We start from the raw sequence: 136,554 nt of genomic DNA, 5'->3' as shown, positions 1-136,554 counted from the left end.
AGTGCATTTATATTATCTCATGGGTTTTATCTGAGAGCAGTGTGTTTTCCAGTATCTGAACTTGCAGGTGATGCGGTAGTAAATGTCTATATTAATCATGAGAAGAAGTTTGCATTTGTGGAGATGAGAACGGTTGAAGAAGCAAGTAATGCAATGGCATTGGATGGAATTATATTTGAGGCATGTCAATTTCAATTTATCATTACAGTTTTGTTTTTTGTTTGATCTGTTTATAATTGTCATAGGGGAGGGCGTCACTGGTAAAGTACTGTTAAAGAAGAATGTGAGGGTAAAATAAGAAGCATAACTGGTGTAGAACTTAAATGTTATCATGTCTATCGGATTAAAGCCTTTTCTATTTTCAGTATTATCAAATTCATTAAGTTGGTTAACTCTATTGGGTAAGGAACCATACAATTTTATAGAGACTTATCTTAAATATGTAAAAAGAAATTGAGATTTGTACTTGTTGGTTATGATGGGGCTTAGGTTTCAGAATCTTTGGATAATGTTTTATTCTTTCTTTCTGTGTGCTCTGTGGGGTATGAAGGAAATATTTCTTCGTTGACATGCTCCTTTTGATTTATCAGGGGGTTGCTGTGAGGGTACGAAGGCCAACAGACTACAATCCTACTTTAGCTGCAGCACTTGGTCCTAGCCAACCAAGTCCTCACCTTAACTTAGCTGCCGTTGGTCTCACACAAGGGTAGGTTGACTTCGGTTATTTAATTTGAAGACTACTTTAGTTTCATACTCTTTAGAATTACTTTTAAAAAATTTGGTGTTGAGTTGTAAAAGTCTTACGTTGTATTAATTTTGTATTTGTTTGGCAGTGCTGTTGGTGGAGCCGAGGGACCTGACCGTATCTTTGTGGGTGGACTACCTTACTACTTCACTGAAGCTCAGATTAGAGAATTGCTACAGTCCTTTGGGTATGGGCTTAAATTTCCAGCAATCTTGACGTTCCTCATTTATGATAAATTGTATTTGCAAATTCTAACATATTGATCACTGCAGACCTCTCCGTGGTTTTGACCTCGTAAAGGATAAAGACACAGGAAACTCTAAAGGATATGGATTCTGTGTTTATCAGGTACATACTCAAATCCCGGCTTTTGATTTTGATTGTTGTCACATTTTCAATTGTTTGTTTTCTACTTAGTGATTGATTTTAAGGCAGTATTCTCTCTTTTAATACATATATACTGTTTTATGATTCTTGGAGGTCACTCCTGGAAATCTGGTCAACTAATGTTCTAGAACTTCAGGATCCAACTGTGACAGACATTGCTTGCGGTGCTCTCAATGGCTTAAAAATGGGTGATAAAACTTTGACTGTCCGGCGTGCTACTGCCAGGTTGGTATTCTTTCAAACTAAAGGGCAAGCCTGGTCTTTTTATCCTTTCAAGCCAATTAGATAATTTGAAACCTTTTTGCAATGATTTTACAGCAACGGGCAGTCTAAAACAGAGCAAGAAAATATCTTGGTACAGGCACAACAGCATATAGCCATGCAGGTATGGAATACATATCCTTGGTTCCCCATTTATGTTTTAGGAAATGCATTGTTTAGTTATGTCTTTCGTTGTAGAAAATGGCCTTGCAGGTTGGTGACTTCAATCTTCTAGGAGCTGGAATGGCAACAATGGCTAGTGGTGAAACTCCCACTAAAGTCCTATGCTTGACTGAGGTAGTATCCCATTTGAAAATAAAGTTATATAGAATTCATGCATTTTGTTTGTATAGTTTGTTTTGGCACCCTCCGTTTAAAAAAAAATTTAGGATTGTTTATTATGAGTTAATATTTGATTGTTCCAACTGGCTGATTCATGTGTTTTCTCATGATGAAGGCGATTACCGCTGATCAACTAGGTGATGATGAAGAGTATGTCGAAATACTAGAAGACATGAGGGATGAATGCAGCAAATTTGGTATTTTCTTCCTAACCTGTCTGCCTGTTCATTTTTATTAAAACTTTTGTTGTGTGCGTGGATGTTTGTATTTTGCTGAGCAGAGACGTTTGATTTTTTTGTTTTTTTTTTTTTTTTTTCAAGTGAATATTTTAGGGATAATTAAAATTGGGTGCCTGGACCTCTAAAAGCGCTCAATAAAAATTTTCTGAGAATGAATTTGTTTTATTACTTAGCTTATTTTGTTGGCTAAACCTTGACTGTTAAACTACTTACTAGGAAAGAATGAAGTACTGAACATCTACCCGATGTAATTTCTTAAGACTTCCAAAATAAAATATTTAAAATTTTGGCTTCTGTAATTAAAGTTGGGATATGTACTGTAGAACCGGACCACCTCTTTCTCTTGCTTTTGTTGCATAGGGGAAACAATCATGTTATACAGTGCCGCAAAACAAGTGGAGACTCTTAAAGAGATTTCCGTTGCTTGGCATTTGCTATGGTTATGATTGGAACTGAGGAGTTTCTCTTGTTTTGAATGATTAGGAACTCTGGTGAATGTTGTTATTCCTCGTGCGGATCAAAATGGAGAACAGATTCCAGGCGTTGGAAAGGTAAAACTACTGTGCTGCATCTATTTACTATGCTCTTAATGGTGTTCTTTTTTCTCGGGGATTGAACATGTAGCTCCCTTCTCTCCATAATTATACAACGTTTTCAGGTATTCTTGGAATATACTGACACTGGGGGTTGCGCCAACGCAAAGAATGTACTTGGTGGGAGAAAATTCGGAGGTAACATAGTGCATGCCGTTTACTATCCAGAAGAGAAATACTACAACAGGGACTATAGTGCGTAAGAGTACTAAGCCCCCGGCCTGGGTTTTTATCTTTTTCTTGTGGTGTAAATTAGCTGTACGTTTCAAGGCGAACTTTCAGATGTGGGTAATGGTTGCTCAAGGAACCGAAAATCAATGAGTGCCTTTCGGCGCCTTTGTTCTCTAGGTGTTTTGATGTGTGGCCTGGCTTTCGGGCAGTTTAGGTTGGTTTGTATCAATATGATGGTGTACAAACTAAGATTAATGGTGGTCTTGTGATTTGCCGAGCAACTCATTTATTTTCGATGTTTGTACAAAAGCATCAGAAACTTATTTTTCATGTTGATTTCCCTCACCGTAAACTCCATTCTGGCTCCCCCTTATTATTCTTTTTATTTGATTTATCTGTTCATTCCTGCCAAAAAAATTCAATAAATATATTAACTTGTAGAATTGGCAAATTCTTGCAAGACTTGTTAATCTGACACGAAACGACATGAAAATTCAGGTTTCATATCAACTTGTTAATGAGTCGAGTCATTATCAAGAAAAAATATGTAAATGAATTGTGTCGTTATCAGATCATCTGTTAACAATCCGTTAAGATAACGGGTATGATATGGACATGTTATGGTTGCAAGGTCCGGATATTAGAATGACACAACTCTTAATGAGTCGGGTCGTTATCGGATCACCTATTAAGAATTCTAAAATTGACATGATGCAATTCGTTAAGATAGCAGGTTTGACATAACACGATCCACTAAAATAAATGGTATGACGCGAAAACGATAAACACAACAAACATTTGTTTACGAAGTCTAGTTGACTTAATAAGTTCTATAACCGCTTTCAAATGGTATATTTTCGTAATTTCAGCTTCATTGGGAGAGATTTTTTATGTCTGGAACATGGGTGGTACATTATGTGTCACTATACAAATGGTGAGATACTTGTGTTAAAAAATTAACAAGTTAGAAAATAAAATTTTCATCTACTTGTATAATAATACTTTATGTCTCATCTGTATTTTGAGCATAATAAAAAATTTCTCCTTATTTAGGCTGTTGATTATCAGCCACGTGTATGTGTCGGGGGCGTGGGGAACAGTCAAAAGAGTAATGAAATAAAAGGCTTGATTGGATGACTCAGATCATTGTCACTCACAACACACATTTTCCTCCTCCTCTACCTTGTTTAGACTTGATCTTTAGTTTTGGATAAGAGCGTTCGTACAACTCAACACGTTTTGACTGTTTCCAAAATACCCATTCAGTTTTATCTCCATTTTCTAATCCGACTGACTAGGATAACAGATTTTGGTAATAACAGCCCGAATTGGCGGCGAGCATTACCATTGTACTTTAGCTGTTACATTACATAAATTTAGTCTCTGAAATTTGTTGGCAGATGGATTAAACTAAACAAACGAGATCTAACCATTGCACCGTTTTTTTATGCAAATTTTTAGTTGGTTTATGATCTAAAGGATATGAATGATGTACTGAAACATTATTGTTACTCGAAATTCATGCTTTTCTTTTTGGTATAGCAAAATATTACTATGTTACAATCGGACATAAATCTACTCTAGATCTCATTGTCTCGAGCCCAATGATCAGATAATCCGGACTATTCAAATTGAATCTAACAGTCCTCATTAACTCATTCCATTGGCCTACTTAGACATCGAACACTAAAGTTCGAGGATGATCCAAATTTGTTACTAACTTTAGTAAATAAAAAGGATATTGTCATGTTGTTTATTACTATAAAGAAATTAATCATCTCTAACTATAATGTACAAACGGACACGAATACTAATGTAAACTAAAAAACATATATTACATAAGTGTTAAATTATAATTTGTTTGTAACGAAAAAAGAGTGCTTAGAAAGTACGGAGTCAAGATACATAAAAATAGATTTATGAATCTAATCTCCCTAACCAATAGAAGAGAGAGAGTTTTGGATAATATTGCCACGCATACTTTTCCTACTTTCTCTCTCCCTCAGAATATTTAGTGTATATATATTCCCTAACGAAATGCATTAATCTCCATCACCTCCCTTTGCCAGTGTCAACTTCTTAGTACCCTCCTTTGTGTTTGAGAAATTTGAGATCCAAAAACTGTTATTGAAAATGCTGGCAATATTCAATAAGGAAGTAGTGCAGCCACCGCAGGAGCTCCACAGCCCCACCGCTGCCTCCGTCAATCCCGCCATGAAGCCTCAAGAAATTGCCAAAGACTTCATGTCCTTCCATGATCCAAACAATGCCTTTTCAGTCTGTTTTGGAAACACAGCTTTGCTTGCTTATGTTCCTCCAACCAACCCCTACTCATCTCAAAAACGGTAATGCTTGCATGCATATACCTACAGACATTAAGAACGAACGAACGAACGAACGTCATGAACGTAGAATTTCTGTATACGACATTTGGGGTAAACACGAATCTAACTCCTTGTTTTGTTTTTAATTAATTAATTGATTAATTCGTTGCAGGGTGTTCTGTTCTTTGGACAACATACACTGCATTTTCCTTGGGGGCCTGAACAACCTCTGCAGCCTGATCAAGCAGTACGGGCTGTCGAAGGGCACCAATGAGGCCATGTTTGTGGTGGAGGCCTATCGGACTCTTCGCGACCGCGGCCCTTACCCAGCTGATCAGGTCCTCAAGGATCTTGATGGAAGCTTTGGCTTTGTGATTTATGACACCAAGGCTGGAACCGTCTTTGCTGCATTGGTAAGTGCCAAATGAATCAAATGCAGATAGCAGAGGCTGGGTGTCCTTATCAAATTTGTGCTTAAGGTTCGTGTGTTCTTAGCATTTCTGGTTGTGGTTTGTTTTTGTGCAGGGTGCTAATGAAGGGGTTAGCATGTTCTGGGGCATTGCAGCAGATGGTTCGGTGGTGATTTCTGACAACTTGGGGGTCATGAAACAAAGCTGTGCTAAATCTTTTGCCCCATTTCCAACTGGTATGTAAAACACTATCAACATTAACACGACAAGTTACATGGCTCAAAACTTGCACAAATACAAAAATGGTTGAACTCGAACACGAGAGATTTTTCAGTGTGCCGAGGAATATGGTCCTATACACCAAGTGCTATAATCAAGTGGTTGGATAATTGAAAAAAAAAATTTCAACCACTTGTATTATGATATTTGGTGTGCCGGACTACATTCTTGACGCATTGATAAATTTCTCCTCAAACACGACCCATTGTGAACCTTATAATAAAATTGAAATTAACATTATTATTTAGCTTCTCATTTTTTGATGGGTGCAATTTTGGTTGCAGGGTGCATGTTCCACAGTGAGCAAGGATTGATGAGCTTTGAGCATCCAACCAAGAAGATGAAGGCAATGCCTAGAGTTGATAGTGAGGGTGTTATGTGTGGGGCCACCTTCAAGGTTGACGTCCAATCAAGGATTCCCAACATGCCACGTGTTGGTAGTGAAGCTAATTGGGCAGCATGGGGCCAACCAGCCTAGATCAAGGAGTGAAACTTATTTACGTTTAACGGCTAAGAATAATTACTTGGAACTTTTATTTTTATTTAGTTTGTTCAATTCATGTATATATTCCTATGTAATTTCTTTTCCTTTTTAAATGAACACCTATGTACTGTGAATGAAGAACTCTGTGGAGTTGTATCTCCCAAGTTTACAACTAGTGACATTTTAACCAGAAAATGAATATTGTTTTAGAAAATATTGAATAAATCCTGATAAAATTCACACTAAGGCCGTCATTTTTAACATAGTAACCTCTTCTTAAAAAAAAAAAAAAAAAAAAAAAAATCTCTACTACTCTGTAGCGAGCCAAAACTTATGGTGTTATTTTATGACCCATTACTCTTCACACACTCCTAAACCAGAAATCTCATGGGCATCAACTGATTATGCTGCGCCTTGGGCATTCCCGAAGGCATGAGTATGGGCTGCGGCTAATGCCTGAGCTTGTTGAGCTTGGGCTACTTCTGGCCTAAACCATCAATTTTATGATTTTTTGTTTTTGTTAAATTTTTTTTTTTTTCCTTTCCATAACACCAAACTATTATCTTCATGTTCTACAAAATATATTTTCGGTGAAAATTTACTTATAATCCATGTGAAAACACTCAAAAACAAAGATATAAATATGAATCTAATGGTATTTGAATCTAAATAAAATAAGATAGGAAGAAAAAAAAAATCAATGAAAAAAAAAAATAGAAAATGATACGATCAGTACTTCACTATTGATTGTCAACAGAAATGGTCGCTATCAAGTTAGCGACTTTACTTCATACTAGCCGCTATCATCGTACCGATCTCCCTTTTCAATTTTTTTTTCTTTTTTAGCTTTTTTTTTGTTGTTAATTTTTCTTTTATTTCTCTTACCATAACAACAAACTATCATATTTATGTTCTTTAAAATATATTTTTCCATGCAAAATTCATTATTATTCATATTTAAACACTTGTAATCAACGTTTTTAAACCTAAAGTTAAACATATTTTAATTTAATAGTGTTTACTCAAATAAATTAAAGAAATAGGAATAGGAAGATCGGTACCACGCTACCGATTCTTGCCCAGTCGTACTTAAATCATCTTTCTTGAGGGTTGAACCCCATTTGACAATATTTTGGGCCTCACTACTACATTTTTCACTTTTTTTTTCCTGCTTAAATATTCTACTAAATATACATTTATTGCTCAATACATCATAAATCTACTTCCAAATGCCTTACAAAGTTTTCCTTCATGCTCACAAAATATATTTCGTGAAAATAAAAAAATTTGAGTAACTCATTGTTTTGAGTCGATTTGGCAAATTCGTGCATAAATCATCGTTTAATCTATTTATTTTCACTTTTGCCTCACTATGAAGTTTTAAAAATTAATGTAAGACTTTCCGTTGGTATTTTTGAGGTTGGAACACGTTTACGACAATGTCACTAAATAATTTTCACTTACTTTTTTAGTTTTTGTCTTAAATATTCTACTAAATATATATTTGTTGTTCAATAAATCGTAAAACTACATCCAAATGCCGTATAAAGTTTTCTTTAATGCCTAAGGAAAATATTTTGTGAAAATAAAAAGTTTACATTTTTCACAAGAAATATGGGACAACACTTATTGTTTTTAGTTGGTTTTAAAAATTTGTACTTAAATCATTGTTCAATCTAATATTTTCACGTTCATCTCACCGTGAAGTTTTGAAAATCAATGTAAGGCTTCCTTAATGCTAACGGAAAACATTTCGAGAAAATAAAATTTTGCATTTTTCACAAAAAACGTGGGTATTAAGTTAACTACTATATTCTGGGGCTCAGTACTATATTTTTCACTTAGTTTTTAGTTTCCAGCTTAAATATTCTACTAAATATTGATTATTTCTCTTACCATAACAACAAACTATCATATTTATGTTCTTTAAAATATATTTTTCCGTGCAAAATTCATTATTATTCATATTTAAACACTTGTAATCAACGTTTTTAAACCTAAAGTTAAATATATTTTAATTTAGTAGTGGTTACTCAAATAAATTAAAGAAATTGGAATAGGAAGCATCGGTACCACATTACTGATTCTTGCCCAGTCTTACTTAAATCATCTTTCTTGAGGGTTGAACCCCATTTGACAATATTTTGGGCCTCACTACCACATTTTTCACTTTTATTTATTTATTCATTTATTTTTATAGTTTTTTGCTTAAATATTCTACTAAATATACATTTGTTGCTCAATATATTGTAAATCTACTTCCAAATGCCTTACTGTAACATCCCACATCGCTCAGGGGAGTGATCCTTAAATGTATATTCCCAACTCTACCTAGCATGAGGCCTTTTGGGAGCTCACTGGCTTCGGGTTCCATGGGAACTCCGAAGTTAAGCGAGTAGCGCGCGAGAGCATTCCCAGGATGGGTGACCCATCGGGAAGTTCTCGTGTGAGTTCCCAAAAACAAAACCGTGAGGGTGTGCTGGGGGCCCAAAGCGGACAATATTGTGCTACGGTAGAGTTGGGCCCGGGAAGTGGTCCCGCCCAGGCTGGGATGTGACTTCTCCCGAGCTACTCGCTTAACTTTGGAGTTCCCATGGAACCCGAAGCCAGTGAGCTCCCAAAAGGCCTCGTGCTAGGTAGAGTTGGGAATATACATTTAAGGATCACTCCCTGGGCGATGTGGGATGTTACACTAACAAAGTTTTCCTTCATGCTCACAAAATATATTTCATGAAAAAAAAAAAATTGAGTAACTCATTGTTTTTAGTTGGTTTGACAAATTCGTACATAAATCATCATTCAATCTATTTATTTTCACTTTTGCCTTACTGTGAAGTTTTAAAAATTAATGTAAGACTTTCCGTTGGTATTCTTGAGGGTGGAACACGTTTACGACAATGTCACTAAATAATTTTCACTTACTTTTTTAGTTTTCGTCTTAAATATTCTACTAAATATATATTTGTTGTTCAATAAATCGTAAAACTGCATCCAAATGCCGTATAAAGTTTTCTTTAATGCCCACAGAAAATATTTTGCAAAAATAAAAAATTTACATTTTTCACAAGAAATATGGGACAACACTTACTGTTTGTAGTCGGTTTTAAAATTTCGTACTTAAATCATTGTTCAATCTAATATTTTCACATTCGCCTCACTGTGAAGTTTTAAAAATCAATGTAAGGCTTCCTTAATGCTAACGGAAAACATTTTGAGAAAATAAAAATTTTCATTTTTCACAAAAAAAACGTGGGTATTAATTTAACTGCTATATTCTGGGGCTCACTACTATATTTTTCACTTATTTTTTAGTTTTCAGCTTAAATATTCTACTAAATATTGATTTTTGCTTAATAAATCATAAACCGCTTCCAAATGCCTTATAAAGTTTTCCTTAATGCTCATGAAAAATATTTCACGAGAATAAAAAATTTGAGTTTTTCCCAAAAAACATGGGTTAACTTGAGTGTGGAACCCCATTTGACAATGTTTTGGTCCTCACTATTGTATTTTTCACTTATTTTTTCAGTTTTCGGCTTAAATATTCTACGAAGTATACATTTGTTGCTCAATAAATCCTAAACCCGCTTCCAAACACGTTATAAAGTTTTCCTTAATGCTCACGATTTTTTGTCGGTTTTACAAATTCGTAAATAAATCATCGTTCAATCTGTTTGTTTTCACCTTCGCCTCACCGTGAAATTTTGAAAATTAAGGTAAGACTTTCCGTTGAGATTCTTGAGGGTGGAACCCCATTTGACAATGTTTTGGTTATCATTATTGTATTTTTCATTTATTTTTTAAGTTTTCGTCTTAAATATTCTACTAAATATACATTTGTTGCTCAATAAATCATAAACCTCCTTCCAAACACCTTATAAAGTTTTCCTCAAAGCCTGCAGGAAATATTTTGCAAAAATAAAAATTTGCATTTTTGACAAAAAAAATGTGGGTTAATACTCACGACTTTTAGTCGGTTTTGCAAATTCGTACATAAATCACCGTTCAATCTATTTATTTTCAGCTTCGCCTCAATGTGAAGTTTTGAAAATTAAGGTGAGACTTTCCATTGAGATTCTTGAGGGTGGAACCCCATTTGACAATGTTTTGGTCCTCACTATTGTATTTTTCACTTATTTTTTTAGTTTTCAGCTTAAATATTCTACTAAGTATACATTTGTTGCTCAATAAATCATAAAACCACTTCCAGACACGTTACAAAGTTTTCCTTAATGCTCGTGAAAAATATTTTGCAAGAATAAAAATTTGCATTTTTGACCAAAAAAACGTGGGTTAACACACACGTTTTTTAATCGGTTTAACAAATTCGTAAATAAATCATCTTTCAATCTGTTTGTTTTCACCTTCGCCTCCCCGTAAAAATTTTGAAATTAAGGTAAGACTTTCCTTTGAGATTCTTGAGGGTGGAACCCCATTTGACAATGTTTTAGTTATCACTATTGTATTTTTCACTTATTTTTTATGTTTTCATCTTAAATATTCTACTAAGTAAACATTGGTTGCTCAATAAATCATAAACCCACTTCCAAACACCTTATAAAGTTTTCTTCAATGCCCGCGGAAAATATTTCTCAAAAATAAAAATTTGCATTTTTGACAAAAAAAACGTGGGTGTTACTTTTAGTCGGTTTTGCAAATTCATACATAAATCACCATTCAATCTATTTATTTTCAGCTTCACCTCCCCGTAAAAATTTTGAAAAGTAAGGTAAGACTTTCTGTTGAGATTCTTGAGGGTGGAACTCCATTTGACAATGTTTTGGTCCTCACTATTGTGTTTTTCACTTATTTTTTCAGTTTTCGGCTTAAATATTCTACTAAGTATACATTTTTTGCTCAATAAATCATAAAACTGCTTCCAAACATGTTATAATGTTTTCCTTAATCCTCGCGAAAAATATTTCACAAAAATAAAAATTTGCATTTTTGACAAAAAAAAAAAAAGTGGTTAACACTCGCGATGTATAGTCGGTTTTACAAATTCATACATAAATCATCGTTCAATCCATTTGTTTTCACCTTTGTCTCACCGTGAAATTTTGAAAATTAAGGTAAGACTTTCCGTTGAGATTCTTGAGGGTGGAATTCCATTTGACAATGTTTTGGTCCTCACTATTGTATTTTTCACTTATTTTTTAAGTTTTCGGCTTAAATATTCTATTAAGTACACATTTTTTGCTCAATAAATCATAAAACCGCTTCCAAACACCTTATAAAGTTTTCCTTAATGCTTGCAGAAAATATTTCGCAAAAATAAAAATTTTCATTTTTGACCAAAAAAACGTGGGTTAACACTTACAATCTTATTTTTCCCAAATTCTCTTACTTTTCGATTTAAATATTATACTAAGTATACATTTATTGCTCAAAAAGCTGTAAAACTACTTCCAAATGCCTTATAAAGCTTTCCTGAAAGCTCATGGAAAATATTTCGTGAAAATAAAAAATTCACATTTTCACCAAAAACAGGGGTTAGCACTCCCGGTTTTTAGTTAGTTTTGTAAATTTGTACATAAATCATAGTCCAATGTAATTATTTCACCTTCGCCTCATTGTGAAATTTTGAAAATTAAAGTTAGACTTTTGTTGATATTCTGGAGGATGCATGTGACATCCCGTCCCGGAAATATCAAAACGTACGTGTGAAATTACAAATTTGCCCCTAGGTTGTTTCGTCATGTTTTTGGTTGTTTTGTGTGGTGTTGGCAAGTGTAGGGCCACACACACACACACTGTCTCACTCTCCCTCACCCTCTGTCTTCTCCCTGTCTCTCTCTCTCTCTCTCCCGTACTCCCATTTCTTCTTCTTCTTCCTTCAAACTTGTACGGACAAACCCAAAACCCCTCAAACCATCACAGATCGAGGAAACTAAGGACACCTTCGAACTCGTGAAGCTCGTGCGAGTGCAACCATACCATTTTCAGGTCGTAGGTAGCTTGGTGGTGTGACAAGGAGTCTCGGAGTACTTAGTTGGACGAAATTGGACGTCGGGAAGGCCTGGTTCGAGGTTGGCCGGTTTTGGTTTGTGTGGACAGGTATGATCCCGTGAGTTTTAGCCCTTAAAACTTGTATGGATGTGTTCTACTAGTCTAGGGCTTCATTTTGGTTCAAAAATCACGAAAAACGATTGAGAAACGAGTGAGAAAACTCAGAGTTGACGGAATATTCCTGACGCCGTTGACGGAATCCGTTAGAAATAACTGAATATTCCTCACGGCGTCAGTTGACGCCGTCAGTGTGCGCCGCACGTGCCTGCGCGTGGCCGGCGCGTGCGGCGGAGGAAAATTTTTCTAAAAATATGGTTGTGATCCTGAGGTTGTGTAGAGCACGTTGGTATATTCATTTGTCCATTTTGAGCAATGTATGAGAAGTTATTACGAGAAGTTGGTTATGTGCTTTAAAGTTAACGTTTTTATAGTTATTTCGCATATAGGTGACACGTACCCCGAGGACGAGCGTTCGCACTCGAGGCAGGGGGGCTACGACCCTTCCACTTATCAGTGAGTGGGCTTTGTTTTCCGTATATACCTATATACATTTATATTCCCAGAAATTGTTTAAAAAGGGGTTATTTATGTTATGCCATGCACCATATTATTATTGTTTATGCATCATTACATGCATTAGTAGTGGCATACATTTATATATGCGTATTGAGTGCCGTGGACGCACAGGTAAGTGCCAGGTAAGTGGTATACATGTTATATTCAGTAGTAGTTTGAGATGCTTAGAGAGCTCATAACCTGCACCCCCGGTGTTAGTGCTCTCGCCTAGAGTAGGGCACAGTCCTTCACCTGATGTTCACCTCCCGCACCACACGCTTAGCTTGGATCCAAGTTAGGTGCACAACCCTGTCGTACAGACCACATTAGGTGGTTCCGACTCGTAGGTGACTCGCGATTATTCGCACAGTCTTCACGTGATCGTAGCACTAGAGCGTATATATGTATTACACCCAGGCCTGTCGTACAGACCACTTTAGGTGGTTCCGACTCGTGGGCAGGTTCAGTTATTGAGTTTGAGATTTGAGCTCTATATGCAGCCGTACAGGTCACGTTGGGTGACTCCGGCTGCCAGATGTTATGCTATTGATGTGATTTATACCTGAGCACTTGCATTCATTATGAGGCTTTGACATGGCATATCTTGAGCATGATTGATATACCCTTGAGCATGTTTGGCATATTTATACATACGTATATATGGTTATTTTCTGGGAAGTATACAGGTTTTACGGCGAGGGGTTAGAATGTATTTTTCTAAATGGTTTTCAAAGAGCTTTGTTTTTGCCCACTCACGCTTTTGTTTTGCGCCCCTCCAGGTTCTAGTTGATTAGCAGTTTCGGTGGTATTCCCAGAGGATTCTCCCGGCTTTTCTGACAGATACTCACCAGCGTAGGGTCACCTTCGGGTGTACTTATGTCACAACTTTTCTTTTGGACTGCTGTAGACCTGCTCTGAAATTGTCTTTCACTTACGCTAGCACTTGTTTAGTACTTTGTATGCTAGTTTTTAATTATTCGTACTTTTTATATTACTACTTTACTAGCTTCCGCACGTGCACATGGCTACGTCACCTTCGTGTGACGGCCAGCACGCCCTGATCTCGGTCGGTGTGTGTCAATGCAACCCCATTTTAGCAATGTTTTGAGCCTCACAACTGTGTTTTTTTTACTTATTTTCTTAGTTTTCATGTTAAATATTATATTAAATATACATTTATTGCTCAAAAAGCTGTAAAAATGCTTTCAAATGCCTTATAAAGTTTTCCTTAGAGCTTACGAAAAATATTTTGCGAAAATAAAAAATTATATTTTTCACCAAAAAGCGTGGGTACTCAATATTTTTAATCGGTTTTACAAATTCATACACAAATCGTCGTTCAAACTATTTGCTTTCACCTTTACCTCATCGTGAAATTTTGAAAATTAAGGTAAGACTTACCATTGAGATTCTTGACGGTGGAACCCCATTTGACAATGTTTTGGTCTTCACTATTGTATTTTTCACTTATTTTTTTTCCAGTTTTTGGTTTACATATTTTACTTAGAATACATTTGTTGCTCAATAAATCATCAAACCGCTTCCAAACACCTTATAAAGTTTTCCTTAATGCTTGTGAAAAATATTACCCAAAAATAAAAATTTGCATTTTTGACCAAAAAAACATGGGTTAACACTCACGATTTTTAGTCAGTTTTATAAATTCGCACATAAATCATCGTAAAATCTATATGTTTTCACCTTTGCCTCACCATGAAATTTTGAAAATTAAGGGAAGATTTTCCGTTAAGATTCTTGATGGTGGAACCCATTTGACAATGTTTTGGTCTTCACTATTGTATTTTTCACTTAATTTTTCAGTTTTCGGCTTAAATATTCTACTAAGTATACATTTGTTTCACAATAAATCATAAATCCGCTTCTAAACAAGTTATAAAGTTTTCCTTAATGCTCGTAGAAAATATTTCGCAAAAATAAAAATTTGCATGTTGACAAAAAAAACGTGGGTTAACGCTCACGATTTTTAGTCGTTTTAAATTCGTACATAAATCATCGTTCAATCTATTTGTTTTCATATTTGCCTCACTGTGAAGTTTTGAAAATTAAGGTAAGACTTTATGTTGAGATTCTTGAGGGTGGAACTCCATTTGACAATGTTTTGGTCCTCACTATTGTATTTTTCACTTATTTTTTCAGTTTTCGGCTTCAATATTCTACTAAGTATACATTTGTTGCTCAATAAATCATAAAACCGCTTCCAAACACCTTATAAAGTGTTCCTTAATGTTCGTGGAAAATATTGCCTAAAAATAAAAAATTTCATTTTTTACCAAAAAAACGTGGGTGTAACTCACAATTTTTAGTTGGTTTTACAAATTCATACATAAATCATCGTTTAATCTATTTGTTTTCACCTTCGCCTCATCGTGAAATTTTGAAAATTAAGATAAGACTTTCCGTTGAGATTCTTGAGGGTGGAACCCCATTTGACAATGTTTTGGTCCCCACTATTGTATTTTTCACTTATTTTTTCAGTTTTCGGCTTAAATATTCTACTAAGTATACATTTGTTGCTCAATAAATCATAAAACCGCTTCCAAACACCTTATAAAGTTTTCCATAATGCTTGCAAAAAATATTTTACAAAAATAAAAATTTTCATTTTTGACCAAAAAAACATGGGTTAACATTCACTGTTTTTAGTCGGTTTTGCAAATTCGTACATAAATCACCGTTCAATCTATTTATTTTTAGATTCACCTCAATGTGGAGTTTTGAAAACTAAGGTGAGACTTTCCATCGAGATTCTTGAGGGTGGAACCCCATTTGACAATGTTTTGGTCCACATTATTGTATTTTTCACATATTTTTTTTCTTCAGTTTTCGGCTTAAATATTCTACCAAGTATACATTTGTTGCTCAATAAATCATACAACCGCTTCCAAACACCTTATAAAGTTTTCCTTATTGCTCGCACAAAAATTTGCATTTTGGACCAAAAAAACGTGGGTTAACACTCACGATTTAGTCAGTTTTACAAATTCGTACATAAATCATTCATTCAATCTATTTTTTTTCACCTTCACCTCACTGTGAAATTTTGAAAATTAAGGTACGACTTGCCGTTGAGATTCTTGAGGGTGGAACCCCGTTTGACAATGTTTTGGTCCTCACAATTCTATTTTTCACTTATTTTTTTAGTTTTCGACTTAAATATTCTACTAAGTATACATTTGTTGCTCAATAAATCATAAAACTGCTTCCAAACACCTTATAAAGCTTTCCTTAATGCTCACGGAAAATATTGCCCAAAAATAAAATTTGCATTTTTGACCAAAAAAATGTGGGTTAACACTCACGATTTTTAGTCGGTTTTACAAATTCGTACACAAATCATCGTTCAATCTATTTGTTTTCACCTTCGCCTCATCGTGAAATTTTGAAAATTAAGAAAAAACTTTTCGTTGAGATTCTTGAGGGTGGAACCCCATTTGACAATGTTTTTGGTCCCCACTATTGTATTTTTCACTTATTTTTTCAGTTTTCGGCTTAAATATTCTACTAAGTATACATTTGTTGCTCAATAAATCATAAAACCGCTTCCAAACACCTTATAAAGTTTTCCATAATGCTTGCAAAAAATATTTTACAAAAATAAAAATTTTCATTTTTGACCAAAAAAACATGGGTTAACATTCACTGCTTTTAGTCGGTTTTGCAAATTCATACATAAATCACTACTCAATCTATTTATTTTTAGCTTCACCTCAGTGTGGAGTTTTGAAAATTAAGGTGAGACTTTCCATTGAGATTCTTGAGGGTGGAACCCCATTTGACAATGTTTTGGTCCGCATTATTTTATTTTTCACATATTTTTTTTCTTCAGTTTTCGGCTTCAATATTCTACTAAGTATACATTTGTTGCTCAATAAATCATACAACTGCTTCCAAACACCTTATAAAGTTTTCCTTAATGCTCGCGGAAAATATTGCCCAAAAATAAAAATTTGCATTTTTGACCAAAACAACGTGGATTAACACTCATAGTTTTTAGTCAATTTTTACAAATTCGTACATAAATCGTCGTTCAAACTATTTATTTTCACCTTCGCCTAATCGTGAAGTTTGAAAATTATAGTAGTACTTCTTGTTATATTCTTGAGGGTGGAACCCCATTTTAACAATGTTTTAGGACTCGCTACTATATTGTTCACTTATTTTTTTTAGTGTTTGACTTAAATAGTCTACTAAATATCCATTTGTAGCTCAATAAATTGTAAATACGCTTTCAAATGCCTTGTAAAATTTTCCTTAATGCTCCCGGAAAATTTTTCGAGAAAATAAAAAATTTGTATTTTTGACAAAAAACGTGTGTTAACATTCATTGTTTTTGGTCAGTTTTTACAAATTCGTACATAAATCATCATTCAAAATATTTATTTTTACATTCACCTCACCATGATGTTTAAAAATTATAGTAATTATTTTTGTTGTAATCTTGAGGGTGGAACCCAATTTTAACAAAGTTGAAGGCCGCACGACTATATTTTTCACTTATTTTTTTAGTTTTCGACACAAATAATCTACTAAATATACATTTGTTGCTCAATAAATCGTAATTCCGCTTCCAAGTGCCTTATAAATTTTCCTTAATGCTCATGGAAAATGTGTCGCGAAAATAAAAAATTTGCCTTTTTGACAAAAAACATTGGTGTTACACTCACGATTTTTTGTTAGTTTTTACAAATTTGTATATAAATCGTTGTTCAAACTATTTATTTTCACCTTCGCCTCACCGTTAAGTTTGAAAATTAAAGTAATAGTTTATGTTAACATTCTTGAGGGTGGAACCTTATTTTAACAATGTTTTGGGCCTCACAACTATATTTTTCACTTATTTTTTAAGTTTTTGACTTAAATACTCTACTAAATATAAATTTGTTGCTCAATAAATCGTAAATCTGCTTCCAAATGCCTTATAAAATTTTCCTTAATGCTCAAAGAAAATATTTAGCGAAAATAAAAAATTTGCATTTTTAACAAAAAAACGTGGGTGTTGATTGGTTTTAGTCAGTTTTTACAAATTCGTACATAAAATGTCGTACAAACTATTTATATTTACCTTCACCTGACCGTGAAGTTTGAAAATTATAGTAATATGTTACGTTATATTCTTGTGGGTGGAACGCAATTTTAACAATGTTTTGGGCCTCACTACTATATTTTTCCTTTATTTTTTTTATTTCGATTTAAATGGTCTACTAAATATACATTTGTTGCTCAATAAATTGTAAATCCGCTTCCAAATGCCTTATAAATTTTGCTTAATGCTCGCAAAAAATATTTCATGAAAATAAAAACTTTGCCTTCACCTCACCATGAAGTTCGAAGATTATAGTAATACTTTTTGTTATATTCTTGTGGGTAGAACGCCATTTTAACAATGTTTTGGGCCTTCCTACTATATTTTTCACTTATTTTTTTAGTTTTCGACTTAAATAGTCTACTAAATATACATTTGTTGCTTAATAAATCGTAAACTTGCTTCCAAATAAATAAATAAAATAGAAAAGGATATGATCAGTACTTTGCTACCGATTTTCAACATGACCTGTCGGTAGCAAGTTAGCAACAATTCCTAGTAAGAATCGCTATATTCATACCGAACCCCTCTTTTCAATTTTTTCTTTTTAGTTTTTTAGTTTTTATTTTTTGCTTATGTTTGTTTTAGTTCTCTTACCATAACAACAAACTATCAAACTCATATTCTTCAAAATATATTTTTTCATGCAAAATCTATTATCGTACATATTTAAACATTTGTAATCAATGATTTAAAACCTAAATTTAAAGATATTTGAATTTAATAATGGTTACTCAGACAAAGTAACGTACGAAGAAAAAAACTCAAAGGAATAAACAAAAAAGCAGAAAATAAATAAAAAAAATGGAATTGGAAAAGATTGGTACCACACTACCGATCCTCGCCCGATCGTATTTAAATCATCGTTCAATCTATTTATTTTCACCTTTGCCCCACCATGAAGTTTTGAAAATTAAGGTAAGACTTTCTGTTAAGATTCTTGAGGGTAGAACCTTATTTTTGGGTCTCACTACTATATTTTTCACTTATTTTTTTAGTTTTCAGCTTAAATATTATACTAGATATACATTTGTTGCTCAATATATCGTAAATCCACTTCCACATGCCTTACAAAGTTTCCATTATGCTCATGGAAAATGTTTAGCGAAAATAAAAAATTTGCATTTTTGACAGAAAATGTGGGTTCAAACTCACGTTTTTAGTCCGTTTTGCAAATTCATACATAAATCATCGTCCAATCTATTCATTTTCACCTTCGCCTCATCTTGAAGTTTTGAAAATTAAGGTTGGACATTCCATTGATATTATTGGGGGTGGAACCCAATTTTAACAATGCTTTGGGTGACACACCCAACCCGGAATGTCCACCTGAACTCTCAATCGAGCTGTACATGCCGACACCAGTTTTTGACTTAAATATTCCACTAAGTATACAAAAGTTCGAACCAGAGAAGATGTGAACCCCACCCCGGAGGAAAGCAACAGCAATCTCACCACCATGAGCAGAACAGACTATTCGAGCAAGTGTTCTAGAATCAGGAGTCTTCCTTGCATCAGTGGTTGTTGTTGTCACTGCTGCTTGGTGACTTTTAAAATCATTGGTTGGTTGTATGTTTGTGTCCACTTTGGATAGCCAAACAGTTTGCATTGGTGCCTGCCCCCAAAACTTGAAGTAGGATTTCCAAATATGTGGTGAAGAACAACAGGCTGCGGTGATGATTCCCAGCGTTGCACTCTCCATCCTGTAATTGATGGACCCTCATCTGGATCATAAGGAGACATGCATTGTTCAGACGTATTTCTAAGAAAACTTGGTTTCTTATCAGGAAAAAAAAGGGTTGTCGTTACCTAACTGGCCAGACAGAATAAACCTCCGATATTACACCAGAATCAAAGGTAGGTAAAGATAAACAAATATTGTACGGAAACGAGAAATAATGACACACTTGTTTAGAAAAGATCAAGACTCTAACAAACCAACTTTCGGAGATTTTTTTTGGGAAAATGTACATCTGGATTAGAAAAGACTCCAGATCCCCATGTAGTGGTAGTTACAGACTGAGATGCAGCCTCGGGACTCAGTTATGCCGAAAAATTAGAAACTAGAGAGCAGTGAAGCGGTACAGTGTCACTGAAATCTTGATCCGTCTGCTTTCGCCGTTGGTTTGCTTCAGATAATAGATGATCTTGCCAGCTAAACAAATATGCAGCCAAAGGGGAAAACCCTGCCCAAATGGGTGGATTTATTGAAGGTGGGACCCCATTAGTTGTGCTAATCTTTGGAGTTGTGCGAAATCCATTTCCTAGGCCAGGAGTGACCTCCCAAACAACAACAGTAGATGGGTTTACAATTGGAACGCCTGCGACATTCATGGCACCACTGTCTGTTATGATAGCATCAGCTGCCATGATCCCACTAGGCCCAGCACCCAAGAGTCCCTTGCTTGTTTGAAACCACTTTGGCGCAGCACTGGTCTGATTAGGAGGATACTGGGACCAATGAAGCTGAATAGAGCCTGAACAGAAAACAGAACAAACGCACAGAAAACTGGGCCACCGAGCGGAAACAAATAACAAAATATTGCATCAGATATCAATCGAACACCAGCAGAAATAAAATGGAAAATAAGGTAACTTGAAATTAAGAGACGTTGCAATGAAGGGAAAAAAAACCTGAATTTTGAGACTGCTGTGAAAGAGATTTTTCTTCAAAAGTTGACTTTCCATTGGAGGATGTACTTGATTTTGAGGAAAGCAACTTATACTGGTTCATAAAAAAAAAACAAGATTAAAAAAATCATTAACCATCAACATCATCTGAAAAAGGATACGTACTGCAGTCACACCAGCAGAAATGAAATGCGATCTTCATATAAACAATAAGCAATCTAATATGTTACATTTCAAAGAACAAAGTACATTCAGATGGGCAGAACAAGAAGCACAAACATATCTTTTAAAACCAGATGAGTAGCATACAACAAAATTGCTTACTGGGGACACTCCTGACAACCACTTTGTAACAACTGCAATATCCTGCTGCCATTCATGCTCTCGTTGCCAGCGGCTGGCATCGTGTACGAGATTAGCTGGCCCCTAAGCAGATAGATCAAATATAAACATTTCATCATATTATAAAATAAAATAAAAAGGAAAAATTGGCCAAGATTATTGCAATTTCACTTTTACTGGAAGGGCCACATCAAAAGCTTGCAAGGGGAAAAGTCATCTGCATAAGAAGAAATCAGTACAACAAGTCTAGCTTACTTGAGAAGGCTGAGTCCAGATCGTTGCTCTCCCATGGAAATTGGCAAGTAGTAAGGCACGAGGGCAAGAAGTAGGAGACCATTCAATAAACTGAACAGAATCACGAGGAGAATCTACAAAATGTATTCAAAACTATCATGGTTCACAGAATTAGAACCAACATTTAGGAAAGCAAAACATCAAAGGTCTTCCTAACCTAGCATTGGATGAAAAATACATGCAAAAATATATGCCAACTGCCAGGAAACTTCTTCCAATGTTTAGGGAATTGTCATCCAAATGAGATAGGATTTGAACACTTAATGAACTACAAGGTAATAACTATTGGACTGAGGATGCTAAAAAACAACTTCGTATGCAAGAGTTGCTTGGAAAGAAAAAGAAATTTGACATTAAGCAAAAGCATATTGGCATTAAGCAAGTCCAAAGAGAATTATAAAGCCTTCACAGTTAATTACCAAGCTATTCACTGAATCGGTTGCAGTGAAGAAAACTTAGGCAAAGAATCCGAAGAAAACTTAGGCCGCTTGAAATGTGGGGCTTGTACCTTTCATGAGGCTCGCTTTCTCGGTTTTCACGGTGTTGAAATCGGCACGACTCCATTTTTGTAGAGGAATGATTGCTGGATGTTGAAGGTGCATATTAACTTTTGAAGGGGGCCTGGGGAATCATTTTTATTACATTGGAGGTGATTTCTCAGGAGGAAGGCAGCCATGTCAATTGATGGCAGTGAGTCAAGGTGGTGGTGGGGAATTGGGGTTTTGGCGAAAGGGGTGGTTGCTGGGAATATTTTTTAATTTTTTTAATTTTGTTTCCAAACTGAAAAAAGCTTTTAAATCCAGCTGTGAAAAACTACACACACGTCAAAATTTGAATGGAAGTATCACGAGCTGACGTGACGATACGGTACCATCTAATAATTTCTCGGGAGGTGAAGGGGGGTGGTGTGCAAACTCAATGAGTTTAACGCGCTGTCCAAGGCTGGAGACTCAATGAGTTTGGGGCAATCAAGATACACATGTGTCCGCATGCCTGAAAAATCTGGCATTCTTACTAATGCAAAGCAGTCTGCTATCTCCAGGATATCCAAACTTTTTGGTAAATCTGTGATCTCGACAAGGTTTCTGCAACCAATCAAGAATAGCGCATGAAGCCACTGAGGCTTGGAAGGCCACTGAGGCTTGGAAGGCTCCGAAAATTATTCTTATCTAGACGTAAGCTCTGTAAACAAGGTAGACTACTCCCAATATTATTAGGCACTTCCTCTAAATTGTTGTCCACCAAAATTAAGTCTCTTAAAGAGCGTAAGCCTCGTAAGGAAGGTAGCCGCAAAGGACACTTCAAGTAACTCAAAGATAAGCACTCGAGCTTCTCCAATCGTACGATGGAACGTGGTACTTTTTTTATGGCCGTCCCATCAGCAAAAAGAGTGACCAATGATGCCATTTTTCCCAAGTGCTCAGACAAGCTACAGAATCCTGAACAACCATCGAGAACAAGAGTTTTGACAGATTTCAACTTGTAGAAACTCCTTGGGAGAGCCTTAAGCGTTTTACAGTCTTTCAAATTCACCAACACAAGACTCTTGAGATCTCCGATGGACTTGTGAACTTTAACCAACCTCTTACAGTCTTTGAGTATCAATTTCTCAAGATTTGGGAGTTTCGAAAAGTCTGGAGATTGTGTTAGATTGTGGGAGTGGCTGAGATTCAGAATCTTCAACTTATTAAGCAACTGTTAGGCAAAACCAAATTGAAATAAAAATTTAAGATCCAAAAAGAAGATAAAAGAGAGCATAAAAATAATTCCTAATTTGGTTCAGGTTACGCATTGTACTTACCCCAGAATACTCACAAAGAACTTGTTTGAGGCTGTTGTACCGCATGTCGATAGCGACTATGTTTGGTTGACACAGTTCTATTGGTATGAACTCCAATGGGAATCCATGCCAGCACAGCCATCTTAATTTTTTGGAAAGACATTGGTATCCCCCAGCGAGCCGAACGTAGTTTAGTTGGAGCAATCTCAATCTCTTCATATTTCTAAACGCCTCAGTACTGAAACTAATCTCTTTAACACTTGGCAAATCCAAAGCCAGCCCTTCAACTTTTTCAGTTCCCTGCTATCCGAAAACAGACTCCAAATAAGAGAAGGCTTTGCACGAAAAAAAAGTTCAATTACTAACTTACATATGCTTACACGTTTAACATAAAGTTCAATTGGGAAAGTACTTACAGATTTGTCTATCAATACATCATTTACATCTTCAGGACGCCACAATCTACTTTGTTCTCCGGGGAAATCGGGATTTTCTGTATGCACAATATCTCTGCCCATGTCCCGAAGCAAATCATGCATCATAATCTTGTTTTTTCTACCAATAGTTACAAGGCACCGGTCAAGGAGGACCTCGATTCCTGTTGTTGCATAAAAGCCACAACCATCCAAGATTTGTATGACATCGTTCTTGTCCATTCCGATAAAAAAACAAGCTATATCGAGGAATATCCGCCTCTTGTAATTATCATTTAGCCCATCGTAGCTTATTTTCAGTTGTGCCTGAATTTCTCCACGAGGAATCATTTTCAATTCATCCAATACACTTCTCCATTCATCTACACTTCGTTTGAAAAGAGTAGATCCTAAAACTTCAAGAGCCAACGGCAATCCTCCACAGTAATTGACAACTTCTCTTGCAAGCACAAGATATTGACTAGGACAACAACTACTTCTGAAAGCATGCCAACTTAGGAGCTCAAGTGCTTCTTCTCGGTCCATTCCTTTCTCCCGATATATCTCATCAATTGCAAATTCTTTTAGCACACGTTCAATTCTAGTTGTGATGATGATTCTGCTCCCCGGGCCAAAATAGTGGCAATTTCCAGCTAATTCACGTAGCTGCTTCACATCGTCTACATCATCAACTATGACAAGTACCCTTAAGCGTCGAAATCTTTCCCCTACCAAGGCGGTCCCTGCAGCAACACTGCTTACCTCTATCTTGGTCATTTGCAAGATATCAGAAAGAAGTTGTCTTTGCAATTTTTCTTGTTTCTTTTCCCTCACTTTTTCAAGGAAACATTTACCTTCAAACCTTTCACAAAATTTGTTATAAATGGCCTTAGCAATCGTTGTTTTACCTATTCCACCCATGCCCAAAATTCCAATCATGCGAACATCATCTGAATCTCCGATGCATAAATAATTACTGATATCTTGCACTCGAGAATCTAGTCCGACTTGGTAGGGTGCTACGTCTAAGTATGTGTTGTTTAGCTTCCTAGTGACTTCCTCAGTAATCATCTTGATAAACTTTGCTTCATGCCTGGCAATAGTCAAGTGAGAAGCAAAACGAAGATTGTTATACAACTATAAGACGACATTGAACTAATACACAAAATTACTTATCATGACTAGAGATTTTAATTAAGACAGTTTTCTTTGAGGTGTTGTGTTTAAACTTAGCAAACATCAATTAAATTTAAATTTAAAAAAGAAACACAAACAAACAAAAACAGCCTCCCTTCCCTACACAGCCATTCGCCCGCGGTGTAGCCTTAACAGTTTAAGCTTTATCGTATGATTTTATTAACAGAGGACTAAGAAAAATAATACATGAGACTGACAAGCAAAGGTACGTTAAAGCCTTAATTCATAAAAGAAGAAACTAGTAAGTACCCGTCCAAAGTGTTTCTGAGATTCCAGCCAGACAAATTCGAAGCTTCAGTAAGAGCAGTTCTCCACCTCTCTACCTTCTTTTCATCTATATGTTCGAGAAACAATTTTCCAAAACTGTCAGTCTGTTTCCTGACATGCGAAGGATCAACGTCATAGAATATCGGCAAAACTAACTGCCCCAGCGTTCTTCTACACTCCATGATCTTAACCAGCTCCTCGAGGCACCAGCTGGAGTTTGCATACTGTCTCGAGAAGACGATGATAGAGATCTTAGAACCTTGGATTGCTCGCTCAAATTTGGTTTTTAAATCTTCTCCCTTTTTTAGTTCTTCGTCGTCAATAAAAGCGTTGATTCCGGCCCTTGTCAATGCTTCATAAAGGTGGCCCGTGAAGTTTTTACGTGTGTCTTCGCCTCTGAAGCTTATGAACACATTGTAAAGCCAACCTTTTGAGGAAGGGGACGAGGACGAGGCTTTATCGGGGACGGAGATATCCATTTGCCGAAAGACAAGGCCGAGGGAGCAAAGCAGGAATATGAGGAGATCAAAGACGACCGGAATTGCGATGGGCGAAGTGGTAGGACACTAACACCAGCACCATGATTTACAGCTTCCCTAAGCTCGATCAGTTGTCCATTTCCTTCATTTTCTGGCGGAACTACTTTCTTCTTCTTATAATTAATAAACCCCGCCACAAATATACGCCGTGCAGTTGACTGAAGAGGGCTGGTTCAGTATGGGATCCCAAACCAAAAATGGTATCCTAAATTTCAAAACGAAAATTTTCGGGACGAGATTTTGAAACCCGGCGAACCGAAATTTCGGGATTTCCGAAAATTTTTTCCGGATTTCGGTACAGTTCGGTATTTCTCAAATGTCCTACGCGGATTGTCGTTTTGAAACCTCTGATTGTTGTATCGGCTCTCCGTCCTCGGCTGCAAGTCCCGATTTCACAGGGAGAGTTTGAGGAGGAGGCGAAGGAGCTCGGGTCTGCTAGCTTCTAGGAGGAAATAAACGAATTATAGAAGAACCATATGATTAAAAACTCCAAATTTCAAACAAAATGTAACACGAAATTGAAAACCCCACATCCAAAACCGTAGAATTCAAATGCCCAAATTAAAAACAAATTGAAGTTACAAACAGACTTTACCACATCAAGATTACTTAAAGAAGATAAGAAGATTACCTTAATGAAGAGAGAAGTGGAAGGAAGCAGAGATGGCTGTATTGATCATCGAATGCAGAGGAAGTTGTCAAATACAAAAAGAAAAATGGTGTTTTAACGAGAAATTCACGTTAGTATTTATTTTAACAAAAAATTATATTTTTATATTAAAAAATTAATTTTAATACTATTTACTTTATCTTTTATTTTATCTTTATTATTAAAACTCAAAATTTTCAAAATCCCTTCGTTAGTTTTTCTAAAAAAAAATGGAAGACCGGATGTAGTGTGAAGGTAAGGGGAAGAGAGTGAAAGAGTGGAGGTCAAGAGAGAGAGTTAAGGAGTGAAGGTTGGGTTTGGACGAGTAGGATTCGGTTTGTATTATCCATTCAAAACGACAAACTACGAAATATAATAATATGCTAAAGTTTGCATTGTTCTGTTTGATGAGTATTTTTTAATTATTTTTTTGTGATGGATAATCTCAGCATTTGTTTCTCTCTCTTTCCCCTTTCTATCCTTTTTTTCTTCCATGTTCCAGATATTTTGTTGGTTGTGTTTTTTAATTAATTTTTGGTGACAAGGCATGTATCATTGCTGACAGATGTCGATGATTGATGCGTTCTTCATTGTTGGGCTTGTTTGTTTTTTCTTCTTCCCGGCTTTTTATTTCTGTGTCGTTCTCAGAAGTAATTTCGTTTTGCTCTTCATTTTTTCTTCTGCTGCTCCCAAATTTTTGTTCAATCGTCGTGGTATTTTTTTGTGTTGTTGTCAGGTTTTTTCATCGGTGAAAAAAAAGGGCAGCACTTTAGGTTTCTTTCATTGTGATATCAATTGTTTGGAGTGGTTTGTTTTTAAACTGATTTGCGGTTTTGCCTGGGATTGGGGTTCTGATTGGTGCTAAGAGCGTTGGCGACAGAGTTTGTATGTTTTTTTGCCCATTTTTATGGAGTTTAATTGATTTGTAGAGATTTCATATAAAATTTTGATTCAATTCTTTCGAAATCTTATGGGAATAGGTGAGATTTGTGAATGCTTAAAATACATTATGAAATCTTTCCAATTCCTTCTAATTCCTTAACTTTCTGAAATTCTTTAAAATCAATTTCTAATTTAATACACTTGAAATGTTATAAATTTCTTTAAAATCCTAATTAAATACATCCGAATTTCTAAGGTTTTTAATAAATTATCTTAAAATTCTAATTGAATACACCTTGAATTTCAAAGACTTCTTTAAAATCCTGATTGAATACCTTAGATTCATTAAAATAATTAAAATCCCTTAAAATTTCAATTGAATACATCCCTAAATATGTGGGTTTTGTTTTTTCAATTTTAAAATGAAAAAAGCTTAACATGAAAGAGAGAAACTTATTTACATTTTAACGGTTATGAATAATTATCTGGAGCTGTCATTTTTATTTGGTTTAATTTCAATTCGTGTACGTATTCCCTGTAATTTCTTCTCCTTTTTCTATGAGTGTCTACGGATTTTAAATAAAGAACTGTATGGAGTTGTTTCTCTGAAGTTTTAATTCATGTGACATTTTACTAAGAAAATGAATATTATTTTAAGAAAGGATTGTATAACAAGTAACAACCCATAAAATGTGGTATTATGTGTGAGTGGCCCATATACCCCAATGGCTATGTGACATGATTTCCACGCGTTTCTTTTTCATTGTGCGCGCTTTTCTTTATTTGTTTATTGAGTTTTTTTTTATTCATTTGATCTACCTAGAAGTATCTAGCCAATTTCTCTCTTAAACTATCACAAACAGAAGTCCCCACTCCGGCCCCGTTTACCACATTTCACATAGCATTTCATTAAAAATGTCTCCATTCCGGTCGTTGTATGTTTGTTATTCTTCCTTCGTCAATGTTATTTGTTACTTTTCAAGATATACGTTTGTTATCTTTCCTTTCCCATTGTTATTTGTTACTTGTCAAGAGAATGTGGGTAAACAACTAAACATGCCGGCAGAAATGAACTGTTTTTTTTTTTGGTTTAAAAAAAAAAAAAAAAAAGGACAAGCTGGTTGCAAAGTCACGACAGTTCATCCTTCCGGAGGCCAAGAAGATCTACAGAGGCATTTCAACCTCTCTGGCCACCATTATGTGATTCACCAGCATCAAGAATCGAAACAATAGTTTCATCGCAAGTTTCCAAGAAATGGAGGGAGAGAAAAAATGGAGTTCGTCTGATGTAACAATAGTTTCCAAGCAAATGTATCAGAAATCTGTAATTTCCTTTTAGACTACGTGCGTTTCATCGCAAGTCACAACTAGATGTGAAGCACGTTTTCGGTCTTTCTAATCTTTCAACTATACAATAGTTCCTAAATGTAATCAAACCGTCAAATGCTTGGTTAGGGAAGGAAGAGATTACCGAAGCAAGTCATCGAAAGCCGGAGGAGGGTAAATATCAACCAGTAATAGGACTTGAAACTTGATTAAAGCTCGTTGAAGAGACAGATCATGGCGTCTGCTCCATGTTTGATAATCCCCTCACAAGACGGGAAGCAAAACCGGTAAAACCTAAGCATTGATTAGTCGAGATCCACAAAAATCTGCAACAAGTGCGGAAGGTTGATCAGAATAGAATGAAAACCAAAAGCATTAAGAGTTGCAGTTTAGATGGCACCAACTATTTTAGCACAATTCACAAATGTTTTATCCAAAAGAGACTAACCTCCATATCTGGCAACGGGTCGTATGACTTTTTCTCTCTTATGTTAAACACAGTAATGCCCGTGATCCTCTGAACTCCGAGTTTAGTGGCAATCAGGTTCTGCATTAGAAAACAGCTACTCTAAGAAAATACTCAGACAGATGAAATTATGAAAGGCAAATTGTCTTTACGGTAATAATCTCAATGTTATATTGTTGAAGATGACTGGTTACATTGGTTGCGGGGTTTAGAGAGCATCATCTCCATTGTGATTATCATTTACCAAAGATGTTTAAACTGAATCTATAAGGTGCTGGTCAAATTATTCTCCGTACCAGATTGAAATTTGTGGAACCAAACGCCTCAACCCTCGGCAAAACCTGTTTGTGTATTCAAATTCATAAATTAGTAATATAACAACAAGTGAGATGCTAAATATTTTGAATTTAACAGTATGAGTTCAAATATGTAATCCTTGGTTCCTAATTTATCTTTCATCAAGTAAACTTATGTAATCTAACTGACGGATCACAAAGTTCACAGAGTATACTGGGTCTGTTAAAATATTGAGGTCACTATAAGCAGTCGAAAATGAAAAAAAGTCACCAACAAACCCTATAACAAAGGCTTGGACAAGATATTACTATGATAGCATCTAAAATTGTATATAGAAGCAGACTTTGGGACAGCGTAAAATGACAAATTTTATAAACTTGGGGCATACTTATCAAAATCAAAATCTGAAACCTGATTTAAAGCATTACCACAGTTTGAAGACCATTAATCACAACCACCTTCTCCTCACGTGAATCATCTTGTGATAACCAAACTTCGAAAGGGCCAAGTTCCTCATCTGTCTCATTTGCTAAATTCAAGTGTAGCTGCACGAAGTTTTTACTTGCTCAGTTCCAAATAATTGCATTAGTCAGTGACTTCTATTAACTGAAGAATGACAGAAACAAGACGTATATACAGGGTGAACTGCAAAGTACGAAGTCCAACGGTCACTAAAAACCTCTATTGGTGAATTTACATAGACAATCAAGCTGCAGTAATCTAATGGACAAGGGATATATAAGACACCAAAAATAATGAAAATTACCGAAAAGGGTCTTTCCAACTTGATGGCAGATGGCACCTCCACAACATGCAACTCAACATCCTTTCGTGTTATGGGCTGCAGAAGAGTATATCAAGAATATAAGTTTAATACCAGTTTAAGCTCTAGCATGTTGAACTTACATCTCTCATAATATATGCAAAACATAACAATTAGTAAAGCACTCTAAATTCCCTGCCTAGTCGAAATAAAACTAACAATATTGTAAAAGTTAAAATTGTAAAATCAAACCATATTAATGTTCAAAAATGAACACTCACAGTTCCCATAATTTGCTGTGTTTGTAGGCGACCAGGTTCGCCCAGATTAGTGCGCCATGTTATCTGAAGTTTACCAAGAATATTGCTTCCCTCAACTTTCCCGTGGGTAGAACCATGTGATATTAACTGATAAAGATAGTTATGAATTCCTCCGCCAGATTTGATGAGAATTGGTGGCTTAAATATCTCTCTACCATCAACAAAAAACAAAAGAATATGAACAACAAAAGAAAGAGGAACATCAAGAAAAGATCAAAATTCGACAGAAAACAAACCATATTGTACCTTATTTGAGAATTCTTTTCGGAATGGTGTTCGTCTGATTTTAGGATTTTTGCACTCCAATGCTGAGCAGGCTCAAACTCAACTTGTTCCATAAAAAGATTTGACTTGGTATGATTCTCGATGCAAGCTTCTAAAAGCGTGAGTTCCTGTGATAAAATGCATTTATCATAGGAGGCTAATTTCTTACAGGTTATCAACAAGATCACAGTCTGCAGAGAATATAATTAAATCCTAGTAGAGGAATGCCGTTCAATGAAGCACATGCTGTGGCCTCCGTATAACACATACGAGACACTATGTCTAAGTTTAATCCAGTGTGGTGTATTAATCCATGTTGATGTTTCCGGTGAAAATCATTAATATATATTTAAACACAACAGATATGAAAAAAAGCAATGTAACTTGGATATGTATCCAAAAGATGGAACTTACAAACTTAGAATCAATAATCAAATGAACTTCAACGTACCTTTACAACGAGGACCTGAAAAATCAAAGTCAAATTGTTGGTTTTAGTAGGATTAACTAAATGCGGTTGTTTCACACATGTGAATTGAAATTTTGAATTGCACATGCAAATTCCACGGCATGTGCAAGGAAAATACCTTCGTCCTGACAGAAAGCGGATTGGAAACAATGAATTTGAAGAACTGTGGTAGATATTTACGCTCACCATCACCGTCATAGTACAATGCAGTGCAAACCAACCTAAAGAGATTCCACAACCTTAATATAAACAAACAACAAAATCATAAAACATGAGTTTCGAGGCCTGAGGAAGAGAGCTTACGTGTGAGCTCCGAGTTCCTTGACATCATGTTCAACAATGAAGTCATAACGCCCGCCTGCACGTATGGATTCAACTGGCGAATTCGACGTGTCCAGCAGCACAAGTCTCTGCCCTTCTGTTTGCATTTCCGACTGCAATTAGCAAAATTAACAAAAGATTAAAAATTGCAGTGAATTAATTCAACATCGAATAATTAGGGAATAATGGAAAATAAAGTCCAAGAATTTGAGATTAAAACCTTGATTATAATGTCCTTGACTTCGAAATTGGAGCTGTTATTGATGCTAATATAGCTACAAAATGTCTCCCCTAAATATATTGCTCTGCAATATCACAACTTTATTAACAAATCAAGAAATTAAAATGTGGGTAAGGAGAGAGAGAGAGAGAGAGAGAGAGAGAGAGAGAGAGAGAGAGAGACCCGAAGGCTTGGGGGAGGACGAGGAGGCCAGAGAGGCCAATGGAGTCGGAGGGGTGGTGGAGGAGGAACCGGGTGCGGTAGGTGAGATCCGAGGAGTCAGAGGAGGCGGATGAGGAGGGGTTCAAGGAGTCGTGGACGTCGAGGAGGCGGGGGAGTTGCGCGGCTGCCATCGGGTCGTCGAAAATGTCCTCGCCGACGACGAGATCGGCGGGGTCGAGAAGGAGGGAAATGGGGTCCACCTGGAATGAGGGCTTGCACAGCCTCATCACCCGGAAGGCCAGGGAGTGGGGTCCACCTTGACCGCTGCTCATCGCTGTTTCCTCGTCGTCGTCGATTCGCCGGCGTCCGTCGAGATTAACCGAATTTTCGCGCTTCTGAAATCAGTAACACCTTTTTCAACGGCTTTTGTTGTGTTAACAGTAACTCCTCATCGTTTTAACTTTTTACCACTTCAGAAACTCCGGTAAATAAATATGAAAAATGTATTTTAACGAGACGCGTATGTAAATGTTTACTTTTCTTCGATTAAAAGGTGGAGGTGAGATTTGAACTTGACACTAAATTGTTTCAGTATTGAAAAAGAGAATTATCATTAGATTAAGAACTAGTTAGTAGATTCTGTATAATATATTCAAAAGAAAATTATGTTTAGAGTAAAAGTTAGTTAATAGATGCGTAAGACACATCCGAAATTCACTTTTAAAGTGTTCCAACCTAAAAAACGAACTATCACTAGAATAAGCAATGTTTCTTCAATAGAAGACTACATTAGTAGTTTGAAAAATGAAGGGTGAAGATTTGACTCTAAGATTCACTCTAAGAAATTGAATGGTGAAAATTGTTTTAAAAGTTAGGCTACTTGGTAGGTTAGAATACCAAAGACAAGTCTCTTTGATGCCGAAGGAGTAAGAGGGATTGCTCACCAAGGGAGAATTCCGACAACGAGATTCGAACCAAGTCTTGGTTTAGCGAACAAAATGATCCTTACCAACACAACCAACCCTCGTTAACAAAGCTAAAAGCTAGATGATAAGCGAGCACATCTATGGAGTCTAAACTTCAAATTGTTCAAAAAATTTAAAAGCGAACTATAACTAGACTAAAAGTTGGTTAGTAGACACGTATAACCTACTTCCTAAGTGCCAGACGAAAATAGCAAATTTGGATCTGCATGGATCCGAAGGATCCTCACTTCTTAACCATTAATCGTGCATCGTGTGATTAGAAATCATTTGAATTTTTTTTATTTAAAATTAAATATAAATAGTACCTGACGAAAATCGACCGCACGATGTACGATGAACGACTAGAATGTGGAAATCCTTAGAAACCTTTGTGGATCCGCAGGGGATCCTCTTCCAAAAATAGCTACAAGGAGTTGAATGCCGTACACTTTTCCTCCTTTCACACACTCTGACTTATTTATGTCACTTAATTTTCCACGTAACAAAAACCTTTCTACACACCCTAACACCAACTAATAAGAATTACACAAAATCGTATCAAATGTCTCGATGCTATTAGTTGTGGAAAGGCATTTGTCATTTTAACTAACTAAAATTGCATCAAATTATTCATATGGTTAGATTTTGTAATGACTTGAAATATGATGCTTTATTAATTATGACTAGGAAAAAAGAGAGTAATATGTTGATCTGCTTCAAAAAATTTACAACAGGCAATACAGAAACCCTACCAACCCACCTGACTTGACACCCCCCACGCCCGGAAGAACGGCAAAGTTCATGTTATTAATACTCTACTGTTAAAACTACAAAACTAGCAACCTAATAAATCAAACGAGCCTTTCAGTCCCGTAGGAACGAAAATTCACGATAGGATTTTGCCGAGGCTACCGTCTCAACAACGTTCCCCAGCGGCAGCTATTAACATTTGTACATGCGTGTCATAAGTTATGTTCTCACTACAGGTCAAATGGATCCATCAAGGTGATCAGGGCAAGAATTTACAACCTGCAAAATAGAAACCCTATAAGAATGAAAACTCGGCAGCACATGCAGAGATATGGAGAGCTTTCCGAAGCATTTTTGAAAACAAGACAAAAAGTTTAACCAATATGCACAGCATATCACTCAGTCGTCAACTATCAGCAATACCACTCTGTCAATGATCAGCAACGGTTTATGCATGTGTAAAAGGATTAGGAACTCACCTAATAAATAGTAGTCAGTTCAGTCATCTATACAACTCGAACCCATGTTCCGCCACACATAGGACAGCAATAAGCCCAGCGGCTGATCCACCAAGTCTCCCGCCCAGTTTGATTCGCTGGAGTAGTAGCACCTGAGGAAGCAAAAGCTGAAGTCTGCCGCAAACATCTTATGCACTGCATGCACACGAGTAGAAAATAAGATTCAAAGAATCACACTATTAAGATGGGGAAACAAAAAGCATGGACTTTTCATATCAAACCTTGTACCAAACCCCTTCTAGACCAGTCTTCCATACGGCAGTAACAACATCTCTCCGTGATCCCATTATACCAAGATATGCCCCCAGACCCACTGAAGTGTTTAGGCCAAAAGCTGCATCTCTTTCAGACATCCTGCGCTTCCTTGGCCACAGGCCATGGGCTCCATAATAAACATCACAACTTTCCAAAGATCCGGAATCAGGTGGGTCTGAAGAATTACATAGCTTGGGGGTATCATCTTGAGGATCCATATCATCTGAATCAGACCAAGGCCCACCATACATATTGCGCCTATGCCACTCTTCGGCTGGAGGGTGGAGTTCTAACTCTCGGAGTAACAGACCAGCAGCATCTGCACCTCTAGGCCGGGGCATATTCTGTATAGCCAATCAGTTAAAAAGATTGTAACTGTGAGATTTCAGATTGTAATTGACACTAAAAAATTAGCTAAAATTACTGTACAGAATTTTAAACAACCAGTAAACAAGAAAGTTAATCCTCTGACAGAATAAAGTTGCAGGCATTGAGTTTAGCAGAGCATTATTAACAAGAGCAGAATCCGTGCAACTCCCATCATCATGAGTGGTATTTTAGGAAATACAACTATACCTGCATATGAGGGCCAAGGGATGCTTCAACAACCTCCGGAAGTACAGTATAATTGCCATCGATATAATGCAGCCGAACCTGAATGTTGCTGCTTCCCACCTGAGAAACTGGCAATGAATGTGCCAGGCTTGCTGTTCGCCGGCAAAGATCCATAAGGATGAGGAAAAGGACTTTCACCTGCAGGACAGCAACAGAGTGCATTATGTCATTCTACCTTCTGCTTATCAATTTTCTTTGATGAACGGAATTATCCAATTAATTGAAAATGTCCAAAAATGAGACATTAAGATTGAAAATCCCATTCACAGTTCACAAATCAAATGATTTAAACCAGATATGGACAACTAAGGCAACATGTAATATTTTGTGAGAGATCTTGGAAGAAGAGAGCATCGATTTCTACCTCCTCAAAAGTGTAACCCTGACCAGCATTTCCAGCACCCAATCTTGACCTTCCAGCAGGTCCTTCTTCAACTCCTTTTGCTCCAGGTATCTGACCGGGCCGAGCTACCTGACCCTCCTCCGGTCTGACCATGGTTGTAGATGATTTTGCAGAAACAGAACTGACCTCCTCCGCCTTTCCAGATGCGCCAGGCTGTGGCTTTTGCATATTTGCATCAGTATTTCTCTGTGCTCCCCCAGAGAAACGGGGTAGCTGAGCTCGCCGAAAGAAAAAACAGAAAAGCAAAAGCTGGCATAGCCTATGAAGGAAATGGCAATCCCCAATTAGCCTAACGGCAGGTGTGCCAGGAAATGTTCCTGTATTGATACTTATTGGCATGAAGGAGGACGGTCCACTAATGGGGTTTGGAGCTGAATTGGAAACTCCATCAGAGGTGCTACTAATCTTTGCAATTGCACCCTGAACCCAAGCTTGCATCTGGGTGTTTCCTGTTGATGTTGGTGTTCCACTTTGACCCCCTGAAAAATGTAGCACTACGTTGTCAAAGAAATGCTGCATTGCAGACAATGCAAAATAAGAAAAAAATATATAAATATAAAATTTGAATGATGCCCGATTCTCCTAACATAAATAATCAGCAAACACCTCCTGAGTAAGTCTAACTTCCAAATGGTTTTGGGATTTAGAACACCCATATCTGGTCAATCCTGATGTAAACCATTATTTCAATTCGATTTTTTTTAAAAAAAATTCTTTTGCATCTGAATCCAACTCTAGAAAAAACATCTTTGGTTTCCATAAAGAGTAGAAGAATGCATACTGACCCTGACTGGTTGCAGGAGAAGCCGAACTTTGGGTAGGACTAGCCACCATATTGCGATTGCTGCCAGCCCCAGCATGGCTCGCCAGTGTGCGACAAAAACTTGCATAGCGCCGCAAGCGAGTGATGAAATGTGAAGCTAAATCAAGAACTGCGTCGACGTAAGCCTGTGTTATGTGGATAGATTAGGCAAGTGAGATTTGAAGAAAAATCATAAACAAACAATATCCCAGCACACGTGAGCTGACTGGAGGAAGGTTCAACTAACCATCTTCATATCCATACTTGGGATTTAGAAGCCCAAACTAGCGCATTACTAGTCTTTCTATTATTTATTTCATAGAAATGTGGGCAAGGGCATAACCCACAATCATGCACCTATATGACTGGATCCCACATTGTTGACTATATTTAAAATACATATGGCAAAAACCACCAATTAAAATGCAAGAAACCACCAATTGTTTGTCAAACGTGATCATTTTGCAGTGCATAACTCTCAACAAGAGAAAACATAAGTTTAAGAAGTTTAACAATCAACAGAAAACCTGAATATGTGGAACTAGTGCTGGTTCAACAGCCATTGCTTCAGGATCAATGCCTGATAACGTTTCGCCTGACGCCTGCCATGGCTCTGGTACCAAAGCAGATGGATTTATTAACGCTGATTCTATTCCCTTCCCAAGCATATCAAGCAACAACCGCGCTTGCATGTCTAGAACCATCGCCCTAACTTCTTGTGCATTTGTACCTTCCAGTAGCCTGCACTTTATCCTGTCGAGATTCTGCATCAAAACAGATATAATTTTCTGAGTCAAATCACCAAAAGTAGTCAACAAAGATGTGAAACTGAAGCTGCAACGATAAGGATGCATGAACTACTTAACCCTGTCCTGAAAGGCTGAACCTAAAAACAGGAATAGAAAAGGATAACATATGTGCCATGCAACAGCATGAAACGTTGATTGAAAACTTGAGTCTTTAGGCCAAAAAGTCATGCACAATGCCTCAGCTTATAATTATAATCTAGCCATTTCCCATTTTAGTCAGTTTCCCATGCAATCTGTCTTAAAATATTCTGAAACAACTTTTCTTATATGACACGCCAAGATACTTTTACAATTACAATCTCCAACATGGGAAACAGGGAGGCCATCTAGGCGATCTTTTGCTTGGCAAGTAGAACTGTCAACATCTCTTACTTGTACCGTCAATTGGCTTTAACAGCAAAAGTCCTTTTTCTTTTTCTTTTAAATTTCAGATAAGAATTTTCAACACTACCACCACCAGGCCATTCATATAAGAAAAAAATTATCGGTCATGAATTCATTTAAAATTCAGCATATATCACTACTTGCACAAACAAAATATATTACATCATATCTGAAAAATTTTATCAAAATTCTATAGCCGCCCACTAGAGTAATTATGAACAAAATATAATAAAATGTTAATGCATCAAGATTTATAACATTGGAAAATGCAGCAAATAATTTCACTAAAATGACACCTTTGGTCCTAATTTTCATTTACGTACAAGAAAATCTTGAAAAATCTGCGCCATAGCTAAAAACTTACAGGACCATACTGTTGTCTGTGCTGAGTAGAAGGAAGAGAATGAAAATCTGCATCCAGTACTGCAATGACACTGTTCAGAGAAACTGCAACAAACAAAAAACCACAATCAGAAGTTTGTGCACATCATTTACGAAGAATTTTTCTATAAAACACATTTATAATGGATTGGAGACCTATCATTTGTTTCCTAAATTTTCAAGAACTACTTTGCTATTTATCAGTCACACAACAATACCACCAAAAAGAATCCAAAATTATTACCAATGCCATCCTCGGCAGCACTCTGTGTACAGCCAACAGCATCCCACCAATCAACCCCAACCAAAAGACTCCACCAAAACCTGCCATGATGACCATCAATCTGTCATAACTTAAACATCCATAAAAACTCATTTCAGGGATTCAAGGTTTATCAAGGTGGAAGAAGTACCTTTCAGCAATGGCCCGTTCCCAGGTTGATGAGTTTGCCTTCACTTGGCTGCTTGGAACAGCAGGAGGAAGAACACGTATTATTTTTAAAACTGTACGGTCCTTACCACTATCATGCCAAACAGAAGCTGAGCAGCAGCTTGTCGACGAGAAGGCAGGGGCAGCAATTGCAGATCCAACGTTAATCTGGTAGTTATCAACAGGTGCAAAGTTCGGACCAGAGAAGATGTGAACCCCACCCCGGAGGAAAGCAACAGCAATCTCACCACCATGAGCAGAATAGACTATTCGAGCAAGTGTTCTAACATCACTTGGCAGGTCAAAAGGATCAAAACTGACTCGTTTTACTTTCTCTATGCCAGAATCAGGAGTCTTCCTTGCATCAGTGGTTGCTGTTGTCGCTGCTGCTTGGTGACTTTTAAAATCATTAGTTGGTTGTATGCTTGTGTCCACTTTGGATAGCCAAACAGTTTGCATTGGTGCCTGCCCACCAAAACTGGAAGTAGGATTTCCAAATATTTGGTGAAGAACAACAGGCTGAAGTGATGATTCCCAGCGTTGCACTCTCCATCCTGTAATTGATGGACCCTCATCTGGATCATAAGGAGACATGTATTGTCCTGCACTCATGAATCAATTCATGCAACTACTATAGTTCAGACGTATTTCTAAGCAAACTTAGTTTCTAATCAGGGAAAAAAAAAAAAAAAAAAAAAAAAACAGTAAACACAAGGCAGAAAAGATGGCAAGGAGGTCCATTCAAAAGGTCCTGCAATAATAAAGCGCAAAAAGTACTTTTTAAAAGGTGAGAAAATACATAAGACTACCACTCAACAAGAACAAAGAAGTATGGAAACAAAGATTGTACGAAAACGAGAAACAATGACACACTGGTTTATGTTATTCAAAATTACAACTCTAACAAACCAATTTTCTGAGAAATTTTTCGGGGAAAAAGTACATCTGGATTAGAAAAGATTAACAAATAAACAAATAAATGCATGCTTCGTTACACCAACAACTTGCAATTGAATTCCAAACACAAAGAATAGAGAAAAAAAAGGTTTTCAAGGAAGAAGACAATTAGTACCCTCAACTATGACAACAGCTATGACAGAACCACCACGGGTTGGATCAAAGGCAACCGCAGTAACTCCAGATCCCCATGTAGTGGTAGTTGCAGATTGAGATGCAGACTCGGGACTCACATATGCTGAAAAATTAGAAACTGGAGAGCAATGAAGTGGTACAGTATCACTGAAATCTGGATCTGTCTGCTTTCGCCCTTGCTTTGCTTCAGATAATAGATAATCTTGCCAGCTAAACAAATATGCAGCCAAAGGGGAAAAACCTGCCCAATTGGGTGGATTCATTGAAGGTGGGACCCCATCAGTTGTGCTAATCTTTGGAGTTGCATGAAATCCATTTCCTAGGCCAGGAGCGACCTCCCAAACAACAACCGTAGATGGGTTTACAATTGGAACGCCTGCGACATGCATGGCACCACTGTCTGTTATGATAGCATCAGCTGCCATGATCCCACTAGGCCCAGCACCCAAGAGTCCCTTGCTTGTTTGAAACCACTTTGGTGCAGCACTAGTCTGATTAGGAGGATACTGGGACCAATGAAGCTGAATAGAGCCTGAAGAGAAAACAGAACAGACGCACAGAAAACTGGGCCACCTAGCTGAAACAAATAACAAAATATTGCATCAGATACCACCGTTCATACATTCTATAATGAAAAAAGGGGAATATAAGGAAACTTGAAATTAAGAGAGGTTGCAATGAAGGAAAAAAACCTGAATTTTGAGACTGCTGTGAAAGAAATTTTTCTTCAAAAGTTGACTTTGCATTAGAGGATGTACTTGATTTTGAGGAAAGCCACCTATACTGGTTCATAAAAAATAAAAATAAAAAAATAAAAATAAAAAGATCAAAAAAAACATTAACCATCAACATCATCTGAAAAAAGGATACTGCAGTCACACCAGCAGACATAAAATGCGATGTTCGTATAAACAATAAGCAAGCTAAAATGTTACCTTTCAAAGAACAAAATACATTCAGATGGGCAGAACAAGAAACACAAAAATATCTTTAAAAACCAAATGAGTAGCAGACAACAAAATTGCTTACTGGGGACACTCCTGACAGCCACTTTGTAACAACTGCAATATCCTGCTGCCATTCATACTCTCGTTGCCAGCGGCTGGCATCGCGTACAAGATTAGTTGGCCCCTAAACAGATAGATCAAATATAAACATTTCTTAATATTTATAAAATAAAATAAAAAGGAAAATTGGCCAAGATTATTGCAATTTAGCTGTTAGTGGAAAAGCCACATCAAAAGCTTGCAAGGGGAAAAGTTATCTACATAAGAAGAAATCAGTACAACAAGTCTAGCTTACTTGAGAAGGCTGAGTCCAGATCGTTACTCTCCCATGGAAATTGGCAATTAGTAAGGCACGAGGGCAAGAAGTAGGAGACCATTCAATAAACTGAACAGAATCACGAGGAGAATCTGAAAAATCATTCAAAACCATCTTGGTTCACAGAATTATAACCAACATTTAGGAAAGCAAAAGCAAAACATCAAAGGTCTTCCTAACCTAGCATCGAATGAAAAAGACAAGCAAAAACATATGCCAACTCTCAGGAGGGAATTGTCATCCAAATGAGATAGGATTTGAACACCTAATGAACTAGCAGGTAATAACTGTTGACCGCAGATGCTAAAAAACAACTTCGTATGCAAGAGATGAAAAGAATTTGACATATGTAGATGTTCATAGCAAAAACATATTGGCATTAAGCAAGTCAAAAGAGAATTATAAAGCCTTCATAGTTAATTATCAAGCTATTCACTGCATAAGCTGCAGTGAAGAAAACTTAGGCAAAGAATCTAAAGAACCAAAGGCTCTTATGAAAGCAAATAAATCATTTAAGTACCTGCATTGACATTGAACACTGCACACTCAGTTGGTCGCTCTGGGATCACAATATGAATGGGAATCCAAAAAGGTGCATTTGCATTAGAACTACAGAAAAATCCATAACAAAAAGAATTGTCATAACTGTACACAAATGTAACTAATTAATAGGGAGAAAATAAAATAAAATATAGGCCAAACTTAAGCAAGCTTAGTGCCCACCAACCAGGCTGCCTAGTTTTTACACTCTAGAGATTCCTTGATGATCCATTTGGACCCTATACGAAGGGAGGGAAGATGTTCTATTTTGAAAAGTAACTACTATTCTTAACATTCTATAAGGATTCATCCTTTTCTTTTCATAGTGCTTTCTGAGGTCCAACTAAGAAAAATAAATGCCAGGTTCCATAATCACGCATATTATCACAAACAAGCAATACTAACCTTGGAATACTTGCACAAGTTTCTGATGCACAAGCGATGGCATTCAGCTTCCCGCACCATGCAACAGCACTGGAGAAACAACAAAGAGACTACACATAAAGCCAAATCTTCTGTACGTAACTTAAAACATAAATGTAAGATGGCCAGGACAATTTAGCAGTATCATGGTATTAAGGAAGTAATATCTATTCCAACTACCTTTCCTTTATACTTCTCGTTTCCAGAGTTCTAGTTACCTTGACCATCACAAAGCTGATAACTCATACACCTCTCAGACTAAGGCAGGAAATTAGTATTAAAACTAACGATTGAATTACAAAGTGAAGAGAGGAGGTAAGTTCTCCTGAGTTGTAAGAATGAAGCAGCCATTATCCAGTGCAAAAAAATTCTCATGTCCACCTTTATTTACATCATAGAAAGTTATTGATTGGTAACGGTTCATAGAGCAATGGCGTAACTAAATCAATAAAGACCTAAAATTTTGGAACCACCCGCCGTAGAATCCCCCAATATCAATCCTTCTCTCTCCACATTTCAAAGTCAACAACTTTTCTCTCCTTCCCATCTCGGTATACACTATATAACAACAATTTCTTGTTTCATTTCAGAAAATTTTGAATTTTTCTCCTTTAACACACAACTACAAAGCTCAAACCGACACAAATATTCTCTTTATATTTGTAGTACCGCTTCGAAACCAAAATCTAAACACACTGCAATCACCCCCAATAAAAAGAAGCATAATTCAATGAACAAAACTCAAAACCTAACAGACTGGAGCTCGAATTTCAAAATTTACCTAAAATTGCGACAAAGCTCGGGGACGCTCATCTTATGCTGCAAATTGGACCTGGGCTGCTTGAGCCTGATGCAGAAGACGGCGGCGGGGTTGACTGCGTCTTCCTCCATGGGATCGTCGGGCTCGTCCACCGGCTCTTCCTCTTCGTCTTCTCCCCCTCCTCCAATGCTCTCAATACTCCCCGTTTCGGGCTTGTCGCTCTCAAGGGAATGAGCCACAGGCTCGTCGTCAGAGTCCTTCACTTGACTCATTACCCCTAAACCCTAAAAAATTATATATACAACGAATCACAAAGCAGAGAGAGAGAAGAATGTGAGTGGTGGAAAGTTATAATTGAAGGCGACAGGTATCACTGTGTAGAGAGAGAGAGAGAGAGAGTAGTGGGGTTGGTGTGCATGTTTGAAAATGTTGAGAGAGAGAGAGAGAGAGAGAGAGAGAGAGACTGGATTGGAAGATTGAATTTTTGTTTTCTGTTTTTGCTTTTGAGGGCAGGCTCCAGGCAATTTTGGTTGATATTTTTTTAGGGTTTTTGGGTGGTAGACAAAGGCATGTGGTTCCAAAACCCAATTTCCAGGCGTTGGTGGTGTTGGATTTTTAATTTTTGGGTGTCAACATCTTGTCTTCCCTGGATTTTTATTTTTTAAGTGTGAATCACGTCACTTATTTGATCGTACTAACGAAAAATGAGACTCCTTGTATTGGAGTGTGGCCGACTTAAGGTCTTGTGGAACATCAATGTAAAAAGAAAATAACGAGTCTATTCTTTCGAATCACATCGGTCATACAACGACGAACGCATAAATAATCGCAAGTTTGACGGGTATCTCGCGCACTGCGTGGCTTCCAAACCAAGGACTTTCTCCAACACATTGGTCCTGCGTGTGGAATGTGTGACCAAGGGAGGAGCTATGCAGCCTTTGACATTTTGGTAGTACATAATTTGAGGCTTTTGACAATTAGCCCATGCCAACCTGCTTTCAACATTGGACGGTGCTATCAATACACTTATTTTTACCTTTTATATATCCCTTTTAGTTTTCAACCGTTGCATCGAATGGATTAAAAAAAAAATGAACAAGAGTGTGTGAATATATTGCTACTTCAACTTTGCCCTTATCTAGTGCACAAAAGTCATATTTTTTTAAAATTCAATTTATGTCACTGCACCTTTCAAGTCCAACAATTTAAATTTTGCCCACCCCTTTTAAAATTCTTGGCTCCACCCTTCGTGTGACCTTATGAGTGGCGTTATCCATAAAAACATTATTATGGATAAAAATTGATCTCAAATACACAAACTTAGAAAAGGCAAAAAATATTAGCGGATAGTTTTCTTTTAAGTGACAACAATGAATGCGTTGTGTTGGTAACCTACATTTGTTATTAAGCAAAATATTAAAGTGATTGGTTAACGTAAAATTAAATTTCGAAAATAAAAATGTCGCATCCTATCCACCACACATAGAAACTTAGAATAAAAATATTTTCTTAAACAATTAGGCGAGAGAGAGAGAGAGAGAGAGAGAGAGAGAGAGGAGGGAGGGAATATTTTCTTAAACAATTAGGCGAGAGAGAGAGAGAGAGAGAGAGGAGGAGGGAGGGAGGAGTCGACAGTTTCTTGGTCTGACTGGGAAGGAGGAGACATTGTTGTGCTGGTGATGTGCTTCTCTGTCTAACACTACAATTATATATGCTTTAATGTGATTGTAATTTGTATGCACTAAGTTTGTGAAATCTAGGGCGTTCTATTTTTAGGAAACTAGATATTAATCTTTGAAAATGATTTAGTTTAGACAAATACCACTTGCAAGATTAACAATTGAATTAAGGGAGTTTTAACGAAAAGCCCATAATACTGTTCACTTTAACGAAAAACTACATTTTTACACTAAAAAATCAATCATGGTACTATTCACTTTATCCTTTATTTTGTCCTTATCATTAAAACTCAAAGTTTTCAAGCCTTTTTCATTAGTTTTTCTTTGAAAAAAGTACCTGACCAACGCTAGCCGACATAATTCCACATTAGTTGTCATTTATTTCTTTGTTATTTTTCAAATTATACCCTTTTGTCAATGTTTGTAATGAAGACCCCATTTTTTTTTTTTCTTTTTCTCTTTTTTTTTTTTCTTTTTTTTGTTAACAATCATAGGACGTCATTTATTATAACTTATTTTCAGGATGCATATGAGATATTTTTTAGTAGTTTTTTTTTTATTCTCGTTCAAATTTCAAACTGATTTTAGTTCATATTCGAGAAATTAGTAATTCATTTTCTAAAATTAAGAGGGCTATGTACATTGTGACATCCCACATCGCTCAGAAGAGTGATCCTTATATATATATTCTCATCCCTACCTTGCACGAAGCCTGTGGGAGCTCACTGGCTTCAGGTTCCATGGGAACTCTGAAGTTAAGCGAGTAGCGCACGAGAGCACTCCCAAGATGGGTGACCCATCGGGAAGTTCTCGTGTGAGTTCCCATAAACAAAACTGTGAGGGTGTGCTGGGGACCCAAAACGGACAATATCGTGTTACAGTGAAGTCGGACCCGGAAAATGATCCCACCCGAACCAGGATGTGACATACATAGTATATTGTAATGGCATCACCATTTTTTTATCAAGGGCTATGTACTAAGTTTGTGAAATCTAGGGCATTTTATTTTTAGGAAACTAGATATTAATCTTTGAAAATGATTTAGTTTAGACAAATACCACTTGCAAGATTAACAATTGAATTAAGGGAGTTTTAACGAAAAGCCCATAGTATTGTTCATTTTAACGAAAAATTACATTTTTACACTAAAAAGTCAATCCTGGTATTATTCACTTTACCCTTTATTTTGTCCTTATCATTAAAACTCAAAGTTTTCAAAGTCCTTTTTCATTAGTTTTCCTTTTAATTATGCCCCTGACCAACGTCAGCCGACATAATTCCACATTAGTTGTCATTTATTTCTTTGTTATTCTTCCAATTATACCCTTTTGTCAATGTTTGTAATGAAGACCCTTTTTTTTTTTTTTTTTGTTAACAATCATAGGACGTCATTTATTATAACTTATTTTTAGGATGCATATGAGATATTTTGTAGTGGTTTTTTTTTTTTTTTTTTTTTTATTCTCGTTCAAATTTCAAACTGATTTTAGTTCATATTCGAGAAATTAGTAATTCATTTTCTAAAATTAAGAGGGCTATGTACATAGTATATTGTAATGGCATCACCTTTTTTTTTTATCATGGGCTATGTACTAAGTTTGCGAAATCTAGGGCATTTTATTTTTAGGAAACTAGATATTAATCTTTGAAAATGATTTAGTTTAGACAAATACCACTTGCAAGATTAACAATTGAATTAAAGGAGTTTCAACAAAAAATTCATAGTACTGTTCACTTTAACGAAAAACTACATTTTTACACAAAAAAATCAATCTTGGTACTATTCACTTTACCTTTTATTTTGTTCTTATCATTAAAACTCAAAGTTTTCAAAGCCCTTTTTCATTAGTTTTTCTTCAAATTAAGTACCTGACCAACGTCAGCCGACATAATTCCACATTAGTTGTCATTTATGTCTTTGTTATTCTTCCAATTATACCCTTTTGTCAATGTTTGTAATGAAGACCTTTTCTTTTTTTTTTGTCAATATTTAGGTGCATTCGACTAGATACTATGATTTAAGTGCATTCATATAGGTACTATGATTTAGATTCATTCAAATAGATACTTTGATTACATATTTAGGTGCATTCGACTAGATACTGTGATTTAGATGCATTGTGGTAGGTACTATGGTTTAGGTGCATTTGCCTTGGTATTATGATTTAGTGCATTCAATCAGGTACTATGATTTAAGCACATTAGGACATTGTTTAAATGCATTCGATTATGTATGCATTCGATTATGTATAATATATGATTTGGGGTATTTTTATTTCCTCTATGCTTTGACTGGTGATAATGAATAATTTGAATTAGGTACTTGTTTAATTCTTGTAACGTATCACTAATATTTTTTTGGACGTCTAGATGAGCGAGGTATGTTTATCGTTTGAGAAAGTCAAACAATAGTCAATGCCAAAAAATATGGAGCAAAATAAAACCAAATATTTAATATGGGCACTATGGGAACCAAAAAAAGGCATTAAATATTTAAAAACAAGAAAATATGAACTTTAATATTTATGATGACATGGAAATTTAGCCAAATGACTATAATGAATATATAATTTAACATAAGGTTTTAATTGAATTTCAATCTTTATCGAGGATTAAAATAGAGAAACCCTTTTTATTTAAAAAACAAAACTTGAAAGAGATGGCAAAAGAAAAGGCTTTGTGTTGATGAAACAACGTCAAAACTTGAAATTCCATTTTTTTAACACTAAAATAAATTACAACAAGGGATACTCGATCAAAGGATCTTAATTTCAAACATGTCAAATTATGATTTATATGATAATAATTAAAAATTACTGTATTAAATATGTAAGTGGTCAACCATATTTTCTTCACGAAATATATGCATATGCTGAATAGAGAGTGATTATATTTGTTCCATTACCAAATATTTTGAACGATTGATCTATTATTCCAAAGCACACATTGAATTTTTTTTTTTAATCAAAGTTACCGAAATGTCCTTCAATCTCTACTCAATAAAGTTTTTCAATGCAAATCAAAGGAGACTAGCTAGCTCTCTTCGGTCGTTCTAGTGTCCTTGGCCATAACTGCTGCAAATCCACCTTGCTTAGGTGATTTTGAGGACTCACGGTGGACCTACGACGGACTCATGGCGGACCCATGGCCAGGTCCGTTGCTAGGCAGCCTTCCATGGCCAGATTGGTGAGGATTCTCCTTTCTTAGATAGTCATGGTTGCAGATCCGTACGGCTATGTTGCACATGGTTAAGACTAGCAAGTTCTTTTCGCACTGTGAAGATGAGCCGACGGTGGTTTCTTTTTCAATGGAGCTGTAACTGCGTTTGTTTGTGCCGATTGCGGTTTGCGTGACCTCGTTTTTTAGCGATTTGGCATTGTGTGATCCTCAGTTCTGGACCTGCCACCGCTGATCTATTGTGCCATATTCAAACCGATGTGCTCCTTGTGTGTTGGTTGCGGTGGCTATGTAGGGGATTTAATATTGTTCTTTGTTGTGCTTTATTATCTCCATATCAACTCCCAGTTGACACCGTTCTTGTAACGTATTGTGTTTGTGTTTGTGTTTTCTATTAATGAATTATCTCTATTGCTTTGGTTTAAAAAAAAAAAAGTATCAACAATTAGTCAAAGTAATCACAACCAATTTCTAAAAATAACATCATCCATAACAATGAATTTTATTAGTAGTAGCATGTTAAGCGCCTCACGATACTATGTCATATAACAAATTTAAATACTTGCACGAGTTCAAACTCTTTCCCTTTTTAAATAAACTTAAATAATAATAATATTACTTGAATTAAAAATCATTCGACAACACTAAGGGCGGAAGCCATTAAGCTCCATCATGAGTTGGAATTATAAATTTCTAAGACATCTATATATGGTTCAAGTCAAAAAACAACTTTTGAAAATAATGCAGACCTATATGGGTAATTGGAAGCATGAGCCTTGACGTTGAAACTCACTTAAACCTTAAACGGATGGATGTACGTGTATACTTACGGACTTTTAACTTACTCATGAATTAGTGATATTTTAATTTTTAAATATTAAAAGAGATTTTAAATTCAAATTAATCTTATCGTTGATCAAAAAAATGATGATAAACATTATTTAACAATTTAGCATGCGCGTGTTACGTTGTGAGCTCATAATATACGTTGTAAGCACCAACAATTACGCATTCAATTAAGATAATGTAAAACCAAAAAAATAAGTTGAATTGTATGGCCTATTACATTTAATCTCCATGTCTTATCACTTTATATTTTGTGGTACAAAAATCACCAGATGAGGCGAAATATATTCCAAGCTGAACGTTGAAAAATCGAGCCCGGACAAACGGTAGCAGACAAATTACACGCAGGCATATGTTGACCATTGCAAAACCTCAGTATATTGATTTTCTGGTTACGGTCGCATATTTCTGATTATGATTGCAAAACCTCTACATATTGATTTTCTGATTATGTTGGAAAATTAGTTGCTTAGTTTATATTATTTGTAATTTTTTTGGGTCAAGAGTGTTTGTTTTAGTATTTTTCTATATACAAGAGTGCTTGAATTCATTTTTTTAAAGGGACCAGTTAGTGGCTTCATCACAACATTCTATCATTTTGAGGATCAGGAAGACTGACAAAAACATTTCAGTCTTCCCCCGACCACCATCGTGTTCACAAACATTAGGAATCGAACATTGGATGCGCCGTGTGAAATATGAACATGAAATTCGTCCCCAATCACTGCGTCACCTTGTGATGGTTGTATTTGTTGTTTTAACAAGTCATTCTCAGTGTAGTCTTATGAGTTATGTACGGTTTTGATCAATTAATATTGTTCTCTTTCATTTAATACAACATTATTAATAATTTAATATTTTGTTTGTTCGTAGCGTATTTTGATTTTTCAAAATATATACGTATATATATGTGTGAGGTAATTAGAATAATTGGTCTTCTTTTACCGATGATCCATGGTCGTTGTTGATATGATTGCCAATTATAACGGTTTGGAATATTAATAAATTATGTCTCTTTTAAATTGAAACTTACATCACGAAAAATACAACACATAATTTTCAAATGCTTGCTACCATTTGAGTTCTTGACTTTGAAGTCGAGCACCCTTCAATTTTTAAGATCCGGGCATTGGGTGGCTAGCGACCTTTAATTCAATATCAATATTGACCACAAAAAGAATTAAGACAAATTAAGGAAATAATCTAATGTTCATTTTATATTTTTGTGTAAGTAATTTATAGCTTTGTGTCTACATATAGAGATATTCAATATCTTAGTAGATAAAGTGTTAAGTTTATACTCATCCGTTTTGAGTTCAATACTCTCATCTGCTCTAAATTATCAATTGGAATTGTTTCTAATACTCCGATCCTTCTCCCCTTAATAATAATTTAAAATATAAAAAATATCCAATATAATGTGTATTTGATTAGATCGTGATATATATATATATATATATATATATATATATGTATATGTATGTATGTATGTAATATAATAAAAATAACTTAAGTAAAGTGCATTTTTAGCTTAGAGACAAATTAAGCACCAACAACATTTACTTATGATGCATGTGCTTGCAAAATATATGTTGTTGGTGCTTCGTTTTAGATTATTAGACATAGGATACTTAACTTGAGATTAAACTAATATCTAGGGCGCTTGACTTATAAGATATGAAAACCCGTTGTACAAATTAAATAAAAGTATTATAATCAATATTAAAAATAAAAAAAAAGTTTTATAGCCAAAATGGTCCATGAGTTTTGTATACTTTGGTCCCTGTGATTGTCTACCACTAATCATTTTGGTTAGTCCGTGCAAAATTATGCTAAATAAGGATCAAAATGACAAATATACCCTTACTTTAATAAATAATGGGGCAACATAATTTGACAAAAATTAAGGGTATTTTGGTCATTCTATTCTTATTTAATGGATATTTTTCAATGAATGACCAAAATGATTGATGGTGGACAAACTCAGATGGACCAATTATATTGATTTCAAATATCAGGAATTAAAATGAGGAGTTATGCAAATCTGAAGAGCTATTTTATAAAAAGTTTCATTTGCACGCCTAATTGCGAAAAAAATTATGGTTCCGCGATTACAACATGGACAAATGGCGAGTTTAATTACTAGAGCAAAAAGCTTTGCATTTACATTTAAACGATACATTCTTTTGGGATCCGATTTCCTTGATTTCATACGGAAACCTCATACTTCTTTTTACATTTTACACATCCTCTTAATTCATGTCTGTCTATCGAATGAATCGAAGCAAATCAAATGACAGAAGTCAACGAAATGTGTGGTAGATGAAATAAAATGTATAAATAACACCATCCTATACGAAAAATATAGATTAGTTGCATATGCTTGCATGTGTTAAAAATGAACGAGGCTAGAAAGAGAGAAAACGGTATTGCATGCTGTAAATTGCTTTAACATTGGTGGTCCAGAACGGACAACAAATTTTGGAAGTGGTTTTTAATAAATTAACCCAAATTAATTAGTCTAACAAATCCATTTCATCTTATTTTTTTGTTTGTTTACATATTCTGAACTGTTTAATTATTCAAAACTATATTTCAAGAAAAATTATTTTTTCAGGGATCAAAACAAAATCGTTCAAAACTTACTAAAAATACCGTAAAACCCCTGTAAAGTTATACTGTTGGGACCAAACCAATTTAATTGATGTGTAGTTAAAAATATTATTTATTGCCTTATTTATCCTTGATAAATATTGTATGTTCTAAATAAGATTTAATGGGCACTAAGTATTTTATTTCTTGCATATTTTTACACTCATTAACAATTATAACGATGTGGATGCATGTTTTATTAAGATGAGACCAAGAAAAATTTTAACTTATTACAATATGAAGTTTGTTTCAGTACATAAATGAAATATTATCTATTGACTTATTTATCCTTAATGAATGTTATATTTCCTAAATAAAATATGTCAAACGTGTTTTCTTAAAACGAAACAAAGAAAAATTAGACTATATCCACAATTTGGGGTGCTAGATTCAGCCTCCCGCCCTTGCGCAATGCATTAGATATGCTTTTAGTAGGAGAAAGAATTTAGATATATCAATACTATGTAAGTTGTTCTACGTTATATATGTGATTTAATACAATCGATACAATGACAAACGATGTTCCCATAAAAAGAGAAAAAATGAATAATGATGTCATTGTGAGCATAGCAAAATGGAATACTGATGTCAATTAATTACAAGACGCAAATTATGAGCAGCTAAAAAAAGTGTATTTATCAAATATAGCGAAATATTAGCTCCTAATTTAAATAATATCAGTTTTTATAAAAAATTTCAAATATATCTAAAATATCACTTAAATAGACACAAATACCCTTAAGCTTTAAACTTAATAAATTAAAAAACCAAAACCCTATTAGATGAAGAGTTCTCACAGCTAAACCTTAAAATTGGAGGAGACCTAGTGAAGACATTGACTATTGGTGAAGAATTGTGCATCCCTAAACGAAGATGAGTGTAGATGGTTAATTTTTTGCACTTTTTCTCGTATTCGTTTTCTCTTTGCTTTTGTAGTTTATTCTTTCGATTGAATATTTATAGAAGAATGAACTATCAATTTTTGTAACATTATTTTCTCAATTTTCCTTTGGATTATATGTGCTTCGTATTTAATTTTCCACCTTTGCATTATTAAGGGTGTTGTCTGTGTCCGGATTATGTTTTGAAGGTTATCATTAACTGTGGTAAGGGAACCGACACGTCTTAGAAAGTACAAAAAGCATATTTTAAGGTTTACAGAATAGAAATTCTTCAAGTGCATATTAGAAAAATTAGTGAAAGCACCACTTGATTATCGCACAAGAATCTTTTAATCAACAATTAGTTATTTGTATGAATTAAGGGTATTTGAGTACATTTAAGTGATATTTTGAATATATTTAAATGCTTTTATAAAAATTGACATTTTTGAAATTAAAGACTAATATTTGGCTGTATTTGATAAATACTCCCAAAAAAACACTGAGAGAGGAAAGAGAGGAGAGGAAAAAAGGAAAATGGTCACCTTCAAGTTTGAGCAGCAACAGTGACAGTTAATGGAGATGGGAACACAAGTACGAGTCTACGGTTCCGTTTCCGCCCGCCCATAAAGGTAAACAAAATACACAAATCACACCTAAGCCTGCATTTTAATACCAAGAGAGACGGCCACCAAAAGCTTTCTCCTTGTCCATTTTTTTTTCCTTTTTATATTATAAAAGATTGCACTTTTTAAATATTTTTTTTTTATTAACTGACAATTTCAAGCTCTCTCTCGCTCTCCATGGTTGCTGCCAGAAACAGATGCTAAAGGGAATCAGGACATCAAAACTTGATTGGTAATCAGCAAATCCACGAGGTGGGTTTTTTCGTATATTCAAATCATATTAGTTAGAACTTTTGGTGTTTTGAGGAAATTTTTGTGATTATTTGGTTGTGAAATTTAGGATTTTGGCAACATGGGTCGGTCCAAATCTGATTAGGGAGGGCTCTCCGATCAAAAGGGAGCTGTTTTTTCTGTAAATTTGAGAGAACCTAGAAGGTAGGATTTGATTATTGTGGACAAGTTAACATGCGTTGCAGCTGCTTTGGTGCTTCGGTTGCTGAGAGGAAAAGGAAATCTGGTTCTGGTCAATTTGGCCATGATCTTGATGGTACGGACATGGTTAAATGTTCCCACTTTTTGGTTTTGTTATTTTTTTACCTCCATACGTTGGTTTTTATTCATGTGATTCTGCTGGATCATCATTGTAATTGTGATTGATTGTTTGTTTTGTGTGTTGCATAGAGAATGTGCTGGAAAATATCAAGGCCTTCTCCTACAATGAATTAAGATCCGCGACGGATAATTTCCATCCGAGTAATAAGATCGGGCGAGGCGGTTTTGGAACTGTTTACAAGGTACTCAGATTATGCATTTGTCTTGTAATAGTTATAATTGGAAGTTTTGCACCAATTATAGAGAATTCATGATATCTGTGGTTCGAATTATGTTAGTTGTTTTCGATTCCAAATTTGTTGCAATGACAAATGAGTTGGCTCAAAATATCAAGCAATTGGGTTTTCGTTTTAAGAACACTTCAAGTTCTATCCTTATGTTTTTTAACACATAGATGCAATGTTTGGTCAGCTAAAAACTCTCACCTATAGTTCAAGATTTGAGAAAATTAGTGATTTTGTATTTTCCTAGTATTATGTTTTTGCTTTAGATCATGCGGTGATTAAGAATGTTAGCCACCAATTTGGATTGAATTCTGCGACGTTTCTTGACAGTAATTTCTATTTCCTAGTTTCCAAGCTTTCGTTGCTGGTCTTACATTTCAAAGGACAAACTTTAATAATGATTATGCATTAATCAGAATACGTAGATGGTTTTTGTCCATGACATTTCATATTGTCTTAGTAGTTTAGCTGCGTTTTGCTAGGGAACCCTGACAAGTGGAAAGCATATTGCTGTCAAGACACTTGCTGCTCAGTCGAAGCAGGGAGTCCGTGAATTCTTAAATGAGATTAACACTATCTCAAATGTCCGGCATCCAAACCTTGTTGAGTTGATTGGGTGCTGTGTTCAGGAAGCTGATCGAGTTTTGGTCTATGAATATGTTGAGAATAAAAGCCTTGATCATGCATTATTAGGTAAATGGATGAATTTTTTAGCATGTAAAGAAAACTGTAGTTACACAATACACAAGGATAAGTCTAATTTGTTTTCCTTTTGTTTGTAGGTCCAACGAGTAGAACCATCAAACTGGATTGGGAAAAAAGATCAGCCATTTGCTTGGGTACTGCCAGGGGTCTTACGTATCTTCATGAAGAACTGGTGCCACATATTGTACATAGAGATATCAAGGCTAGTAATATACTTTTAGACACAGATTTTAACCCGAAAATCGGAGACTTCGGGTTGGCTAAACTCTTCCCTGATGATATCACTCATATCAGCACAAGGATTGCGGGAACAACGTACGTTACTTTCATATTTCTAGTTGATTCAGTTTCCTTGATTGATTCAGTTAGGAATTTATGTTGCATTGTATTTTCCTTGCTTAATTCAATAGGAGATTATACAGAGAGTTTATGTAGCTGCTTATGCTTTAGTTTTGTTTTTTTCAGTGGTTATTTGGCACCAGAATATGCATTGGGAGGTCAGTTAACCCTCAAGGCCGACGTTTACAGTTTTGGCGTTCTTATTCTTGAAATAGTATGTGGAAGAGGCAGTGCCAAGGGAGACTGGGGTGGGACAGAAAAGTTTCTGCTTGAATGGGTGTGTTGTTTATTTCCATCTTTCGACAAAATTCTTGGCATCATCAGATTCATTCATCTTTTCCTTGATCATACCCGCAATCTTATGTTGCAATTTTGTACACTTTGTAGCTGTTGAGGTCATATGGACTTGTTTCATTTTCCATTTACGTTCTTTTCCACGATTATACTCGCAGTCTTATTCTGCTTCCTCTTACAACTCTTTCGTTTCTTCGATAGGCATGGCAGCTCCATGAAGAAGGGAGACTGTTGGAGCTAGCTGACCCGGAGATGGGGGAATTTCCGGAGGAAGAAGTCCTTAGGTACATGAAGGTGGCATTTTTCTGCACCCAAGCAGCAGCAAACCGAAGACCAAAGATGAGCCAGGTTCTTGACATGCTCTCGAGAAACATAAGACTCAACGAGAAACAACTTACAGCCCCAGGTTTCTTCAACAGTTCAGGGAGCCTGAGCGGACCTTCAAGTAAAAAATCATTTTCTGAAACCACTACCAGTCAGATGAGTTCCGTCCCCGACGCTATAACTCAAGTAACACCTCGCTGAAGAACAATGTAATGTGATTCGGAGGCAGACGAAGATGAAATTATCTGCAAGTCCGCAAGAAATTATTCAACAGTTCATAATTTTTGTCAACCATTTTACACGCTTTTTTTCTTCTTTTCTTTTTAGCCATTTTGAGTAGGGAGAGGGTGGTTTGAGCAGAGTCTATAATTATTTTTTTTGTCAAAAGCAGAGCTTATTTGAGATAATGAATTTGCAATGTTATTTTTGATCTGGTGTTATATTTTTTACTTCAGAGGAGTACAATGGAAGGCAAGAATGTTGGATAAATTCATCAATACACCCTTGATACGCGTTTTTTGTGGGGTATATTTTGTAATATATTTTAATGATCTGAATCATCTATTTTTATAACATCATTCATAGATTATTCTTGTAAAAAATTAGAGAAATTCAAGACTATTAAGATATTTATTTTCATTGACGAAAATGGTACGAATACGGTTGTACAAAGAGACCCTAAACTTTAGTCCACCGACCATATGGTTTCAAATTTGGTGCTTTTTGGTAGACATGATTTTTGAAGAAAGACTTAAAAGATAGACAATTCAGATCATTAAAATAAATTATTTACCTCACAAAAACGTGTGTCAAAAATGTATTTTAATTTTAATTTTTCAGAGTTGTGCTTCATATGGTTTTTATCTAAGAAAGTTTTGAGAGGCGTCGTTATAAAAGATCCCTGCAAAATGGAAAAGTTTTCATAGGGATTCCAAGGATTCCGTGATCGTGACCATTCATCGTACATAATGCGATTACTTTTTGTTATGTACTATTTACATTTAGTTTTAAATTTTAAAATAATTTCTGACAGCACAATGTATGATTGACAATCCCGATTACAGGATCCCTAGGATCCCTGCAAAATTTCGCACCATACAGTATACGTCATTCATGAATATTTAAACAAATTTCGAAGTTGAAAACGGAAACACAATTTCTCTTACCAATTTGGCTAAATCCGTAAACATCAAACAAGATGATCATATGCATCATGGATGGTTGATGGAATCGACATTATTTTAATTCAAAATTTCGTCCTCATCACAACAAATGTGGATGCAGTTCATCACAACGCGTCTGCTGATCCAAAAAAGTAAATATTCATAAAATGTGTGCAAACAATGAAAATTCCAAATCTCAAATCCCAAACACAACACATTCAAACACCAACGGATATAAAGGCCTGCACAATTAAAACCTAAACACTAATTCATGGAGGCCAAATATTACAATCTTCGGATAATAAGTAGCAAACGAAGCCGGCGATTTGTAGCCGATAGTTAATTAGAATCTCAAAAAAAAAAAAAAAAAAAAAAAAAAAAATGGAAGGGTTCGAATTAAGCAGCGAGTTCCTCGGCAGGTGCAGGAGCGGCTTGTTCGGGAGCGTTTGAAGAACCATTGGAGGTGGCATCCTTGGCTTCTGAAGCAGGCACCTCAGCTTCTGCAGTCGCATTAGCTTTTGGTGCTGCATCCTTTACATTTTTGGCATCTTTGGCCGGAGCTTTCCCGTCTTTGGCGTCTTTGGCGTCTTTGGCTGGAGCGGGTGGGGGTGGAATCATGTGAGGTGGAGTTTTATGCTTCAGCTTCACATGTATTTGCCGCAGCCTTGAAAGATCGGTGGGCTTTCCCGGCTTTGGGCCTTGAATGACTTGGATCCCTGGTTTCTTTTCTTGATCCTTCTTGCCTCTCCTCTTCTCAATGTTGGGAACCTCGTGCGGAATGAGCTCCGCGATTGCTTTCCAACTTTGCTTGTCAGCGTTTTTATGGAAATTCTCTTGATTAACCAAGAACAACTGCTCAACATACAAACCAACTTGTTAGCATTAGGAACCAAAAACCACAGCCAGTTGTCAAGAAGCGGGCATTCCAATACTTACCTTCTCCTTTTCTCTGTTCTGGACCTTGTTGGTCTCAACGTTAAGCTTCCTCTTCTCGTAGAATGCATGCTTGAACTCCTCAGCCTCTTCAATAATTTGGTTCCTCAGTTCTTTCTCCCTCTTCTCCTTCTCCTCAAGCAGGATGGCATTTTGACTGTACCAGAAAAGTCAAGTTAGGTCATTAATATTCTAGCAGAAATATAACACCATTACCTAACTTGTAACTTTTGTGCAGATCGACCAATGCGTGCACAAATCACTAAAGCAACTTACCGTTGTCGTTTAGAATGACTACAATCAACTTACCGTTGTCGTTTTGAACAACAATCATGACAAATTTGTTATTTCATTAGTAGTTTGCTGTAGTTCAACTGTTATACCCAAGACTTTTTTCCTACCGACCATCCGATTGGATTTGATGGAAAAACTGAACCACCCTTTTTCGTCATTGAGTTGATAAAAATTCCGATGAAGTTTGATTAACCTCAAATGAAACTAAATTTTGCACACAACTCACTATAGCAAGTCTAGCAAAGAAAGAAAGAACTTATTCTTCTATGATTGAAAGCAAAAAATTTTCCTTCTGGCAATCAGATCCAAGAAAATCAATAGCAATCCTCATTCCGATTCACTAAATTTGACTCAAAAAGCACTACAATTTGGTTTAGAAGCAGCTCCAAACTACACAAACACAATCAATCGCTGATCTATGTCTTTAAGAACCGCATAAACCTAACAATTTGATCAACCTTTCTCGAAAAATCGCAACTAATGAACTAACATTTCCGTACCTTTTAGTGATCACAACTACAAGAAATCACACAGATCTAACAATAGTTCAATACAGACACCTATATTTAGCTCAAAATCTAAGATCAAACGGATGCAGAATTTCACAGATCTAAAGCAGCAGCTCACAAAGCAAGCAACTAGATTTCCCAAAAAAAGCGAATCGGATCCGGATCTTACCGCCGCCACTCACGAAGAGCGGAACCTTCCTCGACAAACTCGCTAGGTTCCGGGAGCACGGGACCGTCGGATGTGAAGACGCCATCATCGATTCCGTTCTCGCCAACGCCGTAGCCATTTCCGTTGCCGTTCTCAACTGGAATTGAATCGAAGGGAGTGGAGTGGGAGTAGTTGGCGCTGGGACCGTCGAATCCGAAAACATCCGGGGAGTCAGGGGCGGCGGCGGCGGCGGCGGCGGCGGGGCCGTGGTCGGTGTAGGAGCCGTAGTCGGCGTAGCTCTCGACGACGACGTCGTCCTGGTCAAATTGGCTGTTCGGGGCATGAAGATCGTCGCCGTCCACGCTGAAAGCGTCGAAGGAAGCCATTTTTGGCGGCGGCGATTTCTGTCTCTCTCTGTCTGAAGAGGATTTCAGTTGAAAGAAAGAGGTTTTAATTGGAAACTAATGGAAGAAGCTCTAATTTTGTCCTTGTCAAATTTCGCTGTGAAATTTGACTAACTTTCGGACCACCACATTTTTACGCGATATATATATATATATATATTATCTTATGACATGATGCAGTATGCGACGAGGACATATCAATCGTTTTGAAAATACTTTCAAAATTATTAAATAGTATTTGAAATTAACATAATTATTTATTTTGATCTTTGATAATAAAAATTGATTGAAGTAGTCATCAGTTTGTCCATCTTAAACCATTTCATTATGTGAAAAATATGTCAATATCTTCGTTAAATTGTCACATGAAACGACCATCTAACCACTTTTTTAAGACTATACTTGTCAAACCAATCATTTCACTTAACGAGAATATTAACAGATTTTTCATAAAATGATCAAAATAATTTATAGTAGACAAACTCAGAGACTACTTCTATCGATTTTCAATATCAAGAATGTCAAAAACTATTTTGTCTAAAAAACTTTTTATTAATTATTAACTTTCATGTTGTATGTGTATATCCCTCTCTCTCACTCTCTCACCTCACTTGACGACAGCATTTTATGCTCGCACCACACCCTGCTCTTATGTAAGGATGCTACCAGATTCGTCAGAGCATCTACAACCCAACCCTTAATATTACGATCTAATAGTATTTCCCTTCATTTGTAAGTGAGAGATCTTAGGTTCGATTTTCGCCAAAATCAAATTTGAACCGCATTGTGAGACTTAGCCTACTCCCTCTCCCCCTCAGTGTAGATAATATTGTTTCTTCAAAAAAAATTATCAACAAACGCAAAACTGGCAACAAAATTTCCAATCCGTCGACGGTAAGCGAAAACCATATTACATTAAGCTCAATTTACATCAGTAAGCAGTTGCACCTCAAAGTAACATATCCCAGAAGACTGACATTTTCTTGTACTCCCAATCTTTGCCAGAGATGGAGACCGAAAGAAAACTGGCAGTCAGACTGAAATAACCGTCAATGCAGAGCGTGCCGGGACTACATAGCCGCAACTCTCCCTCGAAGCCTCCGTGTCCAGTTTACTTCCGGTAACTAGACATCAATACACTGTTAATCCTACCTAGATAGGCCCTTTCGAAAGTCTTGGAAGAAATGCGTCAACCACACAAAAAAGGAGTTACAAGGCATTGCCTTCCGAAAACGTTCAAGGAGGCTTATAAGCATATTTGGTTGTGGGGGGAAATCATTACAACGACTTAAAACCACAAGAATGTTAGGACTCTAGTCACCTGACAAGCACCTCCCCGTTCTTTCAGAAGAATCTGTAACGAAGCTGTAACCTCAATCTTGTCCACAATTAAGCAGCTACGGCTCCATGGTCCTCGCCCTTCTCTATAATATGTACGGAAGACGTTATGTCAGTAGCTAAACCAAAAGGGGATGAAATGGTGGTATGATTTTCAGGGAACTGGTGGAGCATTTTTCGGATATCTAGCAGAAGAGGGCATCCGTTGCAGAACTTGTGGAAACTCCTGCTTCATTCGTTTATTTGGCATCCCTTGGAAAGACCTTTTTACCAGAAACACCAAATTAGAAGGGAAGAATACACAATATATATATATATATATATGGAGAGAGAGAGAGAGAGAGAGAGAGAGAGAGAGAGAGAGAGAGAGAGGATATTGACTAGCAACTAACAACATTTACAAAGAGAAAAAAAAGGACAAGGTCTCAACCTACATATTTTTTCGATATTCTGCAAGAAGTCAATACAGAAAGCAAGAAAGTTTTGCTAAAATTTAAAGCGACGTATAATTTTCAATTATCCTCATAAGTTTTAGTTTGTTGGCCGGAGCTGTAAAACTAATCAAAGCTGCAAGAGCTTTCATGTCATGTGCACCAAGAGCTACGAAATAGAGCCAACTGAATTATTGGCTCACTTTCGGGGCTGCTTGATCCAACCAAAGTTCAAACTTCATTAAAAAATTGGCAAACATAATTACACACTTGCAACTGATGAATTCACACACCTTGGAGAAACCTGACGTTTCTGAGCAAATAAAGTTGATCTTAGACTTCCGAGCGCCTTTTCAGCGGCCTAAGGAAAAGATTGTTTAGATGGACAGATATTACATTTCAAAAAGACTAGGCACCATGAAGGGTACTCCGAATTGGACCAGTAGAAAAATTACCTGCATCTTAGCCTCATCCCACGTCAACCCAATCCCCTTTCCCAAGACCTCTCCATCTATTTCAACCTGTAACATAATAACAATAGAGAATTATAAAGAAAGGAAGGGGGCAGAAAGAGAAAAGAAACATGCTTCAAGACAAAACTCAAATGTGATTCAGAATAATGAAGCATGTAATCATGGCAAATACAAACCTGTACGTGCACTTCATCTTTCTCAACTGAATTAGCTGAAGGTGGAGGTCGCGGTTGAAAAACTACACCACCAAGGCCCTCCATCATACACTGAAATAGTAAAAATTATGGAACGTCAATAATCATAACATCATTCAGCACCTGGAAATACGAGAGAAAAAAGATAGAGAGACTTGCAAACTATCATGTATTGAGTCTTACAAGTTCTTTGAGGGCAGAGACTGAATTCATAGATTTTTGGAAGCCTTCAAGCCTAGGGTCTAGTGGCCTAGAAGGCTCCGATGAAGTTGAAGATGACAGGGACTCCTCTTTGGGAAATGACTGGATCCCAAAAGAATTCGCATTACCCACAAAACCATTGTTGTTAACATTAGAAAACTTGCTCATTTCCCCATTAACAGGCACAGAATCAAGCTTGACGCGGGAAAGGTATATATCTGCAAAAATGTTGTCCAGGATTGTCACACACACACACACAAAAAAAAAAGGAAACTAGAGAGATACCTCAAGAATATTTTCCCATCTATGGACAGAACCAAGCCAATCCAATATTCCCTAGTACAGATCCTGTATTGTGCAATAATTTCATAAGCAAGTTGACTTTGTTTTAGCGCAGTAGGTCCTCGGTCAGTAGTTTCGTATTGTTCCAACAGTTAATTGTTCAGCTAAAAACTTTCAAAATTGATTGACTGGCATCTTTAACCCCTGATGGAAAGCTGACAAAGTTTAAAATAACCCCTCAATCCTCCATCCATGGCTTTTGCTACAAAAGCACTTCGTTCAGCAGAATAATCATCTAAGATCAGCTCCAGTATGATTATATCAGTGACTCGAGAGTTTAAAATATTAAGCAGAAGATAGATCTTAAAAATATGTCATATATTGACTTAATTCCACAATATCCTTTTCCATCGAAAGTTAGGAGATTGTAGTGTTTGTGGCTTAACAGTCAAGGACAATGCTGCCTAGAACATTTTGCCATCATTTAATTTTTGGAAGAAAAGAAGCAAATGGAATATTAGCCTTGAGGTGGGCTTCACATGTGTCAAAAATCAATTAGTTGTCAATTTGTTCCATCACTGCTCTAGTATCAAATCAGTTTGTCGAGCATAAATTTACTGGTACAAGAACCACTTGAACAGGCACGAAAATAATATTGAGAACGACAGATCGCCCAAGCTAGTGGCAATAAATACAGCAATAAGAAATCTTACTGGCTAAGTTTTTTAGAGAACCCTCGGCAGCCTGGAAATGAGCTTCCCTTCTTGTTTTACCACTTCCTTCACCAATTTTCTCTCCTGCAAACCAAGCCTACAAAAGGCAAAATGGATAAACTAATTAACGTGTGGCATCCCCAACAAAGGAAAATGCAACATCAGAAAGTAATAAAAACAATTTCTGGGATAAGCTACATGGTACAGTTTGACCTACAATGCATATGAAATTCATTGATTCAAATTATTGAGGCCATTTACAACTGATTACCAACACTAATTACACCCATTACCATCAATTAGATATGCTCCTTTCAAGTGTACCGTATTGCTATGGAATGGGGAGCACACATATTTACTAATCTGCTTTAAAAAATTAAAAATATCAACAAAACTTAGTAAGATACTAAGATGTGATCTATAAAAGCAAACCATCATTTTAATATGAAATAGAATACAAACGGAATGCGATTTCCTGTCTTAGCTCCCTCTTCACTCGAAACCAAAGTTATCAACTTGTGGACATAAAGTCCCTAAAATATCAAAAATTGAAATGTACATCAAATGTCACAAACGATATGACTTATTACTGAATGGTTTAATTTTTTCAAAGACAAGTTAAGTTATTTACACATCCCAAACTCTCACCAAGAAAATATTAAACTATGGTTAGATAAGTTCAAAACGTGATACCCCAGAAACTAATGTGGAATTATAAGGTAGTAAGCCAAAGATTGAAAGTACCTCAACGTAAAACTGGAGTTCCGTGCTAGCAACCAAAGCTGGCCTAAACTCCACCTGTGGAACACGAGGTTTTGATATATGCAAAAAATGAAGAGTAAGTTTTCTACTGCAACACAAACAGCTCAAAATACCTTGGCTCCACACTTCATTGCGATTTCCTGTAAGGCTCCAGCAGGAGTCTCTGCATTTGATATAGCTCGTCCAGATTCAAAGTCCACATCTCTATTCATGGAAGAGGATCGACTCAAGGGAATCTCCTCACCTTCAAATTCATGTCCCCGTTATATTACACCACTCTCATGATAATATACAATAATTACATACAAATAAAACAACTGTTAGTTACACATTTTAAGAAAGACAAGAACCATTAAATTCCACTTGGATAAAAATTCAAAAAGAAGATAAGATAACCCGATTGCGTAAATAATACTCGATTAATAACCTTCCAAAAAAGAATAATCATTGCCATGGTATAGTCTCAAACATGGGAAACTCTAGGCAAATTATGATAGTACACTGCTGATGGTAAAAGTACTTTTGGAAAATGTTCAAGCCTTGAAAGCAGCATCTATCAATGAATTTGTACCAAAATAAATAAAATAAACCATGAAAATCATCGTAGTACTCAATTGTGCATGTCATAGCTCACCTGACACTGAATGATAGCCAGCCGATGCATGGTTGAATCTCAGCCGATCATCTCTATGAAATGCCTGGAAAACAATAATCTTTTAGGACTAGTCTTGTCTACAATCCAGTCACATGCAACATCCACCACTCAGCATAACAAAATAGGATTAAAGCCAGATCAACAAAGTGTAAATACCTCTTTTGGAAATCTTTGATTGTCTTGAAGAATCCTATCAGATGGAATAGAGTTATCAACCTTAGAGAAAAAAGATGAATGATGAGGTCGCTTCTCAATCTGCATTGGATCTGGATCTAATGGAAGTTCTTTGGGTACCATCCGGCTCAGTTGCCGAGGGCTCATTTCTTCCTCCACTGGAAACCAGCCTGGATGCGGTTGCACCCGTGGAACAGAGGCTTGTACTGGAGGTCTGGCAGCAAATGGGGGCTCACTCGGTGGTGGTTCTCTTGTATCTTGGCCATGCTGCAAAATCAGTAGCCTCCGCCTTGTATCAGGGTCTAACTCTGATTCAGGTACCTCTCCCTCCTCTCTAGCAGGAGAACTATGCAAGCTTGGTTCTGCAGCGCCAAGATGACCCAACGGTTTAACCACTGAAGCTGCCTGAGGGAACTGCATATTAGGAAAAGTCATTGCTGATTGCTGACTTGATGGCAGTGAAGTTGTGCTAGAGGAAGGAGCCATTGAGTACTGAAGAGAAGCAAGCCTTTGATCTATGTTAGTGACTACTAAAGAGGCCGTTAAAGCAGCTGAGGTTGCTTCCTACATGCCAGAAATAGGTCAACCAATAAATTAACTTTAACAAATTCGCAAATGCAGATGCACAAAAACGTTCATCCAAAGTGGAAAGTTCACATGTCAATGGAAATACTGAATCCTTATATACCTTCAGTCTTCTTTCAACCTCAGCATCTGCCATGCCATCAAAAGCGAGCGGGTCTCTGTTTCCATTTACAGCAGAAGTATCATCCTGAACAACCAAAATCTATTAGTGGAATTGTCATATTGTGACAACTGTGGTGTGGAGGAGATTTTTCAGGAGAAATTTCATTAAAAAAAAAAAAAGAATATCATACAATTGTTCCAACTAACCTCTGAAACTAGATGATTGCTCACATCAGGTGAAGGGACATCTTTAATATCATCTTCATAAAAAATTTCAGGTATCTTTTGTAGAAGACTGTCATCAAATTCTCTGTTATCACACCAAAAGGTGATGTCATGCCAACAGAACACCATTACTTTGCTCATAAACAGAGCATGGCTTTACACGAAAACAGTTTAGAGACATTAATTCCTTACTTAAAAAATCCACCTCTGACATTGCAAGCAACATTTCTTGCAACACACAGGACAGGGACAGTGTTATTTCCCTGTAATATTAGGAGGTACGATGAGTTCAAGCTAAAGAGGAAAATAAATAAATATGTAAAATGTGCATTTTTGACAATAGATCAGTTTAAAAAGTTAATATCCATATAAAACACAGCAAAGACTTTTACTTCAGCTTGAGGAGCATAATACGGGGCAAAAGCAGGAACAACATGCACCCGAGGTTGATCTCTGTCATCCCACACTTTCAATCGATCATCAATTACCAATGCCATCTTAGGATGGCATAAGCTTTCTTGGAATACATTGAACAATGACTTTCTTGAACCTATCATAATATATGAAATCCATTAATTAAATGGAGAAATGCATTTCATTTCCAGTGAAATTGCAAAACAAAATTTATAAATGAAATATAACAATTACCAGACTTCACACAGACAATACGATCAAGTAATTTATTTGAGTTTATCAAATTTGAATCAGGATCAAGAAGCCTCCACATTTCCAATGCATAATCCCTTTCAGCCATTGTGCAAACATAAACCTCAAACCGCTTGCGCCCTCTTGCAGTCAGGTAGCTCCGAAGATCCTCCCATGCAGGTCTCAACCTCACGAGAACACTTGTATCACGAATCTAAGATAGAAATCCTATGTTACTTAGGACCTTATAACGATGAGTATGGAAACTTACAAACAAAAGACAGATATTGCGAAAACAACAAAACCATCCACACAACCGGATCAAGCAGATGTTGACCAAAATAACCAAATGAGGATAAATAAACGATGACAAAGATAATAAACAAGGTAATTACATACCTGCGGATTAATGCGAGTAAGTATAATATTCTTCTCGTGTAATCGTATAAGAGGCCGAATAATAGGTTGATGATTGTCAGACAAGGCCGGAACAACCTCAGATTGAGTTTTGACAACTCTCCCATTATCAGCAACTTGATCATTTTCAGCATATTGCTTCAATATAAACTTGTCATCTTGATACCGCTTGATCTCTGCAAGCATACCAGAAATACGTTGCGGGTCCACCTCAGTGCTTATCTTCCTCTGTAGGGCCTCAATTCGATCCTCAAAAGAGCGCATGGTATTTGCAACAATGAGTGTTTCATCGAGATCAAATACAATGCCCAGACATCTAAGATTCAGCATGACAAGGCAAGAATTGTATAGTCCTGATGCAACATAGAATCCCCAGAAACATGGGCACTGTTTACCACCATTCCTCGATTGCATGGCAACCAAATGAAGCTCCTCCCCTCCTAGTGGCATTACTGCAGTCTGAAGAAAAGCATGACGGGAATCATTCTCAAGGTTTGCACAAACTACCATTCATTCCAGATAACACAGGCAGAAACAAAACTTACTTTTCAATCAACATTAACAAATAAAGTTCAAACCATGATAAGAATTAGGCAACTGCATGTTTCCATTTTATAAAGGACTCTAGGCTGCATTCCAACATATAACAAAACTGAAAACTTGGTACTGCAGAATTCTAGAGTTCTTCCTTAAACACTCACATCCAATTAGAACACAACAAAAACAAAATCATCCAATACTCGTGAATTAATTCACACAATCATCATCTCTACATGTAACCATTCACACAATCCCGCAAGCAAATATACAGCAAGATCAGAAACAAGCCATCACCAAAAAATAACCATAAGGTATATTCTCAACATCAAAGCGTTCTGTCGTTGTACTAAACTCAGTAAGTTGAGGAATGAAGTGCATCTTACAATTCTATGAAATTAAGTCCACAGTTTCAGTTCAAAACAGTTAAAAGTTCATACAGCTCATGCAATTTGGGGCAAAAATTTTACTGGGTTCATCCAAAGTTTCAAACTTTATAGTGAAATTCAAAATTGGTCCATGTGAAATTGTTCAGAGTCCTCTGTAACAACATTATAAAGTTAAAAGGGGTTAAATTAGAATATGGGTTTTCAATTTTTTTCTGTTTTTTTTTCTGCAATTTTGTTATTTTCTTGGGGGTGGGAGTTTAATTCAATGGTTGTGCTGCGATACCTTGTTCTCCTGAGTCATGGAGGAGTGCAAAAGAAAGAGCGGCGTGTCCGGAGACGACAACGGCGACGTCTTTGACTCCATCAATTTGAAGCAAACTCCATTGGAGGAGTTTATGGTATGAAGCACTGCCACTGGTGGACATCTTTCACTTGGTTGAGAAAAATAGCTTATTCTGATTTCCTTCAACTCATCCAGAACATTCTTGTTGTTCTCGTTCACTGTTGGATATATCTCTACTTCCCCAAGTAAATCTTCGCCTTTATACACGGACTTATACATTTTCTCACTTGCCAAACACCAATTTTCTCAATGCCCAAACACCATCCAAGAAGAGAAAAAAAAAAGAAAAGGACTCAGAAATTTTATTCCCTCCTTTGATCTCTCATCAAAGTTTCATTCAATAAAAACATCAATTTCGTTGATTTCTTTCAACATCGTCGTCATCTCCCAAAAAAAATCCCAAATTTGGTTTTAAATCACTGAGATTCGTAGAAAAAAAAAGAAAAAAAAATTAGGGTTTTATTTTCGAGTGAAGATCTTAGATCCTTGATTGATGATGCAGCGTTTACGAAATGGAATCGGATTTTTGTTCTGAATTCTGGTGCTAAAAGCTAGGGTATGGTGACGATGGAGAAGAACGAGGGAGCCGTCGCGAGGAGAAACCCTAGATCCAGATAGCGAAAGGTCAAATTAGCAGTGCAATTCATATGTCAGATAATAATATTATAAAACAAAATTAAATATAATAAAACGACACCTCGACTCTTGGGCCATTTTCCTAATTTATACTTCTTTCATGCTATTTTTATAAATTTCCAAAATTCTTCTGTAATTCACAGAACCAGATATTCAAATTCCGTTCAAATGAAACTTTTTATCGTATAATTATTAACACGTCGCTTACGTTGAAGGAAAATATTCATGGAACAAGAAAGCAAGAAACTGAAAAGGAGAATGAACAAGTCATTATTCTTGTGATTGATTTAAATTTAAGTTTTTTTAGTTTTGGATACTTAATATAGATCTGACAACTACGTAATATAGTCGGCATTAGTTAATAAACGCATAAAAACGAGAATAAAAAATAATTATGTTATATCCGTGCATTAGTCATAGATCAAAATAATGCTGATACTCGTTTAAGTAAACATGTCATAAATTATCTCATACCCTTATACTGTTACACAATGTTGAGGTAAACGTGACGGTGTTCTAAAAGCGGGGGCTCAGGTGAAACGTGAGTTAATAAAGCTGGGGAAGATAAGCAATATGGAAAGTTTATGGGTGGCGGGTTGACAGGTTAGATTTTGGATCATAACACGTGGCAGATGGAGGTTGGTTGACATTATGTACGGCTGTGGTTTTTGAGATTCTGAAAATTTGACTTCTCGCCTGTAATATTACACATTTGCCCTCGTGTCGTTGTGTCTGCCAAACTTTCATTTCGATATAACGTTTGCTTTTTTATTACAACCATTTTCTATATACGTGTACATACATAACGTTTCATGGAGTTACAAATTTGTGGCAAATAAATGCTCATTATTCAATGTGTTAACTTATTGCAAATCAAAGAATTTAGACTTTTCTAAGAGTTTTTTTTTTCTTTGTTACTTGGTATTACGATTTAGGAGTATTTATATGCATTTGTATGTGAAATGTTTTATGTTCGATTCTCGCTAAAGGTGAATTTAAATCACATTATTGTTAGTCAATTGTGAGACTAAGCTCATCCCTCCCTTTTAATATAAATAATATCATTTGTTAAAAATAAAAAATAAAAAGTTTTTTTTCCTTTAAAAAATGGACCAGTTGGTGGCAAAGCCACGAAAACTTTTTAAAATTTTAGGGTCGAAAAGACTCACAAAGACATTTTAATCTCAACTAGCAACATCGCGTGATTTACCAATATTAGAAATCGAACTAAAGATCAACTGTGTGAAATACAGACTTAGAATTCGGCCTAATCACTTGACCACTTCGTGATGATTTAAGAGTTCGAACTTTAGAGGATAAGAAATTGATCTTGATACATTCTCCCAGGAAAATGTGTTGCGTATTTGTACAAAAAGGTGTTTCAGTAATGAAATTAATTTTGTGTATCTAAAAAAGATTAATCTTCATGAAAAAAAGTATGAAACTCACTTTGGTGAGTCAAATAATATTGACGGCTCGAATAATATAAGATTTGCTTTCGCTTGCCCCTTTAGATGCGTTTGACGATAAATGCGACGTTGATGTGGTAGATCTTCGTGAGATTTTTATGTTAAGGATTTTGGTGTAATCAAATAACGAACCAATAATACCAAGTATTGTTTTATTAATAAAATTTATTATTACTTTGAAAAATTTAGTTGTTTGAACGGATTTTGTAAACTGTGGTTTTGCCTTTATGGCCTTGTGGTTTTTTTAAGCATCGAATTGAGTACTTTGACTCTTATAGGTTTTTGACCATCTTATATGAGAATTTTTTGGTGTGTCAAAACACGGTATGGTACACTAAATGTAATAATACAAGTGGTTGATTTTTTTTTTTTTAAGTTTCAAATTATTTTATAATTATACTTACTGTACAGGGCTGTGTTCCCGACATACTAAAAAATCTTTCGTACTAATGGATATCCCCCCTTTCTCCCCACCTACCGGAGGAGATGGCATCCCTCACTTTTTGTTAATGATATGTTTAATTAATTTGTTGAACTACAATTCTCACAACCTTGATTCCATACGTATGTACAAAGTGCTTTCAAAATAGGTTATAACTAATACAATGCAAATTGAGAAAGAGTAAGGCTACAAAAGTAGTCTAACGATTAAGCCTTTATGTCGTTTGTCTCGCTTAATCCTTTAACTTAGGCATGATAATTTATTGCATAATCTGTTAACCCTACACGAAACGACACGAAAATAACAGGTTTTAAATCAACCATTAACAAGTCAAATCATTATCGGGTAACTCAATAAGATATCATTTGCCAGATATCGGGATTAAACATGACAATTTATTGCATGACCCGATAACGGGTTTGACATGGCACAATATGTTAAGATAATAAATATAACACAAAAACGATACACACACGACAAACACAATTTGTTTGTCAAGACTATTTCAACCTAACCTGAATCTTTAAGATTTCACTCCATTATGCTCTTTCGATATTTAACGCAAATTGAGAATGTAAACAAGGAAAATAATATAGAGTACATTTGGTTGATGTAGTTATAAAATGACCGAGGCATGTCGCACCAATGGCATTCGAATGTGTAAACAAATATATATGTAGGCATTAATGTTTGAATTTGATGATCCATCCATACCATTCATATTCCACTAGTACTATTTATCAAACTTGGTTTTATATTTATGATTGAATATGACATCACACGTTATTTTTATAAACATTTGGAAATATTTTTCAGTATGTCGAGAATGCGGCTCGATACATCAAGTGTCATAATACAATTAGTTGAAATATTTTTTTTCAAGTGTCCAACCAACTGTACTACTACACTTAATGTTCTAAGTGTACTAAAAAATCTCTCCAACTTTCGGAATATAAAAGCAAGACATGTTAAATGTTGTGGTGCAACATGTTTTTTTATTTGACCAAATTGAAAATGTCGACAAGATTTTAACGAGCATATTTTATACTCTATCCTTTTTAGACGAATTCGCGTTAAAATTAATGAGTATCGTACTTCTCTTAAAACATGATAAATGTTAAACAAGTTGGTCAACCTTACCCAAAGCTTATAGTAATTAACAACCATAACGATTCCCCACTAAAATAAAAAATAAAAAAACAAAAACAAACGAAAATACTATGCAGCAGTTGGTTCATATGGACCGGCCCTGATTTCATTGTACATGGGCCGAGGCCTATCTGAAGCTGAAATGGGCTTGGGCTCAAAAAATATGCCCTGCAACCAAAAAGAAACTTAATTTGGAGATGTTTCATTTCCTAGACATGACATGACTACTTTGGTAATGTCCTGAAAAGGTTGGAGCTAGGAGAGTATTTGTTGGTTGATTATCTATCACGTCTTGTATTTTGGATTAGTTACTTGGTTTTCAAGTTATTAACAAAATATGACCAATTATCTAATTTTCTATGACACTTTAAGTTACTAAACTTGGCATGATTAAAGCAAAGACAGCCATGATTAAACCTTTGTATCATTGTTTTAAGGACATACCGATCAAGATGTATAATTTCCTGTAGACAATTTTCATGGAGCATAAGAGAAGTCAATTGATTCTTCTGAATAACTATAAAAAACAAAGTACTATGCCACATTGTGGCGGAGAGGAGAGAAATAAAAGTGAAGAAAAAAATTGAAGTTACCAATACGTTCCGAATTTAAAACTCCTCAATTATCTAATTTTTATAATAGTTTAAACCCTTCATTCTCTACTTAATAAGGAATTAGAAAGAGGATAATTCAATCTTAACCCTAATGTATGTTAAAAGACCAAAGTACCCTTAGTTCGATATGATCAAGAAGAATGTGATTGGGCGAAAGAGAGGAAAAAGGGCACAGAATTTCACAAACAAGGGCAGCCCAAGGAATTCAAAACCAAACCAAATCAAATCGAAACCCGAACCAAAAACCCCCATCTCTCTCTCTCTCTCTCTCTCTCTCTCTCTCCTCTTCGACCCAATTTCTCTCTCTCCTCAAATTGGACAACAGACCTCTCCTCCTTCTTCTTCACCTGAAGTACCAGTCTTCCAGACCTAGAATTTTCCAATTTCGCCCTTCAGTTTCAAATCGTGATTCCCCCAAAACGAAAAGCCTTGGCTTTTCTATTCAGACATGCCCGTCCCGAACCGATAACGCAGAGGAAGGAACCCAGCCACAACCAAAACGCTGCCGTTTACCCAAGATGATCGTGAGAACGTACGGCCGTCGCAAGGGAGGGGACATTACCAGAACGTATTCCGACACAGAGCTAAACGACGCCGTTCACGACGACGACGACGTCAGCAGCGACCCCTTCGGATTTTCCCTATCGCAGCCTCAAGAAAGAAGCGGCGACCCTTTCAATTTCTCGTCTCAGGAGGACTCGTCTTCCGGGTGGGCCCACTTCGATTCGGACCCTTACGTCACCAAGGACTCCTCCTTGAAGCGCTTTCCGCTGGACGGCGTCGTCTCGGGGAGGTCCAAGAAAGCTAAGACTCGGAAGGAGGCGGTGGGGAAGAACTCCTACAGGCCGCCGCCGACGCCGTCTATTCTTGCGACATCGACCTTGATGGAGGCGCAGGAGTTTGGGGAGATGATGGAGCACGTGGACGAGGTCAATTTCGCGCTGGATGGTCTCCGGAAGGGTCAGCCAGTTCGGATCAGAAGGGCTAGCTTGCTGTCGTTGCTGTCTATTTGCGGCACGGCGCAGCAGAGACGGCTTCTCAGGACTCAGGGGTAGGTTAGGCTGACTTTAACTACTTCTTTGATGGGTTCTTGGATGTAAATATCCGATTTTTGAAATGGGGTTTTGTGAAATGTAAAGAATTTCTTGGTAGATAATTGGAAATGTTAGTCTTAATTCGTTCTTGGTGGATATTTGATTTTTGGGTATGTGGGGTTTTTGAATTATAAGTAGTTTTTGATAGGTATGTGAATTTGGAGAGTGTGGGTGTGTGTATTTGAAGTAAATCTTGATTGTATGTTGAGTTGAAATTGAGGTATAGATTCGAAATTTGCTTACGGGTATGTGGATGCCTTACTATGTTGGATGTATCTGAGGTCACATGATAGCGCTATAGAAAATTTGATTTGATTGCTTATTTTTCATTTCAAAATTTGCTTACTCCTTCTTTCTACCAAAATTGTTGTGTGGTTTTTTCTGGGTTATAAATTGATCGGTAGTGCCTTATTTTCAGGATGGCAAAAACTATAATCGAGGCTATATTGGGTCTCAGCTTTGATGATTCACCCAGCAATCTGGCTGCTGCAACTATTTTCTATGTTTTGACAAGTGATGTAAGTCATTTAGTATTCGAAAAGTGATCATTCTAATTTGAAGTTTTTATTTCTATAGGTACCTTTCATGAAGTTTTCTTGTGTACTGCTCATGTCTGCTGTGACTCTTCAAGAGCACATACAATTAATTAAATTTTTTTTTTTGTTTTTTTTTTTACTAATAAACCTAAGGGGATAGTCATCTTTCAATATTGCAGGGTCAGGATGATCGTCTCCTGGAATCACCGAACTGTATTAATTTTTTGATTAGGTTTTGCAAACCAATTGTCTCTAACACCACAGAAGATAAAGTACCAAAGGTTGGACGTAAGCTTCTAGCATTGCGTATTGGTGCTGACATCTCGCAGTGTACGACAAAAAGATTGGACTCCAGCTCTGCCGCTATTTTTTCCAAAGTTCAAGAAATTCTTGTAGGTTGCAAGGAATTGAAACCAAGTTGTGGGGATGAAGGAGAAATGGAAAATCCGGAGTTATGCCCAAAATGGATAGCTTTGCTGACTATGGAGAAAGCTTGCTTATCTACTATCTCTCTTGAAGGTCTGAGTCTGTGTTGAAGCTTATGGTTTTCTGGTTATGATACACATTTTTATGCATTATTTAGTCAGGATCTCAAGCTTTTGGCCTGTACTTTCAGAAACCACTGGTGCAGTAAGGAAGTCGGGGGGCAACTTTAAGGAAAAATTACGAGAGCTTGGAGGTCTTGATGCTGTATTTGAGGTGACCATGGGTTGCCATTCCAATATGGAGGTGTGAACCTGTATGTTTGTTTGATCTCACTGTGTGTTTCATTAAATGTTAAAGAATACCAAGGGACCGTAATGCTTTAAATGGTTATGAGAGATATTTACTTCACTATGCTACTTCAACATTAATTTCTTGGTTCACTATGTAAATAATAAATTTCTGTGAAAAAATAATGCATGTGATGGTAAAGAACCAAAATGATGGTGTGCAGCCTTAGTTGTATCTAGATTCACAAGTTTCTTCTGTTCTGTAACCTATATCTTTCTTCAGTTTATGAGCAACACTGACTACACATTGGTAGTTTTATAGTAACAAATGGGCAGTTATCTATTTGCCTTTGGATAGCGTCATCTTCTTTATTGTTCATTGTAGTTCCTGATTTTCTTCTTGGAGTAACATGAGTGGTTTTGCATGCTAACAATATCACTTCTCAGTCATTGATTTGTTTTCTTTCCTTATTATGTGCACATAATACACATTGAGTTATGATAACCAAAATTCCTTAGACATAATATAACTTTTTCATTTATATACTTACTTTTTTCATTTGAATCCTGGGGTCCATATGGTACTCAATTGTTATCGGTGAAATTGCCTTACTAAGCACCAGAAATTAATATGCAGGGTTGGCTAAAAGATAGCTCGCATACTATTTGGGAAAATGAAAAACACATGGTGCGGAGCCTGGTTCTGCTTTTGAAATGTTTGAAGATCATGGAAAATGCCACATTCCTAAGTAAAGAGAATCAGGTATTTAAATGTGGTTTAGCCTCCCTCTCTATCCCTCCCTCCTCAGTCCGCTGGTCTGCTCTCTCTCTGTCACACTTTTCTTCTCCTTTTTAGTTTGTAAAACTCATACTGCATTATGATGTTTGATTATTGTTAATTATTGAAAGGTGTAATAAATCTCCACATCCATGTTTTCTAAACAGAGCCATTTGCTAGGAATGAAAAGGAAGTTGGATCCCATGGCAAATCCTTTGTCTTTTACAGAACTAGTTATAAGTGCCATCAATATTCTGTCAGGTAACTTATAGTTTTTGGAATAACTTTTGATTCCTAATCTTTTTGGCTTTCTGATAATTGATCGCATTGTTTTCTAGGAATTTGTCTACATAAAAGTTCCTCTTCTGCCACCAATGACAAAAAGTCTTATAGTCTTTCTAATGGGAGTGAACATGTTTCTGAGAAGAGCTCCAATAGATGTCAGAGCAGTCGGTTAATGTCAACACCTTGCTCGGTATATACTATATCCAGTTCGGAAACTACCAGCACCTCCATGACTGATACTTATTCATTGAACACAAGACTCAATTCTTCTAGAAATGGTTCTTCCAATGGTACATCAAGACATGTCAGCGGTGAAACCGGTAAATTTAGCAATCTTTCCCTGAAGAATGCTGGTCTCAGTCAGCGATCCTATAACTTTGAAGACTCCAAAATTGATCTTTCAGAGGATAGTCAAGATCCTTTCGCATTTAGCGATGGTTCCAGAATGGATGCTGATCTCAGTCAGAGATCCTATATTTCCGAAGACACCAAAATTGATCTTTCACGGGAGCGTCAAGATCCTTTTGCATTTGATGAAGATGATTATAAACCTTCTAAGTGGGACATGTTATCTGGCAAGACAACTATGTCTCTATCGCAACAGAATGCGGCAGCATACAGAGAAATTGATGACATTTGTCAGTTGCAGCATATTATGAGCCAAGAAGCATCAAGTAATGGAGAAAACCATCAAACACAAGAGACATCCTGTTCAGGTGCTGTTAGCCAAGAAGGTTCCAGTCTTGTAGCTGAATGCCTTCTTACTGCTGTCAAGGTAATCCTGCACCCCACTATGTTAAACCTTTTTCACATTGCTTTAAACCTTTGTGGTCCTCCACGTCAACATCTATGCAATTGTGGGTGGGGTGGTGGTGTTACTGGTGTGTACAATCTAGTTGTTTTTTGGTCCCTTGGTCAAATGAGGGTTTATTTCTAGATTCATGTTACTGTTTACAGTTCTCATCGTCTACTATCATCTCTCAACTAAGATTTATTCAGTTCTTTGAGACTCATTAGCTGTTTGATTATTTTGGTTACTCATTAATAGAATAGTGCCTTTTTGATTAATTGATATCCCGTCCTACATGCACTGTGTTAAAATGGATAAGAAATAGTTGAACTGTGCGAACTCATAACAGTCTTCTTGGCAGGTTCTTATGAACTTAGCAAATGATAATCCTGTTGGGTGTCAGCAAATTGCTGCATATGGAGGGCTGGAAACCTTGTCTTCTTTGATTGCCAACCACTTTCCTTGTTTCAACTCATCATCATCTCCCTTCAGTGAGAGAAGTGAGAATATTTCCAGCATTGAACTTGACCATCAGAATAATAGACATCTTACTGATCAAGAGCTGGACTTTCTTGTTGCTATTTTGGGTCTGCTTGTGAACTTGGTGGAGAAAGATGGCCAAAACAGGTTACCTTGATTTCTCAATTTTTCTCCATCTGTTTATGCATTTTCATTTTAACAACCGACATCATATTTGAGCTCAATTTATAGTTCAACCAAGAGAACACGTTACCACAGTTGGTTCCAATGAAGTGGTTATGCTGAGAGTGTGGAAAAATTTCTTCCACATTCTATGTGGAGATAATGGCGGGGTTATGTGGATGACTGCTCCCATTAGACAACTTGTGTCTTAAAAAGATTTAGACAATGAAAGATGATATAATTACAGCCGTAGTGCTTGTGCTGCAGATTAACTAGTCTTAGTTTCTAGTTCTTAATAAATCATTCATGCATTAGAATTTTCATGCTTGTAATTTATCAAACTTGCTTTTCATCCAGATCACGGCTTGCAGCAGCTAGTGTTCAGGTAGCTAGTTCGGAAGGGTTTGGAGAGGAGAGTTGCAAGGATCTAATTCTGCTAATCTGCTCTATCTTTCTTGCGAACCAAGGTGCAGGCGAGGGAGGTGGAGAAGAAATGGTTTTGCCAGTGAGTGATATGTTCTTGTTGACTGGAAATTTCGGTTTGTTGTTTAAGTTGTGATGTCTTAAAAAACCCAAGGGCCTGCCTTCTGATGTCTAGCTGAACAAAAACGAGAAATTGAAAATTTATTTTCCATAAATTGGTCTTGTTCTGGTTAATTGTTTTCATCTTGTATCTGATCCTTGTTGATGTCTTCTAACTTTGATTTTGTTGTATCGGTACAGACTGATGAGGCAGCTGTCTTACAAGGGGAACAGGAAGCAGAGAAAATGATAATAGAAGCTTATTCTGCCCTGCTTCTAGCATTTCTTTCAACCGAAAGGTTTGGCTTGTTTTCTCTCTTTCCTGTGTATCAAGCATTATCGTCGTGCATATTCTCATGCAAAATTTGTTTGCTGTGCTCAGTAAGAACATACGTGATGCAATTTCTGACTGTCTCCCAGACCGCAACCTGGCTATTCTAGTACCTGTGCTGGACAGATTTGTGGTACGTGTCTTAACTTCTAAACGGTGATTACTTCAGAGCACGTGGTTATTAACTGGCGGAAAGTTATATAGCTCTTATGTGATTGTATATATCTTTTATTTCTTCCTCAGGCATTTCATTTGACGCTGAACATGATATCGCCCGAGACTCATAAAGCTGTGAGTGAAGTAATCGAATCATGTAGGATGCGGTGAGAGCTTTGGAGATGGACGAGAATCCTGTACAGATTTGGCTTTCCTTTTAGAAAAAATTGTTGTTTACCCGACTTTGCGACTCTCGACGGGTCGGGATTCAGCTGCACGCCATATGCAGCTGACTGGAGGCCTGGTTGCTCTGTATTTGTTTAGGTTTCTTTTTTCCTTCGCTCCCCTGGCGCTATTCTTTTGTATCTTTGTTTTTTGTTTTCCCACCATTTTTGAGCTGGTCAGAGACCGTACTTGTATACCAAGAATAATAGCTTAATGGCAATGTCTTGCTTTCCTTGTAATTAACATTTCTTCTTCTTGTTGTTGTATTATTTTTTGTTTTTGTCGTAATATAAGAGTTATGTTCGCCTATATCCTATGGTTCAAGAAAATTGTGATCAATCGGTGTTCTACGCCACTTAGGATACATCATTAATTTTTTTTTTATTCAATAGAAAAAGATATAAAAAATATAAGACTTATTCTAGTGAAAATAGATTTTTCTCTAGAAAGAAACATATAAGACTTATTCTAGTTAGAGCCGATAACTATGCGTGTATAACGATATTAAAAAAAAAACTGAAAAAACACTAAGAAATTTTCTGAGTCTATTTTTTTTATCAATTTAAGTCATATTTAATAATTTGTTCACCGAATACCTAAATAAATATGAGATGAATGCTGTATTTCATTAACTGCCTTTCTTACCTTACAATGGACTATTTATGCTAATACCCAACCCTAACTGTCACCACAAGATGCTGCCAACGTCTCTGAACATATGGAAAACCTTAAATGCATTAATAAGTTAAACTAAACCCCCACAGAAACAAGAAAGTTCAAAAAGAGAGAACGTATTAAAAACAGATCAAGGCATGCAAAAATATAAACTGCTATCTACAAACTAGCTGATTAAACCAGAAAGTTTCCTAGCTTACATAGTTGTCGCCATCCTCATCATCATGGTTGTCATCATCCTCATCATTAGCATCATCGTCTTGGTCCTCCTCATCATTATTATTATCATCATTCTCATCATCCTCATCATAATCCTCATCAAAATCATCAAATTCGTGACGAATATCTTTCAAGGCCGCTGCCTCTGTGTAAGGGATAGAATGGGACTCTGAAATAATCCACCCAAGTTCCTTAGAAATATCTTTCAAGGCCTTTTTGTAAGGGATAGAAATGAAATTTGAAATTCTCCACCCGTCCCTATGGGCAATTAAACGTACCCCTATTTTCTTCACCTCAAGATGACCAAGAGTTGCAATAACATGGACCGAATCGCCTTCTTCCAAATTCAACTCAGTTTCCGGCAACAACATATTTCGCAGCCAAATGTACTCTCCATCGGACGTACCAAGAGTCAAATGGTTAAAAGAAGTACGCTTGGTGTGATTAATAACATAAATACGAGACCAATAATTATCAATTTCCTTAGGCACTTCATAAGGACCATAAGCCAGGCACACAGCCAACGTTTTTGCATTACAACCAATTTCCTTAGGCACTTCAAAACGGACTTGGGTACCCTCGTTGACATGATTGAACCAAGTGGGAATTTGTCTTCCTACAAGATTCATCCATCCCCATCCTGTCCATCCCTATACCATGTTGAACAAGATTTTTGTGAGTAATACATACATAACACACATTTGCGAGGGAGGAGAGGGCGGTGGTGTGGAAGAGAGAGAGTACCTGTAGCGTGCTATCCTTAAGAATGAAATCTATGACATTGTTGTGTGTTGTCATACAAAGGTCGAGGCCCGACTTTAACGCGCTATCCAAGCCTGGAAATTCAATGAGTTTCGGGGAACCGAGATGCACCAATGTCGACAACATGCCTGAAAAATCTGGCATTCTTTCTAATGCAGAGCAGTCCTCCATCCCCAGGATACCCAAACTTTTTGGTAAATCTGTGATCTCGACAAGGTTTCTGCAACTATTCAACTCTAGTTGAAAAAGCATGGACAGGCCACTGAGGCTTGGAAGGCTCCGAAAATTATTGTTACATAGATTTAAGCTCCATAAACAAGGTAGACTACTCCCAATATCATTAGGCACTTCCATTAAATTGCAGTGTCCCAAAGATAACTCTGTTAAAGAGCCTAAGCCTTGTAAGGAAGGTAGCTGCAAAGAACACTTCAAGTAACTCAAAGATAAGCGCTCGAGCTTCTCCAGTCGTACGATGGAAGGTGGTACTTTTTTTATGGCCGTCCCACGTGCAGAAAGAGTGACCAATGATGCCATTTTTCCCAAGTGCTCAGACAAGCTTCGGAATCTTGAACAACCATTGAGAACAAGAGTTTTGACAGATTTTAACTTATAGAAACTCCTCGGGAGAGCCTTAAGTGTTTCACAGTCCTTCAAATTCACCAACACAAGACTCTTGAGATCTCCGATGGACTTGTGAACTTTAGCCAACCTCTTACAGTCTTTGAGTATCAATTTCTCAAGATTTGGGAGATTCGAAAAGTCTGGCGATTGTGTTAGATCGTGGGAGTGGCTGAGATTTAGAATCTTCAACTTATCCAGCAACTGTTAAGAAAAATAAAATTGAAATAAAAAATTAAAATCCAAAAAGAAGATACAGAAAGCATAAAAACAATTCCTAATTTGGTTCAGGTTACATTGTACGTACCCCAGAATCCTCGCAAAGAACTTGTTTGAGGCTGCTGTACCGCATGTCGATAGCGACTATGTTTGGTTGACACAGTTCTATTGGTATGAACTCCAATGGGAATCCATGCCAGCACAGCCATCTTAGATTTTTGGAAAGACATTGGTATCCCCCAGCAAGTCGAACGTAGTTTAGTTGGAGCAATCTCAGTCTCTTCATATTTCTAAATGCCTCAGTACTGAAACTAATCTCTTTAACACTTGGCAAATCCAAAGCCAGCCCTTCAACTTTTTCAGTTCCCTGCTATCCGAAAACAGACTCCAAATAAGAGAAGGCTTTGCATGGAAAAAGTTCAATTACTAACTTACATATGCTTACACGTTTAACATAAAGTTCAATTGGGAAAGTACCTACAGATTTGTCTATCAATACATCATTTACATCTTCAGGATGCCACAATCTACTCCGTTTTCCAGGAAAATTAGGTTTTTCTGCATGCACGATATCTCTGCCCATATCCCGAAGCAAATCATGCATCATAATCTTGTTTTCTCCATTAATAGTTACAAGGCACCGGTCAAGGAGGACCTCGATTCCTGTTGTTGCATAAAAGCCACAACCATCCAAGATTTGCATGACATCGTTCTTGTCCATTCCGATAAAAAAACAAGCTATATCGAGGAATATCTGCCTCTTGTAATTATCATTTAGCCCGTCGTAGCTTATTTTCAGTTGTGCCTGAATTTCTCCACGAGGAATCATTTTCAATTCATCCAATATATTTCTCCATTCATCTACACTTCGCTTGAAAAGAGTAGATCCTAAAACTTCAAGAGCCAACGGCAGTCCACAGCAACTGACAACTTCCCTTGCGAGCACAAGATATTGACTAGGACAACAACTACTTCTGAAGGCATGCCAACTTAGGAGCTCAAGAGCTTCTTCTCGGTCCATTCCTTTCGCCTGATATATCTTATCAACTGCAAATTCTTTTAGCACACGTTCGTTTCTAGTTGTGATGATAATTCTGCTCCCTGGGCCAAAAGAGTGGCAATTTCCAACTAATTCACGTAGCTGCTTCACATCGTCCACATCATCAAATATGACAAGTACGTTTAAGCGTCGAAATCTTTCCCCTACCAAGACGGTCCCTGCAGCAACACTGCTTACCTTTGTCTTGGTTTGCAAGATATCAAAAATAAGTTGTTTTTGCAAATTTTCTAGTTTCTTTTCCCTCACTTTTTCAAGGAAACTTTTACCTCGAAACCTGTCAAAAAATCGATTATAAACGGCTTTAGCAAGCGTTGTTTTACCTATTCCACCCATGCCCAAAATTCCAATCACCCGAACATCATCTGAATTTCCGATGCATAAATATTTACTGATATCTTGCACTCGAGAATCTATTCCGACTTGGTAGGGCGCTACGTCTAAGTATGTGTTGTTCAGCTTCCTAGTGACTTCCTCAGTAATCATCCTGATAAACTTTGCTTCATGCCTGGCATTAGTCAAGCAGAGAAGCAAAACGAAGATTGTTATACAACTACAAGACGAAATTGAACTAATACACAAAATTACTTATCATGACTAGAGATTTTATTTAAGACAAATTTCTTTGAGGTGTTGCGTCTAAACTTAGCAAACATCAATTAAAATTTCAAACTAGAAACACAAACAAACAAAATCAGCATCCCTTCCCTCTGCAGCCATTCGCCGGCGGCTCGCCTGCTGTGATTAGTATAAGCTTAACAGTTGAAGCTTTATTGTATGATTTTATTAAAAGAGGTCTAAGAAATCGCATGCTTCCAAATTAATGAGCAAAGGTACGTTAAAGCCTAAATTCATAAGAGAAGAAATTAGTAAGTACCCGTCCAAAGTGTTTTGGAGATCCCAGCCAGACAAATTCGAAGCTTCAGTAAGAGCAGTTCTCCACCTCTCTACCTTACAACTCTCTACCTTCTTTTCATCTATATGGTCCTGAAACGATTGTCCAAAACTGCCAGTCTGTTTCCTGACATGCGAACGATTAATGTCATAGAATATCGGCAAAACTAACTGCCCCAGCGTTCTTCTACACTCCATGATCTTAAACAGCTCCTCGGGGCACCAGCTGGAGTTCGCATACTGTCTAGAGAAGACGATGATAGAGATCTTAGAACCTTGGATTGCCCGCTCAAATGCGGTTGTTAATTCTTCTCCCATTTTTAGTTCTTCGTCGTCAATAAAAGCATTGATTCCGGCCTTTGTTAATGCTTCATAGAGGTGGCCCGTGAATTTTTTACGTGTGTCTTCCCCTCTGAAGCTTATGAACACATCGTAGAACGAACCTTTTGAGGAGGAGGACGAGGACAAGGAGGCGGAGGACGACGATGAGGATGAGGGCGAGGAGGTGGAGGAGGACGATGAGGATGAGGATGAGGATGCGGGCGAGGAGGAGGAGGAGGATGACGAGGCTTTATCGGGGACTGAGACATTCATTTGGCGAAAGACGAGGCCGAGGGAGCAGAGGAGGAAGATGAGGACATCAAAGACAAGACCGGAATTACGAGCCGCAAAGTGGTACGACACTAACACCACCACCAGAGTTAACAGCTTCCCTAAGCTCCACCAGGTATCCATTTCCTTCATTTTCTTTAGGCAAATTGAAGGTTTTTGGCGATATTGATTTTCTTTCTTCTGCAAGACTTCACTACAAGAGTTACTTTGAAGTACCCTATTACGCAATCCCGCCAATAACGCAATTAGCCGACAACCCATCAGGCTGGGCCCCATTTCCCTCAGCCCTTTCCCTCTTCCTTTGCTTTTTTCTTCATTTTTGACGGGTTTCCTTCACTTCTGGTCAATAATGCGCGTCAATCATGTGCCTTTTCATACAGTTTACATGCGTCCGTGATTTTTTTTTCCCCTTTTTTCTGCCGGAACTACTTTCTTTTTCTTATAATTAATAGTATTTTAACGAAAAATTTATGGTACGATTTATTTTAACGAAAAATTACATTTTTACACTAAAAAATTAATTTTTATACTATTTATTTTATCCTTATCGATAAAACTCAAAATTTTCAAATTTTTTCCATTAATTTTTGTTATAATTAATAAACCCGTCAACTCTATGCCAATAATGTAATTAGGAATTAGGATTGCACATGGGCGACCGACAACCCATCAGGCTGGGCCCCATGTCCCTCAGCCCTTCCCCTTTTCCTTTGCTTTTTTCTTCATTTTTGACGGGTTTCCTTCACTTCTGGTCAATAATGCGCGTCAATCAATTGCCTTTTCATACAGTTTACATGCGTCCGTGATTTTTTTTTCTCCTTTTTTCTGCCGGAACTACTTTTTTTTTCTTATAATTAAGAGTATTTTAACGGAAAATTTATGGTACGGTTTATTTTAACAAAAAATTATATTTTTACACTAAAAAATTAATTTTTATACTATTTATTTTATCCTTATCGATAAAACTTAAAATTTTCAAATTTTTTTCATTAATTTTTGTTATAATTAATAAACCCTTCAACTCTATGCCAATAATGCAATTAGGAATTAGGATTGCACATGGGCGACCGACAACCCATCAGGCTGGGCCCCATTTCCCTCAGCCCTTTCCCTTTTCCTTTGCTTTTTTCTTCATTTTTGACGGGTTTCCTTCACTTCTGGTCAATAATGCGCGTCAATCATGCGCCTTTTCATACAGTTTACATGCGTCCGTGATTTTTTTTTTCTCCTTTTTTCTGCCGGAACTACTTTCTTTTTCTTATAATTAAGAGTATTTTAACAGAAAATTCATGGTACGGTTTGTTTTAACGAAAAATTATATTTTTACTCTAAAAAATTAATTTTTATACTATTTATTTCATCCTTATCGATAAAACTCAAAATTTTCAAATTTTTTCATTAATTTTTGTTATAATTAATAAACCCGTCAACTCTATGCCAATAATGCAATTAGGAATTAGGATTGCACATGGGCGACCGACAACCCATCAGGCTGGACCCCATTTCCCTCGGCCTTTTCCTTTTTACTGTACTTTTTTCTCAATTTTTGGCGAGTTTCCTTCACTTTTGGTCAATCATGTGCGTTTTCACACCTTTTTACAGTTTACATGCGTCCGTGATTTTTTTTCCTTTTTCTTGGTTGTTGTGCCGAGGCCGCCCTCCAGCTGGAAATAAGGAGGAGACAGAGAAATAAGAACTGCCGCTTGGTTGGTGAAACAGTGTCAAGCATTTTCATTGGACGGAGGACTATGCATGTTGGGTTGGATCGCCAAATGGCTGGAAAAAATTTATAACCGAGCGGATATTTTTTTTAATTTTTTCCTCTGATGTTCAACTGCAAGTAGAAATTCTGTTAGTTTAAGGGATTTAAGGATTAAGTTCATTTTTTCAAAGAGGATTAGCTTGGAAGGGATAATTAAGCATCTTTAAAAGAGGATTTAAAATGTTCACATCAGTAATAACAGTAAAAAAATACGGCATTAATGTCAACAACTTTAATTTTTTTTTTTAACAAACGATATTATCGAAAAGACCTCACAATGAGCTAACAATAATGTGGTTCAAACTTTTATTCTTACCTTTTGTTCTAAATACTTATTACATTCATGAAAAATAAATAATGTAATAAATTGTGGTTTAAATTTGACATATCGGATGGAGAATAAAATTTAAAAAAAAAAAAAAAAACCAAAGTGTCACATAAGCTTTCAAATTTAAATTCTATATTTAAAATTTGAAATCTAGTTTGGAAAAGAACAAATCAGTTGTTTTTTTTTTTTTTATGGATTTCTTTATAGATAATGTCGGCGGTATTAGAAAATTTTATTAACATGAAAAGAAAAATTATACTTAATCTATGAAAATAAACCTTAACCCTTAATTTGGTCCAAGATATTATTAGAGCATTCCCACTTGGTTTGGTCCCGTGTAATTTTATTTTCCCTGCTAGCAAGAGTATGAATTCCAACTATGCTTTTGTTTTTTTTTTTTTTTTTTTTGCTAAAAAAATTTAGAAAAAAAAAAATGATAGGAAAGAGCAACAACTTGCATACGTAGAGTTTATATGCTTTTAATTATTTTTATGAGTTCGTGTTTGTAACAAGACAGCTATCAATTAAAGATTTAGTATTGAATGACTCCATAATAAACAACACAACTTTCTGAAGATCTGGAATCAGGTGGGTCTGAAGAATTGCATAGCTTGGGGGTATCATCTTGAGGACCCATATCATCTATAGATCAGATCAAGGCCAACGCCCACCGTACATATGGCGCCTATGCCACTTTTCATACAGTTTACATGCGTCCGTGATATTTTTTTCCCCTTTTTTTCTGCCGGAATTACTTTCTTTTTCTTATAATTAAGAGAATTTTAAGAAACATTTATAGTACAGTTTATTTTAACGAAAAATTATATTTTTACACTAAAAAATTAATTTTTAGACTATTTATTTTATCCTTATAGTTAAAACTCAAAATCAATTATATTTTTACACTAAAATTATATTTTTACACTAAAAAATCAAATTTTCTTATAATTCATTGATCATCATGCATGAGTGGTATTTTTGGAAATACAACTATACCTGCATATGAGGGTCCTAATTGTTATGAAAAAATTAGCATGTACATGAAAATCTATATTCAAATTTATGTAGACAATAATTAAAAGGCTTAATTACTGGTCCATCTTTGAAAGTGTGAAAAAATCTTACTATGCCTCTTGAAACTTATTTTGATCCAATTTACTTACTTTTTGAAATATATAAATGTGTCTCATTTTATCGTATACCGTTAGCTTCATTAAGTTTTGGGGTGTGTTGTCCACACAACTCTTATTAATTTTTGTCCGTTGATCTTCTTCAATTCATCCGATCCGACGGCTAAAAATTAAAAGGATGTGTGAGAAGGAAAAAAAGGTGTATGAATATCACATCCCTAAGTTTTTCTTCAATGTCGCTCACGTTAACATGTCATCCATATGTCAAAAGATAGAGTACCTTTTTGTCTTTTCCCGTTCTACAACTCAATACAAGTCTGTCCTTCTCCTTCGCTTCTTTAGCTCATTTCACTCTCCCTCTCTATCTCTCACAGATTTCTATCTCTTGGTCTTATTGACTTTTGGCTAAATAATGTTTAAAAAATGAGTTTTCACCTTTTCTATAATTTGTGATTCTCTTTTTCACATATGAGTGAGAGTAATGTTTGACTCATATAAATGACAAGTTTTATATTCAGTTGTTACTTCCTTATTGCGTGCCTTCAACCGCAAATTCCTATCTCAATAAAGCATGCAACAAATCAAGTCTCACTGTAGTATTTGAGAAACATTATAAATTAAGATAAAATATTGTTCAGATTATCGAATCACATGCATAATTTCCCAGTGGTTCAATAAAACCTCTGCCAAGCCTTCCATAAATAACACTTCGTCTCTGGCAGTCTTCACACATGCATTAGCAATCAAACGTGCTTTTCAAGGAAGGTAATGATAAGCTGATTAACCTCGTCCAGCGACTGTTCTTGAACGAAATGCGATCCTTCGGACATGAATTGAATCTCCAAATTGAGGACAAACTTTTCACCCTCCCAATGTCGATGTAGTAATCTATCCCTGGAAATTTGTTTACATAATCCTTGCCTCCCATTATATAAAGAGCCGGAACATTAACAATTAGATTCGTCAAGCCGAATTCTTCTCTATGTGCCCTACCAATACATAACGTAAAGTTCAAGAAATCATTAACATGTACTTACAACTTGAATCCAAGTTAGCAGGGTTTAAACTAATTTCAAATGATAGGTCTAATGATTCGATAATAATGTTTTTTTCATTAACTCTTCTAGTATGCGGAAGTAGTAGTGATTCAAAGATCAAATGTGTTACCTATACGGAATGTGCAGTGCAGTTTGGAAGCCCGATTTCTCATACAGAGCTCCATATGCCGCAAGATCTTCCTTGGTGAACCAAGGGGGAAGAGGGTTAGATGGATCCACCTCTCCTGGTTTTCTGCAGCTATTGGTATTTCACTTCTGGAGAAAAGGATGTAAATGTTCCAAACAACTGTTTTCGCATCAAAGCGCCCAAAATCAGCCTCTGCCTGGCCAGGTTCCAATAGTAGTGGTAACAGTAAGTTGTAACTTATAAGCAAGCTAGTCATGGCATAGATATAGATAACAAGACCAAGAAAATGCACACCTGCCGTCTTGAAATGTAGAAGACCTCAGGGAACTTTTTATCGAATTTTAGAAGGCCTGGTGGCATGATTGGCACTCCGATTGTTGTAACTCCCAAGACCCTATCTGGGTACGCAAGGGAAAATAAGTACGCTGGCCAAGCTCCAAATTTTTTTTCCGACGAGGAAAACCTACGTAAAATTTATGATCAAACGTGTTACATTGCAATTCTCTTAAGCTCTTACTGCATAATATGATTGGCACATAAGGAAATATAAATGTTATAATCCTTCAAACAATAAGCTTTTCATTTGCTGGACAAACAACAAAGCAAATAAATGCACGTTGTGATTTTCACTCTCGTTCTCCTGCTACACCTTCTTGTTTTTTGTATCCTTTAATTCTTCTTTGATTTATTCAACCCAATATGAACAAACGCGCATAGAAAATTGGAGTTTGGAAATCACAAATGTCATCTAAATTTGATTACAACAAATTGCTTTTCCAATCAAACTTGTAATAACAACCAAACAATGATTAATGAAACAAAGAACCAACTTTCAAATTTGAAGCTCAATTTCTAGCCAAAATTAAAAACAAAAAAGGCCAAAAATTAAAAATAAAAAAGTGTATCTAAAAAGTTTGTACCTTAGGAATAGCAAGGGAAACGAGAATTCCAAAGAGGACACTGATGAGGTCGTGGTAGGAGGCTTTGTCTGGTTGGGAAGGCGGGTCGGAGAGTCCGTGTCTGCGATAATCGGGAGCAATGGCTCGGAAGCCGGAGTGGGCCAGGCCAATCATCTGGTGCCGCCACGAGTACCAAATTTCAGGGAAACCATCGAGGAACACGATCACATTGGGACCTATATAAAAACAGAGAAAGACGGCGATTGATCGATTGTGTTCGTGTTCGATTTTATTAAAAAAAATAAGTACGGGGTACGGATGAGGAAGTGGGGAGGAAGATATTCTGACCTGTTCCGATGTCGGCAACGTGGAGCTTTAGGCCTTGTACGGTGATGTACTTGTGCTGTATTTGTTCCATTTCAGTCTTCCCTTACGAACAAGAGAGAGAGAGAGAGAGAGAGAGAGACAGAGAGTTAAGTTCTAGTTCAGAAAATGTATGCAAAGTTGAATACAATTTCCAAAGCCCTAAATCTTCATAGCCATTAACATCAGAAAGTGTTCGTCCTAAAGTTGAATATAATTACCAACTAGCTCTCAAATTTAGTGATATTTCGAAGAGAAATGCAAAGGGGGCTATCAAAAGTGGGCTCTCCATAGACTCTTTGCATCTCATATTTTTGGAGCAGTATTGTATAATGTTGGCACATGAATTGACACAAAATGTCAGGGTCTATAGAGAATTCAACTTTTGAGAGAGCCCTTAGTATTTCTCTACTTCGAATCCGCACTCCGATCATCCAAATGAATTAATTTCCTTTTAATCAAATTAGTACTAATGACAAGAAAAACTTCTGGGATGCCAAAACAAAAGGAAAAAGGAGACTTGTATTTTATTCACCATATGTACCAACCTAAACAAACAGGAGATTCCAACAAATATCTATGGAGTTAAAGGAAAAAAAAAAGATTTTTTAAATTAAGCAAGTTAATTGGGAAAAAAAAACTAAAAAATACTAAGAATTTTTTTAAATATATACATATAAAAAGTCGGTTTAAATAGATGGAGAAAAAGTAGGAGACAGATTTGATAGTTTTCGTTTTTATAATTACTATATCATCCTTCATTTTTATGTTTTATTATTTTAACTTACTAAGAATAAAAAGGGTGAAAAGGAAATGAGAAGTGTTATTGACACTTCAAAAATCTTATTCTATACTTATATTTTTCTTTCCTAATATAGAAAGTTTAGAATGTAAAATGAAATTTTTGGAGTGCTAATAACAATTTCCAAGGAAATTTCACCCTCTTTAGTATTAGATTAATTCCCAAACGCTAATGTCATTTCCATGTGGTTTGTATAGAGTTATAAGATCGCCGGTGCTTTCGCACAAGGGATAGCTAGCCCATGACGTCACAATGTCACCGTGTGGTCTGGGCCTCCGAGTTGACTCACCGAGTCTATATATCTATACATACACACATCTTCTAGGGTTTATAGCTTTCCTATAAAAAGGCAGGATTTCTCGAATTCTACAAGGGAAAAATTTGTAAGACTTGCATGTTTCGTCCTCTGTACTCAAGTTTGAATCACTACTTCCGTATTTTAGATGAATTTAGTGTAATTATCTTCACAGTTCAACGAATTGGAGCTCCAAAAATTGATATTGATTGGTAGGTCACAATACAAAACCTTAAATTCAGATCTTTTCTGATTCTATTTTTTTCATCAATTGAAGTCATATTTAATAATTTGTTTACTGAATACCTAAATAAATAAGAGATGAATGTTGTATTTCATTAACTGCCTTTCTTCCCTTATAATGTACTATTTATACTAATACCCAACTCTAACTGTCACACAAGATGATGCCATCGAGCATCTTAACAGCCATGTCCCGGAGAATGACGGGAGGAGGCGTGCACTGACGCTTACAGTTGGCGACTACGTGAGAAGAAGAGGGCTTCTCTGAACATATGGAAAACCTTAAATGCATTAACAAGTTAAATTAAACCCCCACAGAAACAAGAAAGTCCAAAAAGAGAGAACGTATTAAAAACAGATCAAGGCATGCAAAAATATAAACTGTATCTACAATCTTACATTTATTATAAAATAATAAAAAAGTAATAATTTTATTTTTAATTTCTGACTTTATAAAAAAAATATTATTTATTTATTTTTATTAAGTTTTTTGGCTAAAAAATCTGGACCATTCATTAATTTCGTGTACATTATCGCTTGAAATAACCGTATTTGAATCATACGATGGTATTGCCAAATTGTATGAATTATTTGAAAGAGAAACATTACATGCCACGACAGAATTACAGAGTTTGCCTTCTGCATAAGATTCGTCACCGCTACACTATTGGCAGTTTCATATCACAAGTTTATTTCCAAAGGACAAATCTCACTTCATCACTGGCAATCTTCGAGCAAAGCATTATCGTTTCAAATGTGCTTTCCGAGGAAGGTGAGGATCAGCTGATTGACCTCTTCAGGCGACTGTTCTTGAACAAAATGCGTTCCTTCGGGAAGAAATACAATCTCCAAATCGGGGACAAACTCTTTGATCTTTCCACTGTTTATGTAATCCTCTATCCCTGGAAATTTGTTAACATAATCCTTGCCTCCCATTATAAAAAGCGCCGGAGCTTTAACTATTGGATCTGCTACAGAGGACTCTTCTCTAATTGCCCTATCAATCAGTAGAGTTCAGCAGTCATTAACGAGTATGTGCTTACAACTTGGTCAAATATTGCTAGGGGTGATCGTTCTGTCTACATTAACAGTTTGAGTATGTAACAGTATGAAACCACTTGGTCAAGTACATTACCTGTATGGAACTTGCAGCGCAGTTCGGAAACCCGATTTCTCATACAAAGCTCCATATGCGGCAAGATCTTCCTCACTGAACCAAAGGGGAAGAGGCGTAGATGGATCCACTAGGTCCATGATCTCCTGGTCTTCTGCAGCTATTGGTATTTCGCTTCTGGAAAAAAGGATGTAAACATTCCGAACAACTGTTTTCGCATCAAGGCGCCCAAAATCAGCCTCTGCACGTCCAGGTTCCTGTAATATAGGCAACAGTTAGTTGCAAACTCGCAAGAAATTCATGCTTGCCATAGTATTGAACATATAACAAGACCAGGTAAATGCACACCTGCCATCTTGAAATGTAGAAACCTTCTGGGAGGTAGTTGCCCGTTTTACGAGGGCCTGGTGGCATGATTGGCAATCCTATTGTTACAACGCCTACGACCCTCTCGGGGTGCAGAAGAGAAAATAATGTCGCTACCCCAACTCCAAAATCTTTTGCAATTAGGAAAGCCTATGCAAATTTGAATACAATTTCCAAAGCCTTAAATCTTCAGAGCCATTAACATCAGAAAGTGTTCATCCAAAAGTTGAATACAATTACCAACTGGCTCTCAAGTTTAGTGATATTTCGAAAAGACATGCAAAGGGGGGACTCTATCAAAAGTGGGCTCTCCATAAATTCTTTGCACCTCATGTTTTTGGCACAGTATTTTATAAAATTGGCATAGGAATTGATGTTAAACGATAAGATGCCAAGGTCTATAGAGAGTTCAACTTTTGAGAGAGTCCCTTAGCATTTCTCTACTTCGAATCCGCACTCCGATCATCCAAATAAATTAATTTTATTTTAATCAAATTAGTACCAATGACAAGAAAAACTTCAGGGATGCCAAAACAAAAGGAAAAAGGAGACTTGTATTTTATTCACCAAGGAAAAAAAAGATTTGTTAAATTAAGCAAGTTAATTGGAATTAATAATAATTAAGGAGAAGAATCCGATGATTCTTTCTAATAAGTACCTTGGGAATAGCAAGGGAATCGAGAATTCCAAGGATGTCACTGGTGAGGTCACGGTACGAGGTCTTCTCGGATTGGGGAGGAGGGTCGGATAGTCCGTATCCGCGGTAGTCGGGAGCGATGGCCCGGAAGCCGGCGTTGGCCGCCGCAACCATCTGGTGCCGCCACGAGTACCAAATTTCCGGGAAACCGTGCAGGAACACGACCACATCGGAACCTACGATAAAAAAAGACGGCGATCGATCGATTATGGTTGTGTTCGATTTTGTTAAGAATAATAAATACGTTAAGGTGCCGGACGAGGAATTGGGGAGGAAAATAATCTGACCTGTTCCGATGTCGGCGACGTGGAGCTTCAGGCCTTGTACGGTTATGTACTTGTGCTGGATTTGCTCCATTTCAGGTGGTTTTTCAGACGACAATCACAATGTGTACGAACAAGAGAGAGAGAGAGAGAGTTCACTTCTAGTTCCGACAATACAATGTTTGGACTTGCCAAAAAGAAGTGAAGCAGCTAGCATCAAGTAGGAGGGCATTTACGTCCATAAACCAAGTTACATTTTTATTTTACTATTTATCATTACTAGTCATTTTTATGTTGTTTTCCTTGGGCCTTCCTCTCATAATTTTGAGAGTTTTAACGAAATTTTTTTAGTATTGTTCATTTTTAATAAAAAATTACATTTTTATTTTTATTTTTTGGTATTATTTACTATACTTTTATTTGTCATTTTTCATTAAAATTATTTTTTTTTAAAACTTTTCGTTAGTTTTCATTATAGTTTTTGTCTTGTTTCAGAAAAGAGATATTGTGACTCATATTTTAATTCTAACTAGATAGTGTAGCGCGTATATCCGTTTCAAATTTATTTAGCAAAAGATTAAAATACTTAATTACTTGTGTGCCTTTGAAAATGTTTGACAGTCTCACTTTATTTCTTGAAACTTCTTTTGATCCAATTTAATTACTTGTTAAAATGTGTAAATGTATCTTATTTTATTGTATGTCGTTAGTTTCATTAAGTTTTCTATCAATGTCGCTTATGATGACGTGTGAAAAAAGAGGACCTTTTTGTCTTTCCCCTTCTCCAACTTAATAAAAGTCACTTCTTCTCCTTCACTCCTTTGATTCATTTCACTCTCTCTCTCACACTGATTTCTATCTCTTGATGGTGTTGATTTTTGGCTAAATAATCTTTAAAAAATATGAGTTTTCCATCTTTTTTTATAATAATTTATGGTTCTCATCTCCCTCTGTGAGTGAGTGGGTAATATTTAACTCATACAAAAGACAGCTTCAATATTCAATTACTACTACTTCATTGCATGATTTTAACCGCAATTTCTTACCTAAAAGTTTTAATGACATTACTGTTCGTTCGTTCAAAAGTTTTTTTGGTTAATGTTTTTCATACAAGCGATATTGGGGAGGAGAAATTAAACACACGGCCCGGGATGTAGGTAAATCCTTAAAAGTGCATTAATAAGGAAAATCAAACCACCACAGAAACAAGAAAGTTCAAACAGAGAGAACATATTAAAAACAGATCAAGCAGGAGGTCTCCTAACCAAAAAGACAAACTGCATCTGCAAACTAGCTGATTAAACCAGGAAGTTTCCTAGCTTACATGGTCATCGTGGTCGTCGTCATCATGATGGTTGTCATCACCCTCGCCATTAGTATCGTCGTCGTCGTGATCCTCACTATCATCCTCATCATCATTTTCATAATCCTCATGAAAATCATCATCATTTTCGGTGGGAATTTCTTCTAAGGCCCTATCGTAAGGGATAGGATAGTAACGATAGTACGAACGACCTTCGAAAGTCTTGTCACACACTAAACGTACCCCTGTTTTCTTCACCATGAACTCGCTACGTAAACGTTCCCCTGTTTTCTTCACCATGAACTGATCACTACGTAGAATCTTTGCAATAACAAGGACCGAATCGCCTTCTTCGAAATTGAACTTATCTTCCCATAACGGTAAATGTCCCAGCCAAAGGTAGTCTCCACCGCCAGCTGGTGGGCTCATTAGGTCGACAAAAAAACTAGTACGCTTGGTGTGATTAATAACACAAATGAAACAAGAACCAAAAAACACGCTGTCGACATCAATAAAAGAACAATAAGCCATGCACACAGCCAACGCTTTTGGATTACGACCAATTTCCTTAGGCACTTCGAAAGAGACTTGGGCACCCTCGTTGACATGATTGAACCAAGTGGGAATTTGTCTTCCTGCAAGAGTTATGTGTCCACGTCCTGTCCATCCCTATACCATGTTGAACATGATTTGTGTAAGCAATACAAATATAACGCACATATTTGACAAATAGGGGGTTTTGGGGGGGTTCAGAGAAAGGGAACCTGTAGCGTGCTATCCTTAAGAAGGTAATCTGTGAGATTGTTGTGTACTGGCATATGAAGTATAAGGCCCGAGTTTAACGCGCTATCCAAGCCTGGAAACTCAATTAGTTTGGGGGAAGAGAGAACCATGTGCGCCGACATACCTGAAAAATCTGGCATTCTTTCTACTGCAGGGCATTTGTATATGTCCAGGAGATGCAAACTTTGCGGTAAATCTGGGATCTCAACAAGGTTTCTGCAACCATTCAATAATAGTTGACCAAGCTTGGAGATGCCAGTGAGGCTTGGAAGGCTATGAAAATCATTGCAGCTTAGATTTAAGTTCAGTAAACAAGGTAGACCACTCCCAAAATCATTAGGCACTTCCATGAAATTGCTCTTTTCCAAATTTAATTCTGTTAAAGAGCGTAAGCCCTGTAAGGAAGGTAGCTGCAAAAAACACTTCAAGCAACTCAAAGATAAGCGCTCGAGCTTCTCCAGTTGTACGATGGAAGGTGGTACTTCTTTTATGGCCGTCCCATCTACAAGAAGAGTGATCAATGATGCCATTTTTCCCAAGTGCTCAGACAAGATTTGGAATCTTGAACAACCATGAAGAATAAGAGTTTTGACAGATTTCGACTTGTAGAAACTCCTCGGGAGAGCCTTAAGCGTTTCACAGTCTTTCAAATTCACCAACACAAGACTCTTGAGATCTCCGATGGACTTGTGAACCTTAGTCAACCTCTTACAGTCTTTGAGTATCAATTTCTCAAGATTTGGGAGTCTTGAGAAGTCTGGCGATTGTGTTAGATCGTGGGAATGGCTGAGATTCAGAATCTTCAACTTATCAAGCAACTGTTAGGCAAAACCAAATTGAAATAAAAATTTCAAATCCAAAAAGAAGATAAAGATTGCATAAAAATAATTCTAATTTGGTTCAGGTTACATTGTACGTACCCCAGAATCCTCACGAAGAACTTGTTTGAGGCTGCTGTACCGCATGTCAATAGCGACCAAGTTTGGTTGACACAGGTCTTTCGGTATGAACTCCAACGGGAATCCACGATAGCACAGCCATCTTAATTTTTTGGAAAGACATTGGTATCCCCCAGTGAGCCGAACATACTTGAGTTGGAGCAATCTGAGGCTCTTCATATTTGTAAATGCCTCAGTACTGAAACTAATCTCTTCAACACTTGGCAAATCCAACGCTAGCCCTTCAATTTTTTCAGTTCCCTGCTAAGCAAAACAAGGGAATAAATAAGAAAGGTTTGCATGCAAAATAGTTCGATTACTTATATATGATTCTCTTCTATTCCTTACGCATTTAACATAAAGTTTGATTGGAAAAGTGCTTACAGATTTGTCTATCAATACAGCTTTTACATCTTCAGGACGCCACAATCTACTGCGTTCTTTTGGGAATTTAGAATTTTCTGCACGCACGATATCTCTGCCCATATCCCGAAGCAAATCATGCATCATTATCTTGTTTTTTGTGTTAACAGTTACAAGGCACCGGTCAAGGAGGACCTTGATTCCTGCTGTTGCATAAAATCCACAACCATCCAAGATTTGCATGACATCATTCTTATCCATTCCAATAAAGAAACAAGATATATCACAGAATATCTCCCTCTCATAGTCATCATTCAACCCTTCGTAACTTATTTTCAGCTGTTCCTGAATGTTATCAAGAGGAATTTCTTTCAATTTATCCAATGTACTTTTCCAATCTCCTATGCTTCGGTTGAACAGGTTAGAACCTAAAACTTGAAGAGCCAATGGCACTCCTCCACAGTACTTGACAACTTCTCTTGCGAGCTCGAGATATTGACTAGGACAACAACTACTTCTGAAAGCATGCCAACTTAGGAGCTCAAGAGCTTCTTCTCGTTTCATTTCTATCGCTGGATATACCATATCAACTGAAAATTCTTTTAGCACATGTTCGTTTCTTGTTGTGATGATAATTCTGCTCCCCGGGCCAAAAGAGTGGCGATTTCTAGCTAATTCGTGTAGCTGCTTCACATTGTCTACATCATCAAATATGACAAGTACCTTTAAGCGTCGAAATCTTTCCCCTACCAAGGTGGTCCCTGCAGCAACACTGCTTACTTTTGTCTTGGTGGTTTGCAAGATATCAGAAAGAAGTTGTTTTTGCAATTTTTCTAGTTTCTTTTCCCTCACTTTTTCAAGGAAACTTTTACCTTGAAACCTGTCAGAAAATTGATTATAAATGGTTTTAGCAAGCGTTGTTTTACCTATTCCACCCATACCCAAAATTCCAATCACCCGAACATCATCTGAATCTCCAATGCATAAATAATTACTGATATCTTGTACTCGAGAATCTATTCCGACTTGGTAGGGCGCTACGTCTAAGTATGTGTTGTTCAGCTTCCTAGTGACTTCCTCAGTAATCATCCTGATAAACTTTGCTTCATGCCTGTCATTAGTCAAGTTGAGAAGCAAAACAAAGATTGTTATACAATTACAAGACGAAATTGAACTAATACACAAAATTACTTATCATGACTAGAGATTTTATTTAAGACAATTTTCTTTGAGGTGTTGTGTTTAAACTAAGCAAACATCAATCAAAAATTCAAATTAGAAACACAAACAAACAAAACCAGCATCCCTTCCCTCTGAAGCCATTCGCCGGCGGCTCCCCTGCTGTGATTAGTGTAAGCTTAACAGTTGAAGCTTTATTGTATGATTTTATTAAAATAGGTCTAAGAAATCGCAGGCTTCCAAATTAGTAAGCAAAGCCTAAATTCATAAGAGAAGAAATTAGTCAGTACCCGTCCAAAGTGTTTCGGAGATCCCAGCCAGACAAATTCGAAGCTTTAGTAAGAGCAGTTCTCCACCTCTCTACCTTACAACTCTCTACCTTCTTTTCATCTATATGGTCCTGAAACGATTGTCCAAAACTGCCAGTCTGTTTCCTGACATGCGAAGGATCAATGTCAAAGAATATCGGCAAAACTAACTACCCCAGCGTTCTTCTACACTCCATGATCTTAAGCAGCTCCTCGAGGCACCAGCTGGAGTTCGCATACTGTCTAGAGAAGATGATGATAGAGATCTTAGAACCTTGGATTGCCCGCTCAAATTCGGTTGTTAATTCTTCTCCCTTTTTTAGTTCTTCGTCGTCAATAAAAGCATTGATTCCGGCCTTTGTTAATGCTTCATAGAGGTGGCCCGTGAAGTTTTTACGTGTGTCTTCGCCTCTGAAGCTTATGAACACATCGTAGAGCGAACCTTTTGAGAAGGAGGACGAGGACGATGAGGGCGAGGAGGTGGAGGAGGACGATGAGGATTTGGGCGAGGAGGAGGAGGACGACGAGGCTTTATCCGGGACTGAGACATTCATTTGGCGAAAGATGAGGCCGAGGGAGCAGAGGAGCAAGATGAGGACATCAAGGACAAGACCGGAATTGCGAGCCGCAAGGTGGTAGGACACCAACACCAGCACCAAAGTTAACAGCTTCCCTAAGCTCGACCAGGTATCCATTTCCTTCCTTTTCTTTAGGCAAATTGAAGGTTTTTGGCGATATTGATTTTCTTTCTTCTGCAGGACTTCACTACAAGAGTTAATTTGAAAGTACCCTATTACAAAATCCCGGATTATGACCACCTCTAACAGTCTTTCTAGTCAATTTTTTAATTCAACTTACAACTTTGGTAGAGAGTGCCAAATGCATATTTGCAGGGCTCTCACTTTCAGTATGGCTAGATATCAAGGAAAAATATATATATTTATATACAATTTGGTATAAAATAATCGAAGTTGTTGTGGAAAATGGCATCAAGGGCGTTAGAATTGGTAGTTTAATTAGTGGCCTTATCTTTCACTATCGTTACCATCCGTAGTAGTTGAAGAATGACTCTGACATGTGACCAATCACTTTGGATTTACTTGTGCTCTTACTTTAGAACGTTGAAAATTCAAACTGCATCAAAACAACGGATCGATTGACTTTAAAGAAGTTCCGACCAAAGTGGGACAAAGGGAAGGCCCCACAGTCCCGGAAAGAGGCTCCACCTCTTCCATCCTCTCGGGTGCGTTCATCAGCTAGACCTGCTGACAGGGCAGCTGCTAAGGATGATGCATTGAATGAGTTACGAGCAAAACGTTTGAAGCAGCAGGACCCTGAGGCTCACCGCAAGTTGAGAGATGCTTCTAGAGGAGGAAGTCCAAGCAATCGAAGTTTCTTACACCTGAACAGGAAATCCTTCACTGCAGTGGGTCGGAGTAGCTCTAGTCAGAGTGACAGTGATAGTAGGTCTCGTAGTGAAGATGATGGATCATCAGGGGATGATGCAATGATTGACAGTGATGATGAAAGGTCAGAGGGACTAACTTTTGATGATATAAAGGAGATTACCATTTGAAGGTCGAAACTTGCAAAGTGGTTTATGGAGCTGTTCTTTGAAGAGTTAATTGTGGGTTGCTTTGTGAGGGTTGGAATTGGGAGGTCAAAATCTGGGCCTATCAGTGGTGGGAGCAGTACGGGGAGGCATGGCGGCAACTGCAGCAGCTTTGGAAGCTGCGGCTGGTGCAGGGAAGTTGATTGATGCGAGTGCCCCTGTTGATTTTGGAACAAAGTCAAATCTAAAGCATAATTTTGAGCTGCCAATATCAGAAGTTTGGCAGGCCATAGGGTGCTCAGAAAGGGTTCCTGGCCAGAAAGCAGCGAATAGAAGCAACAGTTGGGTGCCAAGTCCAGGAGAATGACGGAAGGAGGCATGCGCTGACGCTTACAGTTGGCGACTACATGAGAAGAAGAGGGCTTCTCTGAACATATTAAAAACCTTAAATGCATTAATAAGTTAAATTAAACCACCACAGAAATAAGAAAGTTCAAAAAGAGAGAACATATTAAAAACAGATCAAGGCATGCAAAAAAATACATACTGTATCTGCAAACTAGCTGATTAAACCAGAAAGTTTCCTAGCTTAGTTGTCGTCGTTTGTCATCATCATCATCTTTAGCATCACCGTCTTGATCCTCCTCATCATCATCTTCATCATCGTCTTGGTCCTCCTCATCATCATCCTCATCGTCGTTGTCATCATCCTCATCAAAATCATTATCTTCATAATCCTCATCAGAATCAACTTCGGTAGAAATTTTTTCTAAGGCCCGTTTGTAAGGGATAGAATAGTAAAAAAAGGACCAACCTTCAAAACTCGTAAGTTTGTTGCATAGTAAACGTACCCCTATTTTTACCACAGTATCTGGAAATTTTGCAACAACATGGACCAAATCGCCTTCTTCCAAATTGAACTCAGTTTCCGACAACGATATATTTCCCAGGCAAAGGTACTCTTGTTTGACAATATCATTTCTTATACTGACAAAAAAACTAGTACCCTTGGTGTGATTAATAACATAAATATCATAATACCCCTGAGGATCAGACGAGCTGTCGTCACGAGCAACACAAGCCAGGCACACAGCCAATGCTTTTGCATTACAACCAATTTCCTTAGGCACTTTGAAAGAGACTTGGGAACCCTCGTTGACATGATTGAACCAAGTGGGAATTTGTCTTCCTACAAGTCTCATGTATCCATCTCCTGTCCATCCCTATACCATGTTGAACAAGATTTGTGTGAGTAATACATGCATAACACACATGCGAGGAAGGAAGGAGAGGGGGTGCTGTGGAAGAGAGAGAACCTGTAGCGTGCTATCCTTAAGAAGGAAATCCATGACATTGTTGTGTGTTAACATATCAAGTCTGAGGCCCGAGTTTAACGCGCTCTCCAAGCCTGGAAACTCAATGAGTTTGGGGGAACCGAGATACACGATTGTCGACATGCCTGAAAAATCTGACATTCTTTCTAATGCAGAGCAGTCCTTCATCTCCAGGATACCCAAACTTTTTGGTAAATCTGTGATCTCGACAAGGTTTCTGCAACTATCCAAGCGTAGTTCAATAAGCATGGACAGGCCACTGAGGCTTGGAAGGCTCCGAAAATTATTGTTACCTAGAAATAAGTACTCTAAACAAGGTAGACTACTCCCAATATCATCAGGCACTTCCATTAAATTGCAGTGTCCCAAAGATAACTCTGTTAAAGAGCCTAAGCCTCGTAAGGAAGGTAGCTGCAAAGAACACTTCAAGTAACTCAAAGATAAGCGCTCGAGCTTCTCCAGTCGTACGATGGAAGGTGGTACTTTTTTTATGGCCGTCCCACCTGCATAAAGAGTGACCAATGATGCCATTTTTCCCAAGTGCTCAGACAAGCTTCGGAATCTTGAACAACCATTGAGAACAAGAGTTTTGACAGATTTTAACTTATAGAAACTCCTCGGGAGAGCCTTAAGTGTTTCACAGTTCTTCAAATTCACCAACACAAGACTCTTGAGATCTCCGATGGACTTGTGAACTTTAGCCAACCTCTTACAGTCTTTGAGTATCAGTTTCTCAAGATTTGGGAATTTCGAAAAGTCTGGCGATTGTGTTAGATCGTGGGAGTGGCTAAGATTCAAAATCTTCAACTTACCAAGCAACTGTTAAGAAAAATCAATTTTAAATTAAAATTTTAAATCCAAAAAGAAGATATAGAGAGCATAAAAATAATTCCTAATTTGGTTCAGGTTACACATTGTACTTACCCCAGAATACTCACAAAGAACTTGTTTGAGGCTGCTGTACTGCATGTCGATAGCGACTATGTTTGGTTGACATAGTTCTATTGGTATGAACTCCAATGGGAATCCATGTCAGCACAACCATCTTAGATTTTTGGAAAGACATTGGTATCCCCCAGCAAGTCGAACGTAGTTTAGTTGGAGCAATCTCAGTCTCTTCATATTTCTAAACGCCTCAGTACTGAAACTAATCTCTTTAACACTTGGAAAATCCAAAGCCAGCCCTTCAACTTTTTCAGTTCCCTGCTATTCGAAAACAGACTCCAAATAAGAGAAGGCTTTGCATGGAAAAAAGTTCAATTACCAACTTACATATGCTTACACGTTTAACATAAAGTTCAATTGGGAAAGTACTTACAGATTTGTCTATCAATACATCATTTACATCTTCAGGATGCCACAATCTACTCCGTTTTCCAGGAAAATTGGGTTTTTCTGCATGCACGATATCTCTGCCCATATCCCGAAGCAAATCATGCATCATAATCTTGTTTTCTCCATTAATAGTTACAAGGCACCGGTCAAGGAGGACCTCGATTCCTGTTGTTGCATAAAAGTCACAACCATCCAAGATTTGCATGACATCGTTCTTGTCCATTCCGATAAAAAAACAAGCTATATCGAGGAATATCTGCCTCTTGTAATTATCATTTAGCCCGTCGTAGCTTATTTTCAGTTGTGCCTGAATTTCTCCACGAGGAATCATTTTCAATTCATCCAATATATTTCTCCATTCATCTACACTTCGCTTGAAAAGAGTAGATCCTAAAACTTCAAGAGCCAGCGGCAGTCCTCCACAGTAATTGACAACTTCCCTTGCGAGCACAACATATTGACTAGGACAACAACTACTTCTGAAGGCATGCCAACTTAGGAGCTCAAGAGCTTCTTCTTGGTCCATTCCTTTCGGCCGATATATCTTATCAACTGCAAATTCTTTTAGCACACGTTTGTTCCTAGTTGTGATGATGATTCTGCTCCCCGGGCCAAAAGAGTGGCAATTTCCAGCTAATTCGTGTAACTGCTTCACATCGTCTACATCATCAACTATGACAAGTACCTTTAAGCGTCGAAATCTTTCCCTTACCAAGGCGGTCCCTGCAGCAACACTGCTTACCTTTGTCTTGGTTTGCAAGATATCAAAAAGAAGTTGTTTTTGCAATTTTTCTAGTTTCTTTTCCCTCACTTTTTCAAGGAAACTTTTACCTTCAAACCTTTCATAAAATTTGTTATAAATGGCTTTAGCAATTGTTGTTTTACCTATTCCACTCATGCCCAAAATTCCAATCACACGAACATCATCTGAATCTCCGATGCCTAAATAATTACTGATATTTAGCACTTGAGTATCTATTCCGACTTGATAGGGCGCTACGTTGAAGTATTTGTTGTTCAGCTTCGTAGTGACTTGATTGGTAATCATCCTGATAAACTTTGCTTCATGCCTGGCATTAGTCAAGTTGAGAAGCAAAACGAAGATTGTTATATAACTACAAGACGAAATTGAACTAATACACAAAATTACTTATCATGACTAGAGATTTTATTTAAGACAATTTTCTTTGAGATGTTGTGTTTAAACTTAGCAAACATCAATTAAAATTTAAATTTAAATAAGAAACACAAACAATAAAACCAGCATCCCTTCCCTCCGCAGCCATTCGCAGGCGGCTTCCTAGCTGCGATTAGTGTAACATTAACAGTTTAAGCTTTATTGTATGATTTTATTACAGAGGTCTAAGAAATCGCATGCTTCCAAATTAATAAGCAAAGGTATGTTAAAGCCTTAATTCATAAGAAAAGAAATTAGTAAGTACCCGTCCAAAGTGTTTCTGAGATCCCAGCCAGACAAATTCGAAGCTTCAGTAAGAACAGTTCTCCACCTCTCTATCTTCCACCTCTCTACCTTCTTTTCATCTGCATGTTTCAGAAACGATTGTGCAAAACTACCAGTTTGTTTCCTGACATGCGAAGGATCAACGTCATAGAATATCGGCAAAACTAATCGCCCCAACGTTCTTCTACACTCCATGATCTTAACTAGCTCCTCGAGACACCAGCTGGAGTCTGCGTACCGTCTTGAGAAGACAATGATAGAGATCCTAGAACCCTGGATTGCCCGCACAAGTTCGGTAGTTATATCTTCTCCTCTTCTTAGTTCTTCGTCGTCAATAAAGGCGTTGATTCCGACCTTTGTCAATGCTTCGTGGAGGTGGCCCGTGAAGTTTTTACGTGTGTCTTCGCCTCTGAAGCTTATGAATACTTCGTAGAGCGAGCCTTTGGAGGAGGACGAGGACGGGGAGGCGGAGGAGGACGATGAGGATGAGGGCAAGGAGGTAGAGGAGGACGAGGAGGATGAGGCAGAGGAGGCAGAGGAGGACGATGAGGATGAGGGCGAGGAGGAGGACAAGGATGAGGCTTTATCGGGGACGGACATGTTCATTTGGTGAAAGACAAGGCCGAGGGAGCAGAGGAGGAAGATGAGGACATTAAAGACAAGACCGGAATTGCGATGAGCATAGTCGTAGGACAGCAACACCAGCAGTATGATTAACAGCTTCCCTAAGCTCGACCAATTATCCATTGCCTTCAATTTCTTTAGGCAAATTGAAGGTTGTTTGGCGATATTGATTTTCTTTTGTTCTGCCGGAGCTACTTTCTTCTTCTTATCTTGTAATTAATAAACCCACCCGCCTAGTAGCTCTTCTTCTTATCTTATAACTGCCACCAAAATTAAAGACATTATGAAGAGCACACAAATTAGAGACTAAGCTAAAAACAACCCTTGTGTATTAAGCAGAACTTGAACTCACCTGACATGGCAACCTCTAATGCAAGGTAGAGAGTAGAAAAGCTAACGCATTGGCAAACAGAAAACCAACAATTTAACATGCATTGCAAATAAATATTAGTAAAGTTATAGAACTCACTGGTAGCATTACGTATACCAATAAAAAAACCTAAATATCAGTGTTTGGGAAGTTATTTTATTTGAAATGTCACGAGTATCTGGTGTATGCACAGGGTAGACGGTTCTTACAAAACTCAGGGCTTGAAAACAAAATAAAATAAAAATTGAAAAGAAATCAAAACTACTAAAAATTCCAACATTTCTTGATGACTATTTAGTAAAGGATCAAACAATCATGCCATCAAACAAATTTGAGGGAAAAAAAAAGAAAGTGAACTAAATTTAAGTTGAATAGAGTGACGGTTGCTTACCCAGAAACCCAAACCAAACTCCCAAAAATTCACACAGCAAAAACCGTAGAGATCACCAAAGCTGAAAACCAATGCTCCACTGGGATCATCCACACAACAACGAACACCGATCATCGCCACCGATATCCATCTCCTTCCAAAGAAAAAACCCTTTTAAATTCGTAACCCAAGAACCAAAAGCCACAAAGAAAATCTCAGGGATGGGCAAGAATTCCCGAGAAAAATTCAAACTTTTTCGGCAAAGATGGTGTTTTTCCCTGGAAAATAAAAACAGAGAAAAAAAAAAAGGAAAATAATCAATCTTTGGGTTTGAAATAGAAAGAGAGTTGAGTTGATGTACTGACATGAAAGTTTTGACTTTTGAGGAACAGTGGCCAGAGAGATCAGGTCTGGGATGCCAAATAAAAACTCCAGGATCTTACCTGATGACAAATCGGTGAGAACGATTTTGGCAAAAGGGGTCGGAGAGGGTTTGAAGCTGGAATTTACTGATGCTGGAGTGAGTCAAGACGATGTTGCAGTCCGGTTGTCGGTCAACGACCACGATTTCTTCATGTGCTTTCCGTCCAGATGGGTTTGTAGTGCGGCTGCGGTATTCGATTTGAAGTGGTGCATAAAGGAAGAGGTGGAGGGTCGGTGAGGAGGAGTTTGAGCTCCTTGTGCAGTTGGCAATCCCAGAGGAGATCGAAATCAAAGCACGCAGGACTGGAGAGATTGAGAGACATCCATCATCAACACGTGGATAGCACAGGCACACATGAAATAACAAAAAATAAGTGAGGGCAAAAACAGAATAATATTGTAGAAGTAACAGTGTTTTGAGCCTATAAAAACACGGATCAGGATCCTCTCCTGAGCTGCCAATCTCAATGGTTGCTCTTCAAATGTTTGGCGGGCCACAGGGAGCTCAGAAAGGGTTCCTGGCAAAGAAGCAGCGAATAGAAGCAACAATTGGGTGCCAAGTCCCGGAGAATGACGGGAGGAGGCATGCACTGACACTAACAGTTAGCGACTACAAAGAGAAGAAGAAGGCTTCTCTGAAATGGCAATGGTCCAGCCAAGATAACAACCAGAGAGGCAAGACGGACATCATCTTCATTAACAAACAGCACTAGTGGTGCTGGTTTTCAACGGTAAAAGCTTGTTCGTGTAGTCTAGTTGTTTGTTTCAGTCCTTATTTACAACTAAAAATAAGAAGGCTGTATTTGTGTGATTTATTTACTGGAAGTTTGGAAGAGAGCACAAATAATGCAGCTTGTGAGAGATTTGATATTTACAACTTTAATGAGACTACTGTTGCTTCATTCAAAAGTTATTTTGCTTTTTGTTTTTCATACTAGCGATATTGAGGGAGGGAAAATTAAACACCGAGTTTTTTTTTTAAGAAAATTAATGAAAATGATTTGAAAATTTTGAGTTTTAACGATAATGACAAAATAAAGGATAAAGTGAATAAACTATGATTGACTTTTTAATATAAAAATGTGGTTTTTAGTTAAAGTAAACAGTACCGTGGACTTTTCGTTAAAACTTTTTTTTTTTTTTTTTTTTCAGTTTGAAGCTCCTGCGGTGTCAAATAGATCCATCATGATTTTTCTTCAGTTTCCTTGGCTTTCAATCCCCTCGTTTGAAGCTAATTTAACTTTCTATTAGTTAGTTGAAAGTCCAAGATGATGTCAAAGGGGAACTTCGGACAAAGTCACCGTGCCAAAATGTTCAACTCCATTGGCTTCCTGACGAAGGCACAATTAGATTACTCAATAAACCGTTTAAACTTTAGCTTTCCTCAGCAGAAGCGTAGAGGCCTAGAGGGTTACAAACGTATGTCTTCGATTGATTAATTATGAATTGATGCATTACATTGGGAGCGTCTTTCGGAAGGTTCAAGCGTCTTTGGGAAAAAGAACACATTAATTCGACCTAAATTAAAAGGTTTCATCATATGTCACCAAAAAAATAATAATTTGAATTGAAACTCTGCGTATTTTTGAAAAAAGTATCATGACTTACAAAACAAAGCTCAAACACCAAAAATTTGTAGATTACTACTGCATCTTTTTGTCTTCCTTCGTTCAATTTCGTTTTCAATCTATTCAGTCATTTGTTCTACATCAAAAATAAACTTTTTTTTTTTTTTTTTTGCTAGAGTAGCTAATTTTTGTCAAATCTCAAACTTATCCCCATAACCTTAATAATTAACGATTATTTCCCATTTAAGGATATAAAAATTTATAATATTTTTTTTGTCATTGACTAAAAATTAATAATTGAAAAAATAATTAAATAAAAAAATTAACAAATAAAACCATGGGATATTGCGCGGTAAAAGCGAGCCAAGTGCAGCGGACGAGCCAAGCTCAAGACTTTACTTCCTCTCTCTCCTCTCTCTCACCTCTGACTCTAGAGAGAGAAAGTGGTGGGAGCTTCCACAGCTCCACTAACAGGTATATATTTTTGGTTCCCAATGCCCAAAGCATTTCAGATTTCACTTGCAATCTTTTGCCGCCCTCCGCCATTAAACTCCTCTCCAACTTCCTGTGCAACTTGTTAACTATATATGTACTGTTAGTTAAGTTGGTTAAGATTCTGTGATGTAAGATTGTGACAAGTGTCAATATCTTAAGAGTCTTATGTTAGCTTAATACCTAAGCAATATAGTTAGATATATACACAATGTAATGTGGGTTAGAAAGTATCTGAAAGAAATAGAAAATACATTTCTTCTCTCTCTCTGTGTACATGTTCTTCTCTCTCTCTGTTGACATGGTATCTTTCGCCTGAAAAGCTTCGGCTTGACGGTTTTCCGATCTTGTTCTTCTGCTTCCGCTCACCATTCTGCATCACCGATCTGGGTTCTCTTCTTTTCGGGATCTTGGTTCTTCTCTGTGTCTCCGGCTGGGTGCATCTTTTTCTTTGCACACCAAGTGTTTGTTCGAATTCCCCTGAGAAATTTTTCATCTGGGTTTCTTTCTTCTTCGTCTGCGATGGTGACTTCGACTCAACTGCAGATTCTTCAATCTCCTATCACCTCTCTTATCTCCACGATTTCTTCTTCTGTGACTGTCAAACTCGATGATTCCAATTATCTCACTTGGAATTTTCAGATTGAATTGTTGCTTGAAGGCCATGGCCTTATGGGTTTTGTGGATGGCTCTCATCCCTGTCCTGCTCAATTTACTGTGCCTGTTTCTGAAGGTTCATTTCCTCCTTCAAGTGATGTTTCCTCTTCGACTGCAAGTGATGCCTTCAAGATCTGGAAAATGCACGATCGGGCATTGATGCAATTACTTACAGCTACTCTATCTCCTTCAGCAGTCTCTTGTGCAATTGGTAGTTCCAGTGCTCGTGACTTATGGCAGCGTCTTAAAGACCAATTTTCCATTGTCACTCGAGCTACGATCTTTCAGATGAAATCTGAATTACAAAACATCAAGAAAGGTACTGATTCGGTTTCGATCTATTTGCAACGTATTAAAGAAGCTCGTGATTATCTGTTTGCTGCTGGGGTTCAGTTTGATGATGATGACATTGTGATTTTGACTTTGAATGGTCTCTCCTCTGAATATAATACTTTGAGATCAATTGTTCGAGGTCGTGAGAATGTTATCTCCATGAAAGATCTCCGGTCTCAGTTACTTGCTGAGGAAGCCATGGTTGAGAACATTCCGATTACACCTTTCTTGTCTGCTATGGTTGCTCGAAATAATGGCACTAGTTCCAAAGCTGAGGATCATTCGCGTAATGTGTCTTATGGTGGTTCTTCTCAGTCTACGTTATATTCGTCTGTTCCTTCTGGGTTTAAGCCATCCTATAGTAAGAACAAATACAAAGGGAAATTTCAGTATCATCCTCATTCTCGTTTTGGGAGTTCCAAGACCACTTATGGCCAGTATAATGTGAATTCTGCTCCTGGTATTCTTGGTGCTTCTCCACCACCGCAACAGGATTTTTCGAGCACTTCCTGTCAAATTTGTGGCAAGTTTGGACATCTCGCTCCTACTTGCAGATTTAGGAATGTTGATAGTACTGTTTCTGAGGGTTGTCAAATTTGTGGGAAGAAGAATCACATTGCAAAATTCTGTCATTTCAGGAACTCTAATTCCTCTCCTTCAGTTCCGACTGCAATGCATGTTTCTCCATCGCAACATCATCAGTCCAGTGATTCTCTTCAACAGACTTGGCTCACTGACTCTGGAGCATCTTCCCATATGACAGCTGATTTAAGTAATCTGACCTTGGCATCTTCATACCCTGCTCAAGAAACGATTCAGACTGCGAGTGGGGCAGGTTTATCCATATCTCATATTGGTTCCTCCACTCTTCCTACTTTCTTAAAACCTTTACAACTTAAGTCTGTTCTTTGTGTTCCTGGCATATCTCAGAACCTTTTATCTGTGCATAAACTGTGCCTGGATAATCATTGTAGGCTAATATATGATGCTTCCTGTTTTTGGATCCAGGACAAAGTCACAGGGAGGATTCTCTTTCAAGGCAAATGCAGTAATGGATTGTATCCCATACCACTTCCAGCACGCGTTCGCCCTGTTTCTTCTCAACCTCAAGCTGCCTATCTTGGCTGTCAAGTACCTTCTAGTCTCTGGCATAGTCGATTAGGTCACCCGTCTAATTCTGTGATCTCGTTAATGTTGAAGAAGTGTAATCTGTCTGTTATACCTGATTCAGTGTCTGTGATGTGTCATACTTGTCTGGAAGGCAAATTCTGTAAATTGCCCTTTGTTAAGTCTGTGTCAAAGTCTTTGCACCCCTTTGAAGTCATTCACAGTGATGTATGGGGTCCTTCTCCTTGTCCTTCCATAGATGGTTTTAGGTACTATGTGACATTCATTGATGAATGCACTAGACATTGTTGGTTGTTTCCCCTTCTTAATAAAAGTGATGTGTTCTCCACTTTTGTTGGTTTTTTCAATTTTGTGTTTAATCATTTCTCCACATCTATTAAATCATTACAGAGTGATGGTGGAGGGGAATATCTTAGTAAGTCCTTTCGAAATTTTCTGTTGGACAAAGGCATCAAACATCAACTGTCCTGCCCTTACACACCCGAGCAAAATGGGTTAGCTGAAAGGAAGCACAGGCATATCATTGAAACAGCTATAACACTTTTGCAAACAGCTTCTTTACCTTCATCTTTCTGGTCTTTTGCAGTCCAAACTGCTGTCTACCTTATAAATCGCATGCCCTCCACCACTCTTTATCACAAATCTCCTTTTGAATTGTTGTTTCATGAGATTCCTGATGTTAATCACCTTCGAATATTTGGTTGTTCAGTCTTTCCTTTACTCAAACCATATATTAGTACAAAGTTACAACCCAAGACCATCAAATGCATTTTTCTCGGATATGCTTCCAACTACAAAGGGTTCATTTGTTATGATCTTGTCCATACCAGGTTTTATATTTCCAGACATGTTATTTTTGATGAGTCCGACTTTCCTTATCCCACCTTGTCTGTTCCCTGTCCTGCATCCATTAAATCCCCATATACATCTGTGCACTCATCTCCATTTATATTTGTTAATGGTGATAGTCATATTGTGTCTCTTCCCACATCTAGCCCACCCTCTAGCTCACCACCTATGCCTGAGAACATGTCATCCCCATCTTCCAGTGGTTCTTTGCATTCCTTACAATCCATTGCTGCATCCCCAGGACAACAAGTCTCTTCTTACTTCCCTGTGGCTCCTGAGGTTCAACCTGAGATGGTCACTGCATCTCATACTGAGATTTCTCATGCTACTGGTGTTGCTATTCAATCTGAATTTCAACCTGACAGATTGCAACCTCTTCTCCCTATTCCCCCTATGAACACTCATTCTATGCAGACACGGGCAAAAAGTGGTATTTCGAAGAAGAAGGCCTTTCTTTCTGTAGTTCATGATGCTCCATCTGCTGATCTATCTCACATAGAACCTGCCACCTACAAGTCTGCTCTCAAGTCCCCTGTATGGTTATCTGCTATGAATGAAGAATTGGCTGCTCTTCAAACACAACATACTTGGTCTTTGGTTCCATTACCTCATAACAAGAATCTGGTAGGGTGCAAGTGGGTCTTCAAGATTAAGAAACATGCGGATGGCTCAATTTCTCGGTACAAAGCAAGGCTTGTTGCTAAAGGTTTCAACCAAGAAGAAGGTATTGACTATGGCGAAACATTTAGCCCTGTTGTCAAGCCTACAACTGTGCGGTTGGTCTTAGCCCTGGCAGCGCACTTTGGATGGTCTTTGCGTCAACTCGATGTGAAGAATGCCTTTCTTCATGGCATTCTTAATGAGGAGGTGTATATGTCTCAACCACCAGGATTCAGTGACCCCTACAATCCCACCCATGTCTGTCGATTGCATAAGTCTTTGTATGGCTTGAAACAGGCCCCGAGAGCATGGAATGAGAGATTCACTGCTTTTCTTCCTTCTTTGGGATTTCTTTCCACCTATTCTGATCCGTCTCTGTTTGTCAAGCATGATGGACATTCTGTGGTTATTCTTCTTCTTTATGTTGACGATATTATCCTCACAGGCAGTGACACTGTTTTTTTTTGATGCCGTCATTCATGCTTTGACCAAGGAATTTGATATTAAAGATCTTGGCCCTCTTCACTACTTCCTTGGGATTCAAATTAAACAGACTGCTTGTGGAATGTTTCTGTCTCAGTCTAAATATGTGTCAGATTTGCTGGCTAAAGCTGACATGGTTCATTCTAAACCATGCTCCACTCCTTGCTTACCTTACAACAGGTTATTGAAAGATGATGGACATCCTTTCAATAATCCTTCTCTCTATCGTAGCATTGTGGGTGCACTCCAATACCTCACTTTCACCAGGCCAGATATCTCTTTCTCGGTTCATCAGGTTTGTCAATTCATGCACTGCCCTATGGACTCACATTTTGCTGCTGTGAAGCGAATTCTGAGATATTTAAAAGGTACTGCAGATCTTGGTATTCAGTTTACCACAGGAGACTTGACACTTCGTGCATTTAGTGATGCTGATTGGGCTGGGGACCCTAATGACAGGCGATCTACTACTGGTCTAGTTGTGTTTCTCGGATCAAATCCCATTTCCTGGTCGTCTAAGAAACAAAATACTGTTTCTCGTTCCTCCACTGAAGCTGAATATCGAGCACTCTCCAGTACTTCTGCAGAAATTGATTGGATTAAACAGATTCTTCACTTCCTCAAAGTTGATTCTTCGTCTCCAACAACCCTCTATTGTGACAATCTTTCTGCGATATCTCTTGCTTACAATCCTGTAATGCATCAGCGGACCAAACATATTGAGGTCGATGTTCACTTTGTCCGAGAACGGGTAGCCAAACAGCTTCTGCAAGTTCATTTTGTTTCCTCCACTGAACAGTTTGCTGATATTCTTACGAAGGGATTGTCTACTCCTTTATATCAAACACACTGCTACAATCTCCGCCTTGGCAAGCCCCCATCTGAGATTGAGGGAGGATGTTAACTATATATGTACTGTTAGTTAAGTTGGTTAAGATTCTGTGATGTAAGATTGTGACAAGTGTCAATATCTTAAGAGTCTTATGTTAGCTTAATACCTAAGCAATATAGTTAGATATATACACAATGTAATGTGGGTTAGAAAGTATCTGAAAGAAATAGAAAATACATTTCTTCTCTCTCTCTGTGTACATGTTCTTCTCTCTCTCTGTTGACACAACTCTCACCTGCCCCCCTTTCTCTCCTCACTCTCTCTCTGTCTCTGTCTCTCTCTACTCCATTAAACCCGAAACTCAAAACCCACCAACCAAAATTCACAAAAACCATGTTTGATTGTGAAAGCTCCAAACTTTCCAATCCACTCCATGTACTCATCCACCATATCCAAGAGTTAAAGAGACAGATTCTCTCTCTTCTTCTCTGCCTCCCCACTTCCCTTCTCGCTCTCCTCCTCCTCCTCCTCTTAGCCTACAATGGCTTCTACACCTTCTGCTTCCACCTCCCTTTCCTCCCCGATTCCCCGCCGGAGCGCGCCATTTTCCCTCCTGAAAAACTCGCCGGAGACCCCGTTCCCAAATGGGTTCCTCCCCATTTTTCGTCTTCTTCTTCTTCCACCTCAAGCTCAAAGCTTTCTTCTTCTTCGCCTGTAATGTACGTTGTGAAAGAAGAAAACGCGCCAATGTTCTTGAACCCCCACTTATCTGCTCTGCAAAACCAGAGGAATCCGACGGTAACCATGTCGACGTTCTCGACACACAGGCGGCGGCGTCTGAAAAAGCATAAGCGGAAGCTCAAATCCGTTCCTTCCGAGCCAAAACCCCCTCTGTTTTCGACACGAATTCGATCATTCTTCGCCGGAAACTCCACCTCTCCCTGTAATGTCAGAGTCTTTATGACTTGGATTTCCTCCAAGTCCTTCGGAAGCAGGGAATTGCTTTCCGTGGAGAGCTTGTTCAAGTCCCATCCGAATGCCTGCCTGGCCATCGTGTCGAAATCATTGGATTCCGACAAGGGAATCCGAATGCTGAGGCCATTACAAGATTTGGGTTTTAGAGCAATTGCAATCTCTCCCGATTTCGAGTACTTGTTCAGGGACACACCTGCAGAATCTTGGTATTTCGAGCTCCGGAAAGGGAATGTGAATCCGGGTGGAGTTCCTCTAGGCCAGAATCTATCCAATCTCCTCAGGCTTGCATTGCTGTACAAGTTTGGTGGGATTTACTTAGACACGGATTTCGTAGTTTTAAAGAGCTTGTCGAAGCTCAGGAACGTGATTGGAGCTCAGACAATCGATCCCCGGACGAAGAAATGGAGTAGACTAAACAACGCAGTGTTGGTTTTCGACAAGAACCACACATTGCTCTTCAAGTTCATCCAAGAATTCGCCCTCACATTCGATGGCAACAAGTGGGGACACAACGGCCCTTACTTGGTCTCGAGGGTGGTCTCAAGAGTGATCGGAAATCAGCAAAACCCGGGTTCTAATTTCACAGTCTTGACGCCCTCGGCGTTCTATCCGGTGAACTGGAGTCGAATTCGGAGCCTTTTTCGAGCTCCAACAGACGAGGTTCACTCGAAGTGGCGGCTGGAGAAGTTGAGGAATTTGTGTACTCAGAGCTTTGGAGTTCATTTGTGGAACAGCCAGAGCCGGCGGCTGAAGGTTGAGAAGGGCAGCATTATGGATCATATAATGTCGAATTTTCGGTGTTTTTGAACTCTTCAGCATCAAGCTTTGTCAGTGTGGTATAAGGTTGATAATTTGTTCATTGTCACACTTGTACGTAGAATATGTTTCAAATTTACCATCTCAGTTCATTCGGATTTCGAGTGATGACAGAAGGAATAAGAGAAATATTTATCATTGGTTATGATCGAAAGACTTATCCTATATCTCTGTGCAGTTAAGTTTGAATTTTTTATTTTCTTTTCGTGTATATGGGAAGAAAATGTTTATTATAATCTTTGAAGTCCATTCTGGTTACATTATTGTGAAGGTGATGTGTAAGCTTCCAATCAATGTAGGTACCTAACCGGAACGGAGTGACTCGTAGAATTTCAGTCTCGTATTTCACACAGTATGTTTTGTGTTCGATTATTGACGTGAGTGAATCACATGATGATTGCCACGAAAAAGTTGAAATGCCTCTATGAATTTTTTTCTGCATCTAAAAGGGTAGAATGTCGTGACAAAACCACTAACTAATCTCTCTTAAGGCATCTAAATACATGTCAACTCGAAAAAATAAAATGCCGTGACGCTAGCCGTGACGCTAGTCCCCTTTAGAACATCTCATTACATTACATGTATGACTATTCAATATTAATGAGCATGTTAGAATGTTATTTATTATTGAAGGGTCGTTTATATATTTAATATGGCCTATATTTCAATTAAATAATTATACTTGTTAGTGGAAGCACATAAAGGAAGTCAATGGCAATTTAACAACATTTTAGATGGTGTAACAAGATACATAATCAAACGTTTAATTCAATGTTTTTCTTAAGTTAGATATAAAAATAATAACCTTCAATATGCTTTTATCATTGCATCTGAAATCACGCGTTGGGTTTCATTCTCATCCATTATCATTTGTAAACAAATTTTCTATTTTCACCCTTCAACATCGAAAACAAGATCAATTCTATGTAATTCATGGCGTCTAGTTGAGGTAACCACTATTTTAACACATCCTATTACAATTGTTTATGTTCTTGTCATTCGTTTGACTTAATTAAAATATGTTTAAGTGATTAATCTTCCATGTGAAAATGTGTTTAAGGGGTAATTGTCTGGCATGTGCGTTTGAGGAGGTTAAGCACTAACAATGTTGGTGATCTATCTAAATGGGAGTAAGCATCTAATTTAGGTTAAACACATACTTCTTGCTAATTGTTTAGAGCGACAAGCCACACAAGACATGCCGCATATCTGCCATATCATGCTTTATCTGCCATTTGACATCAGAAAAAAATAAAAAAAAATAAAAAAAAAACAAATTATTGACTCCAAGTTCTTGTTTCTTTGTTTGATATTATAAAATATATATTTTTTTCTGAAGGAATTCTGAAAATATATATTAGAACATGATGAATAAAACTAACCAATGTAAGAGATGACAGATTTATGACACTACTTTTTTACATAATTTTTTTTACACATGTTTTTGTGGAGTCAATTTCGTAATGTATTTTAACGATCCAAACCATTTATCTTTTAGGTCTTCCCTCAAAGATCATGTTTACAAAGAATCACCAAAATTTAAAACCATATGACTGTTAAGTTAAGGATTTTGGGTTTGTTTGTAAACCTATATTCGTCCATGTTATTTACTACAAATAAATACCTTAATAGTTTTGGATTTGTCTAATTTTTAGCAAGAATGATATATGAATGATGTTTTAAAAGATAAACGGTTCATATCATTAAAATATATTAAGAAATAGGCTCCACAAAACGTGTGTAAAAACTTGTATAAAAAAATAGCGTCACGTATCGACTCCTAATGTAATAATATTAACCTCGGATCTCAAACATTAATGAGTTCCAATTAATCTCTGTATCATGGGGGTGTGAAATTGTGAATCTCTAAATCATGTTTGCTGATAATTTTTAAAGTTTCAAATAAAAAAGAAGAGAGAATCATACTCCTATTGCTAATAACGTGCATTTATGATTTGAGGTACGAAAAAAACTTCTTTACTCCGATTTTATTACCTCTCACATATCACACAAGGAGAGATATTAAAACTGGGACAAAGACAGTTTCGTTTAACGGTAAATTAGATTTTAAGTAAATTGTAACTCTTGAATCTACTTGGCTACAGAAGGAAGGGATTAGTTAGGGACCAGTTTCCACTAAGGGGCAAATATCCATACTAGAAGTTATATATGTTTAGACATCCATAACTACAACCTTTATTGGATTGTCTTGTCTTGTCTTGTTGGTCTCCACCACATGTGGCCTTCATGTCTTCTTTCATTTTCAGTGTGTTCTTACCGGAAAGGGATCTTCTTCGGATCCCTTTTCATCTAATCTATCTAGTTTGGAATCCAGATCGTTAGAATTTGATCCAACGGCTACAGTTATTATCACTTTTAAAGGAGGTCTTTGTTTGTAGCCGTTGGATTAAATTTTAACGGCCCGAATCCTGGATTAGGTGGATTAGGTGCAATGAAATCCGAAGAGATCCCTTTCCGTTCCTACCCATCAAATGCATATTTTACAATATAGATAAAGTGTTTATTCGAGACTGCTTCTGAGATGAGGAATATTCAATCAAAGAGCAAGAATACTTAATACAAACTTCAACAACAATAACAACAAAAACTAAGTCTTATTCCATTAAGTGGGGTCAGCTGTGAGCCTGTAAGACTCTTAAAACGCCATTGCGCTCAGTTTTACGCCAAGTCTTTCGCTAAGTCTAAGTATTTTGTATCTTTTCGTACAATCTCTTTCAAAGTCTTCCTAAGTTTTTAGTTTTTTTCTACCTCTTTTGTCCTTAACTTTCGTCTTATATTCGCATCTTCTAACGGGAGCATCAGCACTATACCAAATTACAATTTCCAATGCCTTTCAAATGCTTCTAAAGTATCACAAGATATAAAGCTTCCAAGTAGGTCAAGTGCTGATATTTGCAAGAAACGTTTCTTTTGTCATTTGGAACCTTGTCACCACATCTTTCATATCAATCCTATCCTCAGGCAAATCTGGGGTACACTTTGTGGATAAGCTGAAGATTGAATACAAGCATTGCTCCTTGGCAGCATAGTTTTTGTCTTCTCGTCCAAGCAGATCTCCGTCCACAGCTTCGATTATCGAACCATTTAAAACATCGATAATCCAACTCTTCAAGCTCATTTCTGCTGCAAATGTTGCATCAGTAGGCTCCTTTCTTGTAAATGTTTCCATCAACAGAATGCCAGAACTATAAACATCGCCTCATGTAGATACAATTCCTTCTGCTCATAACGCGAAAAAAAAAATTATGCAAACAAGAAAGAAAAAGTTGTATATGAACTAATAATGTAGCTAATGGAAAATACATGATCACCTGGTCCCATATACCCGATTGTCGCGAGGGTCTTGGCTCGTGTTATGGATTCCCCTTCCCCCAAGAGTTTGGAAATACCAAAATCAGAAACATGCGCAACCATATGTCGCAATGAACGATCAGTATTGAATAACCGTGGTGCAGATACTCCAACGCTAATGCAACATCCACCTTTATGTTCAGTCTCTGCAGCATATCAGAAAAATAGTCGCGAGAGTGCAAGGGCAACCATTTCTCGAGTTTCCCGTTAGGCATGGATTCGAGTACTAAAGCTTTGAAATCGAAAACATGCCTCCCTCAACAAGTCAAAGCAAGGGGAAAATTTATTCAAACAGATTAATATTGTTTTGAAAGTTAGGTGTATCATCTGCAGATAAAGAAATTTGTACTCCGCATTTTCATTTCTTTCACAAGTCAAAACATTAGACGTGTTCACAGTTCAATTAAACTAAAATATATAAGGATAAAACGATGATTATAAATTCTCCGTGCTGACGTCTGTTCTATAATTAGACTAAAATATATGAAGATATCTCTTAATAGTTTATGGAACCACGATTGATTTTCTGTGTCGCTAATTGTGTTTAATAGTTTTGTCTTGGTGTTAAATTTGTAGAAGTCAACAAAACACCTCATCCTCTTGTTGCGCAAGGTGAATAGAATATTAGCAAAGAGATAATGAAGCTGATTGATCTAAGATCAAGCAATATCTTCTTCTTTGTATAATTTATGTACATCGTAATTTAACACTTGAGTTAGACCAGTTGGTTGGGACAACATGTCCACCAACATCGATTAGAGTATTTAAAATGTATAGTCTTAAGCTGTTATAGCCCTAATATAACTCGGTAAGCATGGCGAGATTCAAAATTCCGGCAGCTATGCTTCCGGTGAAGTTACCATAGGATAGAGATAACAGTTGGAGTTGGGAGCAACTGAATAAACTGGATGGGACTTGGCCTGAACAATGGTCAAGTGACAAATAAATCGCTTACAAATTAGGAAGCTGACTAAAAATGTTCCCTGGAAGTTCATCAGACAGGCTGCAGTTAGTGAGATCAATGGCCTGCAGTGAGGACATGTTGAAAATGGTAGAGGGCATTGAACCCAAAAGCGCGTTGTCAGGAAGAACAAGCTCTTGCGGTGACGAGGAGGATGCATTGAAGAGGCTTGCAGGTATAGAACCCGTAAGTTCATTGCCACCCAAATGCAAGTACTCGAGTCTTGGCAGTGACCCGAAAAATGATGGGATCTCCCTGCTTAATCGGTTTTATGCAAAAGTTACGAACTTCAATCTTTGCAAACGAACCATCTGATAGGCAGAGAGCCGCAAAAGCTGTTGTTTTGGAGACGGAGCTGTCCGGGGAACGAGAGGTTCCCTTAGGTGTGGAGGGATGGTGCCTACCAACGCCATGTAAGAAGGGTTCAAGGCATGGACTTTGTTGCGAGGAGCATTGCATGTGACACCAATCCATTCGCAAATAGAAGCATTGTATACCAGTTTTTTGGCAAGACATAGTGAGGGTCATGAGTGATGTGGGATTTGAGAGCAAGAAAGGCAGAGATTGGTCTGCAGTGATGTGGGATTTGAGAGCGTGCATGGAGAGGCTAGTAACAACCTTAATAGAAGTCAAAGTGCCCTTTGAGGAATTAAACAGACAGAAGGGAACAAGCTTAATAAGATAACCATAAACAGAAGTAGACACGATAACTGCTGTAGGAAAATTGAGTAGAACAAAGCCTGACTAACCCTCTATTCAAATCATAAGTGAGCATAATGGTTATAGATGCAGAAGACCGGAAATGTAATCCTTATTGTTCAACTAAATCAATACAATCTGATTTCGATCTCGATGAACCTTCAAAGTGAAGTCCATGGAAGCTCTAAATAGGTTTCAAGTACATGTGAGCGAAGAACAAGATGGCTGGCAAAACATTTCTCTTTTGGTTCTGCTGTAATATGTGCAATCACGTACATTTAATACTCATACAAATCGAGGAAACGTAAGTATACTAAAACTAATTTATGTAGCGTGCAACCTGCCTATATGGCTCCAGACTTGTTACAGGCTCTATTGTTGGAAGTTTGTTCTCCACCAGACGTTCTGCATCTCCCATTTCAACCTCACCACCGCCTTGCCATTCTCCTTTGTCTTGGAAAAGCATTTCAATTTCTTCCAAAGTCTTTCCTTTTGTTTCTGGAACACATGTGTGGACAAAAGCAACTGAGAGAGCTGAAATCAATGAAAAAATAAAGAAGGTTCCTGCCACTGTTATTGCCCCAGACACGGAGAGGAATGACATGGTAATGACACCACTACTAACCCTACTACCAACGGCCCCAAGGGCAGATGCTTGAGCTCGAAGCTTTAGAGGGAAGACTTCTGATGACAATACCCAACAAATTGGGCCAATTCCTACTGAGAAGAAAGCTACATTCCCACAAACAGCTAATATTGCCACTCCAATCCCCACTTCCCCCTGTCCTGGCAATGCTAGAGCGACGCTCAGAACAAATAAACAAGCGGTCATTCCTATAGTGCCCACGTAAAGCAAAGGCTTTCTCCCCACTCTGTCAATCAGAAAGATAGCTACCAAGATGAACACAGTTTTGGTAAACCCGACAACAACAGTTGCAGCAAGAACTTCAGTGTTGCCCTTAATCCCAGCATCTTTGAAAATCGTAGGACTATAATACACAAGTGCATCAATACCAGTAATCTGTTGGAAACATTGGATTCCACAACCAGTAATCAGCATTCGTCGAACTGCAGGATTAGGACTAACAATTTCGCGCCATATAGCTTTTGCTTCATAGTTTTCAGCATTGGCCATCCCTGCGGCTTGCTGTATTTCTGCCAATCTGTCTGCAACATCTTTTTCACTCTCATTAGTCTTTATCAATACCATCCTTGCATCTTCCATCCTATTCTGCATCACCAACCACCTAGGGGACTCCGGGATCACAAAAAGAGAAAATCCAAGAAAGATGGAAGGTATGAGCCCCACACCAAGCATGACCCTCCAGCTTATATGTGCAGGAAGTCCTGAAAAAACATAATTTGATATATATCCAAGCAGGATCCCAAAATTTACAAAAATCTCAGGAAGAGATGTAAGAGATCCTCGTGCTGTTGCAGAAGAAATCTCAGCAATGTAAACAGGTGCAATCATGACCCCGAATCCTATCCCCACCCCTGCAAAGAGTCTACCAATCATCAGTACTATGAAATTAGGAGCAAGGGCCATTATAAGAGCACCAGTCTGAAAGACAATTGATGCCAATGCAATTGTCCACTTTCTACCAATGACATCAGAAGTTTTTCCACCGGCTAAGCTTCCCAATAGCGAGACTATACTCAAAATTCCAACAAGAAGTTCTAGTTGTACGTTGGTGAGTTTCAGATCCTCTTGGATGAATATAATTGCTCCACTCATAACACCCACATCTGCATTGTGATAAAAACACACATTATAAACCAGGTAGTTGTACCGCATAAAAGTTACCAGTTAAGTAAAGGGTTATAAATGAAGAAGGATTTAAAGTTTCCTCTTACAAAAGACCAAAATCACAACGAACCAAGCCAAGGGAAAAAATAAAAACACAAAATGTTACTGCATTTTTCGAAGGGAAGAGCTGCAGAGTAGTAGAAAACAGGAGTACGAAAATCTATACCCTTTCCGAAAAGCCATATAATGTAAGAGTCAAACAAGATTCTTTACTTCGTTACACCATTTTCAAGTGCTCAAAGAATTGTAAAAGGATATTGCAATTGCAATATGACCAGTGTTTAAAATATCGATATATAGGTCAACTCATTTCTGTAGTGAATCAGTAAATGTCACCGCTATTAATTGATTTTCCTATATCTCGCCGATATAGTTTGAAGTTTGCATTTCACCCCCTTTTCATACCGAACCTTGATTTTTCGGATATTTCAATGGAAAGATCGACAATTTTGTGGATATTTTAAGCACTAAATATGACACATTAAACTTCCCACTAGTAAAATTCTGAAACTTAACTCAAAATTGGATACATTTATTCGCTTGGATTGTAACATTGTATCCCACAAGACAACCAGATGAATATTTTTTAACAATTAAGTCGGAAAAACATCCTTAACAATTCCATACCACTTGCAAAAAAATGCACTAAAAAACACCAAGTTGCACTGTCTCTGCCCTCCATCAAAATATAGTTGTCTTGTTTATTTCAATTATTAAATAAATAAATAAATTACATGTATATTTACAACCATTAAATCCCGATAAGCAGATCAAACAGAATTACAAAAACATATTAAATATAAAATAAAAAAACAAAATAAAATTAGAAAAATGCACAAAAAGCAAAATGGTCGGGCAGATCAAGCGAGAAAAACATAGATCAAGGAAAGAGAAAGAAATACAAACCGTATCCAAGAAGCACGGAATTGAGGGAGGCAAAGATTGCGCAGGCCAAGACATATCTCCTGGTATTTTTGTCGGTCAATGGAGCATCTTCCGCTGTCTCTCCGACCTCGGACTCCATTCTCTGGTACTTGGTCTTGCTCCCCCCGAGTTGAAATTCGGACCCAGCAATCCCATTCTCAGCTGCATTTCCGTTTTGCTGCCCACCCAGCAACCCCATCATCCTCTCTCTCTAACTCTCTCTCTCTCTCTCCTCCGTTCTGGCGAGGAGGAAGAGAAAGGAAGGGACTTTTTTACGTGGGCAGCTGTTTTTTCGAGTTCTTAATCCGATCGAACTCAGTTATTGGACAAAAACAAAAGAATTTTTGTGGGTTTTGTCTCAGATCTGGAACAGAGGAAGAGGGACTTTTGGTTTTGTTCTTTTTTATTTTTGACTTGGACAAAAAACTGAGAAGCAGAGGAGAGGAGGGGGGTTACGAAAGACAACAGAGAAAGTGGTGAGAAATAAGGTTGAGGCCCGACGCGTTTTTTTTTTTTTTCTTTTACGAAATAAGAAATAATAGTTTTTAGATTATATTTTGTGTAATATATGATATGACGATTGATGATTGAATTTTTTTTTTAATTGTCACGTTATATAATTTAAGTAGATAATTTTTTTTAAATAATTTTTTTTCTTTATGCCGTTTACGTCTTTTCTTTTTTTCTTAAGCAAAATAAAGGATTTCTTAATTTTTTTACCTTTTGAGGGTAAACTTGAGCTAAGAAGGCTTATTATAGCCCACCGGCAAAAAAAATCTTAACTTCGTCCCGCATTAATGTTAAAAACTTCTTTTATTGGAAGATAATCTTCTTCGGATTCTATCCTTTCAGAAATCTAACAAAGTGTAAATTCATTGTCGTTCACTATTTCTGCATTGGAAAAGTATGAGCATTCTGAAAGGATACTATTCCATAAAAAATTACATTGACTATAAATATTAAAAGATTGAATTAGGTCCATTTTCTACATCATATTCTGGTGAGGATGTTGTGCTGGCCAGCAAAGTGGGGACACGCGTTGGATGTCGCTTTGTAACTGAGCCTAGTTCTCTTATACTTTGGGCTCAAGCTTACACAAACTATCGTATGGGCCTGAAATTTAACACTCAATTGTTATAGTAGTCTGCCCACGCCGTTATGCGAGAACTCAACACTTTTTTACCATTGTGGTAAATAGCCACTTGTGTTATAGTAGCCTCTCAAGTCGACATAAATGCTCATATGCACTTGAGTTGTGCGCTTGGTTTGCGCATGACCCGTATTGACGATATATTCCCTACAAAATTGAAGCAACCTTCATCAATTTAGTTGCACCACTATTGCAAGGCCACCAACATCGAATGGAAAAAGAAAATTTTAGAGTTCGGCAACCAGACCACATGTATCGGTGCAGATTCAGACACAAAAAACACAACCTACCCCACACCCTAATTTATTATGTTAACTCTGGCCCACTTTAGTAAAGAAATGTAATAATACAATTGGTTGAAAACTTAAAAAATAAATTTCTCCCTATTGACAGATTCTCTCGCCTAATTGGACTTGATTAGGGGTCCAGCCCATTTTAAAACCTACGCACTCACAAACTTTGATATGGGCCTAATTAATAAAATAAAAGGCCCAATTATAGTAGCCTCTCACGTGCCAATTTCTTGGAATATATAAATATCATTCCCATTATCCGGTCACTAATTATCTTCCCAAACCACACCCTCTTTCCTCTCGATTTGGTTTTCGCTCTGCACTTCCGATCCGGAACCATGACTGCGGAGGTTCTCTCGCAGCCAAACGGCGTCGTTGCGAACGGCGACTTGAACGCAATCCCTACCAACAACGCCACCGCCGCCAAGAAGTCGAGGGAGAGCGAGCGACGCCGTCGCAGGAGAAAGCAAAAGAAGAACAACAAGGCCTCTCAGGCGCCGGAGTCCAGCGCCGGCGAGACCGACGATGACGTCAAGGAGAACAACGATCCTCAACAGGTTCTTCACCTCCCTCCCCATCTGATTCGTTTGTGAGATGTTTGTTTAGTTTGCCGATTCATTTCTAGTGTCTTAACGAAGTCTTGTGTTCTGATTTGGATGCCGTTCGTTTGGTAGATTTTAGGGTTTTAACGAAGTGTTGTAGTCTGATTTGAATGCCATTCTGTTTAGTAGTTTATTTTTGTTGTAGAGCGGTGGTTTTAGGGTTTTGCGTTCGATTCATTGTGCCTAATTGTTCGTTGCAGATTGATTTATAGGGCTTTAGAGAAGTATAGTGCTCTGATTTTGATGCCATTATGTATGGTAGATATAAGGGTTTCGATCAAGTGTTGTACTCTGATTTGGTTGCTATTCTGTTTGGTAGATTATTTTGTTGTACAACGGTGGTTTTGGGGTTTTTTGTTCAATTCCTTTACCTAATTAGCTTTGGGTTTGAAACCCTGGTGTAACGAAAACAAAGAACAATGTGAAGGGTTTTAATCATACCAAGCCAGTAATTGAAGTACACCCTCGATTAAATCTCAGAAAAGTAATTGTTACCCTGTAACTTCTTATTTTGCACTGAAGGTGTAGTGTGCTTAGCAGTAGCCACTTTTTTAGTATTTTTACCCTGTTTCTCAGTGGTGGGGAAAGAGTAATTCGAAACTATGTTTTTGTTCTCTCTTAATCATATTTTAGCATTCCTAATCAGATTTGTACATGCTAGTGTTGAAAACCCATTTTGAAAGTTCAACTTTTTTTTTCTTATAGATGTGTATTTTTTTCCTGTTTCACGTGACAAACGAATAAGAGTTTGTAATAGTGTTGAAATTTTTCTAATCTGCTATTTTTGGTCCATTATCTTACCATGTGTATTAATGTAACTTTTGAACTGTGTAGATTATTGAGCAAGTTCAAATTGAATATGTTCCAGAGAAACCTGAGCTAAGTGATGGCATGGATGAGGAATTCAGAAAAATTTTCGAGAAATTCTGCTTCCAGGACTCCGTGGGTGTTGAGGTAAAAAAAGCATTTTGTCTAACATCTGAATTATATTGAACTTGTCTTTCTTTGTGAGACTATGTAATGATGCATTGATTGTTTTATCCATCCAGGAGGATAAGAAGGATGAGTCTGAAGGAGCCCCAAAAAAGAAGGCTGACTCAGATTCTGAAGAGGAAGAGCAGGATAATGAACAAAAAGAGAAAGGCATATCAAACAAGAAGAAAAAGGTTTGTTAATATTTTCTTATTGTTAAGTTGTTAACATTATTACTGGAAGCATTTTGTTCATTGAGGCTGAAATAAATGTTTTGTTATCTTGCAGCTTCAACGGAGAATGAAGATTGCCGAATTGAAACAGATCTGCCAAAGGCCTGATGTTGTTGAGGTGTGGATACTTTGTTTTATTTATATGTTGTTCTTGTTATTGTCTGTTTATGTATGTTTGAAATTAAGATTGTCTTGCTACATGTTCTCAGGTGTGGGATGCAACTGCAGCTGATCCTAAGCTGCTGGTGTTTCTAAAATCATATCGCAATACTGTACCCGTGCCAAGACATTGGTGTCAGAAAAGGAAATTTCTACAGGTTAGCGATCCCCCTTATTTTCAAACTATTGAAGAAAAGGTGGATGCATGATTAATGGGTATTATTAACATGATGGGATTAGGGAATAGAGTGAGGGAAGATCACGTCGATGAGGTTTCTCTTATATGTATACATGTGGTTCTTGCAGGGGAGCGGCTGTGACAACCATGGAGCCTGGACTTGTAGGTGTTTGGAAAATTACACCTTGAATGTTTTATCTTTATTTATCTCCTAGTGGGGTGGGGATCTAGGCCTAATTTAGTGCTATTATTGGGGATATTTTGAGTATGCATGATGGATTTTAGGATCTTATTCACTTTAAAAGCGCTGATATATCTGTTTTGAATTTTCAGATGCCTTCCAATAATGCTTAGCCATTGGGCCCAACTCTGCTAAAATACATATATTTAATACTGCTGATTTGATGTAGAAAATATGACGATGATTGTAAATTATTACTTATATCTCATCGAGACTGGATTGATTTTACAGGGTAAACGTGGTATTGAGAAACAACCGTTTCAGCTTCCCGACTTCATTGCTGCTACGGGAATTGAGAAAATTAGACAGGTAAATCGTTCATAAGATTATTATGTTGAAAAATCTCAAAAGTTTTGTTCAAGCATGGCTTGTTCGTTGAAGTTTTGGCTCATAATATAAGTAAAATATTTCTTTTGTTCATGAAGCTAATTAAGTTGTAACTAAGAAACATGCATCATTTTTTTGTAGCTTATGCATAATTATATTTATGCTTCTATCTGCCTTGTCTTTTCGCTTTTCTCACGGTGTTGCCTGTTGGTTGTTATTTGGTTGTCTTATGTAGGCGTACATTGAAAAAGAAGATAGTAAGAAGTTGAAGCAAAAACAACGAGAGCGTATGCAACCAAAGATGGGGAAAATGGATATCGATTATCAGGTACTCATTAATTATAATTCTGACTTTTTAATCTTGTATTTTAATGTAATTCCAGAGGACACGCATCTGTAATGGTTATATCTTGTTTTACTGATAAGACTGGTTTCTGTTTGTTAGGTTCTCCATGATGCATTTTTCAAGTACCAGACTAAGCCAAAGTTGACGACTCTTGGTGATCTGTACCATGAAGGGAAGGAGTTTGAGGTATATTATTCCAGCATTTATTTAGAAGCATCTTTATGCTCTTGGCCGCGTGAATATTTTATCTTGTGTGAAGGTGCAACTTAATTTTTGTTTGTGTTGTTTTCCGGTTTTGTGTTCAGGTGAAATTGAGGGAGATGAAACCAGGCATGCTTTCGCATGAACTAAAAGAAGCTCTGGGTATGCCAGATGGTGCTCCTCCACCATGGCTCATCAATATGCAGGTGAGTTTGCAAAAATATTGTGTTTTGTTTTCAACTCTGTGGTGTATTTGTATTAATGTTGGGTATTGCCTTGTATTTTCAATTTTTTTTTTTCTTGTAGAGATATGGTCCTCCACCATCATATCCACATCTGAAAATTCCCGGGCTGAATGCTCCAATCCCACCTGGTGCTAGCTTTGGTTACCATCCTGGTGGCTGGGGAAAGCCTCCCGTTGATGAAGTAAGTTTTAAATTCTTGGTATTGTTTCCTTTGTTTAGTTCTAATTTCAAATACTTTGTATAAGTATTTGTCTTTTAACCATTTAACTTTGGTCATTCAACAGTATGGCCAACCGTTGTATGGGGATGTATTTGGCGTTCAGCAACAAGATCAGCCCAATTATGAGGTACCACTTTTGACCATTAGATTTAACATTGTGCATAATTTCTATTTGTCTAATGAGCCCTTAGAGTACTACAATAACTACTAGGAGATATATTTATGATTGACTTGTATTATTGTTATTTACTCCATTGCATTGTCATCAGACCATAGCCTTTCATTTTATATTGCAATAACATTTTCATTTAAATTCAGGAGGAGCCTGTTGACAAGACAAAGCATTGGGGTGATTTGGAGGAAGAGGAGGAGGAGGAGGAAGAAGAAGAGGAGGAAGAGGAAGAACAGCCTGAGGAAGAAGATTTAGAGGATGGCATTCAATCTGTAGACAGCCTCTCAAGGTATCTTATTTCCGGCGTTTCCCATATTTATTTTGTTTTTAACATATGCTTTTTTGGTGGTCAGTTTCTTAGGTTTTTTCTTTTTCGTTTTTCCAGATTGGTTGTTTTACCTTTTTTCCTTCCACTGAAGATTGTAACGTAAAATCTTTTCTTTTTGTTTTTTCGTTTAGTACTAATTTTTCACCTTTTTTCTGCAGTACTCCCACTGGCGTTGAGACACCTGCTCAAATTGAACTGCGCAAGGATCAGAAAAAAGAATCTGAAAAGCCTCTATACCAAGTAAGCTCAGTGATTAGAGACATTTGTCAATTTGTGTAGTATGTTTGATTAACAAAAGGATCTAATTCTTCTTCTGACTTGTTTTGCAAAGGTACTTGAACAAAAAGAGGAAAGAATTGCTCCGGGGACACTTCTTGCAACGGGTCACACGTACGCAATCTGCTTGTTTCTTTTAAATATTATTTTTCAATTTGATTAGTTGCTAAATGTGTCTTTTCCACTTGCAGGTATAATTTGAGCGGCACCCAAGACAAAGCAGGGCCCAAAAAGGTAAGAAAGACTGCATGAATTTTTTTGCTTTATGAGCTCTATAAGCAAGTCCGATGTATCCATCCCTTCTTACTATAATCTCTGTCTTGATTGTGTATTATTGAATGATTTGTCATTGTTCTCTTAGGTTGAGCTACTTAGAGGTCAGAAAGCAGACAAAGTGGAGGTCACCATACAACCCGAAGAATTGGATGATATGGAGACCGTTTTGCCTGCAAAGTAAGTCCGAGACATGAAAAAATTGAACTTTACTTTTACAATGTACCTTAGCAGCAACAGATAGCTTATAACTAGTGTGTCGCATTTAACAGGTACGAAGAAGCAAGGGAGGAGGAGAAGCTGCGAAGTCAGAAGGAAGATTTCAGTGACATGGTCGCAGAGGTGTGTGCCTTGTCTATACCTTGGTTGTTGTTTTTTTCCTTTACTCGACGCGTTTAAGAAACTGTAATGAGTCGGGTTTTTGGTGCAGAACGAGAAGAAGAGGAAACGTAAGCAAGACAAGGAAGGGAAAAACAAGAAGAGGGACTTCAAGTTTTAGGCTTTATCTCAATTGTTATTACCAAGTTATTGCTGGATGGGAAGCCACCCACCCTCCTGACATTGAGATTCTGGTGCCGGTGTTTTTCCGAGAAATATGATATGTTTGCTCTACTTGTACCGCTTTGATACAAACCTAGTGATCTATGTTGTAATACAAATACTCACTTTTTGTCAAGTTAATTTGTAACCGTTCAGAGTAAGTCAATTCCAAAATAAATCTAGGAAGAACTCATAAAATGTTCCTCACAAAACTTCTTTTATCGAAAAACATTTTAGACAACTCTTTTTTTATTAATGAGGACAATTTTGGTATTACAAGGACAAAATACAAAAGAATATACTTATTAATGAAGTGTTTTTGATATACTAGTCTCGCGTGAAACATTCTGTCTTCTTCCTTTGCTGACTTTCTCCTCCACATCCCCTTCCTCCCCCTCTACCGATTGCTTGCACCATAGCTCTTCTCCTGGGTTTAGATATTCAATGAAGAGCTTTGGTTTTGCAAGTGGAAGGAATCCGACGTAATGTAAAACGTTCTTTTCTATTATTCATTTCTTTTTGTTTTTTGTTTTGTCAATTAGTTTTTGGTTTTTGTGTAACATGGATTTTTTAAGTCAATAGCTTAATTAACAAGATTAATCTGAGGGTTGATAAAGGACCTCTTAGGCCATCTCCAATCGAGCCTGCTAAAGTGCTATAGGTTAAAACATAGTCCGATTTGACACAAAATCCATCTTCAATGGAGGGTTGGGCCAAAAAAATTTGAAACCCATCGGGCCAAAATATAGCCAGCCCTGAAAGTTGGGCCCATCTGTGTTACTAGCTGACGTCATGTAGTTTTTATTTTTTATTTTTTATTTTTTTTATTTTTTATTTTTAAAGATGAAATTTTAAAAGAAATTAAAAAATTAGAATTTTTACCTAAAGCCATTTTTACACAATTTCTCACATCCTTTTCACCCTTTCTTACAATCTTACCTCATTTTAATGTCTAAGTTGTTAACATGCAAGTAAAATTAAAAAATTTAATAACTTGAAACTTAAAATAACATTTAGCGACAAGTGATCCTCAAAATATGTCTGGAAACCTTATTTTAATATGGTAGTTTAATTCAATTAACTGATAAAATTAAAGAACAAACTTAAAATAATAAATTATTGATGGGGCTAAAGAATAGCTACCTTCGGTTGGAGTTATATATATATATGACCTGGCACTGTTTATTAAAAAATAATTTTTTGCAGAGCTATAATTTGGACAGAAGCTAAACATAAACCCTTCCGTTGAAGATAGCCTTAAGTCTTTAAAATAAAGACCTTAGTAGAGCAGTTTCTTTTTGTATAAGATTCGTCCACCATTTGAGAAAGGATCCCATCCTATGCCAAAAAAGGCTAAAAAAGAAAAGGGACTTTCAAAAGTGAAAACTGAGTCATGTCTCACCAAGATGATCAACTTTATTTCCCAGAGGTCTTCGCCACTAAGAAATGATGTTGCGTTTCCCTCTTTCACTCCCGCTTTCTCTTTCTCCACTGCACTTGAATTCATTGTGATTTCTCCAATTTAGATGTTAGAAAATATAAAATGAGTACTACTAGGGTATAAAATACGGACTGCACAATTGCTTCGAATTTTATGACCAATTCTAAGCGTGCACATTAAACTCTTTCATATTTTTTTATATTTTTTATATGTGAATGATTACGACTATTAAGTTCAGTAATACTTCTTCTTTACTTTATTAAAAAAAATATTAAGTTCAAATTTTATGAATAAAAGATATGACGTTGATATTGCATGCAGATATTGCAGCAGAGTAGGCATAGGATGAGACCTAGGGACCTATGGTATTTGTATTTTTCCATGGAATTGAGTTCTAGTTTAGTTTGTAGGGAACTGATATTCGGTATTATGATTAGATTTGAATTAAGAGTATTATTAGGGCAAAGTGGGGGACATTGTTGAAGGCCTTTAGTCGGCTCAATTATTCACAAAGGCATTCCAAATTATTTTTCATTGATCGAGTAATCCGGACCATTTAATTTAAATTATGTTGTCCTATTGACTCATTTTACTGGCCTACTTTACACACAATTTCAATCTCCAATGCCCAAATATCTCTCTTTCTTGAATAATCCGAATTATCTGACCTGCAAGATCTAGAGTATAAAATCTGGAGAAAATCTCGATCTCCCTCTACTACTATAGATGAATAGGGCATAGGCCCATCCATTATCCATCTTAATATTCCACACTCAGTTCTTGGGTGTCACAATTACTTTATTGACACTTCATGTCATTTGACCTTGACTTGTAGATAGTTACCCACGAATTCTCCTATCCCACCCCTTCGTCAATGCGGAGGTTCTTGGCAATTACATTCTTTCATTCAACGTAACTTCCTAACATTTTACCAAAGTTCCCGATTTCATTAGAAAATTTATCGCACGGCACAACACGAATCTTAACATAACTGTAAAAACAGAAACTCGAAAAGACAATAGCAATTCTGATTTGACAAAGTAACTTGCCAGCAACTTGCTTGATTTCCAAACAAATTAATCAAAGTAGCCATAATTAGTGTTACATGCAGAGGAACTGGATCCTCTCAGGACTCAAAGGAATTAAGTCCAACGATCAAATGATCTGGATCATTGAAATTTGATCAAACGGCTACAATTATTATAACTTTTAGAGGGCTTCCTGTTTGTAACTATTAGATCAAATTTCAATGGTTCGGATCATTTGATGAATATACTCAATTCCTTTGGGTTCGAAAAAGATATGATTACACATGCACAAACCTAAACACCTATAGTTACCATCATCAATTACACACCTAGTCCAACACGATGCCCCTTTATCGTGACAATGACATCGCGACACGTGGAACAAGCATATTTGGACCCTTCCTACCCTAGTTCCTCACTTCCACATGGAAAATATAATAATCCATCTTAATAATTTAATTAGTGTGACAACTGACAACGATATTATACAATAAAACAAAGGATTGCCTCTTTTGCAACCCCACCAAAGTGCTGGCATGCGTCTTAAGCTTTTGGAATTCTTCGTTTGATCAGTGAGATTGAATTCTTAAAAGATAATACTTGCATCCCTATGTGGAGATGCTTATATGCCCTCATTTACTAATGATACCAAATCAAAAAATTTCAATTTATTAATTTTCATTGGAAAATTATTTCTACGAAAAATCATTTGAATTGGAGATCGTTTAATCAATCAAATATATCAAAACAATAAGCGGTTTATCATGAACATGTTATTTGGTACCTATATTGTCAATTTGTTCAGTACATTCATATGACTAAATGATATCCGCTTGAAATGATTTTTTTGTATGAATGATATTCAATTGAAAATTAAAAGACTGAACGGCTCCGATTGTGAAATTTGTACCGTCAAGATACTTTATTCGTAAGGATATAATGAACTCATTCCTAAAAGGAGAATGCAACTATTATAAACTGTACTATTTTATTATTTAAGTATGTATTAATGTGGTATGATGCCCTCGTTTCTTTGGTTAACTTATTAAGACTATTCTTTTGCTTAAGTTATTTAAAATTTGTATTTAATTTTTTTAGAAAGTTAATAAAAATTCCTCACAAATTTTTTATTTAAAAACTCTTAGTGACACATTGTAACATTCCACATCGTTTAGGGGAGTGGATCCTCTAAGCCTTATATGTATATTCCTATCTCTACCTAGCACGAGACCTTTTAGGAGCTCACTAGCTTTGGGTTCTGTAGAAACTCTGAAGTTAAGCGAGTTCGCGCGAGAGCAATCTCAGGATGGGTGACCCACTGGGAAGTTCTCGTGTGAGTTTCCAGAAACAAAACCGTAAGGGCTTGGTCGGGGCCCAAAACGGACAATATCGTGCTACGATGGAGTCGAGTCCGGGATGTGGTGGGGGCTCGAACCGGGATGTGACAATTTGGTATCAGAGCCAATCCCTGGCCGGATATGTGTTGACAAGGACGTCGGGCCCTTAAGGGGGTGGATTGTAACATCTCACATCGCACAGGGAAGTGGATCCTCTAAGCCTTATATGTATATTCTCATCTCTACCTAACACGAGGCCTTTTGGGAGCTCACTGGCTTCGGGTTCCGTATGAACTCTGAAGTTAAGCGAGTTCGCGCGAGAGCAATCCCAGGATGTGTGACCCACTGGGAAGTTCTCGTGTGTTCCCAGAAACAAAATTGTGAGGTCGTGGTCGGGGCCTCAAGCGGACAATATCGTACTACGATAGAGTCGAGCCGGGATGTGGTGGGGGCTCGGGCTGGGATGTGACACACACCCCGATCAGAGTCGATGCATGTTGGCCGTCACCCGAAGGTGACGTAACCAAAAAGAAAAGTAAAGCATAAAAATATGGATAAATTTAAACCAAAACTAACATTTATTTAATCTAAAGTAGCGAGTGCGGAGTAGTGGGAAGAAACCCATAAAACATAAGTGTTCAGAACGTAGATGACATAAAAGTGTGCAGTCGAAACTAGTTAAAGTACTTAATACATAACTGGGAAAAGCCCCTGCATTTATTTAGGAGTATGTCAGAACTGCCAGATATTCCTCGTACGCCACAGAGTAATCAGCTATCTAAGTCCTAGATTGGCGAAAAATAGAAGGGTGAGTAGGCAAAAACTAAGGTTTATAAAACACATTTATTTTTCTGAGCATACTAACCTCTCGCTGTAAAACACATATAGTTTCTAGAAAAATCATGCTACATATAAGTATGAAAACAACTGTAAATCAACAATAAATCCAGAAATACGCTAATCATAATATCACAACAGTAGCATAATAAAATTAGGTGCTCATCAATCTATGCTAACACACGAGTTCATGCAGAGGGAATCTGACATGAACAAGACTAGGTGTAATCATAATATACGCTCTAGTACTACAATCACATGAAGACTAGCGCTAGGCACATCACATACGAGTCGGAGTTGCCTAATCCAACATGTACAACAGGACTGGCATCTACAATGGATCCAAGGTGAGCATGCGCCTTGTTTGTCCTTGTACCTCTTCGAGGTAAGTCTCACCTATATGTGAAATAACTTTACTAATTAATTAATTAGGACCTACACAAAAAGGCTAGGAAAATCCCCCATAGTTTGCTCAAATAGAGGGTTTAAATATACGAAAATATTTTACTCGACGTCGCGGACCCGTACACGCCAAGCACACACTGGCCGATGGCCGAACGTGCCACCAAGTCGCTGCCACACGTTCAGGCCACGCGCCTGACAGACTGACAGAACCCTAGGGAATATTCAGTCATATTTGACGAAATATTTCCATTAAATCTAACGGTGTTACCTAACGACGTCAGAATATTCCGTTAACTTTAACGGAATATTCTCCTTCTTCTCCTGTTAACCTCCGCCGTCTGGTTCACTGATTTCTGGAAAATTTTCAAAACCTCATAACTTCTTCATTTCTCAATCATTTTCAATGTACTTTATATGGAAATGAAGCCCAGGAAAAGGAGAACAAGTTTGGACCTCTTTAAAGTCCAAAAGGTGGATGGAAATGGATCAAAATAGACTCAAGACTCTCAGTCCTACTTTTGTTGTCTCAAACCCGTGGGTTTCCTCGTCTGCTCCACTTCAAAACTAGGCTAATGGCCTCGGGGAGTTGCCTAGATGCTTCCAAAACTCCAAAATCTTGTAACTCGAATGAAAAAACTTTGGGGAAAACTCCACCCAAGTCGGAGCTCCGAGTTGGACACTCAAAACTTGATCATTTCATGATCAATTTGTACAGATGGGTTCGTGAGGATGAGGGGAGCACAATGGTGGTAATTTGAGGATCGATCTGCAAGGTTTGGTGATGGTCCTTGTTGTTGCAAAGAAGAAAGAGTGATGGGTGAGGGAGAGAAGAAGAAGAAGAGAGAGAGAGAGAGGAAATGTTATGATTGGACAGAAAGAAGAGAGAGGGTGTTGTCTGATTGGGTGAAAAGATGTGGAAAAATGATATGATTGGTGATGAAGTGTGGTCACGGGACACACTTTTAAAAAAGGAAAAAAAGTGATAAGATTTGTACAATTTGAAATCAGACGAAATCTAATGTACCCTATGAAAAACAGTAGCTTCCAGTACTAAATAATTAACGCACACGTGTACAATTATACCCGTTGTTTACGTACTTTAACTAAATGTAATTTTTTCGTCACAAAACCGTTTCGGGTCTAACTCGCGCTAATCAACGAGTACTATTAAATTATGATAACGAGAAAAATAATTTAAAGCCGAAGAACTATGTCCACGTCACCTTGCCAACAAGGGTATAAACGTCAATTTACACACTCTGGGAGAAAATTACATAGAAAATTAAGGACGGGTCGTTACACTTAGACAACTTTCTTTGTAATTAAGACACTTTTTTTTTATTATTGAAGACACTTGTTTATTATTAAAAATATTTTCTTTAATTCAAAATTCTTTTATTTTGTGTTCTTATAATACAAAAATTGTCCTTAATAATAAGAAAAGTTGTTTAAGTGTTTATTTTTTATAAAAAGAAGGGAAATTTTATTAAAACTCATTCAACCTCTTTTTACATCCAATTCTAAAAATATTTTATTCAAATTCCTAGTTCACCCTTGTATAAAACTGAAAAACAAAAAACAAAATCAAAATGTCTTTTTTACACTCACTGTGACTTCCACCTCAAACCCCACCAAAGATTTGCTGGTGATTTTTCAAGACAACTTATGCCTTCCATGGCAGCGCATTTACCTTTCACAAGCTTTGACATCTAACGCCTTCCATACAACACAGAGGTACCCTTGGTTGTGATTCTCCACGTCGCCGACTCTATAGCGCTCAAAAACTGTGTAGGCCCCGATTTGCTTTCGGCATTTGTCGGTTGAAGGAAGTGAGCAATAAAGAGGAGGAGGAGGAGGAGAATATAGGATGGAAACAGAGAGAACGGAAAAGAGCCTGAAAAGAAAAGATGCTGACAAAAAAAAATTTACTCGCATCAGTGAAGAAGATGCCGGAAAGCAACGGGCGTTGGTGGGGCTGACATGGGTTCATCTCCTTTCAGTATATTCTTCTTCTCTCACATTAATTTAGGGCTAAAGTGGAGAGTTTATTAGCAAAAATATTTAAGTTGGGTGTGAAAAGAAGTTTTTAGGGTTCAAATAAAATTTCCCAAAGAAGTTTTGTGAAGAACTTTTTATTAGTTCTCCTTATCAATTTTTAGTTTAATTCGTTGACGACATAAATTATGTCATATGCATTTTAGTTAATTAATTAAAACGTGTGGGAGACTGACCATATAGACAAGAACCTTTACCTAACCAAACCAATTCGATCAACAAGTTTGATTTCAATTCCTTTCACACCCTGTCTTTTATCTTAATTAATTTGATCAGCATCTAACAAAGATTGGAATTTGTTTCAAATTATTTATTTAATGAGTTTCCACTTCGTTTGGTGCCTTAATCATATTCATGCACGTGGATCCCCAGTTCTTACTAATTTGACGGCCAAACCTCGATCCATTGATGATGATAATATAGGACAACGATTCTCTTCAATTTAAATTTTCTCTCCTTCAGTCTCTTTTTATTTGAAAGGTTACGATTAAATCACATCAACATCTTTTAATAACTTTTTTATAAAGAGAAAAAAAACGAGGAAAGTGAGAGAAGAGAAGGAAAATGAGAAAATTAGAAGGGAAGAGAATCATATTCCGATAATATAAACTCATCATATAATTAATTCATTCGCTCTTTACACATAAACATATTTATGATGAAAACTTTCTTGTTATTATATGAAGTTAAGAATCATGTTAATATGCACATATACATAATCAAATGATCTAATGATATTCAGTTTCAATTTTGTTACAAATTAAAAACACACTAAATTCAAAGATCAAGAACGACAAACAGCAGTAAAACATGAATTTTGTGGGAAAGTTATTATCGCACGCTCATTTTCTTCTTTTGCATACGCATATTTATTTGGGACCTTATAATTGAACAAATGAACGAATAAAGATACACATAAATTAGAATTTAGGGTTTAGGGTTTAGAGATTAACTATTTCCCCTTGCAAGGACCACATACGTACCCTTCATTCTAGCTACATTGCACATATTTGCATGGTGCATGGATGTCATTAGAACACATAAGGCCAACCTGTAACATGTAATCACATGTATATAGGGCCATGGGATCATCAAAACCCTCCAAATATTGTAATACATAAACCCCACTTGTGACTACGTGATGCTCGACTGTGCAATTTTATCCCTACAAAATTGGGTCTACCCGACACCCCCTCTGCGACACTTTGATCGTACAACAAGATGAGCTACCTAGTTAGTCCGTGGATACTAGTGTACTTGATTCCTATTTATGTTCATATAATTTCATTCCCAAATTTTCCCTAATTATTATTGTAAATGGTATTGCCGCACACAATGTCGTCTAGAACTAGTGAGCTTAATTTTAGGAAAACAATAGTAGTTCGATGACGTGATGTGATAATAATAGCTAGTTCAATGGTGTGATGTGATGATAATAAGAACAGTACTGGAGACATTACTAGTCCGATGACATGATGTGATAATAATAAGAACAGAACTGAAGACACTAGCTAACTTATTATCTCAATCTTGTAATATATCAATTGATGTGGTAGTGTTTTATATGTTCATGTTTGGACCAATTCTTGAATGAGCCCCTCAGAAGGTTGATGCATATAAACAAGTTTTTGTTCTACGTCTTCGAGCTATATACCCTCATTTAGTTATGGTCACTCATATTAATGTGATAAATTAAACTATAAAAGAAGCATAAATGTTAAAACCAAAATTTTACAAGCGCTTTAGTGATTGGCTGAATTTGCTTGATTTAATCCTAACATTCTAATATAGCCCTTTGTAAAATCGATGCATCACATACATTATTCTATTTTACTATAGACTCTTGTTAAAACTCTTATATGTAGCATTGCTTGCACAAACTGTGTAATAGGAAATATTTTTGCTCACCACTTTTAAGTAATGATAAAATTCACTAACTTATTTATCATTATTAGATGAGCTTAAATTTTGAAATTTGCGTATTAAATAAACATAAATCTCAAAATTTAAACTTACTAACGATGATAAATAAAGTAATACATACTATCACTACTTAAAGATGATGAACAGAAATGCACTCAACCTTAAAGCAGTTCCAGCGTGGGAACCCTTCCCCCAAGCAATACACTATACTATCCACTCAGTGAACAGTAGTTGCCCTTAATGAACAGTAATTGTCTTTTGCATCTCCACCATTGCACTTCAATAGCCCTAGCAATAGACAATAAAATAGTAGTATTTTTTTTATTTATAAAATAATACAAAATAATTTTATTTGTAATTTCGGATAAGATTTTTAATCCTTCTCGTTGCGCAACGTGTCATTGTCCAAAAAGTTATAAAATAATACAAAATAATTTTATTTGTAATTTCAGATAAGATTTTTAATCGTTCTCGTTGCACCACTTGTCATAAAATCCGAAAAGACAATTATTGGTGATGGATTTCTGATAAGATTTTTAATCGTACTCGTTGCGCTACGTGTCATTATCCGAAAATACAATTATTGATAATGGATTTCCGATAATATTTTTAATCCTACTCGTTGCGCCATGTGTCATTATCCGAATATACAATTATTGGTGATGGATTTCCAATAAGATTATTAACCAATCACGTCGCGCCATGTGTCATAATCTGTTTACAATCTTTGAGGATAGATTTCCATCAGATTTT

General features: G+C 37.1%; 18 protein-coding genes, 1 long non-coding RNA gene and 2 pseudogenes across 37 annotated transcripts in view; 6 read left to right on the top strand and 15 right to left on the bottom strand.

Moving 5' to 3' along the window:
* LOC137725333 (splicing factor U2af large subunit B) overlaps positions 1-3,090 on the top strand; it is a 5,847-nt gene extending 2,757 nt beyond the window's left edge. For all 4 annotated transcript variants that reach the window (XM_068463979.2, XM_088693737.1, XM_068463978.2 and 1 more), the window contains exons 9-18: positions 53-180; positions 591-706; positions 834-932; positions 1,018-1,093; positions 1,269-1,357; positions 1,451-1,517; positions 1,592-1,690; positions 1,851-1,932; positions 2,458-2,525; positions 2,633-3,090. In XM_068463979.2, the coding sequence (XP_068320080.2) occupies positions 53-180; positions 591-706; positions 834-932; positions 1,018-1,093; positions 1,269-1,357; positions 1,451-1,517; positions 1,592-1,690; positions 1,851-1,932; positions 2,458-2,525; positions 2,633-2,770 (962 nt within the window). In that variant the 3' untranslated portion in view covers positions 2,771-3,090. The remainder of the gene's footprint in view (positions 1-52; positions 181-590; positions 707-833; positions 933-1,017; positions 1,094-1,268; positions 1,358-1,450; positions 1,518-1,591; positions 1,691-1,850; positions 1,933-2,457; positions 2,526-2,632) is intronic.
* A 1,687-nt stretch (positions 3,091-4,777) lies between these two features.
* On the top strand, positions 4,778-6,430 carry LOC137727093 (stem-specific protein TSJT1-like). The gene is made up of 4 exons (XM_068466027.2): positions 4,778-5,083; positions 5,235-5,475; positions 5,588-5,708; positions 6,036-6,430. Exons 1-4 carry the CDS (start codon positions 4,872-4,874, stop codon positions 6,227-6,229), a joined length of 768 nt encoding a protein of 255 aa, XP_068322128.2. The 5' UTR covers positions 4,778-4,871; the 3' UTR covers positions 6,230-6,430.
* Positions 6,431-19,727: 13,297 nt separating this feature from the next.
* LOC137726583 (mediator of RNA polymerase II transcription subunit 16-like) lies at positions 19,728-21,912 on the bottom strand. The gene is made up of 5 exons (XM_088693735.1): positions 21,679-21,912; positions 21,132-21,244; positions 20,844-20,960; positions 20,539-20,628; positions 19,728-20,426 (listed from the first exon to the last, which is right to left on the bottom strand). The coding sequence occupies exons 1-5, from the start codon at positions 21,770-21,772 to the stop codon at positions 19,947-19,949; spliced, it is 894 nt and encodes a 297-aa protein (XP_088549861.1). The 5' UTR covers positions 21,773-21,912; the 3' UTR covers positions 19,728-19,946.
* Positions 21,913-22,223: 311 nt separating this feature from the next.
* LOC148696554 (disease resistance protein RUN1-like) lies at positions 22,224-25,375 on the bottom strand. The gene is made up of 4 exons (XM_088693734.1): positions 24,810-25,375; positions 23,367-24,456; positions 22,972-23,253; positions 22,224-22,847 (listed from the first exon to the last, which is right to left on the bottom strand). The coding sequence occupies exons 1-4, from the start codon at positions 25,304-25,306 to the stop codon at positions 22,266-22,268; spliced, it is 2,451 nt and encodes an 816-aa protein (XP_088549860.1). The 5' UTR covers positions 25,307-25,375; the 3' UTR covers positions 22,224-22,265.
* Positions 25,376-28,159: 2,784 nt separating this feature from the next.
* Positions 28,160-31,968, bottom strand: LOC137726731 (uncharacterized). The gene is made up of 12 exons (XM_068465687.2): positions 31,527-31,968; positions 31,344-31,428; positions 31,106-31,236; positions 30,921-31,023; positions 30,785-30,799; positions 30,316-30,461; positions 30,031-30,220; positions 29,753-29,827; positions 29,415-29,531; positions 28,986-29,030; positions 28,672-28,770; positions 28,160-28,549 (listed from the first exon to the last, which is right to left on the bottom strand). Exons 1-12 carry the CDS (start codon positions 31,835-31,837, stop codon positions 28,529-28,531), a joined length of 1,338 nt encoding a protein of 445 aa, XP_068321788.2. The 5' UTR covers positions 31,838-31,968; the 3' UTR covers positions 28,160-28,528.
* Positions 31,969-33,121: 1,153 nt separating this feature from the next.
* On the bottom strand, positions 33,122-42,514 carry LOC137726579 (mediator of RNA polymerase II transcription subunit 16). Of its 4 annotated transcripts, none has more exons than XM_088693730.1 (18): positions 41,977-42,225; positions 41,376-41,453; positions 41,178-41,246; positions 40,753-40,841; positions 40,212-40,324; positions 39,939-40,040; positions 39,602-39,692; positions 38,890-39,486; positions 37,801-38,419; positions 37,632-37,711; positions 37,371-37,453; positions 36,341-36,577; positions 35,797-35,959; positions 34,973-35,490; positions 34,570-34,746; positions 33,960-34,337; positions 33,700-33,873; positions 33,122-33,499 (listed from the first exon to the last, which is right to left on the bottom strand). In XM_088693730.1, the coding sequence occupies exons 2-17, from the start codon at positions 41,420-41,422 to the stop codon at positions 33,727-33,729; spliced, it is 3,510 nt and encodes a 1,169-aa protein (XP_088549856.1). In that variant the 5' UTR covers positions 41,423-41,453; positions 41,977-42,225; the 3' UTR covers positions 33,122-33,499; positions 33,700-33,726. The 4 variants fall into 4 exon arrangements, with proteins under 4 accessions (XP_088549856.1, XP_088549858.1, XP_068321613.1 ...); XM_088693732.1 differs by having other exon boundaries at positions 39,602-39,687; XM_068465512.2 differs by lacking the exon at positions 41,376-41,453 and having other exon boundaries at positions 41,977-42,514.
* Positions 42,515-51,682: 9,168 nt separating this feature from the next.
* On the top strand, positions 51,683-54,742 carry LOC137726842 (cold-responsive protein kinase 1). Of its 3 annotated transcripts, XM_088693727.1 has the most exons (8): positions 51,683-51,822; positions 52,008-52,068; positions 52,157-52,363; positions 52,498-52,610; positions 53,135-53,345; positions 53,435-53,672; positions 53,823-53,973; positions 54,192-54,742. In XM_088693727.1, exons 3-8 carry the CDS (start codon positions 52,282-52,284, stop codon positions 54,513-54,515), a joined length of 1,119 nt encoding a protein of 372 aa, XP_088549853.1. In that variant the 5' UTR covers positions 51,683-51,822; positions 52,008-52,068; positions 52,157-52,281; the 3' UTR covers positions 54,516-54,742. The 3 variants fall into 3 exon arrangements, with proteins under 3 accessions (XP_088549853.1, XP_068321900.2, XP_068321899.2); XM_068465799.2 differs by lacking the exon at positions 52,008-52,068 and having other exon boundaries at positions 51,684-51,822; XM_068465798.2 differs by lacking the exon at positions 51,683-51,822 and having other exon boundaries at positions 51,849-52,068.
* An 875-nt stretch (positions 54,743-55,617) lies between these two features.
* LOC137726841 (clathrin light chain 2) lies at positions 55,618-57,893 on the bottom strand. The gene is made up of 3 exons (XM_068465797.2): positions 57,383-57,893; positions 56,414-56,567; positions 55,618-56,329 (listed from the first exon to the last, which is right to left on the bottom strand). Exons 1-3 carry the CDS (start codon positions 57,745-57,747, stop codon positions 55,874-55,876), a joined length of 975 nt encoding a protein of 324 aa, XP_068321898.2. The 5' UTR covers positions 57,748-57,893; the 3' UTR covers positions 55,618-55,873.
* Positions 57,894-58,631: 738 nt separating this feature from the next.
* LOC137726840 (RNA polymerase II C-terminal domain phosphatase-like 1) lies at positions 58,632-66,887 on the bottom strand. Of its 2 annotated transcripts, none has more exons than XR_015962248.1 (17): positions 66,172-66,887; positions 64,945-65,421; positions 64,549-64,759; positions 64,293-64,450; positions 64,093-64,163; positions 63,883-63,985; positions 63,677-63,760; positions 62,971-63,552; positions 62,794-62,857; positions 62,273-62,403; positions 62,142-62,195; positions 61,398-61,494; positions 60,385-60,750; positions 60,184-60,273; positions 59,990-60,055; positions 59,828-59,895; positions 58,632-59,366 (listed from the first exon to the last, which is right to left on the bottom strand). XR_015962248.1 is itself a non-coding variant. In XM_068465796.2 (17 exons), the coding sequence occupies exons 1-17, from the start codon at positions 66,448-66,450 to the stop codon at positions 59,258-59,260; spliced, it is 2,880 nt and encodes a 959-aa protein (XP_068321897.2). In that variant the 5' UTR covers positions 66,451-66,887; the 3' UTR covers positions 58,632-59,257. The 2 variants fall into 2 exon arrangements, 1 of the variants encoding a protein (XP_068321897.2); XM_068465796.2 differs by having other exon boundaries at positions 60,385-60,620.
* A 3,858-nt stretch (positions 66,888-70,745) lies between these two features.
* LOC137726581 (wings apart-like protein 2) lies at positions 70,746-76,852 on the top strand. 2 transcript variants are annotated; one of them, XM_068465518.2, is made up of 12 exons: positions 70,746-71,592; positions 72,054-72,153; positions 72,351-72,690; positions 72,788-72,900; positions 73,522-73,647; positions 73,830-73,923; positions 74,001-74,722; positions 75,099-75,364; positions 75,737-75,884; positions 76,103-76,200; positions 76,284-76,365; positions 76,476-76,852. In XM_068465518.2, the coding sequence occupies exons 1-12, from the start codon at positions 71,060-71,062 to the stop codon at positions 76,557-76,559; spliced, it is 2,706 nt and encodes a 901-aa protein (XP_068321619.2). In that variant the 5' UTR covers positions 70,746-71,059; the 3' UTR covers positions 76,560-76,852. The 2 variants fall into 2 exon arrangements, with proteins under 2 accessions (XP_068321619.2, XP_088549859.1); XM_088693733.1 differs by having other exon boundaries at positions 70,761-71,592; positions 75,087-75,364.
* Positions 76,853-77,220: 368 nt separating this feature from the next.
* On the bottom strand, positions 77,221-81,883 carry LOC137726580 (disease resistance protein RUN1). 2 transcript variants are annotated; one of them, XM_088693728.1, is made up of 5 exons: positions 81,041-81,883; positions 79,588-80,671; positions 79,195-79,476; positions 78,252-79,091; positions 77,221-78,157 (listed from the first exon to the last, which is right to left on the bottom strand). In XM_088693728.1, exons 1-5 carry the CDS (start codon positions 81,799-81,801, stop codon positions 77,480-77,482), a joined length of 3,645 nt encoding a protein of 1,214 aa, XP_088549854.1. In that variant the 5' UTR covers positions 81,802-81,883; the 3' UTR covers positions 77,221-77,479. The 2 variants fall into 2 exon arrangements, with proteins under 2 accessions (XP_088549854.1, XP_088549855.1); XM_088693729.1 differs by having other exon boundaries at positions 79,195-79,473.
* A 3,605-nt stretch (positions 81,884-85,488) lies between these two features.
* LOC137726861 (epoxide hydrolase 3-like) lies at positions 85,489-87,569 on the bottom strand (annotated as a pseudogene). The gene is made up of 5 exons (XR_015962247.1): positions 87,322-87,569; positions 86,995-87,209; positions 86,369-86,537; positions 86,057-86,270; positions 85,489-85,878 (listed from the first exon to the last, which is right to left on the bottom strand). The product of XR_015962247.1 is annotated as an epoxide hydrolase 3-like (transcript).
* Positions 87,570-89,246: 1,677 nt separating this feature from the next.
* On the bottom strand, positions 89,247-91,323 carry LOC137725431 (epoxide hydrolase 2). 2 transcript variants are annotated; one of them, XM_068464104.2, is made up of 5 exons: positions 91,141-91,323; positions 90,815-91,029; positions 90,139-90,306; positions 89,812-90,047; positions 89,247-89,673 (listed from the first exon to the last, which is right to left on the bottom strand). In XM_068464104.2, the coding sequence occupies exons 1-5, from the start codon at positions 91,208-91,210 to the stop codon at positions 89,427-89,429; spliced, it is 936 nt and encodes a 311-aa protein (XP_068320205.2). In that variant the 5' UTR covers positions 91,211-91,323; the 3' UTR covers positions 89,247-89,426. The 2 variants fall into 2 exon arrangements, with proteins under 2 accessions (XP_068320205.2, XP_068320206.2); XM_068464105.2 differs by lacking the exon at positions 90,139-90,306 and having other exon boundaries at positions 91,141-91,309.
* Positions 91,324-92,268: 945 nt separating this feature from the next.
* Positions 92,269-98,226, bottom strand: LOC148696552 (disease resistance protein RUN1-like). 3 transcript variants are annotated; one of them, XM_068465515.2, is made up of 6 exons: positions 98,090-98,226; positions 95,973-97,986; positions 94,525-95,614; positions 94,123-94,404; positions 93,184-94,020; positions 92,269-93,088 (listed from the first exon to the last, which is right to left on the bottom strand). In XM_068465515.2, the coding sequence occupies exons 3-6, from the start codon at positions 95,590-95,592 to the stop codon at positions 92,432-92,434; spliced, it is 2,844 nt and encodes a 947-aa protein (XP_068321616.2). In that variant the 5' UTR covers positions 95,593-95,614; positions 95,973-97,986; positions 98,090-98,226; the 3' UTR covers positions 92,269-92,431. The 3 variants fall into 3 exon arrangements, with proteins under 3 accessions (XP_068321616.2, XP_068321617.2, XP_088549849.1); XM_068465516.2 differs by having other exon boundaries at positions 94,123-94,401; XM_088693723.1 differs by lacking the exon at positions 95,973-97,986.
* Positions 95,966-96,685, bottom strand: LOC148696553 (toll/interleukin-1 receptor-like protein). The gene is made up of 2 exons (XM_088693226.1): positions 96,165-96,685; positions 95,966-96,116 (listed from the first exon to the last, which is right to left on the bottom strand). The coding sequence occupies exons 1-2, from the start codon at positions 96,683-96,685 to the stop codon at positions 95,966-95,968; spliced, it is 672 nt and encodes a 223-aa protein (XP_088549352.1).
* LOC137722156 (uncharacterized) lies at positions 98,127-99,845 on the bottom strand. The gene is made up of 3 exons (XM_088693224.1): positions 99,801-99,845; positions 98,859-99,695; positions 98,127-98,765 (listed from the first exon to the last, which is right to left on the bottom strand). The coding sequence occupies exons 1-3, from the start codon at positions 99,843-99,845 to the stop codon at positions 98,127-98,129; spliced, it is 1,521 nt and encodes a 506-aa protein (XP_088549350.1).
* On the bottom strand, positions 99,556-104,257 carry LOC148696551 (disease resistance protein RPV1-like). Of its 4 annotated transcripts, XM_088693725.1 has the most exons (7): positions 103,481-104,255; positions 103,059-103,315; positions 102,650-102,690; positions 101,654-102,557; positions 100,195-101,281; positions 99,801-100,079; positions 99,556-99,695 (listed from the first exon to the last, which is right to left on the bottom strand). In XM_088693725.1, exons 4-6 carry the CDS (start codon positions 102,418-102,420, stop codon positions 99,909-99,911), a joined length of 2,025 nt encoding a protein of 674 aa, XP_088549851.1. In that variant the 5' UTR covers positions 102,421-102,557; positions 102,650-102,690; positions 103,059-103,315; positions 103,481-104,255; the 3' UTR covers positions 99,556-99,695; positions 99,801-99,908. The 4 variants fall into 4 exon arrangements, with proteins under 4 accessions (XP_088549851.1, XP_068321618.2, XP_088549850.1 ...); XM_068465517.2 differs by lacking the exon at positions 102,650-102,690 and having other exon boundaries at positions 99,801-100,082; positions 103,481-104,257; XM_088693724.1 differs by lacking the exon at positions 102,650-102,690.
* A 6,429-nt stretch (positions 104,258-110,686) lies between these two features.
* On the top strand, positions 110,687-112,407 carry LOC137723462 (uncharacterized protein At4g19900-like; annotated as a pseudogene).
* Positions 112,408-117,380: 4,973 nt separating this feature from the next.
* Positions 117,381-120,544, bottom strand: LOC137725378 (putative polyol transporter 4). Its single transcript, XM_068464039.2, has 2 exons — positions 120,002-120,544; positions 117,381-119,034 (listed from the first exon to the last, which is right to left on the bottom strand). Exons 1-2 carry the CDS (start codon positions 120,219-120,221, stop codon positions 117,605-117,607), a joined length of 1,650 nt encoding a protein of 549 aa, XP_068320140.2. The 5' UTR covers positions 120,222-120,544; the 3' UTR covers positions 117,381-117,604.
* A 1,181-nt stretch (positions 120,545-121,725) lies between these two features.
* On the top strand, positions 121,726-126,936 carry LOC137725140 (uncharacterized). The gene is made up of 18 exons (XM_068463730.2): positions 121,726-122,019; positions 122,899-123,018; positions 123,114-123,230; positions 123,325-123,387; positions 123,479-123,586; positions 124,079-124,156; positions 124,410-124,502; positions 124,620-124,706; positions 124,826-124,927; positions 125,028-125,147; positions 125,251-125,313; positions 125,505-125,647; positions 125,845-125,926; positions 126,018-126,076; positions 126,154-126,196; positions 126,324-126,415; positions 126,508-126,577; positions 126,666-126,936. The coding sequence occupies exons 1-18, from the start codon at positions 121,801-121,803 to the stop codon at positions 126,732-126,734; spliced, it is 1,728 nt and encodes a 575-aa protein (XP_068319831.2). The 5' UTR covers positions 121,726-121,800; the 3' UTR covers positions 126,735-126,936.
* Positions 126,937-131,140: 4,204 nt separating this feature from the next.
* LOC148696550 (uncharacterized) lies at positions 131,141-132,740 on the bottom strand. Its single transcript, XR_015961989.1, has 2 exons — positions 131,707-132,740; positions 131,141-131,366 (listed from the first exon to the last, which is right to left on the bottom strand). It is a non-coding gene; the product is annotated as an uncharacterized LOC148696550 (long non-coding RNA).
* Between the last annotated feature and the right edge of the window lie 3,814 nt (positions 132,741-136,554).

Source organism: Pyrus communis, chromosome 5 (genome assembly GCF_041283825.1).
Source record: "Pyrus communis isolate YQ-2024b chromosome 5, ASM4128382v1, whole genome shotgun sequence".
Taxonomy (NCBI): domain Eukaryota; kingdom Viridiplantae; phylum Streptophyta; class Magnoliopsida; order Rosales; family Rosaceae; genus Pyrus; species Pyrus communis.
This window is presented reverse-complemented; position numbering and strand designations above follow the sequence as displayed.

Coding starts and splice junctions, on each gene's coding strand:
- LOC137726579 (XM_068465512.2), bottom strand. CDS start 42,227: ATGAGTCAAGTGAAGGACTCTGACGACGAGCCTGTGGCTCATTCCCTT. Junction 39,487..39,601: donor ACAGCAGTCTCAAAATTCAG/GTTTTTTTCCTT, acceptor TATTTGTTTCAG/CTAGGTGGCCCAGTTTTCTG. Junction 36,578..37,370: donor ACAGACAACAGTATGGTCCT/GTAAGTTTTTAG, acceptor GTTTTGATGCAG/AATCTCGACAGGATAAAGTG.
- LOC137726731 (XM_068465687.2), bottom strand. CDS start 31,837: ATGAGCAGCGGTCAAGGTGGACCCCACTCCCTGGCCTTCCGGGTGATG. Junction 31,237..31,343: donor TCAAGGACATTATAATCAAG/GTTTTAATCTCA, acceptor TGCTAATTGCAG/TCGGAAATGCAAACAGAAGG. Junction 29,828..30,030: donor CACAGCAAATTATGGGAACT/GTGAGTGTTCAT, acceptor ACTCTTCTGCAG/CCCATAACACGAAAGGATGT.
- LOC137726842 (XM_088693727.1), top strand. CDS start 52,282: ATGCGTTGCAGCTGCTTTGGTGCTTCGGTTGCTGAGAGGAAAAGGAAA. Junction 53,346..53,434: donor CCTTGATCATGCATTATTAG/GTAAATGGATGA, acceptor TTTTGTTTGTAG/GTCCAACGAGTAGAACCATC. Junction 53,673..53,822: donor ACAAGGATTGCGGGAACAAC/GTACGTTACTTT, acceptor TGTTTTTTTCAG/TGGTTATTTGGCACCAGAAT.
- LOC137726583 (XM_088693735.1), bottom strand. CDS start 21,772: ATGCACCTTCAACATCCAGCAATCATTCCTCTACAAAAATGGAGTCGT. Junction 21,245..21,678: donor GAAAGCGAGCCTCATGAAAG/GTACAAGCCCCA, acceptor TACATTTTGTAG/ATTCTCCTCGTGATTCTGTT. Junction 20,427..20,538: donor CACAGCAGTCTCAAAATTCA/GGTTTTTTTTCC, acceptor TTATTTGTTTCC/GCTCGGTGGCCCAGTTTTCT.
- LOC137726580 (XM_088693728.1), bottom strand. CDS start 81,801: ATGAAGGAAATGGATACCTGGTGGAGCTTAGGGAAGCTGTTAACTCTG. Junction 80,672..81,040: donor CTCCAAAACACTTTGGACGG/GTACTTACTAAT, acceptor GACTAATGCCAG/GCATGAAGCAAAGTTTATCA. Junction 79,092..79,194: donor TTCTTTGCGAGGATTCTGGG/GTACGTACAATG, acceptor TTTTCTTAACAG/TTGCTGGATAAGTTGAAGAT.
- LOC137726581 (XM_088693733.1), top strand. CDS start 71,060: ATGATCGTGAGAACGTACGGCCGTCGCAAGGGAGGGGACATTACCAGA. Junction 72,154..72,350: donor TCTATGTTTTGACAAGTGAT/GTAAGTCATTTA, acceptor TCAATATTGCAG/GGTCAGGATGATCGTCTCCT. Junction 76,366..76,475: donor CTGTGCTGGACAGATTTGTG/GTACGTGTCTTA, acceptor TTTCTTCCTCAG/GCATTTCATTTGACGCTGAA.
- LOC137725431 (XM_068464104.2), bottom strand. CDS start 91,210: ATGGAGCAAATCCAGCACAAGTACATAACCGTACAAGGCCTGAAGCTC. Junction 91,030..91,140: donor CGTCGCCGACATCGGAACAG/GTCAGATTATTT, acceptor TTTTTATCGTAG/GTTCCGATGTGGTCGTGTTC. Junction 89,674..89,811: donor GCGCTGCAAGTTCCATACAG/GTAATGTACTTG, acceptor ACTGATTGATAG/GGCAATTAGAGAAGAGTCCT.
- LOC137727093 (XM_068466027.2), top strand. CDS start 4,872: ATGCTGGCAATATTCAATAAGGAAGTAGTGCAGCCACCGCAGGAGCTC. Junction 5,084..5,234: donor CCCTACTCATCTCAAAAACG/GTAATGCTTGCA, acceptor AATTCGTTGCAG/GGTGTTCTGTTCTTTGGACA. Junction 5,476..5,587: donor GAACCGTCTTTGCTGCATTG/GTAAGTGCCAAA, acceptor GTTTTTGTGCAG/GGTGCTAATGAAGGGGTTAG.
- LOC148696552 (XM_068465515.2), bottom strand. CDS start 95,592: ATGATTACTGAGGAAGTCACTAGGAAGCTGAACAACACATACTTAGAC. Junction 94,405..94,524: donor CTGTATTGATAGACAAATCT/GTAAGCACTTTT, acceptor TGTTTTGCTTAG/CAGGGAACTGAAAAAATTGA. Junction 93,089..93,183: donor TTAAGGATAGCACGCTACAG/GTTCCCTTTCTC, acceptor AACATGGTATAG/GGATGGACAGGACGTGGACA.
- LOC137726841 (XM_068465797.2), bottom strand. CDS start 57,747: ATGGCTTCCTTCGACGCTTTCAGCGTGGACGGCGACGATCTTCATGCC. Junction 56,568..57,382: donor GCTCTTCGTGAGTGGCGGCG/GTAAGATCCGGA, acceptor TTTCTGGTACAG/TCAAAATGCCATCCTGCTTG. Junction 56,330..56,413: donor AGAACAGAGAAAAGGAGAAG/GTAAGTATTGGA, acceptor TATGTTGAGCAG/TTGTTCTTGGTTAATCAAGA.
- LOC137725378 (XM_068464039.2), bottom strand. CDS start 120,221: ATGATGGGGTTGCTGGGTGGGCAGCAAAACGGAAATGCAGCTGAGAAT. Junction 119,035..120,001: donor TTCCGTGCTTCTTGGATACG/GTTTGTATTTCT, acceptor ATCACAATGCAG/ATGTGGGTGTTATGAGTGGA.
- LOC148696554 (XM_088693734.1), bottom strand. CDS start 25,306: ATGGATATCTCCGTCCCCGATAAAGCCTCGTCCTCGTCCCCTTCCTCA. Junction 24,457..24,809: donor CTCAGAAACACTTTGGACGG/GTACTTACTAGT, acceptor GACTATTGCCAG/GCATGAAGCAAAGTTTATCA. Junction 22,848..22,971: donor TTCTTTGTGAGTATTCTGGG/GTAAGTACAATG, acceptor AATAAGTTGAAG/ATTCTGAATCTCAGCCACTC.
- LOC137725140 (XM_068463730.2), top strand. CDS start 121,801: ATGACTGCGGAGGTTCTCTCGCAGCCAAACGGCGTCGTTGCGAACGGC. Junction 124,707..124,825: donor ATGAAGGGAAGGAGTTTGAG/GTATATTATTCC, acceptor TTTTGTGTTCAG/GTGAAATTGAGGGAGATGAA. Junction 125,314..125,504: donor AAGATCAGCCCAATTATGAG/GTACCACTTTTG, acceptor ATTTAAATTCAG/GAGGAGCCTGTTGACAAGAC.
- LOC148696553 (XM_088693226.1), bottom strand. CDS start 96,685: ATGGATACCTGGTCGAGCTTAGGGAAGCTGTTAACTTTGGTGCTGGTG. Junction 96,117..96,164: donor GAGTGTAGAAGAACGCTGGG/GTAGTTAGTTTT, acceptor TTCGCATGTCAG/GAAACAGACTGGCAGTTTTG.
- LOC137722156 (XM_088693224.1), bottom strand. CDS start 99,845: ATGCAGTACAGCAGCCTCAAACAAGTTCTTTGTGAGTATTCTGGG. Junction 99,696..99,800: donor TTCTTTGTGAGTATTCTGGG/GTAAGTACAATG, acceptor TTTTCTTAACAG/TTGCTTGGTAAGTTGAAGAT. Junction 98,766..98,858: donor TTAAGGATAGCACGCTACAG/GTTCTCTCTCTT, acceptor AACATGGTATAG/GGATGGACAGGAGATGGATA.
- LOC148696551 (XM_068465517.2), bottom strand. CDS start 102,420: ATGGATAATTGGTCGAGCTTAGGGAAGCTGTTAATCATACTGCTGGTG. Junction 101,282..101,653: donor CTCAGAAACACTTTGGACGG/GTACTTACTAAT, acceptor GACTAATGCCAG/GCATGAAGCAAAGTTTATCA. Junction 100,083..100,194: donor ATGTATTGATAGACAAATCT/GTAAGTACTTTC, acceptor GTTTTCGAATAG/CAGGGAACTGAAAAAGTTGA.
- LOC137726840 (XM_068465796.2), bottom strand. CDS start 66,450: ATGTATAAGTCCGTGTATAAAGGCGAAGATTTACTTGGGGAAGTAGAG. Junction 62,404..62,793: donor TGGCTATCATTCAGTGTCAG/GTGAGCTATGAC, acceptor ATGAATTTGAAG/GTGAGGAGATTCCCTTGAGT. Junction 61,495..62,141: donor AACTCCAGTTTTACGTTGAG/GTACTTTCAATC, acceptor TGCCTTTTGTAG/GCTTGGTTTGCAGGAGAGAA.